Source organism: Trichosurus vulpecula, chromosome 6 (genome assembly GCF_011100635.1).
Source record: "Trichosurus vulpecula isolate mTriVul1 chromosome 6, mTriVul1.pri, whole genome shotgun sequence".
In the NCBI taxonomy this organism is placed as follows: Eukaryota; Metazoa; Chordata; class Mammalia; order Diprotodontia; family Phalangeridae; genus Trichosurus; species Trichosurus vulpecula.
In genome coordinates, this window is record NC_050578.1 from 261,773,511 (window position 1) to 261,889,522 (window position 116,012).

At 35.9% G+C, this 116,012-nt stretch overlaps 6 protein-coding genes and 4 pseudogenes across 6 annotated transcripts; 3 read left to right on the forward strand and 7 right to left on the reverse strand.

Annotated features, from left to right (window-relative positions):
- Positions 1 to 20,502: 20,502 nt before the first annotated feature.
- LOC118853676 (ATP synthase F(0) complex subunit C2, mitochondrial-like) lies at positions 20,503 to 21,175 on the reverse strand. Its single transcript, XM_036763861.1, has one exon. The coding sequence runs from the start codon at positions 21,109 to 21,111 to the stop codon at positions 20,686 to 20,688; it is 426 nt and encodes a 141-aa protein (XP_036619756.1). The 5' UTR covers positions 21,112 to 21,175; the 3' UTR covers positions 20,503 to 20,685.
- Positions 21,176 to 31,462: 10,287 nt separating this feature from the next.
- LOC118853796 (olfactory receptor 4P4-like) lies at positions 31,463 to 32,401 on the forward strand. The gene has a single exon (XM_036763998.1). It carries the CDS (start codon positions 31,463 to 31,465, stop codon positions 32,399 to 32,401), a length of 939 nt encoding a protein of 312 aa, XP_036619893.1.
- A 5,742-nt stretch (positions 32,402 to 38,143) lies between these two features.
- On the reverse strand, positions 38,144 to 39,073 carry LOC118853797 (olfactory receptor 4P4-like). Its single transcript, XM_036763999.1, has one exon. It carries the CDS (start codon positions 39,071 to 39,073, stop codon positions 38,144 to 38,146), a length of 930 nt encoding a protein of 309 aa, XP_036619894.1.
- Positions 39,074 to 57,439: 18,366 nt separating this feature from the next.
- LOC118855012 lies at positions 57,440 to 58,428 on the forward strand (annotated as a pseudogene).
- Positions 58,429 to 66,376: 7,948 nt separating this feature from the next.
- Positions 66,377 to 73,189, reverse strand: LOC118855013 (olfactory receptor 4P4-like). The gene is made up of 2 exons (XM_036765154.1): positions 73,178 to 73,189; positions 66,377 to 67,309 (listed from the first exon to the last, which is right to left on the reverse strand). Exons 1-2 carry the CDS (start codon positions 73,187 to 73,189, stop codon positions 66,377 to 66,379), a joined length of 945 nt encoding a protein of 314 aa, XP_036621049.1.
- A 2,456-nt stretch (positions 73,190 to 75,645) lies between these two features.
- Positions 75,646 to 77,346, forward strand: LOC118855014 (annotated as a pseudogene).
- Positions 77,347 to 80,571: 3,225 nt separating this feature from the next.
- On the reverse strand, positions 80,572 to 81,496 carry LOC118852646 (annotated as a pseudogene).
- Positions 81,497 to 85,901: 4,405 nt separating this feature from the next.
- On the reverse strand, positions 85,902 to 86,831 carry LOC118855369 (olfactory receptor 4P4-like). Its single transcript, XM_036765458.1, has one exon. It carries the CDS (start codon positions 86,829 to 86,831, stop codon positions 85,902 to 85,904), a length of 930 nt encoding a protein of 309 aa, XP_036621353.1.
- An 8,816-nt stretch (positions 86,832 to 95,647) lies between these two features.
- LOC118854498 (olfactory receptor 4P4-like) lies at positions 95,648 to 96,577 on the reverse strand. The gene has a single exon (XM_036764864.1). It carries the CDS (start codon positions 96,575 to 96,577, stop codon positions 95,648 to 95,650), a length of 930 nt encoding a protein of 309 aa, XP_036620759.1.
- Positions 96,578 to 102,718: 6,141 nt separating this feature from the next.
- Positions 102,719 to 103,638, reverse strand: LOC118855015 (annotated as a pseudogene).
- Positions 103,639 to 116,012: the final 12,374 nt, after the last annotated feature.

The window sequence follows — 116,012 nt, forward strand, 5'->3', positions numbered from 1 at the left end:
AACTTTAAAACAAAGTGTCCAACTTTAAGTCATAGAATTAAAAATAATCAAGTAAACATCTCTCTCAATACCTTTTCACAGTAAATAGATCCATTAATATACACAGTTTCAAAATTACAACATGACCTGAAATAATATAAACAGAGTGTAAACTACTATATATGTGCATATATTATTGTATGCATATTTATATCTGTGCTTATGTATATATATTTATGCATGTGTACATGTATATATCACCCCCCAGGGATAACTATAATTGAAATAATTTTAAAGTGTCTGATTTTAGTTTTAAAACTTTAATAAGGAATGGCATAATTAATTGTCATAATCTAATATGTTTATTATAAGGTAAAGTAACCCTTCCTATATTTTTTTCCTGTGGGGTGGAGGGTGCAAATGAGAAGCAAAGTCAAGTCAAAATAAGAAAACCAGAAACATCATGACATTTGGCAAGGGAAAGAGGGAGTGGGGAGAAGGAGAAGAATGAGGAGGAGAAGGAGAATAAGAAGGGGGAGGAGAATGAGGAGGATGAGGAGAAGTAACAGCAGGAGAAGGAGGAGAAGGAGGAGGAAGGAAACATGAAAGACAGGGAAAAACCTTTTTACCAAAAAATAGTGACAAGGTCCCTTAGTTCTTCATGTGCCTTTGCAACCTTTTTGGTCAGCAATTTTTCTTCACTTAAGAAAACAAAAACAAATTCTGTTTTTATGGCTAAAAAGGATTTATCACTTCAGCATCAAAACTTCCAATCCTGAAACTTTTCTTTTTTTTTTTTTTTTTGGGAGGGGGAAGGTAAGGCAAGTGGGGTTAAGTGACTTGCCCAAGGTCACAGAGCTAGTAAGTGTCAAGTTTCTGAGTCCTAATTTGAATTCAGGTCCTCTGGACTCCAGAGCTGGTGCTCTATTCACTGTACCACCTAGCTGCTCCCAATCCTGAACCTTTTCATATATATAGAAGCCTGGTTCTTGTGTAGATTTAATCTTGCTGGCCAAAGCTTTCCAGCTTCATGAAAACTGATGGAATTGGCATACTCTATACATTGCCTTGGAAATTTTAAATCATATTAATTTCACCATTTTTTCTTCTTTATAAATAAATATTCTATATTCTATGATTTGAAATTTTAGTTAAAATGGTTTGAATGTCATACCTATCTTTCTTGTGTAGCTAACTTTTCATTTTTTAAAATTTCCTCAACTTTTTCTTTCTTTTAAATTCATCGGTACATTTTGATATGTAATCAAAGACATTTTTCAATTCATTGCTGTCCATACCTCCCACTGTGAAAACAAATTTCCCCCATCCCACTCCTGACCAGATCTCCATTGTAAATTAAGAAAACATTTTCATGGACATTAAATAGTTATTTTAATAGATGAAGCCTATCTAATCTGCAAAAACAAAATACTTTGTCAACATTTAAATATTACTACTAAAAAAAAAAGACAGATGAGCTGAATTTGATTGATTAAATGAAGTGATTAATTAGATTAAGGACATATGTAAGACCAGTGTTGTGTTCCTAAAATTATGAAGGTATCTCTGATTATTTTCATGTCTTATGACTTCAAGGTGAGCATGGGAAAAATCACAAAAGCACTACTTATAGAAAAAAAAAAATCAAGCTGAAGCAACTATATTCATTATTTGTAGTATTGTACTTTCATGCAGAGAAGAAGGGAAGAATCTGTTTTATCATCTGTTCTTTGGAGCTAGTATTGATCCCAGCCCTTTGTTTGCTTGTTTTATTTGCTCATTGATCTATCTGTCTTTGTTTTCTTTCCTTGATAGGAATGTTCTTCTACTCTTGATTTTAACTAAATAAGTGAATTGTAACATTCAACCACAACAAGGAATGGGGAATGACGCAAGAGGAAGAGATAATAATTTTATCTAATTCATACATTAATTATCCCAGAGCTTTGTGTATGGAAAGCCATCTCAATAACTGCCCAAAAGCACAGAAAAATAAAAACATGTGCTGTTCTTCTTTGAGTGCATATTTAAATTCCAAAGGTAAAGAAGCTTAACCTGAGGTACCTTCTCAAGAGCAGAAATTCATATGTATGAAGAAAAGGAAATCTGAATGGATGTTTTAAGACATACAGCTATAAGGTACCTAGGGGCAAGGAGATGATGCAGTGGATAGAATCTCAGTCCTGGAGTCAGAAAGACCTAGTCAATGAGTTCAGATGAGGCACAAATACTTATTAGCTGTGTGACTCTGGGCAAATCACTTAACCTTGTTCAGTGCAGAGCAGGATGGAACCTTCAGCGTTGAGGCCATACTTGGCCTTATAGGTCCTTGGGTGCAGTCTTTTGACTGAGTCCAAGTTTTACAGAACAAATTCTTTTATTAAGGGGATTTTTTCTGTGAAGTTGGGATTCATTTCATTGACCACAGTTCTTCTCCATAACTTGACTAGTGTGTAAATTAATTCAATGCGAAGTTATGCATGGAAGCTATATGGGATTCCACACTGTCTTGGGGAGGGAGTTGGAGAGGGAGGGAAGAAAATCTGGAACTCAAAATTATGTAGAACCGAATGTTGTAAACTAAAAATAAAAATTAATAAAAACAAGAATACTTCTTGATAATCAACTGCTAATTTACTCTTTGGAAGATACAGTAAAATAAACTTTTAGGATGTTTTAGAGATAAAAAAAAGGATTCAAAGGACCACACTTGAGGACTTAGAAGGCTACATGTGGCCTCAAGGCTGCAGATTCCCCACCCTGAACTTGTGTGTCTTTGTTTCCTAATATATATAAAATGAGCTGAAGAAGAAATTGGCAAACCACTCCAGTATCTTTGCCAAGAAAGCTCCAAATGGGGCTATAAAGAGTCAGACACAATTTAAACAACTGCGTAACAGCAACAAATGGGGCTTTGGAGGCAGGATGACTTACAAGGGAGATCATACAGAATTTAGAATTATCAGATCTGAGTTCAAATCCACTCTGCCACTTATTGTGTAGCCACCAATTTCCCTGTGTTTTTTTTTTAATTAATCTGCAAAATGAAAGGATTTAGCTACAAGACTTTTAAGTAATTTTTCAGTCCTAAATTGATGATCTTTCTATCTCCAAAGTCTCCTTTTGTAATACAAGGAAAATTAGGAACCCCTGAGTAACCCCTAGCTACTGACAAGCCCCCCCAGAAAGAATGGACTCAGATATCTTTGGTATTTAGCAAACCCCCTGGTACTCCATGGCTCCTTCCTGGAATGTCAATAGATAGGACCATCCCACTGAGAGATAACCTGGCAGATCCTGTCTAGCAGATATCCCTGAGACTCCTTGGCTCCTTCCTGGAATGTCAATAGATAGGACCATCCCACTGAGAGATAACTTGACAGACCCTTCCTGGGAGATATCCCTGGGACTCTGTGACTCCACCAAGGAATGTAAATGAGATTATCCCACTAGTACGATAACCTGACTGAATCTTTTGATCAGCCAGGACCTTTGTTCCTCTTCCCCCCTACTCTGTACCCCCATATCCTATATAAGTCAAGCCATCACCCCAACACATTTGCCATTGATTTGTGGTGCCGTACCCCGATGGCCTCCAGCTAATAAATTCTCCACTTAAAACTTATACTCTGCGGTGTGTCTCGCTCGCTTCTGGTACAACACTTTAAAAGCTTAATAATCAGAGGGATAAAGTTACATTTTCAAAGGCACTGACTCAGCCAATTGGTAGTTTCGTGGGGATTCAAATCCAGATCTGAAACTCAGTGAACTTTAATGATTTATCCATACCATAATGCTATTAAGGGTCAATAGTTAGAGTCAAGGTCTAAATCTGTCAGGTTTTAACAGTTTTATTTATTTGTTTTCTATTACTTTCCTTGGCTGTGCTCTATCTAGCTCAGAAATGCTGTCAATGATAAATGACATCAAAGGGGGGTAAATTTCTACAGCATCAATGTGAGCATAGAAATGCCTTAGCTAAAGTTATTCATACCAAAATCCCCTTTCTTCAACCCTTGCCTTAAGGAGTAATGTTCCATGTACTTAAGATTGAACACCTTTAAGTTCAGGCAGAGTCTCGGGGAGTATTAATGAAATTAAGGTTTTTTGGAGGGAAGGGTGGGCATATAACTAGATGTATGTGAGAAAAGGAAGTAGGAATGTAGGGGATCACGGAAAAGAATATGACTTTGGTAGGGAAAAAATCTTTCAAAGACTGCCTTTTTTGGCTTATCTGTCTCATATATATATATATATATATATATATATATATATATATATATATATATATATATATGTATGTATGTATGTATGTATATGTGTGTATATGTGTGTATATGTATGTATGTATATGTATATGTGTGTATATATATATATACATATACATATATATGTGTGTATATATATATATATATATATATATATATATGCTTAATATTGAATAAACATTGTTAAAAATGTGGTGGGGGATTTTACTAGGGCCAGTCGGGTCCTACAATCGATAAGTGTAAAGGCATCCCAGAAAACTTAAGTTACACAGTAAAACAAGAAGTCAAGTTCATTTGGAGAAGATGTACTCCCATCAAAAACATACCTGCATCCAAGAAGTGAAGACTGATGTTTGGTCAAGCATTCCTGGCAAATATGGGCTCTCATTATCTCCCAAGAGAATGGTCTATTTTTATCAACAGCAGGGGTGGGAGAAAGCAAATCTTGCCAGAAGACTCCAATTCCCTGTAAGGGACAAGCAGACTTGGAAGTCTGGATGTGTTCCTTTTTTTCGTGGTTTGGAGCTCAGAAGGCAAACAGATTTTCAGTTGTTGACTCCACCCAAAACATTTAGTCTATTAATTGCTTTCTGTGTAGCCATAGAGAAAAGTGAATTTAAAGGCTTGGGTGGCTCCCCTGGGTCTTGGTTTCCCAGGAGCATTTCCAAGCAACTTAGAAATGTAAGACGTTAAAATACAAACGAAGACATATTTTTGGATTAGTCAATCAGTCAATCAGTCAGTTGGTCAATCAAGCATTTATTAAACACCTGCTGTGTTCCACACTAGTCTGAACAAAGAAGGAAATGTGGTTTAGTGCAGTGACTACCTCAGGGTTGGGGACATCTCAATTCAAGTTCAGCCTCTGGCAGAGATTGCCTGTGTGACCACAGGAAAATTTATTAACCTTTTGGTGGCCCATGGAACACCTCCCCAGTGCAAAGCAGGTACTCTTCCACATTAGGGGGAAAATGCCTTTATCAAGTGGCATCGAGGTAGTACAGTGGATAGCACATCAGCCCTGGAGTCAGGGGGTCCTGAGTTCAAAAGTCTATGTGACCCTGTACTCAATTGCTTCCCCCCCAAAAAAAGCCTTCCTCAGGAGTTCTATAAACCAATGTAATATTAACCCTACTTCAAAATTAGAAACTAAAATCTAAAATGGTCAGACTCCATTCAAGATGCTGAGGACACAGCCAAAAATTAAATAAACTCTGCCTTTGAGAAGTTTATAGTCTATTGGACAAGGCAACATGTATATATTTAAGTAAATTTCATTAACATATCAGACCCCTTCACCTTCATCATTCAATTGAACTTATTCATATAACAGAAACATAGAAAGTACCTGGGGCTTCCATATGAACATAGATAGATTCTGCTGATTGATAGAGATGGTAGGTTAAAAAAAGTATAGATGTGGATTTCTCCTCAGAACCTGAGTGTACATTTGGCACAAATACATCATGTCTTATATAAGGCCACTTGTTATTAAAGTTTTTGAAATCTGGCTTCCAAGATTTTCCACGGCCTCCCAATTTCCAAATTATTTTCCTTATCCCTCGTGATCTTTAATCTTCCTGTTACTTTTGGCATTAACACCCTTTTTTGTGTGAAATGCCTCCTCCCAAATTCAGAAAAGCATAGTAATACTTGCAGGAATTGATATTGAATAAAATAAAGAAATCCAGAACAATATAAACAGTGAAGGCAAAAAAATGAAAAAAAGATAACTGTAAAACTGGTGATTTCTGATTAACTGATAAACGTATAATCACTCTCCATGAAGAAATATAAAGACAAGGAAATAAGCATTTATATATTGTCTGCTATGTGCATGGACCAATGCTAAGTGCTTTTTACAAATATTATGTCATTTAAGTCTCACAACAATTTTATGGCATTTGCTATTTCCAATTTATATTTGAGGAAACTAAGGCAAAGAGAGGTTGTGATTTGCCCAAAGTCACATATTAATGAGTGATTGAGTTCTTCCCAAATCCAGGCCCATTACTCTATCCACTTTCCTACTTAAGTAACTATGAATGCCTATAAAGGCATAATGTTGCATTCATGGAAACCGTACCCATGCTGCATAGCCAATAGAGTGGTGAATTTTGATCAGGATAAACTGAATATGGGTTAGGGATTTGAGCCCCAAGTGTAGTGATAGTACCCAACGTATGGCTAAAAAGGAAGGAGAATAGATGTCTCTAGCCTCTTCTCTCCCCCTCCCCACCACTTGTCTCTAAGACAGACTTTTTATTCTTTTCAGTATGGAAAACAAGGAAATAGTTAAATGAGGTGACTGCTCTGCTTTCGTCAGAGAGAGGAGGTACCAGGCTACAACTACATTGATCTGCTCACTTTAGGTATTCTTATTCTAAAGGATATGATTAGGTACCACCTAATTTTTGAGCCCAAGCTCTATATCCAAAGCTTGACCCCTTTCCCACATATCAGTTTGACAATGAATAAACATAAAGAATACTAAAGAAGCCCATTTATTCAAATCATGGAAAAATAGAAATTAGAGAATACATACACATTAGAAATTGTAGCAGACAATCCAGAGCAAAAGAGCTCTCCCATTGGGAGATAACTTAGTTTAACCAAGAGAGGGGGTCCTGGATCTCACCCATGAGGATTGTTTCCTCAAGTCTCTGGATGAACAAGTTGTGAAGAGGGACGTGATGGAGACTATCCTCTCATACTTTTCCAGAACCTTTTCCTTCAGCAACCTGAAGTGGTGTAGGTCTTTTTCACCTTCTCTCTCACAGCTGGAAGCCAGAAAATATGGAATGAGTACCCAGAAGGAAACTAACTGAAGTTCTCTGTCTCTTGACAACTCAACCCTCTCCCTTATGGAAGGTACTTGCTATAGTACCTGGAACATAATAGGTGCTATACAAATGGTGTTATTTTTATAATTATTATTAATCTCTAACAACCTAAGAGATACAGCCACTTGAATATCCCCCCAGCACCACAAATTAATCATATTCCTAAATTAACAATGTTCCCCTCCAAATGCCTCTTTCTGATTTCACTATTTTTTCTTAGTAAACCATGGTTAAATACTGTCATTAAATTGAATTCCTGCCTCTCTTTCTATCTCTTTCACTTCTAGTGATCACTTTCACTTCTAGTCAGCCACCAAGACATACATTAACTTCAGAAAAAAGCTCTCAAATTCATGCTCCCCTATGCATTCCAATACCAAAATAATATAGTCTTTCTCATAATTTAGATTACAAAAAATTGCTTTCCTGCTCTTTGTCAATCTTTCACATGAATGTAACCTTCCTTATTTAACAATTTGATGATGCCAGTCTTTTTTCTCAAAATCCATTGATGGTTCACTCTTACCTACTGAGTCAATCTTAAATTCCTTAGAATTCAAAGATTTCTACATTGATGTTCTACTTTCACTTTCTAGCTGTATCTCAGAATACTAGTGCTCTATCACCACCCATGGGGGCTTGGACAAATAATTTTACTTCCATGGTCCTCAATTTCATTTTTATGTTGTTGTTAGTAGTTCAGTAGTTGTAACTTTTTGTGCTCTCACTGACCGTAGCACATAAAAGCCCTCTATCCTCCACTATCAACCAAAGTCTGCCCAAGTTCATGTTTGTTGCTTCCATGATAATATCTATCCATCTCAACTTTTGCCCTCCACTTCTCCTTTTGCCTTCAATCTTTCCCAATATCAGGGCCTTTTTCATTTTTTTCAAGTCTCCTCATTGTGTGGCCAAATATTTAAGCTTCAGCTTCAGTGTTTGACTTTCCAATGAATACTCTGAATTATTCTTTTTAAGTATTGATTGATTTAATCTCCTTTCCATGCAAGGAACTCTCAAAAATCTTCTCCAGCATCACAGCTTAAAAGTATTGATTCTCCAGGGCACAAATTTTTATGTAGTACAACTCTGACAATCATACATTGCTACTAAAAAACAACCACAAAAAACTATCTTTGACTGAAAATTCGTTGTCAGGGTGAATTCCCTGTTTTTTTAAATAGTATGCTGTTTAGATTTTGCATAGCTCTGTTTCCAAGAGGCATGTGTCTTTTTATAACATGGGTGTAGTCACCATCTGCAGTGATCTTTGAGCACAAGAATATAAAATCAGACACTGTCTCCGATTTTATTCAAACCATTTGCAAAGAAGTGATGGGGCTGATTGCCATGATCTTAGGTCTTTTATAATGTTAGGTTTCAAGACAGCTCTTATACTCTCCTCTTTCACCCTTATCAAGAGACTTTTTAATTCTTCCCCATTTTCTGCCATCACAGTGGTGTTGTCTGCATATTCGGGATTGTTAATATTTCTCCCACCAACCTTAATGCTAGCTTTTGATTCATCAAGTCTGGCATTTCACATGATAAACTCTGCATATAAAAATAAATATGGTGATAATACATGGCCTTGCGATACTTCTTTGTCAATCTTAAACCAATCAAGTGTTCCACATTTAGTTCTGTTGCTTCTTGACCCACATACAGGTTCCTCAAGAGAGAAGTAAGTGATATGATACTCCTATATCTCTTTGAGAACTTGCCAAATTTTGCTGTGATCCACAGAAATACTTTAACATAGTCAGTGAAGCAGAAGAGATTTGTTTCTCTTGAACTCCTTGTTTTCTGTATAATCCATAAATATTGACAATTTGGTCTCCAGTTCCTCTCCCTTTCCGAAAAGAAACCTGTTCTTCTGGTAATTCTCAGTTCATATATTATTGAAACCAAGCTGGCAAAATCTTAAGTATAACATTTCTGAAGTGAAATGGGCACAGTTGTTTAGTAATGTGAACATTCTTTGGCACTGCCCTTTTGTAGAATTGGGATATAAACTAATCTACTACAATCCACTGGCCACTTGCTCTTTATAAAATGAAGAAATTGGATAATATATTCTTTAAAGTTCCCTCCAGCTCTATCGCCTTGATCCCTTGACCTCAGAAACACTTCATGTATCAGATAAATTATACTACTTACATAAATATCAGTTTTCTGCTACCATGACTTTGGTTTTCCTATTTCGTACTCTTAGATTGAAATCCTTCAGTATTCATCTTAATCACCACTTTCTCCTTGAAGTCCTCACTCATCTTATGGTCAAAAGTCGTTTTTCCTTCCATCAGACACAATAACATGCTTCCTCTTTCTTTCTCAGTCTCACTATCTTTCTGTCCATAGCTATTCCTGACTGTATTTCTCTCTCTCTCTCTCTCTCTCTCTCTCTCTGTCTCTCTTTCTGTCTCTGTCGCTCAAATATACACACATATACCCCATCTTTTTTGTTGTTTTTCAGTCATTTTGCAGAAAAGGAAATTGTGGCCAACAGGGTTAAGTGACTTCTCCAGAGTCACACAGCTAATAAGTGTCAGAGGCCACATTTGAACACCAGTCTTCCTGACTTCAGCCCTGACATTGTATCTACTGCACCACCTATCTTTCTCAACAAGAATATCATTTCATCATTATAGTGAACTCCTATTGGAGGTCTTCCACTGTCAGGTTGGATGAGAACCTTTTCTAAAACTTTAGCTGTTAGAGAGATACCTAGGAAGATTAGGAACTAAGTTGTTTTTTCTCCAGGTTGACACTTCCAATAGTGCTCAGAGCTTTGCATGAACACTGATTTTGCTGACTTGGAGATCAGATCTCTATCCACAGTACTATGTTGTTTCATATTTCCCTCATATTCCTATCACATCAACTCTGTATTATAACTTTTCAGTTATGGCTTACTAAAATATGTATTAGACTGAAAGTTTCATGAGGGCAAATACATTTTTGGTTATCTTCGTACATTTCGCCACACTCAAAACTATTTTTAATGCAAAATAGCTATTTAATGAATATTGGGATATCCTTATTGTTAATTGGAAAACACACACACATACTAACAGCATGCTTCGCAATAAATTGGGAAGAATTGAAATTCATAGCTGAATTGGATGGCATTGGAGGAATTTTCAATCATTAAAGTTGTATAACAGTAAAATATGATAATTGCTTCTAAAATGTGTATTGCAATTATAGGAGTACCAATGAAACACATTTACAAAGAATGGTTCTCTTTCACATCTAGGGACAGGAAATCCTCCCCTTTATTCTGGGATAACTTGTTTCCTCTTCTACTAAACACAAAGTAAAAGGTGGAAGAATTCAGTCTCTAAGGTCTTCTCCTTTAAATTCTGAAATGTTAATGATTATATTACATTACTCATTTCACTGAAGGCTTAGGGATCTTGTGGATGCAGTTCAAAAAGCTTTGAATATTTTATATCCACTTTTTTCTGTCTGTGTTACCTAGCTCCCAAAGGAAGGGTAGTAAGAATTCGTAGAACAGAGCAACATGAATTATTCACATCACTTCATGAAAATGAGCACATTTTTTTACCAGAAAGTCATGGAAACAATTTAGCAGATGAAAAAGAACCCCATTGAAATCAGAAACTAGAGGGAGAAGAGTGATGCCATTTGTTATAAGTATAAAAAGCTAAACCACTTTATCCTCAAATTTGAATTTTGTTATCGCATCTATAAAACATGATCAAAATTGAATTCAGTCAAATATGCAGAAGTCACAAATTTCTCAGTTTGAAGCAATGTTTATGTGAAATCTCTACTTTTTATGTTCAACTTTTACAAGGCATTTGACATTTTGAGGGTATTGTCCAAATCACCAGAAAAGGGTCGTGATTTTTTTTCTAAAAGTGACAAACGCAGATGGGCTAATAATTGGGTACATTGCTCACAATGAAAATTTCATTCTATAGATGTTAAGCTTTTGAAGTACAACTCTTTAACAAAAAGATACAAAATTCAGTTACCCTTCTGATTGTATGATAACTGTTATATTGCAGAAATTATATAGACATGGTTACTTGGTTCAGTGTTGTCCTTCATGCTTGAAGAGGACGAAAATGGAATCACTACATTTGGGTCAAGGTACAGTGTGCCTGATTATGGCTGTACAGACAAGCTCAGAAGGCTCTAGCACAAGCTGGGCACAAATAGTCCACATGAACACTTGGAGTGGAGATGTCTCTAAATTTGCACATTCCATACTTCTTTTGAGTTACTGTAAGTCTTCTTTGTTTAAAGAGCACAGTATCTACTTTAATGCAGGCTTGTCATTTTAGGTGATCCTGTGCCAGTGTCTCCCATGTCTCATAATTACTGGCTGCAGATGTATCAATGAATTCTTTATCACTGGTAATGCCATGTGTCCCACAACTGATACCAAATTTCTTCAGAGTGAACTTATGTGGGTCTTTTGTATCACTTCTAAACTGTGTAATATATACTGGTACAATATACTGAGAATTACAAATCATCTGAAAAAAGCAAAATGAGTCAGAAGGAAAATTAGTTGATGGTAGATTTTCTAGAAAGAAAATTATTACCTACCTAAAATTTCATTCAGAATATATTCTATCTTCCTATTATTGTTAAAAGGTTTCTATGGATACCAAATAGGCAAGGGATGCAGACATGGTAGCTATAAAGACTGAAACTGTTTCCCCACGGGACAGTTTTCACTCATTATAAGTTTGGTTATGCCATCACTTGTTCTTTAAGATGCCCAAATAGCCAGTATTTCCCAGAGAGGCTCATTATTTTGTTTTTGGGAAAGTGCCAATATATATTCAAACCAAATCATGCCAAGATGTTTCATTCTCTTTCCTTCTAAAGGGAAATCCACTACTAGGTAGTAGCCACAAACCAGAGATGAAGCATTCATTTTTTATATCTGCAAGCAGCAATTGTTAAAATGGTATTTTTTTGGTTTAAACGTATCATTTTCCTCCACAGCTTCCTCCTCCTCCTCCTCCTCCTCCTCTTGTTCTTCCTCCTCCTCTCCCTCTTCTTCCTCCTCCTCCTTCCAACAACAACAAAGCAGCAGCAGCAGCAGGGAAATAAAATACACAATGACTAATAATTTAAATGGAAAGAACATCAAACTCCAAGAGTTGAAACTGAATGTTTTGTTTGTGCCTTAGACCCAAAGAATAGATATTAGAAAACATTTTCCTCTCCTTCCTTTGTGATATTTAGCATCCATGGGTGCTAAATGTTGCGTATGATGTCAGATTTTTTTTCTCTTTGATTATTCTATTCTTGTTCTTCTCTTTCTTTTTCTTCCAAAATTTTTTTTTTAATAAGGAGTGTCTCTGAAATAGAAAGGAAAGGAAAGGATGAGGGTGGAATCTAGGTAAAGTTGTATCTATACGTGTCTCTATCTAAAAGACAAAATATATTTATAGTCAGTGGATCCTGACAGCTCACAAAGCCAAAATCCTACATTTCTCCTGCCTTTCGTACATTGTCTATGACGAAGTTGGGTGTTGGTCATGGTGGGGATGGTGTCTGTTTTCATTCCTTCAAGTTCTCATTTTTCAATTCTCAGTCCTTTGCGATGTAATGGCTGTAAATACAACCCCTTATTTTAACTCATTGTGTCCTATCCAAGGTCACCACTGATATATTTATTGATAAAAATAACCAATGCTTTTTTTTAGGCCTCATTCTTATCCTTCTGTCTCCCCACTTCGATCCACCCTGGGAAACCCTCTCAATCAAAATTTGCACTCAAGTTTTGGGAAACTAGACTTTTATGGGTAATATCTTTCCCCTTATCTTGTATGAAAGGGTCACTCACATCCCTTTCTAGTCATCCTTACACCTGGAACCCTCTCCATTGTATGTTCTCCTTCCCCATTAGAATGTAAACCCTTTGGGTCATGAGACAAATTTTGTGCTTGAATGTGAATCCTCAGCACTTAGCACTGTGCCTGGCACATAGTGAACGCATCAAATCAATAAGCATTTTATTACATACCTATTTTGTGGCAAGTACTATGCTAAGCACTAAACACACAGATAATTGAAAAAAACAGATCGTGCTGTCAAGGTGCACATAGTCTAAATGGGTTAGGGACAAGACACAGACAGCAATATACATACCGGATATATAAACAGAAAATGGAAGATAATGTCAGGGTGAAAGCACTAAAATAAAGGAGGAATAAGAAGGCTTCTTGCAGAAGGTGAGACTTTAGGTGAGACTTGAGAAGGAGGCAATAAGGAAGAAGAGCATTCCAAAAATAGTACACAACCATGAAATATGCCCAGATTCTAAAAATAAAGTGTCATATTCAAGGAACAGAAAGGAAGCAAGAATCATTAAACAGAAGATCATGTGCAAGAAAGTAAGGAAGTGAGAAAAGTAGGAACGGGACAGGTTATTAGAGACTTTAAAAGCCAAAGAGTAGATTTTTATACAGTACTTAGTATTCTCTGTCTTTGTTTCTCTCCTCTCTCTGTGTCTGTGTCTGTGTCTCTGTCTGTCGCTTTCTCTCTCTGTCTCTCTCTGTTTCTGTCTCTCTGTGTCCCTCTGTCTGATTCTGTCTCTGTCTCTGTCTCTGTCTCTCACTCACTAAATCTGCAACATTAGTTGATTTTGTTCACTGGCTCCTTCTAAATATTGTCTCTAACTTTTGCTTTCATGACATTTCTCTGTCTTTGTTCTCCTACCTACCTGACTTCCTCTTCAGTCTCTTAAGTATATGCCCATTATGTGCTGGTGTTTCACAGACTCTTGTCCTGGGATTTTTTTCTGTATGTCCTCTCTCTTGATTAATACCTTCAGACTAACACCTGCAGATTTTCACAGTTAGCCTTCTTCTTTCTTTTGAGCTCAAATCCCACACCAGAAACCACATCCTAGACATCAACAAGTTACTACCATTTGGAAAGCAAATTTAATATTTCAAAAATGAAATTCATTAGGTCCCAACTTTCCATGTCTTCTTAATTCTACCATACCATCTCTTGTATTCATCACCTACTTTCTAGTCACATGAAAATCACAGTAGTTGAAGTCAACTTCTGTCTCTTCACTTCTACCTCTTGTAGTCAGTAATCACTGTCAAGCTTCAGCTCAAATAATTTCCTTTAAACATTCTCTTATGATTGTTGCAGTTGTTAATTACCCCACACTAAGTTGTTTTACATTTTCTGTTGCAGCACACCATAATACTTCTGAACCAGACACTCAAGGTTGAGAAAGCTTAATGTCGGATAGAGAAGTGTATCTGTGCCTATTCAGACCAAGACTATACAGCAGCACTCCATTGATAATAAATAAATGGCAAGGAGCATTTGTAGGCCTATACAGAGCACCACCTAAGCAGCTATGAGAGAAAACAATAGAATAATTCAACTTAAGATGGCTACCAAGAAAAGAATGGAAATAGAAAAAGAGAAAAATTTGGGAGCAAGTTCCTGAGTTTGTCTGGTGAGAGACCTTAAGAAACCATAAATGGGGAAATTGATTTGTTTGGGATTTAAGAGAGTGTCTTGAACTCCTACATTGGGTATAATGGCTTATTTAGGAATTGAAGAATTTGAATATTCTTACAGAGAAAGTGGCTTTCATAGAACAGGTGAATCTGGATACACAAACCATGTCTGAGAAGTCTAGGTTTGTGGTATATTGCTATATGCTCGTCAGCCAGTCAGGCAATAAACATTTCTTAAGCATCTAGTGTGGGCCAGATACCATGCGATATATTGGGGATACAAAAATAACTAGGGAAAAGATGATCCCTGTACTGAAGAAGCTCTCAAACTAATGAGGTCAACAGCAAACATACAGATATATACAAACAAGGCATATATAGGAGAAATAGGAAAGAAGAAAGGGATGGCATTAGAACTCAGAGAGTTTGAGAAAGGTTTCCTCTAGAATATGGGATTTTAGTTGGGTCTTGAAGGAAAGCAGGATAGGCAATAAGCACAGATGAGAAAGGAAAACATTCCAGGCATGAGAATTCTGATCTCATACTTTTTTATCAATCCCATCCCCTTGATGAATTGGCAAACAACTGTCAATGTCCAAAGGCAGAGTTTGACATACGTGGCAGGTCACACACACACACACACATACACAGAGACCAAGGCCAAGAGATAGAGACAGAGAGAGAGAGACAGGCAGTGAGAGACAGAGACACAGAGACAGTGAGCGAGAGACAGAGAGACACAGAGAGTGAGACAGAGACAGAAAGCACCTTCAAAATAACTGTCCTAGAGAGGAAATCAATGATGAATTACTAGTTAATAGGAAAAAGAGAAGTACAGAGGGAGTTAGATAAGAGGAGAGAGAAGAAGAACATAATTACTGCAGATAATTTATGTACAGGAAAAAAAGCACTTAAATTGGAGTTCAATTAAACTTGACTAAGTATATTTTTCCCCAAAAGCTGTCATATTTTAGTGAGAAATATTCTGCCTTTATAATGAAGACACATATAGGCTTGAATTCTACCTCTCATAATCAATAGAGGAGTAAATATGAATAATGGATTTAACCTATCTCCACCATAATGTCCTTAGCTGTAAAATAAACAAAAGAATGAATGAAAGAATGAAAATAAAACAGTGATTTCTACCTCTGAGGGCAGTTTAGTAGATGAAATGATTTATTGTTTGGAAAATGCTTTACAAACATTCAGATGTTACCCAAGAGTCAGCTCTCAGTATTCCTTCAAAGCTCAGCTCACTTGCTATTGCCTCTGGGAATCCTTTCTTCCCCACCACGTACTATCTTTTTTTTAGTGTATGTCCCTTGTCCTGCCATTACCATCCCCAGTGAACTTATTTTTATTTTTCTCTGTGAATGACAGATTCAGAAATGTGGAGCTATCTATAAAAAACTTCAGAGGCCTATCTCTTGATAGAGGCCAATATCTAACTAAAAAGGGAAGCCCCCTGCTTCACTTCATACTGAGTTAGGAAGATCTGAGTTAAAAGCTGGCCTTAGACACTTACTATCTGTATGTCCCAGGCACTGTTTTAAGTGCTTGACAAATATTATCCCATTTGATCCTCAAAATACCATGCCAGGAAGGTGCTTATAATGGTAATCAGTGCAGTATTTTTTGCTGTTCTCGCCTTTTGGGACGCTAAGGCTATCAAGTGCCTTTAATGGGTAAGCCTTTTGTTGAATGGGGCAGGTAAAGTGGGAAGATTTTGTTTTGCAGTGTTTCTCAGCATTAAGGCAATCAGGAGTCATTAATTTGAAACAATGTATGTGGTTTGCTACTAGTAATTGAAGAACTTTTCCATAGCTAAATGCGAAGTTGGCCCCAGCCCTCAAAGTCCTGAACAGTGCCTATGTACTGGAAGTTTAGCATTTGACTTTTGTGGGTCCATTCATTGAAAGAGTGCTGTTGACAAGATTCTGGGCAAGCCTCCCTGCCCTGGCTTTGATAACCCAGATGTTGGTGCTTTATGGAAACTATGTATTGTGATGAATAGATTGGTTGGTGTTATTTGCTCTGTTTATAATGTACGCTTTGAATTTCTGTTTGTGTTTCCCCTGAAGTTTTGGGGGCTGATCTTTCCCCCTGAACTAGGTGAATGATTGATATATATATATATATAATATATATATAATTAATGTGAGATTGTTAACGCCTTAAAGTTACTTTCCTTAGAAAAACAGATCACAGATTGTGTTGGCAGCCCTTCTGTGTGCTGGTGTTATTGGTCTTACACAGCCACAGTAGCTGCTAGCAACATTGTTGTTATGAAATGGTGTAGTTGTGGAGGATCTTCAGATTGAAAGTAAAGTATGAGGTTTTGGGATACTGTGAGAGGGGTTGGATGTTTCCCAGTTATTGGGTTGCTCTTTGCACTTGTGGTGGCTATGGTTCTGTGGAGCCCCAGGTGCAGCAGTGACCTGAAGGAAAACAGGAAGTAACGTGATGGGAGTTGTTTCCCAGGTGCCTAGAGCAGGAGCCCTAGGAGATAACCTCTCCTTCCCTCTTGCTACCCCACTAGCACCCATTAGGAGACAGGCTGGAGCAGCAGCTGTGGGAGGAGAACAAGCAGAGGCTTTGCAAGAAGTGGGGATGGCCAGAGTCAGGCCTTGAGTGGATTAGCTGAATTCTAGACTGTGCTGGAGAGGTGAATGTCCTGAGATTGTATTGTGTGTGGAGCCTTGAAACAGGAGTGGAGAACTGCCTTAGTACAGACTCAACAGGAGCAGTTGGTGAAGCCAGAGAAGAAGGAGAGAATGGCCTTTGTACAGACTTGGCAGGAGCAGTTGGTGAGGTGAGACAAAGAATAGTGAGGTACCCATGTACTGACCACACAGGAGAGGAGGACTGCCTGCGTGAGAAATTTGGAAAGGTGAGAGCAATGGTGGAGAGTCACCTGTATCACAATTCAGGCAGAAGCCAGGAGCAACAAGCAGGAGCTGGATGGCTGAACTAGGCACTCCGAACTCAGCCCTGTGGCAGGATAGAAACTTTGCAGGAAGAGCACTCAGTGTGCTTTTTTGCTGCCTTCCCCTGGGAAGATTTGGGACCCAGGGGGAGGGTAGAGTTGTCAATGGTGGTTGGGAGGAAGTTCCATGGACCCCCTAGTACACCAGCCTGCTGGCTTTGCTGACCAGCTACCCCTCCGACCTTGGAAGCAGAGTTCTGGAGCAGTGTGAGGAGCATAGACCCACCAAGGGACTTTTGGACTTTTTTGTTTGTGTTGGGACTTTGCTAATTAAAACATGCTGGCACCTGAGAGTGCCAGGAGGAAACCTGTAATGGTAGTGCTGGGGAGTAGGACACAACCTCAAGAAAGACTTTACGTGAATACTCTGTATTGACTAAAGAGATTATAACTTTCTGTGACCTAGGGGTGGACGGTGTTCACATTGTAAACAAGTGTTTTGGGGAATGATACTGAAGGGTATGTTTTATTAGATTGTGAATGTCATGCTTTAGTTCCCTGATTGGATCCCAATATATAATACCTCTATTTGTCCCAGGATCCAAGGCTAATTAGATTGTGTAAAGCAAAGGAACTTGGATAGGGTGGATTGTATTGGTAATTGGCTGGGGGAGGGGGGACTTTCTCACTGTTTTTTTCTTTTCAAGCACTTTGGTAATCAAGTACCTTTGATGAGTCTGGCCTTTGTTTTTTTTTTTTTTTTGATCAAATTGGGAGTCTTTGATGACCTGCTCACTGCAAGGGAAAGCCTAGTTCACATAGGTTTGAATCACATGGTCGTGATGCCCTTTGACCTTGAACAGGATATATAAACTCAGAGGTTAGCATTTTGCTTGGGACTCTCACTCACTGGAAGAGTATTGTGTGATTTGACTGTAATATTACATTATTATATACCAATATCAATTATATTATTGTACACCGATATTAATAATACTATTAATATTAAGATGTAATGGTAGTCAGGGAAGGATTTTTTCCTGCTGTTCTTTTTTGGTATTGTGTGGGATACAAGATTGTGAAAGCTTCCCTATGAATAAATCAGACAAGGTAATACTCAAATAGTACAAATTTAGTTAGGATGTAGACCTCACTAGGCCTAAGTTTCATTTTCCTGTAAATCATATGATTTTGGGGAAATCAGGTGGTCTCCCCCTCTCCCCCTCCCCTAGCCTACTCACAAACCATCATCTTAACATTAAAATTTCCCTATAAGGTAATTCTGTAGTTTCTGTGCTAGTATTGGGTAAACGTATTCTGGGTTAGATTGTGAGGCCACCTGTCCCAGCAAATAGGGACAGGGGTCCAGCCTCTGGGGGTGGGATTTCTTAGAATTGTTTGTACAAGGTTATATATCCCCTTGCCTGCCTTCTCCCCCTTGCCTCTCTTCACTACCATCTCCGCCCTGGTAGTGGGAGATACCCAACTCTCGAGAGACTTGATCAAATAAAGCTTCTGTTTTGTTTCTACCTTTGGAAAACCGAGGCACCTCTGTTTTTTTTTTTATTTTGAGCCAGTGGTCTGTTGTCCCACACAGTATTGTGTGGGACACAAGATTGTTTGTGAAAGCTTCCCATGAATAAATCAAGCAAGGTAATACTCAGGTAGTACAAATTTAGTTAGGATGTGGACCTCACTAGGCCTAAGTTTCGTTTTCCTGTAAATCATATGATTTCAGGGAAATCAGATGGTCTCCCCCTCTTCCCCTCCCCTAGCCCACTCCCATGCCGTCATCTGAACATTGAGATTTCCCTATAAGGTAATTCTGTAGTTTCTGTGCTAGTATTGGATAAACTTATTCTGGGATAGATTGTGAGGCCACCTGTCCCAGCAAATAGGGACAGGGGTCCAGCCTCTAGGGGTGGAATTTCTTAGAATTGTTTGTACAAGGTTATATATCCCCTTGCTTGCCTTCTCCCCCTTGCCTCTCTGCACTACCATCCCACCCTGGTAGTGGGAGATGCCCAATTCTCGCGAGACTTGATCAAATAAAGCTTCTGTTTTGTTTCTACCTTGAGAAAACCGAGACACCTCTGTTTTTGTTTATTTTGAGCCTGTGGTTTTGTCCCACACAGTATGCTAAAGCTATCAAGTGCTTTTATTGAGTCTGGCCTTTGTTTGAATGAGGCAGGGAGAGAGTGACCATTCTATCTTGGAGTGTTTCTCAGCACTAAGGCAATAGGAAGTCATTGATTGGAAACAGTGTATGCAATATGCTACTAGTGATTGAAGAACTTTCCCATATCTTGGTGATAGTGATTTTGCTTACCTAAATGCTTAGTTGGCCCCTGCCCTCAGGGTCCTGAACTATGTACATGTACTGGAATGTTAGCGTTTGACTTTTGGTGGTACACTCATTGAAAGAGTGTTGGTGACAAGGCTCTGGGGAAGCCATTGAAACAGCCCCCTTGGCTTTGATATCCCAGATGTTGGTGCTTCTCTGGTAACTATGTATTGCTATGGATAGATTAGTTTGTGTTAGTTGATCTGTTTATAATGCATGCTTATAATTTCTGTTTGTATTTGCCCTGAAGTTCAGGCTGCTGGCTTTTTCCACTAAACTAAGTGAATGATATATGTATATTTAATTAAAGTGAGATTGTTAACCCTTTTTAATTGCTTTCCTTGGAAAAGCAGATCAAAGCACCTGTTTTGGCAGCCCTTCTGTGTGCTGATGTTATTGGCCTCACACAGCCACCATAGCTCCCAGCAACATTGTCGTTATAATACATCAACAAAATAAAGAACAGGTCAATGAATTGGGCATGCGACTAAAACATAAAACTAGAAAAAGAACCAATTTAAAACCCACAATTAAAAACCAAATTATAAATACTGAAAATTGATATAATAAAACTGAAATAAAAAATCATTGAACTAATAAAACTGGGAGCTCTTTTAAGAAAAAAAAAAAGATACAATACATAAACCACTGGTTAATTACATTTTTTTAACAGCTTATTAATACAGTATTTATTTGTCTTCCCTCTGTCAAACCCTGAGCCCATGGCTTTCCCCAGGGCTGCCTGGTAAGATGGAGGGGGAGGTATACACAGGCTGAAAAGAGACATGGAAGGACCAGGACGAGGAGGAACATTCAGAAACGTTGGGGGACAGAAATGGCTCCATCACATGGCGAAGAGGATGAGGAAGGCCACCATCAGACAAAAGAGCCCCATGGCCTCAGATAGGGCAAAGCCCAGGATGGCGTAGGAAAAGAGCTGTTGCTTCAGGGAAGGATTCCTGGCATAACCGATGATAAGACTTCCAAACACAGTCCCAATCCCAGCTCCAGAGCCGGCCACACCCACAGTGGCAGCCCCAGCCCCAATGAACTTCGCTGCTGTGTCAATGTCCCTTGAGATGGCACTAGTTTGGAATCTACATCTGGGGACAAGTGAGGTCAAGGGACCTGATGCTGCCAAAATGCTGAGGTTCTCATCTGTCCGAACCTCTGGCCGTTTCAGTACCACTGCAGTTAATGGTCTGCTCAGCATCTGAGAGCTGCTCCTCACAAGGGCAGGGGTAGAGATGAACTTGGCGCAGGCGTACATTCTCAGGGGGTGAGGAGCAAAGCTGAAGAGCTGCCGGCAGAGCAGAGGAGACAGAGAGGGGGAGGGGCAATTACATTTTTTTAAAAAAGGAGAAAACAACAATAATAAATTACCAGTGTCAAAAATGAAAAGGGTAAATTTACCACCAATGAAGAGGAAATTAAAGCAATTACAAGAGATATTGTGCCCATTATATGCCAGTAAATCTTATAATCTAAGTAAAGCAGATGGCAATTTAGATAGATGGATAGATAGATGCAGATATAGATAGGCATATACATATATACACACACATATATATGTACATATACAATATATATTTAAGCACATACATATACATATATGTGTGTATGTATGCATAAAGGGGAGTGTTTATGTGTATATGTGTGTGCCACATTTATGGAAGAGTTATAGAATACTTGATTAACATTGTTTTAGAAAAAGGAAATTTAACAAGTCATCAATGAGCTTCCTAAGAAAGAATAACTAAGGCCAAATCTATTCACAAGTGAATTCTATCAAACATTTAAAGAACAATAACTTCCAACATTATATAAAATATTTGGAAAAAAAGAGGCAAAGAAGAAATTCTACAAAATTCCTTTTATGATACAAATATGATGTTGATTACTAATAGAAGAATGGAACAAAAATGATAACTATACATCTATTTATTTAATGAATACTGATACAAAAATATTAACTAAAATACTGTTAGGAAGATAACAGCAATATATCACAAACATTTTATACTTTGACCAGGTGAGATTTATATCAGGAATGCAAGGCTGGTTCAATATTAGGAAAATTATCAGTGTATCAGGGTAATTGATCATATCAGCAATAAATCCCACAAAATTCATATGATTATCTGAATAGATCCAGAAAAAGCTTTTTGACAAAGTACAACATTCATTCATATGACAAATGCTAGAAAGCATAGGAATAAATATAATTTTCCTTAAAATGATAAGTAGTATCTCTCTAAATCAGTAAGTAAATAATCTGTTATCTGTAATGGAGAAAAGATAGAAAACTTCCCCATAATATTAGGGGTGAAGCAAGGATGTTCATCATCACCACTATTATTCAATATTGTGCTAGAAATGCTAGCTATAACAATAAAACAAGAAAAAGAAATTGAAAGAATTAGAATAGGCAGTGAGGAAAACAAACTATCACTCTTTGTGGATGATATGTTGGTATACTTTGGGAATTCCAGAGTCAATAAAAACCAGTGGAAATAACAACTTCAGTAATGTTGTGGGGTATAAAATAAGCTCTTATAAATCATAAGCATTTTTATTTATTATCAATAAAGTCCAGCGACAAGAGATAGAAGAAAATTACATTTTAAAAATGTCATAGACAATATGAAATACTTGGGAGTCTACCTACTAATATAATCCCAGGAACTATATGAACAAAATTAATAAGCACTTTTTCCAAAAATAATATCAGATCTAAATAACTGCAAAAAATATTAATTGCTCATGCGTAGACCAAGCCAAAAGAACAAAAAAAGATAATTTCACCTAAATCAATTTACTTGTTCAGTAACATACAATCAAACCACAAAAAAATAATTAAATATAGCTAGAAAAAATAGTAGCAGAATACATCTAAAAGAAAAAAAAGTTGAAGAATGTTAGGGGAACTAACGAACAAAAATGTGAAGGAACATGGCTTAGCCATACCTGATATCAAACTGCATCTCAAAATGGTAACCATCAAAATAATCTGGTGCTAACAAATTGAGTAATGGATCAGTTGAATAGATGAGACACAGAATAGTAAGTAGTAAATGACTAAGGTAATCTAGTGTTTGATAATCTCAATGATCCACACTTTTGGGAAAATAAGTATTTCACAAAAAAATACTAGGATAACTGGAAAGTATTGTGACAGAAACTAGCTAGAGGTCAATATCTTACACTGTAAACAAATATAAGGTAAAATGGATACAAGATGTAGACATAAAGGGTGATACCATAAGCAGATTAGGGGAACATAGAGTAGTGTACGTGTCAGATCTGCGAATACAGGGGAAAAATTTTTGACCAAACACGAGATAAGGAACATTATGGGACATAAAAAAGGATAATTTTTATTACACTAAATTAAAAAAAGTTATGCAAACAAAAACAATGCAACCAATATTAGAAGTAAAGCAGAAAACTGGGGGAAACTTTACAAGTTTCTCTGATAAAAGTTTCTTATTTTTATTAATTTAAATTGAAATACCAAAACTTAGATACACATAAGAAAAGAAAAAGAAAAAATATTAAAAACTTAAATAATAAGGGAAAAGGAATATAAAACATTGTAATGTGTACAGAAAGTCATGAGTGGATTCAAAATATATAGCATTAAATTACCATTTCAAGAGAGCCTACATAATAAATAATATAGATTGTGTTCTAAGCTGTTCATCTTTGCTTCGGTTTTCTTTTGTTTAAAGGTTTTATTTTTCAAATATATAGAGAACTGCATCAAATTTACAAGAATACAAGCAGTAAGCTCCCTAAAAATTCTTGAAAAAAATACAAAAAACAACCTAGAATGAGAAGAAAAAGAGGTAACAAAATTAGAGAAAACTGTAGCAGACATAGATTAAGTGACTTCTCAAGGATTATAAAACTAGCAAAAGTATGTGAAACTGCATGTGAACTCAGGCCTAGTTAGAGAGACATGAAAGGAGAGATCACATGGTAGTATTTTCTGGTAAGTTTAATGAGAAAGGAGGTAGTTAAAGAGGTAGCTACATGAGGCAGTGGTTAGACCTCTCAGTTTGCCGTCCGTGAGACCTGAGTTCACATCCAATAATAAAAATTAATCTACTGGTAACCTCCTTAATGAAATACACAGATGAGACTCTTAAGAATATTAAGGCTCAAATTCAGCTTTTAGCTGAGAAGGAAAAAATATACTACAGGCATCCAGAAAGAAATTCAAGAACAAAAACAAAAACAAAAGTGAGTATCACAGAAAACTTTTTAGCCATCGCCCTAATGGAATAGAACTCTTGGGGTATTATATTCCAAAATGCAAAGGATATAGGTTTACCAATAAGAATAACTTCCCAGACAATAATGAATACAAGACTACAGGGGGAAAATGGACCTCTAATGAAATACAGGACTTCCCACCATTCCTGTTTAAAACAATGGAGTTCATAGAACATTGAAATCAAACACAGGAGGTAAAAAAAAAAATAAAAGATAAATATGAACAAAATTGATAAAGGACTAAACGAATTTAAACTACTTACATTCAAAAATGTGGAAAAGTTATATTTGTCCACTATGGATTCAATCATCAGTAGGTGTCATAGAGAGTCAAATTTAGGCCTGTGATTGGTTTTCAGTGTCTTGATTCCAAGAGGACTGAAAAGTGAGGGGACCAGTTGTTATGTGGTCAAAGAGTATGGCCAGGCAATTTTCAGAGGAAAAAATTAAAGATATCTATAGTCATATGAAAAAATGCATTAAGTCACAAGAGATTAGAGAAATAAAAATCAAAACAACTGTTAGGTGCCACATCTCACCTGTCAGATAGTCTAACATGACAGAACAGGAAAAAAATCTAAATTCTGGAGAAGATGTAGGAAAATTGGTACACTAATGCACTGTTGGTGGAGTTGTGAACTGATCCAACCATTCTGGAGAGCAGTTTGGAACTATACCTTAAGGGCTATAAAATGTGCATACCCTTTGACCCAGCAATACGACTTCTGGGGCTGTATTCCAAAGAGATCATGCAAGTGGGAAAAGGATCAACAAGTACAAAAATATTTATAGCAGCTATTTTGTGGTGGCAAAGGATTCAAAATCAAGAGGATGTCCATCAATTGGGGAATGACTGAAAAAGTTATGGTATATGGAATATAATTGAATATTATTGCAGTGTAAGAAATAATGAGCAGACAGACCAGAATAACCTAGAAAGATGTATATGTACTGACGCGGAGTGAGGGGAGTAGATCCAGGAGAATATTGTGCACAATTACAGACACATTGTGCGATGACTAACTTTAATAGACTTGGCACTTGTTAGCAATGCAAGGTTCCAACCCCCCAAAAATCTCTCTCAGTAGGGAAATTAGAGGAAAATGGGTAGAAATGAACAAGAAATTAAATTGAAGCTGGTTAAAGAAGGAAATAGTCTTTAGCAAAATCAACTCTAAGAATGTACATGAAGATTTACAGTTCTTTTGAGGTGGTAATCTGAAGGCGTGACCACAAATTGTGGAATGGATGAACAAGTAATAGTATATAAAGGTGATTGATTACTATGGTGCTATAAGAAATGATGAATGGGAGGACTACAAAGAAAATGAGGATGGTATGTAAGAGGGGATATGTGATGCAGTGAAAAGAGCCATAGAACAATGTGTACCTTGACAAAATATTGTAAAGACAATCAACTTTGAAAGACTTAGGAAATCTGATCAGTGTTATGACCAACCAGAGGATTAATGAGGAAATATCTTACTAACCTAGTAATGGTCATATGCAGACAAATATGTAGATATATCGATATACTTTCATAGACATATATATATATGTGTGTGTGTGTGTGTGTTTCTATAACCAGTTCAGAAATTTATTTTACTTTATGATACATTTTGTAGCATTTTTTTCTTTTATTCTAGGTTAGGGTGGAGGGGGATGGGGAAATATGGAATATTGTTGATTGAAAATAAATATTTTTAAAAGAGAAAAAAATAATAGGTATTTAATATTAATTTTTTATAATATCTAATGATATTCAGGTATGATTTTTTAATCTCTCTAAAATACATTTTCCTCTAAAAACTAGCAAATGACAATAGCTCTGTCTTATCACATTTATTTAAAAAGCTCTGTGATAATCCAGATGAATGATATAAAGAAAGGAAATAGAAATAGAAAATATCTTACACTCTGAAGATTTGTACTGCCAACTGAGAGAGTCCATCCCTCACTGTTCCCCTACATTCTTTAAAGAGAAACAACGTGTACAATGTGGTATAGTAATGGGATGTAAGTGTAGCTCATTTCCACAACACTAATAATTGTTTGTTGGATTATTTCCTCATAATAATTATATTAATAAAGTAGCAAAATTTAACAGATCTCTCCTTGGGAGACGTTCATCAGGGAGAGAAGAGAAATTTAGAAAAAAGGGAAGGGAAGCTAAAATACATGGAAGAATTAAGAGGATCAGCAAATCTTGGGAAGAGTGTGATGGTATAAAGGGTGTCGTCCGAGTCAGTAACTTATCTAGTTGATGGGAAGGTCACAGGATTATATAAACCACATAGAAAATCCATCTCAACATATAGCCACTTGTTTTTTTCTATTCTACTATTCATGTTAGTTGAGGTAAATTACTTTCTAAGAATTGCACACAAGTATACTCACTCATATATATACAAACATATACATCTCTGTATGTGTCTATATATACATACATGCATACATACATATAAATAATCCAATATTTATAGCCTCGGGTGTTAAGGAATTCCTGGACAGGGCTGAAGGCTGTGGATACAGGTACAAAGCTGCAGCAACGCTACTTATATTTCCCACATATAGGACAGCTGGTTCATCATTTGGTGATATAATTTCAGTAAAGACAAAAAAAGGAGATGCCCAGAGGCCTGGAATACTTCTTGGGAAGGCATTTTTGGTAAATTAGGACATGATCAGTACTGAAATTTAACAGGTGACTGAAGAGTGTATTGTGGTGGGGAGAAACTTGAGGCAGAGAGAAAAACACTGTCAAGTATTTTATGGATTTTATTGAGAAAAAAAGAATCATTGTTTCATTTCCTCAGAAATTATTGAAGGTTTATTCTTCACAAAACCCAGTTCCTGTAATTGTTGTGACAAAAACTAATCAGCCTTAGATCCTTTCCTTCCGGTGTTTACAACCTACTAGTAAATATAACATATGGTACTATCTCCTCCTTGGCAAGGTGATAATAAGCCTTTATCTAGTTCTCTCCTGGCAGAGTCTATATACATATCACCAATAATCTACAGTTCAAGGCATTCAATTCATTTTTTCCTCTCCATTCTAAAATATTGTCCAGAAATTGACTTGACTTTGTACTGACAAAGTGCCAAATCTCAAATTCAAAGATACAGCCTCAAAATCCTTTTGAGATCAACCACAAATTACTAAATATAAAACCAAAAACAGTAACAGATTTGGTGACTTAGAATGCATAATATTGGTTTACCATGGTTCATCAATATCCGGGTGGGTGGTTTGATACATGCTTCTTTATATCTCTGAAGCTCTGTTTGCTCAGATTTAAAATAGGGGGGCCTTTATTTAAATGAGCTCTAAAATCTTTTCCATTCCTGGTTTGTATCCTTTCTGAATGGCCATCATAAAATTATTTTTACAATATTTAAATTTGAAGTGCTACCACCACAACCTAAATAAGACTACTGGGAGAAAAATTTTCAAATTCCCCAAATACTTTGAAAGGAGAGATTTGCTCTTTTCAGGAGTGATTGCTCAATACAGCCTCTGCATATAAATCCTGATTAGGGCACAGGGTAGAGAGCAAGGTAGAAACTCCTCTTTGTTGCTGGGCCAGCTGATGTACTGATGGGCAAGGAGCAATAGTATTTGAGGACACTAGCAAGTGGCACAAACATGGAATTTGTTCTGAGCTTGGGATATTCAAGTCCAGTAGCACTTTGGTATAACATGGTTCCCTTCTTAGAGTGGTAGGTAGATAGAAAGAAATGCAGTTTTTGCCTAATTGAAAAATAGCTTCTAAAGAGCCGAAAGCCTAGATTGGTAGGTCAGATTGTCCTGAATAGTTTCATAGGAAATGACACATGAAAGATATGTTGGATGCTTATGCGACATGTAAGTTCTAAAATATAACATTTTCTTTTTTATTCCTTATTTTTTCTCTTTTTCTTTCCCAAAGCAGTGAACCTTGCTTCTTGATTGTAAATTGTTAAAATGACTTTCATTAATGAAATGGGATATGATTTCTATTTTGGTGGGAGTGAGGGGAGTCAGTGTTAAAATAGTAAGATTTAGAATTAGAATGCACCCTAGAGAATGTCTGATTCAGTCCCCTCATTTTAGATTAGGAAATAGAGAATCAAATAGGTTAAATAATTTTTCTAAAGACATGCAAGTAGCAAATAACACAACTAGTGTTCTAATAGCAATACTCAAGCTCTTGATACAATGCCCCTTTAATTATGTCATAATGCCTCAGTGATGTACATTTTAAGGATTTCTAGGAACGTGGTAACGTATCATTCAATAATTAATTTTAATGGTAGGAAAAAAAAACACTGAGCAACAAGTTAGGACAAAAATTATCATCCGCTTATCACATAAAAAAGTCATTTCCTTCAGGTGCTGCTCTCCCTTCTATAAATTAGGAGGTTTGACTAATGCAGAAGTACTTAACTTTTTATGTCCTGGACCAATTTGGTATTCAGGAAACCTATTAATCCCTTATCCACATCATGTGTATTGCTTATATTCTAATGGAAGAAAATGATAAATATCACTTATATTAGTGAAAATAAAGTTGTTAATTTTTCCCGTCTACCTCCACAGATCATTAGTACCTTGTGGGTACTCTGAATCTAGGAATTAAAAAAGGTGAACTCCATTACATAGGAAAAATTAAAAAATGCAAATTTTCCTCTAGGGATTTCTAGATAGAGAAGTGGAAACTAAATGGTGCCAATCATAATTATTTTTAAGTATTTGAAATGCAGTTCCCTGAAAGAGATTAATCTTATTTTGTTTGGACTCAGATGACCGAAGTAAGAGTACTTAGAGTGCAGTTGCAAAGAAGCAAAGCTAGACTTTATGTCAGGAGGAAAATAATTACATCCTAATAAATAGAACTTTATTAAAATGGAATGGATTGTTTTGGGGAGGAATGAGTTCTCCCTTATGCAAAGTCATTAAGTAAATGCTAGAAGAAAGCTTGTCATCTATGTTGTAGAGAATTTTTTTTCCATTTACACACTGGGTTAGACGGTAAGCAAGGGTTCCACCCAACTTTGAAATTTGGTGATCCTCCAAACACCACATGTTCATTTGATGTTAAACATACATAATAGTTTTAATAATGACAATAAAATTTCTAAGAGAGGATTTATGAGTGCTTCCTTACCTTCTGGTATATACCTATATCAATATTTATATCTATATCTATCTATATTATAGACATATATATGTATACACATACACACATATATATGTAAATATATGTGTATGTATGCATATATACTATATATATATAGGGAGAGAGAGACAGAGAGACAGAGACAGAGAGAGAGACTAGGCCCATGACTTCATGAATACAGCAAACTTTCAAATAAAAATATTCTCTCAACCTATGACAATTTGTCTACCACCTATAAAGAGTTGCCCAGAGCACTGAGCACTGAGAGGATACGTGACTTGCCCAGTATGACAAAGCCAGAATGTGATGAAGGAGGGTTGTTATCCTGATGAAGAATGTAAATAAATAAAACTTAAAAGACACACATATGCAAACATTGCTTAAAGTACAAGAGAGTGGAGCATGTTGTTGTTTAGTCATTTCAGTCATGTACAACTCTTCATCACTGCATTTGGAGTTTTCTTGGCAAAGACACTGAAGTGACTTACCATCACCTCCTCAAGCTCATTTTACAGATGAGGAAACTGAGGCAAAGAGGATTAAATGATTTGCCCAGGGTCACAAAACTAGTAAGTGTCTGAGGCTAGATTTGCACTCAGGAAGACAAATCTACCTGACTGCAAGACTGGCACTCTGTCCACTGTAATACCTAGCTGCCCAAAGTAAAGTCAGAATTTATATCTTGCATAAATGATAGCAAAGACTTTAGACTTAGCCCTTAACTACTAAAATTTTTGTCTTATACTTTCCCCTGTTTTATATTCTGTTAGTTGTACCCCATTTAGTTGTACCCCACTCTGAATGGAATATGCCAGATTTCTGACTCATAAGCAGCAGTCTTGTTTGTACTTTTTTACTATCTCCTACAGATCTGAGCAAAATTCTTAAGTTGAACACATATAAACACCAGAGAAACATCCAAAATAGCAGTGGTAATGATTAGTCAATTTGTTTAACTTTTATTGCATATAACTATCATAATAATTAATCTGCATAATGCTGAATTTGGTCTGCTTTTGAAAGTACTGAGCTCCTTATCATTGGACATCTTTAACAGTTTGCTGTATAAGCATTTATCAGAGATATTATGGGAGTCATTATTATTTGTAAAGTGTATCAACTTGTTAAAGTATCTGCCAAACCTGGGATGCTGTGGGCTGATAAAGTGAATCAACATTCCTATTCACCTATGACTATGTGAGATATGTTCAGCAATTATTTTTTTCTTCACTTTCCAGATGTGGAAACAAAAGTGTTGTCACTTTAAATGACTTTCTTATTAACTTTAGCAAAAAAAAATGGTAAGTGTTAGAGGTAGGAAATTTTATATATATATACACACACAAGAATATGTACATGTATGTATATATGTATATGCATGTGTGTATACATACACATATATGTACATATGTGTATATATGTATGTATATAGAGTACCCCTTGTTTGACTGACCTAAGGGCTAGGTAAACTGAGAGCTTAATGAATTTTTGTTCCATTTTATTTTCCGTTTTTCCCTTTAATTTTATTGTATTTTTGGATCTGCATTCTCAGCCTCTCATCCCTCTCCTCAATCGCAATTGAGAAAGTAAAAACACAAAATGAATTATGAACATATATAGTGAAGTGAAGCAAATTCCTGCTTTGGCCATGTCTAACAAACAAACAAACTAACTAACAAACAAATGAAAACCTCTGTCTTAACTCTTAGATCATCACCTGTTTCACAGGAGGTTGCTATCACATATAAATATTTTTGTTGATTAATTTTATAGGACATTTTATTGTTACCAGTACTCATAAGAACTGACTTGATCTGACTCAGAAGGTTGTACATTTCCTGCCACAGGAGATATCTAGAAAGCAAATAAAAGGCAACTTGAGAACATAGCAGATTCTTGCTCAGTTGTGGTTTGGATTTGACCATATCAGCCATTCCTTCCAACTCTAATATTCTGTGAGCCTATGAGTTGAATGATCAGAAATCAGTGCTGTTTCATAAACTTCCCAAGTACCCCGCACATAGGATATTTAAGCGATACATCAAATTACCCATCCTGTAGACATCAATGTTGTATTCATAAACTTTTTCCCCATAATGTAATTGACACAATACTGATATAACATTTCTGATGATGCTTTATTTCAGATATCTACCGGTCACTTTCTAATGTGGAAAAAAGATGAATAATAAGAATAATGTCACTGAATTTATTCTCTTGGGTCTATCTCAGAATAACCAGGTTCAGATTCTGTGCTTTGTCGTTTTCTTATTTTGTTACGTGGCTATTCTGATGGGAAATTTCGTTGTCATGATCTCTATTACATGCAGCCAGCTCATTGAACAACCCATGTACTTCTTCCTGGCTTACTTGTCCATTATGGACGTTTGCTACACCTCTACAGTGACCCCTAAACTCATCAGAGATATGCTGGCTGAAAAGAAGAGTATTTCCTATACTAATTGTCTGATACAGCTCTTCACGGTGCACTTCTTTGGAGGGGTGGAGGTCTTCATACTCACAGGGATGGCCTATGACCGATTTGTGGCTATTTGCAAACCTCTCCACTACATGGCTGTCATGAGCAGGGACAGGTGTAGTGCATTGGTCTTGGCTGCTTGTGGTGGGGCGTCTCTGCATTCATTTGCTCAGTTTCTCCTTGCTACTCTCTTACCTTTCTGCGGCCCCAATGAAATCAATCACTACTTCTGTGACATGTATCCGCTGCTGAAACTTGCCTGCACTGATACCCACAGGTTTGGTCTTTTAGTAACAGCTAATTCCGGGGTGATTGCATTGATGGTTTTTATTGTCCTTATGGCTTCATATGCTGTGATCTTATATACCCTTCGGGCACGTTCTTCTGAGAGCCGCCAAAAAGCTCTTTCCACCTGTGGTTCCCATGTCACTGTTGTAGTCCTGTTCTTTGGGCCTTTACTTTTCATTTATTTTAGACCACCCACCACATTCCAGGAGGATAAAGTTTTGGCTCTTTTTTACACAATCATTGCTCCCATGCTCAATCCTTTGATCTACACTTTGAAGAATTCAGAAATGAAAAATGCCATGAAGAAAGTGTGGAACAGAATCTTATTCAAGGGAAGAAATCAAATGTTCTAAAAGGCATTGCTGCCTTTCACTATTGGCCTTAATGTAGTGGCTGAATCCCACCTCATGGGAATCACAAAAAAAGTTTGGCATGAGATGAAGAACTTGAAGAGACCTCAGAGTTCATCAAGTTCACTATATTGATTTTTACCAATGAGAAAACAAGAGTTAGGATTAGCCAAGTGACTTCCCAAAGGACACACAACTGATTTTTGCTAAGCCGGCATTTGAATTCAAGTTTTCTGACTCAAAATTCAATGGTCTTACCTTCACACTGCTAAACCTTTTGAAATGTTATTAAATGTTGATTATACATGATTACATTTGCCAGCAAGGTTCCCTTCATATCTTGTCATTTTACCAATTTATTTAATTATATAGCAAGTGAAAAAATCCAGTAAGTAGAATCCTCCCTTTTTCAATACCAAAATTGGGAAGTAGACATAAAAACAAGATGACTGGGTTTTTATGTCACTGTCATATAATAGCATACATTTTTATAGTAATTTAAGATTTACAAAGCACTTTGCATATGTAATCTCATTTTATCGTTGTAACAGCCCTATGATATAGATATTATTATAATCCTCATTTTACAGACCTGAGACAGAAAGAGGTTAAATGAATTGCCAAGGGTCACATTGCCATTAAGCATCTGAGGTCAGATTTTAAGTCAGGTCTTCCTGGCTCCAGGTTCAGCACTCTATTCACTGGACAACTGCCTTCTATTGCAACTTATATCTTCTGCTTGTCTCCCCACTGAGACTGTCAGCTCTCACAGACAGCTAGTTCTAGGCAATTAGACAGTGTTGTCCCTATTTTAAATATATATGTATGCATATAAAATGCATACAGATATAATCTATCAAGCTATCATAAATCAATATCTGTCACCATCCATCTACTATTAGAGTCAAGAGAAGTTTAATGCAATTGTATGTAGCATGTTTTGGGAAGTAATATCATCCTGTCTCTAATAATCTGACCCTTCCATGAACCTTGAATTGAATTATAGGTATAAGTCTTCTTTTCTTTTAGCCATTGTTCTTTCATAGTTGCCTTTTTCTCTTTCCTTAGGTAAAAGTGCATTTGGATCAATTCCCAAATATTTAATTGTTTATAGTTCTTATTTTAAAATGAGTTTCTCTTTAATAATGTTTTATATTCTTGAACTTTCTTATTAAATGGGAATGCATCAACATGCATATATGTTTTTACTTACACAAATATATATGTATATATATATTGCAAATTTATATGCACATAAATATATTGCACGAATATTTATGCCTATTTAGTAAGAAATATTAATAATGAAAACATTTTAAAAATAAACTGCAATTAGAATAAGGTCATAAACACAAAATTGATTATACATGTACTTAAGTGTGTATGTGTGTATATATATATGTATATATATATATGTGTGTGTGTGTGTGTGTGTGTGTGTATGCATGTATTCTTGTATCTATTATAATGGTGGGAGTCTCTCATTGTCACCTATTATTTTTGATTGAAAAAATTTAATTTTCTAGCTTTGCTATAATGATGTCTTCAAATCAGGATGTTTTTAACTCCTCATTCTGAAGGTTGTTATTCCTAATATATTCAATGTTTTATGGATATTACTATAATTTTCAATTCTAAGACAAATAATAAAGAATATTTTGAGTGTATTTGTCTATAACTAACATTTTTATAGCCACAAATTGTGTGAACTCTATATTTAAAGTAGAGACTGTATAATTCATTTATTAGTTAAATAATCTTTATTAAGTGCTCACTATATGTATATAAGTGCTCACTATGTGAGCACTATCTTCAGCACAGGGGGATAAAAAAATGAAACATTATAGCCACCTTCCAAAAAGATCACATTCTTATGGATAAAACAATACATACATACACACTTAATGCTTACATCAAATACACGGTGTGAAAGGAAGTTTATTTCAGAATGAAGGCACTAGCACTATGTGAGGAGCAGCAAAGGCCTTCTGTAAAAGTCACTTTTGAGCTTAATCTTCAAGGGAGCCAGAAAGAGGAGGAAAATTCCAGTTATACAAGAAAATGGATTAATAAAGTGTGAAATCAAGAAATGGTGTGCTGTGATTAAAGAAAAATGTAAAAATGCTAATATAGCTGGGTCACAGTATATGAGGAAGAAGGTATATTGTGAAAAGATTGTAAGGGTAAGAATTTTGAAAGGTTTTAATTTGACAATACAGCATTTTATATTTGATTTTAGAGCTAACAGGTTCTTTTTTTGATTGGAGGTGTATGACATGGGAAGACCTGTGCTTTAGGAAAACTACTTTTGTATCTTAGTTCGTGACAGTTGGGGGAGACTTGAGGCAGGAATACCAACTAAAAGGATATTGTGAGAGTTCAGAAATGAGGTATTGAGGTGTCAGGGAGGCAACAATATTTGTGGTGAGAAAGTCATACATGTGGTGGCTCTTATGGGATAAGGGAAGTAAACAAACATTTATTTGTTGCCTACTATGCTCAGGCACTGTGCAAATACTTTATAAATATTCTTTTATTTCAGAAGGTAGAAATGACAAGACCTAGTACAAGACTGCATATGTGAGATGAGTGTGAATGAGGAATTAAGTTTGTTAGTCTTGGTCACTGAGAGGTATCTATGAAGTTTGAAGCAGGTGGGACTTTTGTGGTGAAAGATAGTCTCTTATGTTTCAGGCATATCACATTTTAGATAATTCTGGTATATTCAGTTCAATTTATCCAATATGCAGTTGGTGACATGATAATAGAACTCGAGGCATCAAGATGATTATTGAAGTCATGGAAGCTGATGAACTCACCAAAGGAAATCTTATAAAGGGAGAAGAGAAGAGCATCCAGGGCAGACTATTGGGAGTCATACATATAAGTATAATCTGGAAAAAGATTGAGAAAAGAAGGCTTAGAATGGAGTAGTCATATAGACTGAGGAAGAACCACAGGTGTCATGAAACCCAAGAAAGAAATGAATATACAAGGAAAGGGAGTGATCAGTAGTGGCCAAAACATAAGAAGTCATGAATGATGGGAATTAAGAAAGGGGACATTAGGTATAACACTTAAGAAGTCATTGATAATTTTGAAGATGATTTCAGTTGAATGATTATGTCACACAACAACAGAGTGTTTAGAATTGAGTGAGTAGAGAAATGTGTAATTTTTTCATGTACAGAGATTTCTCAAGGAATTAAGCAATGAAAGAGATGGGACTTAAGTGATGATAGCTTGTGAGCATGGTCATATTAAATGTGGTTTATTTTTATTACTATTTCTATTATTATTTGGTATGGTAGAGACATATACATGTTTTCCATCAAAAGATAAAGAAATATTTTCAATTAGTTAAAGAGTAGGAATAACATAGTAAGTAATATATTAGAGATTAAAAAAAAATAAAAAATATATTAGAGATTAGATTGAATTGGGTTAAGGATGCATGCAGCAGGGTTTACTTAGGAATCATTAATAGTCACTTTTTCTGTCAAGGTTAAAGAAGATAGTTCTAGAAGACTTTTGAATGACATGGGATGAGGAGGTAGGAAGAAGATGAATATCTTGTCAAATAGCCTCATGTCAGGGTTGTGGGGTGGAGAAGAAATGAAGCAGGACAACTACATCTTAGAGTGGGATAGATCACTGGGCTTTCACTTAGGAAGACTCAACTTCCTGTGTCCAAATGCAGTCTTAGACACATACTAGATGTGGGATCCTGGGCAAGCCACTTATTTGCCATAGTTTCTTCATTTGTAAAATAAAGTGAACAAGGAAACAGCAAACCACTCCAGTATCTTTGCCAAGAGAATCCTTAATGGAGTCACAAAGAGTTGAACAAGACTGAAAATGACTGAAGAAATGAATAAAGTATGAGAGTATGTACTTAGCTAAAGGATAAAAGAGGTATGATATGAGATGTTTGAAGAGAGATTTCTGCTAAGAGGGACTACTGTAGCAAGTAGGATAGTTCATTGAGTAAGAAGGTGTATAAGTATTGCTTTCCCAAGTTGGATTTACATAGCATAAATCTGTAGTCTACCCTAAACACAGTTTCATGATTTTCTCTATATTCATTTGCCAGTAAAAGAATAGTATGCACAGTGTTAAATGGCAGGAGTAATTCAAGATGGAAATTTTACAAGGCAGGCTTGGTAATGGCAGAAAGACTTAGGACATTTGAGTGTAATGGGTAGCACAGAGTGGAAATGTTTTGCCAAGGGCTCAAGAATGGGAGGTAGAGATACTATAGCCAGGGTAAAAGTGATGGCATAGGAAAGAACTGATAAGCAAAGATATAGAAGGGCATGATTAGGATAGGACAAGATTAAGGATCATAAGGCAGAGGGGGAGATTGATTGATAAAAGGTGATGATGAGATTAAGGAATTTCAAATAAAGAAATGCCACAGAAAACTTATGTGCGACAGCAAGATCAAGAGTAATAGCATTTTCATATTTAGTCAATTTTGAGTGGTGTAGTAGGTCACAAGAACCGACTAAATTTCACTGACCAGGAAATCAGGATGCCTGAAGGAGTAGCATTACGTCTCTTGCAGTACTCTAATATAAATGCAGGAGATGAAATAGAGAAAAAAAATGTGAATTTCCCTTAAGAATTGTGGAGACTCTTATAGGTGTGGGTAAACAGTGGCTACCAGAAACAGAATTGGGTGATGAATTGTAGTTGAACGAATCTCAAAAAAAGATGAGTTACTGAAAGATTGTGTATAAGGAGAAAACGGAAATGGTAATAGAAAATAGTATGATATGGAAACGGAAGGGTATTGGTGTCCAACTACTATATGACAAATGTGGCTAAGAACTGGTGACACAAAGCGACCGAGCTTACACTCTCTTTATTGTATACACGATCATGTGCGATTACATAAAACATATAGACAAGGGAAATCAAGATAACTCAGGGGATAGGCAAAAAAGGATAATGAAGAGAAGGTTCAGGTCTAGGGTAGTGTTTGGGATGAGGAAGAACATTAATTTTATAATATTTGGATGTTCATTAAAGGAACTGGGGATGTTTAGCCAAGCGAACAGGAAACTTAGTGTGTGGGGATCAAAGGGGAATGCATGCATGTTTCCTTCAAATATCTGAGAGGATCTGCTGTGGATGAGAGCTGTGCCTTATTTTTCTTAGCCCCAGAGGGCGGAATTAGGTACAATTAATAGAAATTGAAAAGAGTCATTCCCAATTCAATATCAGGAAAAATTCCTACTTGAATTCAACAAAGTTTCTAGAGGATATTGGTTCTCCTTCTTTAGGGATCTTCAAGTAGGACAGGATCGGGGCTCTTCTTCTCCTTTTAACTGGGGAGGTTTGACTACACAGTTCAGAAAATCCTTCCACTACTGAAATATGGTGTCTTTAAAAGATAGCAGGAAAGAAAGGAATAACACAATAAAACCATATAGATAATAGTGTGAACTTATTGTTGGTATATTAGTGTTGGGTATTTTTATTACCAACAGACATACCCTTACATAAAAACACACATAGATTTACAAAAATCCTTTTTCTCCAAGGTGATGACTTTATGATTGAGAGCCCACTATCCAGTTCAACTCAGGAAGGAAGAAGCAGTCTGACTCTTAGGACAACTGCTCAAGTTGATTAGACTTTAGGACCACCTCTAGCTCAGATCACTGAGTGGAGGAAAATCCATCCCTTCTGCTTGATAATAGTTCTATGTTTGAAACAGGATCATATACTCCATGCAGGTCATTTTCCTTTGGAAAGCAGTTTTTGTAACCAAACTTTCCTCATAGCATTCTTCATGTCAGTATTTCTAAGGGAATAGATGAAAGGATTGAACATAGGAGCAATGACGGTATAAAAGAGGGCAAACACCTTATCTTCACTGACAGAATTGCCAGTAGGCACATAGGTGAAGGTAAGAGGCACAAAAAACATGATGACTACAGTAATGTGTGATCCACAGGTGGAGAGGGCTTTGCGCCGACCCTCTGAGGAATGAGTCTTCAAAGTGGTCAAGATAATGATATAAGAAATAAGCAAAGAAATGAAGGTCAAAATACACAGCATCCCAGTGGTACCAATTAACACAATAACAAGCAAGAAAGTGTCTGTGCAGGCCAGCTTTAGGAGAGGAAACACATCACAGAAATAGTGGTCTATTTTATTGGGGCCACAGAAAGGCAGCTGAAGAGCAATCAACACTTGCATGATTGAGTGAAGGAATGCCCCTGTGCAGGAGGCCAACACGATAAGACGGCATACTTTTTTACTCATGATGACCATGTAATGCAGTGGCTTGCAGATGGCAACATAGCGATCAAAGGCCATTGCCACCAGGATGAAAATCTCTGTGGCACCAAAGAAATGAGCATAGAACAACTGGGCCATGCAGTGGTTGTAGGAGATCGTTGTTCTCTGAACCAATAAATCCAAAATCAGTTTTGGAGCGACAGTGGAGGTGAAACAGACATCCATGAAGGACAAGTAACTGAGGAAAAAGTACATGGGCTGTTCATTGAGTTGACTAAGTCTGATGGTGGTCAGGATGAAGAGATTTCCCATCAAGATCACAAGATAGCAAAGAGAAAAGAAAACGAAACCTACTTCCTTGACCTCTTTATTATTGAACAGACCCAGCAGGATAAATTCACTGATATTGTTTCTATCCCACATGACTTCAGCAGTGAGATGAGCATATATCGAAAGTCAGCATATCTAAACCCAGAAAAAATCAGAGATAATATTAGTTATTTATTAAATATCACCATTGATAACCAGGAATTACTATCACCATGCAGGGAGAGAACATGACACTTATTAATTGATTAATTAATTGATTCCATTTTAATATTATCAGTCAACAAGCATTGTTTAAATGCATAATATATTCCCCTTTTAATTTCTAAAACTTAAATACTCAATAAAAAAGAAAAGGAAACATAAACTTAAATGCCAAATTAGAAAATAAAAAAAAAAACATTGCCATGTGCAGAGCAGAATGTAAGAAAGGACTCAAAATATAGAACAATACATTTCCATTTCAAGAAAGCTATATAACAAATACTTCAAATTGTTTTCTGAGCTGTCTTTTCTTTGCTTCCTTGTAAGTTTCTTTTGTTCTTTGTTGTGTGCTTTTTACTTTGTTCTTTTTTTCCTAGCCTTCACTTTCACCCCAGATGGCTCTCTGTCTCTGTCTCTGTCTCTCTCTCTGTCTCTCTCTCTCTCTGTATATGTGTGTGTGTGTATATATATATATATATATATATATATATATATATGTATGTATGTATGTATATGTATATGTATACACACATATATAGTATGTATATATACATATATATACATGCACACACATACAAACATCTATACACACATATATAGTGTGTATAGAACACACATATACATATGTTTGGATATGTATATACATACATGTATGTATATATGCACACATACATAGAACATGTACATACATATACATATACACACAGTTACATGCACAAACATATACTTAAAATATCTATAATCATATTCACATATGGAGATATGCGTTCAAATGCACCTATGGAATTTTGGCCTTTATTTCTCTGAAGGTGGATAACATCTTCTTTCATATGTCCACATCTTTCCACATTTTGTAAAGTCCACCAACTCATTATTTTTCATACCACAGCAATATTCCAACCTTATACTATCTAGATATTTTAAATAGGCTAAAACAATATTGAGTAATATGACTGACATTTTTCTTTTTAGATTAAATCTATTTTAGCTTTAACTTTGGTTGAGATCATGATTGCAACCCCTGCTTTTTTCTAATAAATTCTATTCCTTTTGTGTTTTTATTTATCTCTTATTTCCTATCCCACTTGACTGTTTTACTTCTACCTATTACCTTGCCTTCCTAGCACTTAACCAACCACCCTACAAAAATCCCTCCCTTTCCCTCCCCCCAATTAATCTAGACACAGTTCTATATCCCTCTTATGATATTCCCTCAACTTCTCCCTCCAAAAATCCCTCGCCCATCCCTCTCCACTTAGCCTATTATTCCTTTCTGAATTTAGAAGTCTTTAAAGCCATAGATAGATAGACAGATAGATAAGATAGATAGATAGATATAGATATGTAAATTAATATATATGTATACATATGTATATATATATATATGCATTGTTTCCTCTTTAACATATTCTCAGTGAGAGTAGGGTCCCAGAAGTACCAGCTGTCGCTACATCCAATTCCTCTGTAAGGGTCCCTAGTAAGTGTCTGAGACTGGATTTGAATTCATGACTTCCTGACCACAGGGCCAGCACTCTATCCACTGTTCCCCCAGATGCCTTGTGATTTGAGCAATCTTAAAAGAAGCCAGGGAGAACAATAGGTGAAGGTGAACAGGGAGAATATTCTGGGTGGTGGCGGGGACAGCGATTAAAGTAATACAGTCAATAAATAAGAATGTTATGAATGGGGACCAATAAATAATCACGTGTAGCTACATCATAGAGGACACATAGGAGAATAAATTATTAAAACAAAAGAAAAGTATAAAAGTAGGGGGAGCCAGATTGTAAAGGACTTTGAATGTCAAAAAAAGAATGTTGTTTTTGAATTTATATGATTTGATATGCCTGGTGGATGAGGAGTCAAGGATGACTAGAAAAAAATGGTAGTACCATTAAAAATAATAGGAAAGTTATAGTAATGGATAGTTTGGGGAGAAAACAATGAGTTCTTTTTCAGACATATTGAGTTTGAGGTTTCTTTAGGGTATCCAGGTTAAGGTTTCCAGAAGGCAGATTGTTACTCACAAATCTAGTTAAAGAGAGATACTCTGGATGGATGTAGAGATCCATCAGGAAATGATAATTAAATTGATGAGGTGTGAGAGGGTGAGAGCAGAATGGAAGGACAAATGTGGTACCCCACAAGTGGGTGGCGTGACATGGATTTTGGCCCTAAAAAGGGAGAGTGTTCTGATATACTGCCTCATATCCATCAAATTGCTGAAGATGATACGAGATGGGAAAATTCAACTCTGGAGAGGTTGTGGAAAGATAGAATATTATTCCAGGATTGATAGAAATGTAATTAAGTATACATACTCTGGAAAATAATTCAATAATTTCTTACATTGTTCATCTCCTTTTATTCCAAGATTTCAGTACTATGTTTTATACTATGAGAAATATAAACAATAAGATAATAATTTATAAAGAAAATGGGAATAATGATAGTATTTGTAGTTTACAAAATGAAAATAAAAGAAGTGACATTCACTTGGCAAAGTTGAAGAAACTCATGAAGACCAAAGATTGTCTTATTTTTTTCTATATCACCACTTTGAACTACATGCCATTCAGGAAATTCAGAAGAAAGAATGGAAGAAGGAAAGAAGGAAGGAAAGAAGGAAGGAAAGAAGGAAGGAAAGAAAAAGGAAGGAAGGAAGGAAAGAAAGAAGGGTTTGGATTTAGGAAATTTCAGAACTTTTAGTTATCCTAGGGTCTTCCATTAAATACACATCCTATCAATAACCTTTGACCCAGTAGTACCACTAATTGGTCTATTCCAAAAGATGATTAGGGAAAAAGGAAAAGTGTCTTTATTCATATGCCCTTTATAGTTAATTTCAGTATTTATAATAGCTAAAAACTTATTTGCTCAAAGTTTCCCAACATATCTAGGTCTTCTTGATCACTGATTTAAAAAATCACTTACCAACCAGTTTGTAAAACTCAAGTTCATGTAAAAGTGAAAGAATTTATGATGAATCACAGGGAAAAAGCATATTAGTTACATTACATAGTTTATTTAAAACTATGATTATACAATAAAAAAAAACTAAAAGGAAAATATTTCTAGCAATGAAACACAAATATATTGAGTTGACAAAGCTGGCAAACTCTGAGAAAGCATTTGAGGTCATTCCCACATGGGCATTTGAAATGCTATTGCATGAGTCTGTTGACAATGTAAGTTTAAAAGGTTTATACCCATTTCACTGAAACAAGGATGAGAAATACATGTGGCTTTGATATAAGGGAAGGGAAATGTAGTCATTCATTACTGCAAGGTAGCCTCTGTTTCAAGGCTATAACTCTGGTAATGGATTTTTTTTCCTTGGAAAGCACAGTATAATTTTGTCACAAGACAGTTGAAACATTTCCAGGTAACACATAATGAACTTCTCAGGGAAATGTTGGGTTTTAGGGCACCATAAAACATGGACAAAAGAAAGAACCAGTATCAGCATGACCATCCTCTCAACTGACTCTCAGGGAAACAGATTAAGTGTCTGAAGAAGCTATCTCTACATCCCTCTACACACTTGGTATCCAGGGAAACTTCTTACAAAGACTATATTGAAAGAACCTTTTTTTCAATAAGATGCTATATAGACAATAATTCTCTTTTCATCAATTAACTATGAACTCATTTTTCATCACTTGGAATTCATGTAAATATGCAATTTTACACCATGTAATAAAGGGGAGTGATCATATCATCTGATATTGCCTATGAAGGGTGACTTTAAGCTTAGAGAGGCAGTATGGTATTGAACATCATGTACTGATTCAGTAGTCAAAGAATCTGAATTTAAATTCTATCACTGCTCATCCTGGTATTGTTTTTCAAAGTCATTTAACCTCTCAGGGGGTCAGATTTCTTAGATTATACGTTCTCTATGTTCCTTTTTGGCTTTAAATTTGTGATATTATATTGTCGATTTCCTTCGTATCTCAATTTTGTGTAATAATAGAATTGAGATTCATTGTAGTAGAGAAGCTTGTGAGTTGGTCTCATTGTTAGGAAACCCTGGGTTAAATCTCCTTACATCTGTTGGTTTAGTGTGACACTAAGCAAGTCACTTACCTCTCAATGCTCATTGAAAAATCACACATGTACCTCCTCTCTCCCCACCCCAACAAAAGAATTAACTTATATGAAGAAGACCTCCTTTCCTCAGTTGCCTCCTGGCAAATATTTGAGTTGCTAATATTACTGAAAACATTTAACCATTAAAGCATTATGGAATAAATTACCATTTATGACATTTTTACAAAAGTAATTAGTGAAAATTCCTTCTACACTTCACAATTCCATCACAGACATAAAATTATCTGCATTCTATCTTTGGGAACAAAAATTACACTAAATTTATATTTATTGATCTATTAAAACCACTTTTGTTCTTATCCACTCAGATATCTCCCTCTTTTTGTTTCTCCTTGTGTCTGTCAACTTCAAGTGAAATCACATGTTGCCTTTTCTCATTTCATACAGTTTAGCCATTTGAGTTTTTAGCTTGTTTTTATTCATTATAGTGTGGGAATAATCTACAGATAATCTACAGACTCATATAGAATCTTACATCCTCAGTGTCTTAAAATCATGAACTTAAGAAAGGAAAGGGGCATTAGAACGACCTAGTCCAACCACATTATTTTATAGATGAGAAGTGAAGTCCAAGAAAGTGAAATGACTTGGGCAAGGTCACTAACGTATTAAGTAACAGAGTCAGCATTTAAAACCAGTTTCTGGGCCTCAGAATTAAGCACACTTTCCACTGCATCATGTTTTTCATTGGCCTTGGGGAAGATTTTAAAAGGTAGAACCATTAATAAATACTGAGTACAGTTAGCCTTTTTTTTCTTTCATTTTTTTGCCTCTAAAGTAAAGAAAAAAATAATGACAGTCACCAGTCATAAGTACCCAGGACTGATTCCCATGAACCCTCTGTCCTAGTCCCAGTACTTCCATAGACTAGCTGTGTGACCTTGGCCAAGTTGCTTTCATTATTTGTATTTCAGTAGCCTAATCTGTAAAATGATCTAAAAAATCACTCCAAATACTCTATATGTATTCAAAAGGAAATCTGGGAAATATGAACCAATGCCAGAAATCTTACATTTTTTGAATGCCAAAACTCTTCTGGACTTCTGGAAATAATTTCTTGGACTTTCCATTTCACACCATGAGAGAGACAAGGTAGAGCACTTGCATAGAGCACTTGACCCAGAGGTAGGGAAAGCTGAGATCATGCCTTACCTCTGCCACTTTTCAATTACTTGTTCTTTGGCAAACCAATTAGCTTCTTTCACTCTTTGCTCCTTCATCTAGGACATGCAGGAAGGAGGATCTGAAGTATCATATTCCAGCAGTTCTGTGTAATGACTCTCAACTGAGATAATGAATAGAAAGGTTTTTGTTTGAAGACTCTAAATGTAAATGATTGCTAAATTAACAAAGAAAATTACTTCAGCATGTTAACAAGACATATGAAAGGAAAAGGAACTAGGAATCCCAGCCCATCCACAGACCATTACATAAAGAACTTGTAGAAAAACTTAGTACTTAGCTTCATATTCTGAGGCATTCATCATTAAGTAAGATTTTGATTAAAAAGGAAAAAAAAATAGAAAGCTTCAGCTGATGACTTTAAGACCCGGATTGATTCTCATTCATTTCTTCCCCAAGTACAATGCCACCAGCCATTTCTTATCTCTTGTTCTCTATAAAACTAAGATCATTTCACAGGCTGCTGCTAGCTCAACTGTTCTGTGTTCAGTGGCCCCTTCAAGCTCAGCCTATCATCTTCAGTCCCTGCTCTGACCTCCTAGCTTTTAATATTGCTCCCACTGCTATCATTCCAGGGTTGTAACTCCTGAGGTTCTTTTCAGTAGTAAAATTCTATGTCATTTGGTAGCATATTGTAATTCTCTAAATACACTGTCTTTGTGATCATCCAGAAAACTGAACTGAATAGATTAAAGAGGAGCATTTATAGTCAGCTGAGATTATTCAGGACTAATCCCCAAGGAATTTTCCAGCTGTCTTGTATGAAATATGTAGCAACTAGGCTTAATAGAGTATTTTTATAGAATAACTTAGTGGGGTCTCTAGTAGCAAAATGCTACAGAAGATAAAAAGATGGAAAACTTGTTGTTGACTAGGGAATTACTTCAAGTTTCAAGGAGGAAGTGGTGTCACAGGTGAACTTTGTGTTACAGTTAGGAATTCCATTTTGTGCAGGTGAGCATGATGCTCAGCTTATTACTCATATTGTGAGGGAGTCAGGGAAAAAAATGTCAGTGACTTCTTATAAATTTAATAATAGATTGTAGGCAGAACCTGAAGAATTTTGCTTGTAACACTTTGCCTAAAATATTTCCTAGTTAAATTTTCTTTGTTCCTAGCTAAATTAGACAAAAGTGTAAGACGTTATTGTAGAAAAAAAAACTACTCTATTTCTCTTGGGAAACCTAGTTTTATTTAAGTATCATTCAATAGTGTAACTGTTTCGTCCTATCTGACTCTTCATGACCCCATTTTGGGGGTTATTCTTGGCAAAGATGCTGAAGTGGTTTGTCATTTCCATCTCTAGTTTATTTTTTTACAGATGAGGCAATGGATGACTTGCCTGGTGTCACACTATGAGGCCAAATATGATTCAGGCTTTCCTGATTCCAATCCTGGCACTCTATTCACTGCACTACCTAACTGCCCCTACATTCAATAGTAGTAAAGAAAACATGCTAAATATATTGAAATCACAAGCTGGTTGGACTTTTCAGTTGAATTAATCTAAAGATAATTTGCTCTAATCTCTTCATTTTAGAGATAAAGAAATTTACATGTAAGGAGATAAAATAAATCCCTGAGGATCACCTAGCTTATAAATGGTTCAAATGGGATTCAGAAGAATTCTTTATCTTTGCTCCATCTACTGGCTTTCTAGTCTTCCTTCAAGAATTGTTTCAAATTTTCCCTTCTTTTTTTTCATTTAATTTATTTTTAATTATTTAATATTTTTAGTTTTCAATATTGATTTCACCCAGATTTTGATTTACAAATTTTCTCCCCATTTCTACCCTCCCCCCACCACAGGATGGCATGTATTCTGATTGCCCCTTTCCCCAGTCTGCCCTCCCTTCTGTGATTCCACTTCCCCCACCACCTTATCCCCTTTTCCCTTAATTTCTTGTAGGAAAAGATAGATTTCTATACCCCATTTCCTGTATATCTTATTTTCCAGTTGCACGTGAAGAAAACTTTTTTTTTGAACATTTGTTTTTAGAACTTTGAGTTCCAAATTCTCTGAGTCTGAATTTGAGGCTGTTTTCACTGTATGTTGATGTTCCCAGCCAACTACAAGGTGATGAAGAAGAAAATGCCTTCAGGTGTTTACTATTTATAGATGAAGATACATAAACAGAAAAAGTCAGACTTGTTAAAGAGTATTAAAAATGTGGAGCTTGGGAGCCAAGATGGGGGCTGGAAAGCAGGGGCTTGCCCAAAGCTCTTTCCCAGGACTCTCCAAACACCTATAAAAATGGCTCTGTACAAATTCTAAAACTGCAGAACCCACTAAATAGCAGAGGGAAGCAGGACCCCAGCCCAGGACAGCCTGGATGGTCGCAGGGTAAGGTCTATCACATGGAACTGGGAGCAGAGCGGAACAGAAACAAGTGTGAGCTGGTCCTGGACCAATCAAACCAGGAGATGGGCAGAACAGGCCCCAGCATCCTGAATCAGTGAGCTGTGGCAGTTACCAAAAAACCTAAGATAACAGAGAAGGTTAGTAGGAAAAGCTGCTGGGACAGAGTGAAAGGAGTTTGGGGTTCAGCCACCACCCCGGGGGCAGCAGAGGTGATGCAGCTCTGAGGCTTCTCACAGAGATACAGCTGCAGTTGCTTCTGGCCCCAGGTCCACCTGGTGGGAGGAATTAAGTGGCAGATCTGAACGGGAATGCAGAGCCAGCTTAGCTCTGAGTCTGGTCAACGGTGGTGGTCCTTGGGGGAGGAGCAGTGCTGGTGTGGCAGAGCTTGCTGTGTAGAAATAGCTCTGAAAACAACAGCGCCACCCCTTAAGGTTGGACAAAGTACTCTCTACTCCACAAGCAGTCATAACCCAACGAAAAATTCAAGGGTCAAGTAAGTTGGCTGGGAACATGGCCAGGCAGCGAAAATGGACTCAGATTCAGCCTCAGATTTTGGAATCTTTCTTTGGTGACAAAGAAGACAAAAACATACAGCAAGAAGAAGTCAACAAAGTCAAAGAGGCTACATCAAAAGCCTCCAAGAAAAACATGAACTGGTTTCAGGCCATGGAAGAGCTCAAAAAGGATTTGGAAAAGCAACTTAGAGAAGTAGAGGAAAAATTGGGAAGAGAAATGAGAATGATGCGAGAAAACAATGAAAAACAAGTCAATGGCTGGCTAAAGGAGACCCAAGAAAATACTGAAGAAAATAACACCTTAAAAAATAGACTGACTCAAATGGCAAAAGAGCTCCAAAAAGCTAATGAGGAGAAGAATGCCTTGAAAGGCAGAATTAGCCAAATGGAAAAGGAGGTCCAAAAGACCACTGAAGAAAATACTACCTTAAAAATTAGATTAGAGAAAGGAAGCTAGTGACTTTATGAGAAATCAAGATATAATAAAATAGAATCAAAGGAATGAAAAAATGGAAGACAATGTGAAATATCTCATTGGAAAAACCACTGACCTGGAAAATAGATCCAGGAGAGATAATTTAAAACTTAATGGACTACCTGAAAGCCGTGATCAAAAAAAGAGCCTAGATATCATCTTTCAAGAAATTATCAAGGAGAATTGCCCTAATATTCTAGAGTCTGAGGGTAAAATAGAAATTCAAAGAATCCACCAATCGCCTCCTGAAAAAGATTCCAAAAAGAAAACTCCTAGGAATATTGTTGCCAAATTTCAGACCTTCAAGATCAAGGAGAAAATACTGCAAGCAGCCAGAAAGAAACAATTTGAGTATTGTGGAAACACAATCAGGATAATACAAGATCTAGCAGCTTCTACATTAAGGAATTGAAGGGGTTGGAATATGATATTCCAGAGGTCAATTGAGCTAGGATTAAAACCAAGAATCACCTACCCCGCAAAACTTAGTATCATGCTCGAAGGCAAAATGTAGACTTTCAACAAAATAGAGGACTTTCAAGCTTTCTCAGTGAAAAGACCAGAGCTGAATAGAAAATTTGACTTTCAAACAGAAGAATCAGGAGCATGAAAAGGCAAACAAGAAAGAAATCATAAGGGACTTATTAAATTTGAACTGTTTTGTTTACATTACTACACGGAAAGATGATGTGTATAATTCATGAGACCTCAGTATTAGGGTACCTGAAGTGAATACATACACACACACACACACACACACACACACACACGCACATATATATATATATATATATATATGCGTGTGTGTATATATGTATATGATATATATGTACATACATATATATATATACACACACACACACACACACACACACACACACACACATATATATATATATATATATATATATATATATATATATATAGACAGAGGGCACAGAGTGAGTTGAATATGAAGGGATGATATCTGAAAAAAATAAAATGAAATTAAGAGAGAGGAATATATAGAGAGAAGGAGAAAGGGAGAGATAGAATGGGGTAAATTATCTCGCATAAACGTGGCAAGCAAAAGCAATTTTTAGGAAGGGAAGAGGGGGAAGGAAGTAATCAAAGCAAACACTTTTGAAAAGGGACAGGGTCAAGGGAGAAAATTGAATAAAGGGGGAGAGGATAGGAAGGAGCAAAATATAGGTAGCCTTTCACAACAGCAGTATTGTGGAAGTGTTTTACGTAATGATAAGCATATGGCCTATGTTGAATAGCTTGCCTTCTCAGTGAGGGTGGGTGGGGAGAGAAGAGGAGAGAAAATTTGGAACTCAAAGTTTTCAAAACAGATGTTCAAAAAAAAGTTTTTGCATGCAACTATGAAATAAGATATACAGGCAATGGGGCACAGAAAGCTATCTTGCCCTACAAGAAAGTAAGGGAAAAAGGGCTATTGGGGGGGCGGGAAGTGGGGTGACCGAAGGGAGGGCTGACTGGGGAATGGGGCAACCAGAATATATGTCATTTTTGAGTACGGGTGGAGGGTAGAAATGGGGAGGAAATTTATAATTCAAACTTGTGAAGATCAGTTCTGAAAACTAAAATTATTAAAGAAATTAAATAAATGAAATGAGAATTGGGCAAAGTGAAGTAAATGATTTTGTGAGACATTAAAAATCAATGAAACAAAATGAAAAAGAAAAAAAATAAGAAAATTTGAAATATCTCATTGGAAAAAAAAAATATCTATCCTGGAAAATAAATCTTGGAAAGATAATTTAAGAATTATTGGACTACCTATAAACTACAATTAAAACAAGATCCTGGACACTTTATTTCAAGAAATTATTAAAGAAGACAGCCCCAAGATCCTAGAAACAGAGAGTAAAATACAAATTGAAAGAATCCGACGATCACCTCGTGGAAGAGAGTAACTTCTCAGGAATATGATAGATAAATTTCAGAACTTCCAGGTAAAACACAAATTAAAAGAATCCATTGGTTGCCTTATGGAAGAGATTTCTCAATGTAACTTCCCAGGAATATTGTAGAGAAATTCCAGAACTTCCAGGTCAATGAGAAAATACTGCAAGCAGCCAGAAAGAAACAATCAAGTATCATAGAGTCACAGTCAGGATTAGACAGGATTTAGCAGCTTCTACATTAAAATATCAGGGACTTAAAATATGATAATCCAGAGGGCAAAGGAGCTAGGATTACAACCACAATAGACCTACCCAACAAAACTGAATATAAAATCCTTCAGGGGAAAAAATAGGCATTCAGTGACATAGAGAACCTTCAATAATTCCTGAAAAGACCGGTGCTGAACAGAAAATTTGATTTTCAATTACAAGGCATAAGTGATGCATGAAAAGGCAAACAGAAAAGAGTAAACATAAGAGATTCAATAAGATTAAACAGTTTACATTGCTATCCCACAAAACAATAACTTGTAACACTTAGGAATTTATCACTATTACAGAAATTAGAAGGGGGTTGCAAGAATAAGTTTACTTTGAATGAAATTTGAAAAAAAATACTGAAAGGAAGGGTTGAGAAAAGAGGCACACGATGGAAAAAATGGATCTGGACAAAAATATTGTAAACACTATCAACTTTGAAAGACTTAGGAAATCTGATCAGTGTAATGACCAGCCACCATTTGAGAGGATCAATGAGGAAATATCTTACTAACCTACTAATAGCCACATGGAGATAAATATATAGATATATCAATATACTTTCAGATATACATACTACATGTGTGTGTGTCAATCTTGAGAATAATATACTTATTATGGCAATTATAAGGGATATAGATAGACTGTGAATATCAATATAAAATAACTGATAAAATGATAAAAAATATAATTAAGAGATATAAAGGGACAGTTCTGGGAGAAGAGGTAAGAAGGTAGTACAAAAGGGCAAATTACATCACGTGAAGAGGCAGAGAAATGTATTGTACCAGAGGGAAAGAAGGGAGGGAGAAGAGCAGAATTTCAGCTTTACTCTCACCAGATTTGATTCAAGAAGGGAATAACATAACCTGATAAGTATAGAAATCTTACTTGTCCTACAGGCGATAGGAGAGGAAATGGGGGAATATGGGAGTGGGGTGGTGAGAAGGGAGGGAAGAAGTAGCAAACAGAAAATGGTAAGATAAGGGTAGGGAATGACTATATCAATCTACTCTTTGATAAAGCCAAAGAGGCCATCTTCTGGGCATTCACTCTTTCACAAAAACTGCTGGGAAAATTGGAAAATGGTAGGGCAGAAACTGGGCATAGACCAATATCTTACATTAGATACCAAAATAAAGTCAAAATGTTTTCATGATTTAAGAATAAAGGCAGATAATATAAGCAGAGCAAGGAATAAATCTGCCTATCAGATTTATTTAAAAGCAAGGAATTCATGACATAACAAGAGATGGAAAGCATTGCAAAATGCTAAATTGAAAACTTTGATTATGTTTCATTAAAAAGTTTTGGTATAAAAAAGTCACTGCAACAAAGACTAGGAGGGAAGCAGAAAATTGGGAGGAAATCTTTACAACTAGTGTCTCTGATAAAGGCCTCATTTCGAAAATAAACAGGGAACTGAGCCAAGGTTATAGGAATACAAGTCATTCCCCAATTGAGAAATGGGCACAGGATATGAACAGGCAGTTTTCCGAGGAAGAAACTAAAGATATCTATAGGCATTTGAAAAAATGCTCAAAATCACTACAGATTAGAGAAATTTAAATCAAAACAACTCTTAGATACCACATCTCTCCTGTCAGATTGGCTAAAATAACAAAACAGGAAAATGATAAATGCTGGAGAGAACGTAGAAAAACTGGAACATTGTTACATTGCTGGTGGAGTTGTGAGATGATCCAGCTGTTTTGGAGAGCAATTTGGAACTATGCCCAAAGGGCTATAAAAATGTTCATACCGTTTGACCGAGCAATACCACTGCTAGGGTTGTATCCCAAAGAAATCACACAAGCGGGAAAAGGACCCATATGTACAAAAATATTTATAGCGGCTCTTTTTGTGGTAGCTAAGAATTGGAAATCAAAGGGATGCCCATCAATTGGGGAATGGCTGAACAAGTTGTGGTATATGAAGGTAATGGAATACTATTGTGCTATAAGAAATGGGGATGATACAGACTTCATAACAACGTGGAAAAACCTACACGATATAATGCTGAGTGAGCTGAGAACTAGGAGAACATTATACACAACCACAGATATATGGATTCCATGATGTGTAACTTTGATAGGCTTAGCTCTTCGCAGCAATACAAGGTTCAAAGGCAACTCCAAAGGACTCATTATGGAGAGAGCTATCTATATCCCGAAAAAGAAGTATGGAATCTGAATGCCGATTGGGGCAAACTGTTTGCCCTCCTTTTTTCTCTTTTGTTTTTGATTTTTTGGGGGGAGGTGTTGTTTCTTTTTTCTCATGATTCATTCCTTTAGGGGGGTAGAAAATCTGGAGCTCAGAGTCATGCAGAACTGATTGTTGTAAACTAAAAATAAAAAATCTTAAAAAAAGAAAAGTGACAGGGAAGGGAAGGGATGGTGTGCAGAAGGAGAAGGTCATGAATAGTGTAGATTCTCCAAAGAGGTCCGAAATGTTTTCCTTGGTGTCACATATAATTTGGGGATATACTCGGATAGTGGAGGCATCCATTTTGTGAATTTTTGATAAATTGCCTATCTTCTAGCAGACGCAGTGCTATATAGTCCTTATGACATGCTACACAGGAAGTAAACAGAAAGCAAATGAATGTCAAGGTACAATTTTTACTTATTGCTATGTGTATTGATTAATGAAGCAGTATAATCATCACTGAAAAGTCACCGACTAATTTGATTTAACCAAGAAGTAAAGTTTGCTTCTGTTGACAATGGTCTACATGTTGGATTGCTTTGAAAAACTTTTGGGAGCCCATCTCCCAGGACCCTAATATGCCTTTAAATTCAAGTAATATTCAGTGAGTTTTTCCTGAAATGTTCTTTTCTTGAAAGGTTTAATGTGGAGATACTGACTTGGAATGACTAATATTTTTCTGGACTCTGGTCCAGACTGAAAGGGTCTGTCTACATAACATGAGCCCTACTTGCCATCCTAATGAGTTATAGTCACCATGAAAAACACAGCTTCCTTCAAGTAGAGAAAAAGCCTTTTGGAGATTCTTTTGGCCATTGTGTTGGACCCCATAGATCGATATTTGCCAACAATGCCTCCTCAGGTATCAGTCCAGATTTCAGGCACTAGGTTTTGGTTTTTATAATACAGCATAATTGAACCCATTGTCCATTTGTTTTCTTTTCCAGATTGTATTTATTTTCATTGCATTGAGCCCTGAGTTTTCCCTGGACCAGGGAATTTTTAACCTCTTTTTGTGTCCTGAATAGCTTTTGGCTGTCTGGAAAAGATTGTGGATGCCTAAGAATAATGGATAAAATACAATTCATAAGATTACAAAAGGAACAAATTATATTATAAAAAGATGTATTTTTCTCCATCTAACATCACCATGCATCTTTAAATGTATCCATGGTTCCCAGGTTAATATCTCCTTCCTACACATAGCAACATTCTGCTAATATCAGAAATCTCTCTCTAATTTGTGTATATTTATATATGCTTTCCCTCTCAAATCATCATTTTCATAGTTTAAGTAATCAGAACTCTTTAATGGCTTTGGGAGAGATTTTCACCAGCTCATAAACATGGATTACATATTAATGGGGTCACTTCAATACAATCACTGGCCCCATTCTCTATAGTGTCATATTCCTCAAAATTATCTTCCTCTGTTTCCCATACATATTGTTTGTCACTGAGCCCTTCCTCACTTTCTTGCCCTCACTCATGGGGGACAAAGTGAGTGAAAACAAAATATAGAACTTAGAGTGATGTTATAAAAAAGTGCTATATAAAGCTGTTATATGTAATGGAAATATGATTTATTTTCTCTTTTAGGAATTAGTTTGTTGCTCTCTAATAGATTTTTTAAAGGCATTAAAGGAGGCACTTAGGTGGACATAGTTTCAATTAGAATCACTGATACTTACAGTATCACAGTGATTAATATATTTCTAAGTTCATTGTCAAATATTAGCTGGTCTATCACCAGGAGCCTGTGATGTGTCAGGTATCTCTTATGCTTTCCATTTTCTGAGTAAAGTGAGGCTCAGAAAGATTAAATCATGTGGGTAAAGTCAAACTAAAAGTTGTACAGTAGCACACACTGAATGTAATCATATTACAGACTTTTCCCACTAGGATATCTTTCTCTCTTCCTCCTAACAGTCACTGTTGCTAGTGAGAGAAATTTATTTATATTAATGCTTTTACAAGAATCCCCATAGTTTCAAAAAGTTTATTCTTTGGCTACTTTCAAAATAGCTAAGCACATAAATGAAAAAGTCTATTAACCACTATCTATTCCCTTTTTATTTGCCTCTGACATGCTCAGTCTCTTGAAAATAAATAATTTTATATTGCATGCCATATGCAAGTGATGTTGCTGAGAGAGAGAGAGAGAGAGAGAGAGAGAGAGAGAGAGAGAGAGAGAGAGAGAGAGAGAGAAAAGGAGGAGGAGGAGGAGGAGGAGGAGAAGAAGAAGAAGAAGAAGAAGAAGAAGAAGAAGAAGAAGAAGAAGAAGAAGAAGAAGAAGAAGAAGAAGAAGAAGAAGAAGAAGAAGAGGAAGGAGGAGGAGGAGGAGGAGCAGGGGGAGGAGGAGGAGGGGGAGGAGGAGGAGGGAGAGGAGGAGGAGGGGGAGGAGGGGGAGGAGGAGAAGGAGGAGGAAGAGGAGGAGGAAGAGGAGGAGAAGGAAGAGAAAGAGGAGGAGGAGAAAGAGAAAGAGGAGGAGGAGAAAGAGAAAAAGAAAGAAGGAAAGAAAGAAAGAAGGAAGGAAAGAAGGCAGGGAGGAGAAAGAAAGAAAGAAAGAAAAAGAAAGAAAGAGAAAAAGAAAGATAGAAAAAGAAACATAAAGAAAGAATGAATGAAACAAAGAAAGAAAGAAAGAGGAAGGACAAAAGAAAGAAAGAACAGAAACTAGGATTCCAAATCTAACCTTCTAGCTGTAAGTTAATTGCTTTCCCTGCTCTATGTCATTGATAGCTTTTAAAATATTTTAACAGGAGACAACAGTTTTTTTCTCAGCATTTCTCTCTTTGGAACTTTGAAAAATATATTGGTAGCAAGACATTGAATTTTGATTCAGAGAACCCAGTTTTGAAGTACAGCTCCATTGCTTACTAGCTATGACAATCATCAAATCACTTCACTACATGATCCTAAGTTTTCTCATCTGTAAAAAGGAGGGATTTAGATTTGATGACATCTAAATTCCATTCTAACAGCAAAGTCCAATGTATAATTCACCATGTTGGAATAGATCACAGTCAGATCTATTACAGAGATATGAGATACACAGCTGGGAAATGTGTAAAGGAAATTCTTCAGGTTTTTTTTTTCCTTCCTGTATTACATTTTGGAATATTCAGCAATGCAATCTTTCTGTCAACCTCTGATCTTTTAGACACCAAAAGTCAGGACGCACATTATTCATTGAAAGGTAGCCTAAGTAACATTACACTTGATTCCAGTTGAATTTTCTCAGGACACATGGAAGAGGATTGAAATTCTGGGGAGAAATTGAGCAGAAGCTATGTTAGGCATTCATTCCAAATGGCCGCAGATGTTCATAGATTTATTTTCTCTCATCTGTAACCAGATCATGCCCTCCAAATGGTAAGGGAATTCTCAATTAATCTTGCCTCAATAACAGACTGTGATGATAAATCAGTCCTGTTAGCTCCATAAGTAAGTAAGCCTTATAACTACCATATCTCACCTGGTACAATCACAGAACTAAGCCCAGAGTAAATGCTTCCTTCAGCAATAACTCTATATGTATTCATTAAACTCCTACCATATACAAAGTACAACATATTAAGCAACCTTTTGAAGAGAGAAAAATGCCTAAGTGTTAGTAAAAACTGTATTTGGGTCCCACCTCTGCCAAAGGCAGAAATCTCGGAAACATTTCCTTAGTTCTGCCTCAGTCAGACAGAGGTATGATTCAATTCTTTACTTCTCGCTTACTGGGAGGTGTTGAGTTGTTGGTCCTAGTGTCTTTGGTCTTTGATTGCCATGTCACCATGTGTAAACTCTTACACTTCATGACGAATGTCAACAGACAGTGATGTAACACACTGATCTTGCTTACCTGGTGTCCATCTACTAATCATCCTGAGCTCATCCTTTTGTTGCCCTGACCAAATAGTTCAATGTACGTGTAACTCAAAAATCCTCTTTAAGCTTGCTTGCATGGACACATATGCTGCTATATTTTAGCATCTACAGTATTGGGCAACGTTCTGGTTTTACTTTTGAAAAATGACATTGATAAGATAATATAATAACCAGAAGAGGGCAATCAGTATAATGGGAAACATCAATATCAGGCCATAAGAGCATCCACTGAAATTAATGCATATAAGTTGCAAAGAGACATTTTCTAAATACTGTTGAAAAGTGGAACAGTCTGTTGGATGGTATTTGGTTCCTTAGTAGTTGAAGACTCCAGGACACTCCAGTCTATTCCTAGAGTCTTCACCTACTAGGGTACCAAATATTTTTGACATTCTCATCCCTGGTTTTTGAGAAGTTTGACAAGTATTTCTAGAAAATCTATTTTTACTCGTCTGATTTTTAGTCAGCATATAATTTGGTATACTTTAAAAATGTGTGTGTTTCCTATAGTCTGCTTGCTTGACTATTGTTTGATGCTTTAAAAGTCAGGAATAATTTAATTTAATATAATCTAACTACTGACTTATGTATGTGGGGTGGGAAAGGGTCTGCAAATCTATTATTTCAATACTTGCTTTTGATGTCCCCCTATATATTTATCCTCAAGTTTCTGACTAGTTTCAAAATATTCACATTGGTACTTAATGTTTAGATTTTTAATTGATTCCCATATAAAAAGGCTAAATTTAGATTCATGTCCATTGGCTAAGAAAAGAACATCTATGTCTTCTTTATTGTTCAATTTTCTTTTCTTAATCAATATATTAAAATTAATTATGTTTTGATCAACTCTGAATTTTGCCTAGACCCAAGAAAAGGGCCCCATTAATGTTTTAACAAAATATATCCAGTTTATTCTTAAGATATTTTCATCTGGGGCAGCTAGTTGGTACAGGGCATAGAGTTCTGGCACTGGAGTCTGGAGGACCTGAGTTCAACTCTGGCCTCAGACACTTGACACACTTACTGCGTGTGTGACCTGGGGCAAGTCGCTTAACCCCAATTGCCCTGCCTTCCCCCCTCCAAAAAAGATATTGTCATCTCTTTAACCAGTATCATAGTTATAAAATGAAAGATATCAATGAAATACATTGGCAAAGAAGGAATAGTTGGATGGATAATGAAGTTTAGAAATTTTGAATAGTATGGATAATATTAAGACTATCTTTGATCGTCTCTTTAAAAATGTTTTAAAATTAATCAAATTTAAGAGTACAGCATAAGTTGTACTAAAGATGTGAAATTTGACTTTACCTTCACAAAGAATTATTCATTTGATGCTAGCTAAGCTTCATCATGCCCTCTTTATTTTCAGGTTCATTAAACTTCTGGATAACCATTGTCTACTCTCAACATACAGAAAATCATAATAACTGAATTTATACTTTTCGGACTTCTTATGAAGAAAGAAATGAAGACAATGTGTTTTGTCATTTTCTTGGTGTGATTTTTAGCGATCTTCTTGGGGAATTTCATTATCTCCATCACCTCACATTCAGCCATCTGATGAAACAACCAATGTACTACTTTCTTTGGCACTTATCCTTCATGGATCCTTGCTTCACTTCCACCATAGTTCACAGGCTGATTGTTGCCTTAATTGCCACAAGGAAGACCATATCCTACAGTTGCTGCATGACTCAGCTCTCTACTTCTCACTTACTGGGAGGTGTTGAAATGTTCATTCTGGTGTCCATGGCTTTTGATCGCTACGGGGCCATCTGTAAACCCTTATACTACATGATAATTGTTAGCAGGCAGAGATGTAACATGCTGATCCTGCTTGCCCGGGTGATGCCATTCTGGCACTCCATTACCCAGCTAGTCATGAACCTGAGGTTAAATTTCTGTGGCCCTAATTAAATAGGTCACTATATGTGTGACTCGGAACCCCTCTTAAAGCTTACCTGCACAGACACACATGTTTCTAGTATTTTAGTCATTGCTGACACTGGAATGGTTGTCTTGGCAAAATTTCTGGTCTTGCTGGCATCTTACATCATCATATTATATAATCTTAGGAAGCACTCATCTGAAGGTCAGTATAAGGTCCTCTCCACTTGTGCTTCCCATGTCATGGTTGCTCTGTTCTTTGTACCTTATATCTCCACTTACATCCCACCTCCCAATTTCCTAAATAATGAGAAAGAGTTCTCAGTATTTTTCACTGTGATTGCACCTATGTTGAACCTGCTCACGCACTGAGAAATGTAGAAATGAAGAATGCCATGAGAATGGTGTGGTCCAGAAAACTGGCTTTGTTATTCAAAGAAAACAATGTGTGATTTTTTTTTTCTTTTACATCAACCCAGTTAAGAAATAAGTATTTATAGCATCACAAAACTTTCAGGAATAAACAGTACCTTAAATAACACTCTCAACCCAGGTTCCAGAATGCCTATAGAAATGGTACATTTCTTGGCTCTTCCACGGTTTTCCTGAGCCTTTAATGAGATTTTAGCTATCTAGGCTTTATGGAGCCATTGGCTCCAGTGCCCATTGACTGTTTTCACTAAAGTGTCAGTCTGGTCACATGTACCCCAGTTCTGCTTAAACATTAGCAGTTAGATTGCTTTCATAAAGAGGTACAATAAGGAATATATAAACATATCTCTTTACCACTTCATTCTCTAGGGAGGGGAAGTGGATTAGGCTCATTGATTAGCTCAGCTGTTACATAGCACAACCCTAGTTTCAAATCCATTATGCCTATTGGGCTCAAGTAACAGGCACCCTGGCTTCTCAAGTCTTCCCTGCTGGGCTAGGTCAAAGTAACATCCTGCCTAAAATTGTGGTTTGTATAATAAGCATGGCTAAAACTCCCAGACCCAGGGAAGATTATTCTCTGAAGCTAGAAAATGTCAAAGGCAAATAAAACATAATAAAACAAGTACCCTACACCCATTTCTCAGGGCCACAGGGTAAAACTGAGAGCAGGAGAAGTAAGATTCCATTCTTGAATAAATGAGTCATTCAGTTCATAGTGTCCATGCTGGGGGTTATCCTACACTCTCTCTGAAATGCTGAAACAGGAAAAGGTGAATGAGCATAACAGCCCCCAGTTTTAAAGATGGAACTTTTTCTAGTTTTGCAGCCAATTCATGGAAGAAATTTCCATCCAAGTGAAATAGCTCAGCTCTTCAGTGCTCATTTACTGGGTGGTGTTGATATGTTTATCCTGGTGCCCATGGCCTTTGATCGCTACATAGCCATCTGTAAACCATTACACTACCGCATCATTGTGAACCGGAAAAAGATGTAACTTATTTAATCTGCTTGCCTGGGTTGTGGCCTTTTGGCATTCCATTGCCCCGCTACTCATGAGTCATAGTTTACCTTTCTGTGGCCCTAACCAGATTGATCACTACATACCTGATGAGAAAGCCCTCCTGCAACTGGTTTGCACGGCCACAAATATCATTAGTAGCTTACTCGTTGCAAATACTGGGATGGTAGCCTTGGTTACATTTTGGTTTTGGTATCATCTTATATTGCAATATTATATAACCTTCGAACATGTTCAGCAGAAGGTAGAAGAAAAGCTCTCTCTACTTGTGGCTCCCACATCATGGTTGTAGTCCTTTTCTTTGTGGCCTGAATCTGCACTTGTGATCTTCCACCCAGAGCTGGCAGTAATGATAAGGACTTTTTTATATTTTATACTTGCACCTATGTTGAATCCTCTAATTTACGCACTGAAACATTCAGAGATGAAAAATGCTATGCAGAAGATGTGGTCCAGAAAATATATTACTCAATTTAAACATATGAATTTCAGTTTGCACCACTTCATACACCCACATATTGGATCTTGCTGAAGAATTGAGCACTTTTCATCAAACTGTGTGGACTAATATTATTTGGAAATGCCTAAGCATTTCTAGTTGAAAATAAATGAAAGAAATTATTACTAAAGAAAAAAAAACAATTTATTGATTTCTTACTATATGTAAGCACATATAGTGAGTATCACATGTACTCACTATATATGCTCTGTAATGGAGATGTAAGTGAAAATTCCCCAGTCTTCCCGTTTTTATCAAGAAATTTACATACTAATATTGGTGATGACATAAATAGGGGAATGGTGGCCAAGGAAGGGCACTTTTGTTTAAAAAGTTTCAGATATTTAGTGAGTTCATAGGTCATAGGTACAGTGCCATTCTTATTTCTTGAGGGCAGTGATTATATCAGACATCATGAAAAGTAGAAAAGCAGTGAGGATTGCCAATAATTTCTATGTATTTCAAAATCCTACAAATTTATACAACCTGGGTGCAGAGAAACTGAATCCCAAAAGTGTTTCTTAGAAAGTTTTGTCAATTCCCATGAGTCTGTTGTAGAAGAATAAGATTGGCTTCATCTTTAATGGAGCGAATGTTCACTCCATTCAGCAGGCCTGTTGATCCTCATTCATTCCTTATAAAAATAATGGTGGTGGAGAAGGTGGAGATTTAAGTTTCACATTATCAGAATTTGTATGAGACAGGCTCAGCTCTTCTCAGGCAATTAACGGGAAAATATGACAAAACAAGGAAAATCCCTCTTCCTGGGAATTTAGCATTTTAAAAAACACAATATCAAAAATATTATTTTACTGACTGTAGAGAATTAATTTATTTGGGAAATATTTAGCCTGCAGTGTTTTAATCCATAGACACTTTACCATCAATGCTATCTATGTGATGGAATATTAGATGTCTATAAATGTGCCTGGAAGAATAAGGAAATGACACCTTAGCAGCAAGTTGCATTCATAAGCAAAGAGGTTAGAGAGTAGAAAACAAAAATTAAGTGAATCCAAAATAATATGATTCTAATATGCTCTGAAATATTTAACCTATCAGCACAAATGTATTATTTTCATTGCAACTTTTTTCTTCTTTTAATATCAATTTTGTGATTTTTCTCTTTGGTAATAAAATCCATGTACCTGGAAACAGGAACTAAGTTAATGTGTATAAAGAGTGCAGTTATAGGATTGAAAAAAAGCTACCCTCTATTTTGGTAAGCCTAAGAAGCAGCAGATGATAATAAAAAGAAGATTGACCTTGGAATCAGGAAGATGAGGCTTCAATTTCTTCTGACAATTCAAAGTTGTGGGACCATGGGCAAATCACTTTACCCATCAATGCTCAATTTCGTTATCTGTAAAATTTGGAAAATAATGCTTGGAAAATCTATCTCACAGTTTTATTAATGCTCAAATACCATTATGTAAGGTGCTTCATAACCTTTAAAGTGTTACCTAAGTAACAGTTTTCACTGCAAGGAGACAAATCATATCACCTATTTCAATTATGGCTATCTATGTCTGCTTTGAATCCAACATCAATTTTGATTTAGCATTTATATCTAAAGGAATCTAAGAAATTAAATGGAAATAACCATAGCTACTTAAGAGAGTTGTTATGAAGATGACATGAGGGAATACAAAGTAAGCTGTCTTTAGATAAAGATTGGCAAAATGGATGTCCATGAATCCCAGAAGATGTTCATGTCCCACCACTGAATCATACTTTACATATAATTCTGGATGTGCCATTTCATGTCTTAGGGCTCCAAGAGTTCTTGAAGATTATGTCTTGCAAAGGAGGTTCCAAGCTGAATTGCTGCAGGGAGTACCCTCATTTTGGAGTTCTGTATGTCAATAAAATCATAGATCCAATCATCATAATCATCCTCATAATCACTATAATAATCATTATCATTATTATCTTACAGATGGACAAACTTGTGGCAGAGAATAGAAATGATTTGATGAAAGTGTTTACACACACACACACCAGAAAAATCCCTCCAAAAAGTTTCCCAATGTTTCAAATTAGTACTGTTCATGAGCTTCATGGTGGTAACATGAAAAGTAATTGAGAAGGGTGAAGAGTTTAAGGAGGGAGGAAAAAGTGTGTTCCAAATTTGGGTTATTTTTTAATAACAGAAATTCAGAAAACCACTCAAAGAAACATAAGGTAAAGCTTAGATGAGAGATTGAGACTGATGATATAAGTTTATGAGACATCAGTGGAGTCTTGGTGGAAATGATAAGATAGAATGATTTCCATGATGGTGTGAATATGAAAGAAAAATATAGGGACAAAGAGTGGGCCTGAGAGATATAAGTAGTAAAGGAGTGAAAAGAAGGTATGTCAGGAAAGGAAATGAAAATCCATAACACCAGCAAATAACCAAAATAATATAAGAGAAGTCAGGAAGTGAATATGAATTGTAGGGGTCAATGGGATTCTAATGGAACCAAGTCCCAGATAAAAAAGTGATTCCAGATAAAAATGATGCCAGACAAAAATGTTTCAATTTCTGTATCCCAGGTAGGTATTACTTTGATTAATTAATAAACCATTACGTTATGGTTTTTTACTCCTATATATACCTCTTTATATTATAGATATAACAGAGTTTAGGTATCAACTGCTCCCATATGTAGTTTATGTGGTGTGATAACTCTACTTTCCACCTGATATTCTTCAATTTGCCTTATTTATTCTCATCCCAAGGTCTAAGGGATTCAGTTCTATGGGAATTAGGTATATTCTGTTATTTCATTATTAGTTACTAAATTATTAATCTCTCATTAAATATATGACTAACTTCAAATAACCACACAAATTTATTAAATGGCACTTATTAAACCAAAGAAACTTATTTTTTCATAATGTTTGATTTATCTCTTTTTACAGCAATCTCTCTAATTGAAATTATATAAAAATTTAACTAAAAATAAAACTTGTATCTAATTTTATGAAAAACATAGACAAACCTTTGGATCATTTGAATTAAAAAAATTAAAAGTATCAAAAATGAGAAGTATCAATAATAAAAAGGGTTTCATCTATGAAATTTTATTTAAAAAATAATTTCGTGTTAATAGGCAGTCCAGTGTAACTGGCAGCACAAGTTCTGGAAATTCTTTGAGTATACACCGTCCCTTATTTTTTTTTAGACTTCATTTTTTGTACACTGTTACAAAGCAAAACCATGCATGCACAAAATTGTATCACTTAATATCAATCAATCAATGTTTATTAAAAATTGTGTATGTGCAGGCATTGTGCTAAACTCTGTGGATAGTGAAAGAGACAAAAGGCCTGTCCCTGTGTCAATGAGCTTACAATCTAATGATGCAATATTACAGGGATTATCTTTGTGTTATTATTCTTTGAAAAGTAATGTGTATTTAAAAATAGTTATGACAAAACTGCAAAAAAGGTAAAAATGAGAATATTTCTGGGAAGATACAGAAAGTTTTTTACTCCACAAGTAACAATTGCCATAGTCTTAAAGAGGAGAAGACTCCCGGTCTACTGTGATGTACAATGAGTCAGTAGGAGAACAAAAAGCCATTTAAACTATTAAAACTTGGGAGAATTTGTAAAACATTACTTATTTTATTTGCCATATAAAATCCATCAATAATATATTTTATTAACACAAAAAACTTGCTTCTTTTAAAATTGATGATGCTTATGATTGGACCATTGTATTTTTAAGTGATTTTGCAAGAAATGGTTCCGTGTATGTGTGCGTGTGTATGTGTATTTAATTGCATAGAACTTCACTGTCTTTTAAGATAACAACTTGAAGTTGTTCAAACTAATGGAATAATTTCCAAAAGAAAAAAAATGCTTACCTGGACATTTTTTAAAAGAAGTATTTTATCATTTTTTGACTTGACTGGTAAAAATTTTTAACCACATGAATGAGATAAATCGTTCAATGCAGGGGCCAGAATTCAGTCTTAAGAATGCTGATGAAAAAATACACAATTGTGCTAAATTGCGATTATGGTAGAAAAACAATTCCCAAATCTTTGCAAAATTTCAAATTCTGAAGGCAAAATTTTACCAAGTTGGAAAGGAAAAGGAAACTCTTCCATCAACTTCTTTAAAAAGAGAAATCAAGGAACCATAAGAAATTTCAGATTTCTTGCAAAAATTATCTAAATTTTGATGGCACTAAAGTTGGTTCACAAATTTACAATTATTTTCTTTTTTACATAAAGAATTTTGAATAAAAATAAAAGAATGTATTGATCTTTGGGCCAAAATGAACATACAAAAACTCCACTTTCATTGGAGTTCAATTTAAAAAGCTTTGTGGAATTATGTTGTTCCCAGAGAGAAAACAATCTACACCTTGTAAATCAAGGTTATGAAAGCTTTGAATCCCTCTCTGTCTCTCTGTTTCTGTCTGTGTCTCTCTCTGTGGCTTCCTGTCTCTATCTCTATCTCTGTCTCTGTCTCTCTCTGTCTCTTTGTCTCTCTTTCTCTGTCTCTGTTTCTCTGTCTCCCTCTCTGTCTCCCTCTCTGTCTCTCTCTCTCTTTCTCTCTCTGTGTGTATATATATATACCCACATACACACATATACATACATGTATGGCACATTGAGTTATATATTTCCGAATTGAAAAATTCAATATTTGTGTCAAGAAAATTAAGACAAATTAGCTTAGATGTCTGACAGGATATAATTGAACAACAGCCTTCACACTGATATGCCTTTAAAAATTAAACTTCTTACTTTTACTTACTATAAATAATAAATACTTCATATGAATAATGAAAATAAATTTTACCTTTTACTTATCTGCATTTAAATGCATTATCTAATTTGTTAAAAACACATGTTATGCCATTTAAAATATTTTGATAATTATTCCAATGATTTTTTTAAAATCTTCTATGTTTTATTTAATGCCTTGTAAAACATTCTGAGTAGTTCAGCTTTTATAGACTGTTGGTAAAAGTTGATGATGGAAACAAAAGAGTTAAAAACCCACTGCAATATGATCCTAGATCTAAAGGAGGAATGTGCTCATCAGATTATCTAGTCCAAGCCTCTAATTTGCCATGTGCAGTACATGAGGCCCAGAGAAGCTAAAACCTATAATGGTGTTAAGAATCAGAGCCTGAGTTCAAACATGTTACATGTCTCCAAGTTCAGTGTTCTTTCTGCAGCACCAAGTGACTTATGCAGATATTGGGCAACATGGCTGAGATTTTTTAGTGTTGGCTTTGTTTCAACATCAGTAAAATTAAACTTCCCTCAAAGCTTCTGTGCCACTTATTCTCTCAGAAAGCTCATCTGTTCTCTTTTGTTTAGTCATTTCTCAGTCAGGTCTGATTTTTTTAACCCCAGTTGGGTTCTTCTTGGCACAGATACCAGAGTGGTTTGGCATTTCCTTCTCCAGCTCATTTTACAGATTAGGAAACTGAGACAAATAGGACAAAATGATTTACTCAGTGTCACACAGCTAATAAGTACATGTCAGGTCTTCCTTACTACAAGCCATCACTCTACTGCTCCACCTGATTGCTCTCATCTGCTCTAATGATGTACACGGATAAATTCAGAAAGACAGCTTTCAGATAATTCTCTCCTCTACTGACAATTTCCCTTTAATCTCCTCAGAGCAGCAAGACATTTATGTATGGCCATTACTTGTAAATCAAGTTCCAGATTCAGCACAGAATATTCAGAGTTTACAGGAAAGTCTAAGAGACGCACAAAAGAAAATGTCATTAGACTATTAGACCACTGATACATATCTATATCTTTATCTATCTATGGATATAGACGTAGATAGATATAGATATAAATATAAAGATGGGCTACCAATAAAGAAAACACAGGGAGTAAAGAGTTCATGGTAAATTTTGGAACCTATTAAGCCACATACTCACCTACTAAAATAATTGGGAAAAATTAACTTTTACTTGCTTTGAGTCTCCGGGTATGTGAAGCACAGACAGTCCGGAGGTCAACTGGAAGAGACTTAAAAATCATTTTAGGAGATTACACATAAACACATATGCATAAACTACAATATATGTATATAAAACATAGATTATATGCACATACATTACATATATGTGTATTCCGAATTTCATATTTACTTTTAATGTAAGTAAAATAAGGTACCTTATAGAAGATGATATACTAAACCTTCTATTATAAAGAAGAAAATTCTGATGTTGTAAACATTTTAAAAACATGTGACTTGAGAGAGGAAAAAAATATGGACACACTACAAACAATATTTACAATTAACTTCCATCACTAGATGATGTACTTGTCTTTTGTTATCGCTACAGTCAAGCCTATGGCTCTGCCTGAACTCCAATATTGATATTTGCCTAAGTCAGGCCTTTCCTAGTAGCAATTAATGTTAAATTATATTTGAATATTTCCTACCATGAAATATCACAACAGACAAATTAATGCAACTCACTTAGATTTCCTTTCCCCCAAATCTTTTGACACCACACCTTTCTCATGGCATTTTTCATCTCAGTATTTCTCAAAGTATAGATTATGGGGTTCAACAATGGAGCAATGATAGTATAAAATAGAGCAAACACTTTATCCTCTGTATATGTGGTGGGAGGTCGAAGGTAGGAAAAAATTGCAGGTATGAAAAACAAGACAACAACTGTGAAATGAGACCCACAGGTGGAGAGAGCTTTTCGTCGCCCTTCAGCTGAATGTGTGCGAAGGGTCCATAATATAATGGCATAAGAAACAAATAAAATGATAAATATTACCAAGACAATTATCCCTGAATTGGTGACAACAAGGAGACCAATGGTGTAAGTATCCGTGCAGGCAATTTTCAGTAAGGGGAAGATGTCGCAGAAATAGTGATCAATTTCGTTGGGGCCACAGCAGGGTAACTTGAGAGTCATGGACAACTGCGGGAAGGAGTGAGCAGCCCCACCAGCCCAAGCCGCCAAAACAAGGAGGTTGCATTTCTTTCTGCTCATGATGACCATGTAGTGGAGAGGTTTACAGATGGCAACATAGCGGTCAAAGGCCATTGCAGTTAGGATGAAGACCTCGATACTGCCGAAGAAGTGCACGCTGAAGATTTGGAACATGCAATAACCATAGGAGATCGTCTTTCTCTCAGTTAAAAGATCCCCAATTAGCTTTGGTGTAACACTGGAAGTATAGTAGATGTCCATAGTAGATAAGTGACTGAGGAAATAGTACATTGGTTGGTGGAAAAGATGACTACTACAGATAGAGATGAGGATTAGGAGGTTTCCTACGAGGAGACTGATGTAACAGAATAAGAAGAAGATAAAACAAAATATCTGTATGTTTTGGTCATAGGAAAGTCCAAAGAGAATGAATTCTGTGACGTTTCCCTGAGCCCTCATTTTGGTTTTGGTACTTTATATTCAGGATTAAGTTCTATATCTGAAATTCGAAGAAATATTATTTTAGTCAGGCATATTCATGTAAAATGTCTTTCATATATTAGGGCTATGATGAATTTAATTATTTTTATTAAAAGTAATATATCAGGAATGTTCAAAGGTGTGGAACTAAATTGATAATACACTTTGAGATGATACTAGTAGGATGAACAGACTTATCAGGGGGTTCTTACCATAGAGAAGAGAACATTGGCATGCCAGTATAACTGTCTTCAAATATTTGAGAGGCTGTCAGGTGGAAGAGAATTCACACACATACATAACATATACACGTAAGTACATATATGTTGTCATGCATGTACACATATATGTATTTGTATATATGTTCAGGAATGTGTATTTATGTGTATACCTATAGACATTATACACACACACACACACACATATATATGTGTGTGTGTGTATGTATATATATATATATATATAAAGAGAGAGAGTTTAAGTTCAATGAAATGAATGATTTTTTCCTAAGATTATATCTGTTCAAAAGTAAAACTGGATACCTATTAACATAATAACCTTTCAGATTAATGTTGGATATCCATAGATAGTGCATGGTTTCAAAGAGACCCCTATTCAGGCATACCTTTAATGAGCTTAGATGAGATGCCAGATCTAACAGTTTGGGTGAACTGAGTCTTAAAAAATAAACATTATTAAATATTTAAACATTATTCAAATATTATTTGTCAATGTTTTAATTTATCATTTACTAGTAATAATTGAAATTATTGATCTCTTTAAGTTAAGATGATGATGCACAAATTTTTGCATCCTCCAGCTCTTCTATTTCCAAGGAAGTATAAATCTGAGCTCAATATTTCATGCGATAATTACATGATAAAGACAAATGAACATATGAACTAATGAATAAAATTAGGTCGCATGAAATAAAAAGCACACTATTACTATTGTAGTCATGCCCCAAACATTAATTTTATCCATTTATACATTGTGGTAATTTACTCGGAAAATTCTCTCCAGTTCTGAAGTGTGAAAATTAAACTACAAAGGAAGAAAAAAATTACACAGAAAATACTACAATCACTCTAGGCATATTTGAAAAATGGAACCAGCTTCTGTAATTGAATAACACACTGCAGTGGGTTTATATGGCATAAGTACAAGGTGTAGGAACCTACTGTCTGCCAGGAATGACCCTCAGTTCTGCTAGGTTTTTGTGGTACTCAGAGCTTAGTCACGTTAGTGCAGAGGAGAAAGAAATAGAATATCAGTGCTGGAAAGTATCTCAGAGGGTATATTTTTGTTGTTGTAAAGTTATTTCAGTAGTGTCTGATTTTTCATGACCTCATTTGGGATTTTATTGTCAACCATAATGGAGTGCTTTGCTCTTTCTTTCTTGAGCTCATTCTGTAGATGAGGAAACTGATGCAAGTAAGTAAAGTGACTTGCCCAATGTCACATAGCTAGTAAGTGTCTGAAGCTGTATTTGAAATCAGATATTCTTGACACCAGGTTCCACATGTTATCCACTGTGTCATGTCTAAAACAGAATATACCCTACCCCAGTGGTGTCAAAATCAAATCGAAATAAGGGCTACTAATCCACAATAAGCATCCATGTGGGTGGCATACTGACTTAGTTTAAAATGTACTTTTAGTCATGTTTTATTTTATTTATATTTATTCTGTTAAATATATCCCAATTACATTTTCATTTGGTTTGGGCCACAGTCAGGTGTGTTGTTGGAGACATGGCATCCATGGACCATGTGTTTAATACCTCTGACCCACAACAACCCTAAAAATTAATCTTACAGCTCTAGTCCGAAGACTGCTCACGAATGAGAAGCCACTTCTTCCACAAATTGTCCATTCTACGTTTAGGTATTTCTAAGTTTTAAGGGTAGTTACCTTCTGTGGTATGGTGGAAACTGGACAAATTTCCCATAACATCAATTCTTTATGCTAAGTCAAATTTCAACAAAACTGAATAACTATTAGCTATCACTTTTATGTGACTTTGGGCTTAATATTTAGCTTCTCTCACTTCAGTTTCCTCATTTCAAAAATGAGGGACTTGGTCTGGATGGTCTCTGTAATCTCCTCCAAGATCTAGCTTCATTTCATATTAAATAAGAATTAGCTGTGTGAGTGTGGACTAAATGCATAATTTCTCTCAGCCTCTATATCCTCACCCGTATTATGGGGATAATGATTGTGATTATGATGATGACGACAGCAATGGCAATGACAATCATCATCATCATCATCATCATCTTCATCTTCATCATCATCATCATCATAAATCTCTTGTTTCTGTCCGCTCTTTTAACTTTTGTTGGGGTGTGACCTAAATAATTAGAATAGAAGGTGCTTTATTTAGAATGCACTTTCCTTTGTTCACAAGCAGAGCTTCTGTGCACAAGCAGAGCTCCTGCTTGTTGAAAAACATTGATTGTTGTTCTATCTCTGGAACATAAACTTAGTTTCCAATTATGCCCAGTCTGGAAAAAATATCAGTTTTAAACTGCAGAATATTACCTTTTACAAAAGCATCCCCCTCATGGCTTGAGAGAAATGAGATGATTAAATATGTGTGAGGCAATTTCAGGAAGTAAATTAAAAAGTTAGAAATTGTAATAAAAGAATCAATATTAGAATTAATACAGCAATCAATAAAGGATGAGGCATCATCCAAAGACATTTTCCGAATGCTTCCCTTTTAGACCTAAATTAAATAGAATCCTTACAACATCCATGAGACGCAGGAGGAGTGTCAAGTTTGTCATTTAGCTTCATTCATTTCACCAGTTTAACAACAATATTTACATACACACACATATAAACAAATACACATTTTGTTTCTTCTAGAAAATGAAGTAACGTGATGTGTTAGAAAACTTACTGCTGTTGAATGATGAATCCAAGGGATTCCAGGGTGATGTTTAAATGAGTCCCTTATGTCTAGCCCTCCCTGATTAATCAAGATGAGTTGAAGTCAACGTTATAACTTTGCTTAGCCCAGAGATTCTAAATGACTTTTGATCAAATCATATTTTCTGACCGGTAACTATTAAATATAATAAATTTGGTGATGCATAATTAGTCTATAGTCATAATATCTGTACCCTAACATCTGTAGCTTAAGATTTCTCTACCCTACACACTCATTAGTAATAAGCCTTACCAGTAGCCAAGTCTGATTTCAACCAATGGTCAAACACACCCTTCGATGCTTACTTTAGTAAGAACTTTGATTAAACGCAGGTGTTTTTAAACCAGAAATGGACAAAACAAAACACATCAAGAAGAAAAAGTCTTTGCTGTACACAGGAATTGTAGAATTCAAGCCCTTGTACACACAGCTTCTGAGAAACTGAGAATGACTAATTCTTTCCCCAGCAATGGAAAGGTGGCTGAGGATTGACACACATCTTTATATCGTAAATGTGTAACTCAGAAGTAAAAGAGGAACATTTCTGCATTGCAAAGTAAAATGATTATAACATTATACTCTCTAAAGCATCAGTTTGAAAAAATTGAAAAGAACATCTAAGCAGATTCTAACATGTGAGCAGAAGTATTTATAAGGCTTTGAGAATCTGAGGAAATGATCTCCCAGGGGTAGTTTAGAATTTTTTTTCAATTAAACAGCACTATTCCAACTTTATTCCCTCCAGTGCATGTGAACAGTTACCTCCTGATGCCATGTGGCAGAAGAGAAATTTTAGAAACACAAGTAATAAATTGGCAATTTTCAGATCCTGTTTGCCTGCTATAATTCTCTACCAAATCTTCCTGTCTTCGCATCAGAAGAGTCATAACAGAAAGTTCACCTGTGAATCTATAAAACTGCCTTTGTTTAAAACTTTTAAGAATGAGGGGAGAGAGACAGAGACATAGAAAATGAGAGAGATAAAAAGACAGAGACACAGGGAAAGTGAAACACAAAAACAGACACACAAAGACAGACAGAAAGAGACAGACAGGTAAACAGAGACAGGGAAAGGCAAAGACAGAAACACAAAAGAGAGATAGAGAAAGAGACACAGGGAGAGAAGGATGAGAGTCTGTTTGGCAAAAAGAGAGAAAGGGATATCAGAAGTGTGGCGGTCCAATTGTTTGGGAATGCTTTTTTTTTTTACTAACAAATATTGTATATGTCACAACTACTCATAGAAAAGAATGAGTGATTGAGGGAGATTGAGAACCACTATTACAGGTATGATTAAAGTTTACTGAGTTTTTATATGACCCTGTAAGGCTTTCACTTCAAAAAAATAGTTTTGATAGCTGCATGAAAAATAGATTCATAGAGGTCAAGCAAATTGTGGCCCATAGGCCAAATCATGAAGTTGAATTTGGCACTCAGAGCATAGTTTTCTGACCTCTGAATTAGACTGCAGATATAATAGAGGTGGAAAGGTAGAAGGTGCAGTGGATAGAGGAACAGGCTTGGAGTCAGGAAGACCTGAGTCCAAATCAAGCCTCAGACACTCACTAACTCTGTGACGCTGGGGAAGTCACTGAACTATGTTTGCCTCAGTTACATCATTTGTAAAATGAATGGGAGAGGGAAATGGCAAACTGCGCTAATAACTTTGCCATGAAAACCTCAGAAGGGCTCACAAAGAGGCAGACAAAACTGAAGAGCAACAAAAATAATAATAAAGGTAGAAAGACACAATCAAACATTAAGTTAAAATCCATTCATTTACTACTTGATTCCCATGTGCCAGGAATTGTGCTAAGGCTAAGAGATATAAGGGAAAAGTTAAAAAAAAAATCCTTCCCTCAAAAAAAAAATTAATTTAATGGGAGGTCCTGCCTATATGAATCAAAATATAGAAGATAAGAAGTAAGTATGGTGGAAATGTCTCTTTTCTTTCAAAAAACGTTAATAAGGAATTATGTTTTGCATGGCTTCACACGTATCAAATGTCTTCCCTTCTCAAGGAGGGAGGAAAGTAGGGGGAGGGAAAGAATTTGAAACTAAATATTTTAAAAATTGAATGTTAAATTTTTAAAAAATCTGGGAAATATTAAGTTATATATACATATATATATATATCCATCTATATATAAATTTATGTCTATATATTTATACATATAGATATTTATGTCTGTCTATATATGGATACATATGTGTATATGTATATCTATGTCATCTATCTCTAGGTCCCTATCTCTATCTCTATGTGTCTATTGCTATATCTCTAGATCTATCACATGGACACCTCAGTTAGGGGGAAAGCAGCCAAGACTAGGGGTTAATCCTTTCTGACGTGTGATGTCTAAATTGAGTTCAATTTTTCTAGGCTTCTGTATGTTCCAGTAATATTCCAGTGATGGGGGAATATTTTGTACCCATTGTCCTTACTGTTCATTTACAAAAAATTAAATATATCTGGGTAAAATTGTATTATCTGATATTCAATAAGCAGAACATAGCCATGGTATATTTTGATCAAAAACATTAGAAAGATATGATCAAATACTCAAAATTATCTGGAGAACATAAATAGGAGAAAGAGCTACCCTCTGGGCAGCTAATGTGCCAGTGTAATGAGGACTGTGAGATTCATCTAGACTAGAGATATCCCTACCTATATTTAGCCCGCGTTCTCTTTTTCCCATCCTCTCCTGTTCCCCTATAGGTTACAATAATGCTCTATATCCAGCTATATGTGTATGTTATTCCTTCTAGAAGCCAATTCCAATGAGAATAAGGTTCACTCAATGCCCACTATCCCACCATCCTTTCTTCCACTATAACACATCTTTTGTGCCTTTTCACATGGAATAATTTACTTTATTTTACCTCTCCCTAACCACTTTTTCCATTGTGAGCCTCTTTTTTCAACCCTTCCTTTCAGTTTTTTTTTTCAAATCTCATTCCATCAAAGTAAACTTATACTTACACCCTCTGTCTATAAATGCTCCTTCCAACTGTAATAATACTGGTAAAATTCCTAAGTGTTACAAGTTATCATTTTGTTGGATAGCAATGTAAACAGTTTAATCTTATTGAATCTCTTATGTTTACTCTTTCCTTTTTGCATTTTCATGCATCTCTTACGTCTTGTATTTGAAAATCTGATTTTCTGTTCAGCTCTAGTCTTCTCATCAGGAATTCTTGAAATTTCTCTATGTCACTGAATGCCCATTTTTCCCCTGAAGGATTTTATATTCAGTTTTGTTGGGTAGATGAATCATGGTTGTAATCTTAGCTCCTTTGCCCTCTGGATTATCATATTTTAAATCCCTGATCTTTTAATGTAGAAGATGCTAAATCCTGTCTAATCCTGACTGTGACTCCATGATATTTGAATTGTTTCTTTCTGGCTGCTTGCAGTATTTTCTCATTGACCTGGAAGTTCTGGAATTTTTCTATAATATTCCTGGGAAGTTACATTGAGAAATCTCTTGCAGGAGGAGATCATTGAATTCTTTCAATTTGTGCTTTACTTTCTGGTTATAGGATGACAGGGTTGTCTTCTTTATTAACTTCTTGAAATATAGTGTCCAGGATCTTGTATTATTTGTGGTTTTCAGGTAGTCCAATAAGTCTTAAATTATCTTTCCTGAATTTATTTATTTTGGAAGATAGATACATTTCCAATAATATGCTTCAAATTTTCTTCTATTTTTTTTCTTTTTCTTTTTGATTTTGTTAGATTTATTCTTGATGTCTCATGGTATCATTTATTTCCCCTTGCCCATTCCTTATTTTTAAAGCACTATTTTCTACAATTACCTTTCATACTTTCTTTTTCTATTTGGAGAATTCTACTTTTTAAGGAGTTTTTTTTTTCCTAACCTGGATTTTTGTACATCTCTCCCCTCCTCCACTTTCTGTACTTCCTTTACCAAAGTTGTCAACACTTCATGATTCACTTACATCACTCTCATTTTTTTTTCCCAGATTATCTTCCACCTCTCTTATTTGGTTTTTAAAGTCCTTTTTGAGGACTTCCAGGAGTTCCTTTTGGGCCTTAAATCAATTCAATTTTTTTTGAGATTTTGCTTACAGTTATTTTGATATTGTTGTGTTCTTTTGAGTTTATGTTTTGATCTTCCCTGTCACATAACAACTTTCTATGGTCAGCTTCTTCTCCTTCTCCTTCTCCTTCTTCTCCTTCTCCTTCTCCTTCTCCTTCTCCTTCTCCTTCTCCTTCTCCTTCTCCTTCTCCTTCTCCTTCTCCTTCTCCTTCTCCTTCTCCTTCTCCTTCTCCTTCTCCTTCTCCTTCTCCTTCTCCTTCTCCTTCTCCTTCTCCTTCTCCTTCTCCTTCTCCTTCTCCTTCTCCTTCTCCTTCTCCTTCTCCTTCTCCTTCTCCTTCTCCTTCTCCTTCTCCTTCTCCTTCTCCTTCTCCTTCTCCTTCTTCTTCTTCTTCTCCTCCTCCTCCTCCTTCTTCTCTTCCTCTTTCTCCTTCTCCTCCATCATCAATATCATCATCATCATCATCATCATCATCATCATCATCATCATCATCATCATCATCACCATCATTATCATTATCATTGTCATTATTATTCTTCCACGTTATTTCATTCCTTTTAAGATTTTGCTCTGGTCTGGGTGGAGGAACGCTCTCCCAAGCTTCTTGTATTGGGCCCAATGCTTGACTGCTGGCTTGCTGCTCCTGGGCCATGGGGTCTTGCGGGTAGCCTGCTGCACTTGGGCTGGGGGTCTCTCAGTTAGCCTTCTATGAAAGGGCCATAAGACCTAGCCTATGGAGATTGAAACAGATCAAGCAGTCAAGGATGATACCTAGGTTGCAAACCTGAATGCCTGAGAGGATGGCAGTAGTCTCAGAGTAATAAAAAGATTAGGAACAAGGGAGGATTTGAGGGATAGGTAATGAGCTTCATTTTAAACATATTGAGTTTCAAATGTCTAAAGGACATCAAGTTTGAGACATCTAATGTGGCACTGGAAGTCAAGGGGAAAAAAAAGTTAGGTCTAGGTACATAAATATGACAATCATCTGCAGAGACATGATAATTGAATCAATGAGAGTAGATCAATGAAGCAAAGGCCCAGGATAAGACACTGGGAGGATATTCATGCTTAGTGGGCGTGACCTGAATGGATACTGAGCAAAGGAGAAAAAGAAACTTCCGTCAGACAGGAGAAGAATAAAGAGAAAGCAGTGTCTGAAAAACCTAAATAGAAAAGAGTATCAGAAGAGGACAATTAACGAATTCAAAGGCTCCAGAGATGGCAAAATGAAGATTTAGAGCAAGCTATTAGATTTGGTGGTTAAGGAAACAGCTTTGGAGAACATAATTTCACCTGAATGACAAGGTCAGAAGCCAGACTGCAGAGAATTAAGAAGAAACTGAGCAGAAATGAAGTGGAGGTAGAAACTGTAGATGATCTTCTCAGGGAATTTAACTATGGAAAGAAGGAGATACATAGTATGATGGCTATTGAAGATGTATGGATAAAGTAAGTTCTTTTTTTTTTTTTAGATATGGGGGATATGTTGCTATATTTATATGTAATATGGAATCACCTAATAAGGAAGTAAGTATTAAAGACTAATGAAAGTTGAAATGAGAGGGGGGATGATATCATAGAGAAGAAATCTTAGGCTGTGATCTTTTATGCATATAGAGGAGTATGGAGAAAGGATTATCTTGGCAGGAAGGGCCATGGCTTTATGAAATAAAGGGATCAACAAGGAAATCATGGCAGAAGGCATCAGTGTAATGTGAGAGGAAGTGAAATATAGAGCAATATTCTTGGGTGAGCGGCTAGAGGAAGGATCTGTAATGGGAGGCTTGAGGAGGGAGAAAAAAAAAAGTTTGGAAAAGCCACAGTGATGAATAGGAAACTGAGTCAATCAGGGAGGGATAAAACACTGCTGTGCTGTAATGGGAGCCCCCTTGACATTATGTAACCTATTGCTGATTTTTATCCAGCCTCGCTGGAGAGAATATGAACAGGAGTTAAAGTTGCAGATAATAGGAGTAATTCAAGGAGGAGACTGGACGAGGCAAGAGCAGTAGTAGGAAAAGAAAACATGACTAGTGAACCGTCAAACTGGCTCACCAAAGATTCATGACCAAAAAGGTAGGACATATTAGCTAATGCTGGAACTATCTCTTGAGGGAAAAAAAAAAAAGATAAAGGGGTAGATGGACTCAATATCAAAGTTTACACTAAAAATAAGACTTGCATTGCGAAGCAGAGGGAAAGTGGGGTGTCATGAGATCTTGATCAGATATGGGAATTTCAGAGTTCATCAAAATGGAAATAGTAAATATGTTGGTGATGGTAAAATCTGGGATATTGTCGTCTATCTTTGTGTGTATCTGAAGTGGGGTGAAGCAGCCATCCACGTGAAATTAGATAGTTGATGAACTGACCTTTCAGGGTGCTTGAAGAAAAAATCAACATGTATGTGAAAAATCCCGTACTACCAGGCCAGGAGTCTGGGAGCAGAGAAAAAAAAAAAACAAAAAACAAAAAACAAACCTGTGAGCCAACCAATTAAGTCATTGAGGAAAGAAGAGGAGGATTTTGGAAGATGATAGACAATAACTAGAATAATTTCGATTGGACGGCCCACTCTAGAGGGAGTTGCAGCCTCTCCCCGAGGAGCCTCGGCACAGCCTCCATAGATCCTCGCTGCGCTCACGCTAAGCCACTGCCCAGCCCGCCCCGCCAAAGCCGACGTGGAGGAAGGAGAGGATCCCCGAGCACCAGTCTCGCACTCAGGCAACTGGAGCTCCAAGGCCACCGGCCCCAAGAGGTTATTCCCCAAGACGTGGTACGGGGTGGCCACGTGGAGTGCGACGCATGCGCCAGCCGCCGGGTCCAGGTGATTGATGCCATTAGCTATTAAGCTGAAAATAAACAAGAAGATTATGTTGTGGTCTGGGGAGAGTGTAACCATTCCTTCCATAATTGCGGCACGTCCCTGTGGGAGAAACAGAACAGTCGCTGCCTTCTGTGCCAGCAGGACTGGGTGGTCCAGAGAACAGGCAAATGAAAGCCTTGGTCTGAGGCTCTGGGTGTGTCACATAAGGGGTAAAACTCTCCCAAGATGGCGCCACTTCCCTGGTCTTTCCTTGGTGAAAGAATGAGTGGGACACTCGCCGAATTTAGGGTGCTTCTCTACATGTAAGAACAGTATGTTATAGATGACATTCTTTTCCCTTTCTTTGGTCTGAATTGTAGATACTGCTTAGACGTGCCATGTTAAAGAAAATAGCTTCAATGGTATTAGTGTTATTTTTTCCCAGAAATATATGCTACATTAATGTCAGTTGGCTAGGATTTTGGCTTCCTTTTTAAGTTTCTGTTAATAACAAGGTAAAAATTTTATGGCTAACTACTACTGACCAGGTCGACCAAAAATAGTATTTCTCTCTTTCTGAGAAATTGAATCTTGTTGTCTTACAAGGCTTTATCTTTTATTCTTTAGCGAAATCTATACCCAGAACTCTATAAAGTTCTATAATGTCATTGAGTTATGGATGCATAAGTATTTATAGCTCACACTTTGATTTTTACCATGTTATATTGCTTTATTGGTGATTTATATTTAATACCTACAAAAAATGTTTAATTCACTTTTTAGACCTTTAATGAAAATATTACAAATAACACCATTTAATAAAGTTTAAGGCATCTATTAAACTGTTTAATTAGTTGAACTATGACATAATAAATATTAATGTTATTTCTTTTGTGAATGTTTAAATTTCTTTTAGAAAACTATGCATATGGTCATTCTCTCAATTGAGATTACAATTTTTTATTCCATGCAGAGTGAAAATAGGATACAACTAACAGAATATACGATGGGAAAATATAAGACAAAAATTTTGGTAGTTAAGGGCTAAGTCTAAAGTCATTGCTATCATTTATAGAAGACGTAAATTCTACCTTTACTCTACTTCACTCTGGACAGCTAAGTGTTATAGGGGACAGAGTGCCAGTCCTGAAGTCAGGAAGACTTATCTTCCTGAGTTCAAATCTAGCCTCAGACACTTACTATGTTGTGTGACCTGGGGAAAGTCTTTTATTCATGTTTGCCTCAATTTCCTCATCTGTAAAATGAGCTGGAGGAGATGATGAAAATTCACTTCAGTATCTTTGCCAAGAAAACTCGAAATGGAGTGATGAAGAGTTGTATATGACTGAAATGAATGAACAACAACATACTCCACTCTATTCTGCTTTAAGCAATGTTTGCATGTGTGTGACTTTTAAATTTTATTGATTTACTTGCATATTTATTTATTCATTGATTTAGCTATTATTTTGGGTTCATTTTTCATCAGGATAGCAAGTCCCTCCTCCATCACATTCTGACTTTTTCACTCTGGGCAAGTCACTTACTGTCCCAGTGCTCTGTGCTCTAGGCAGCTCTTAATGGGTGGTAGACAAATTGTCATAGGTTGAGAGAATATTCTTATCTGAGAGTTTATTGTATTCATGAAATCACGGGTCTAGTCTCTCTCTCTCTCTCTCTCTCTCTCTCTCTCTCTCTCCGCCCTGTCTGTATATGTGTGCGTGTGTGTATATGTATATGTGTATGTATGTATGTGTGTATGTGTGTGTGTATATATATATAGTGTGTGTATATATATATATATATTCACGTAAAAGATATTTATCATTTTCTTCAATTATGAATATAAGCAATATGCATGATGTGGATAAAGGATTAATAAGTTTTCTGAATACCAAATTGATCCAGGACACAAAGGTTAAGTTCTTCTGCATTACTCAAAACTCCTCATTTTATTAAAGAGAGGGTAGGACCTGAAGGAAATTACTGTTTTATATGGTGAGTGGATGATCCTTCACATCCTAACTTGTTGGTCAATGATTTTTTTCTATCCATTAAAATTAATTATTGAATGAAACGTTACCGCTTTCCTGAAAATCTTTAAAATATGAGGCATTGAGACATAATGAAATGGGGATTATATCAAGAGCTTGAATTTTGCTATTAGAACACTAGTTCTGTTATTTACTATCTGCATGCCTTTAGGAAAATTATTTAACGTATTTGATCCTCAGTTTTCTCATCTAAAATGAGAGGATTGAATCAGACATTCTCTAGGGTACATTCTAGTTCTAAATCCTGCTATTTTAACACTGACTCCCCTCACCGCCCCCCAAAAAATAAATCATACCCCATTTCATTCATGAAATTCATTTTACCAATTTACACTCAAGCACGAAGGTTCTCTGTTGTGGGAAAGAAAAAGAAAAAAGTAAGGAATAAAAAAAGAAAATATTATATGTGAAAACTTGCGTGTCTCATAAGCATCCAACATATCTCTCAGGTGTGATTTCCTATGAAATTATTCAGCACAATCTGACCTTCCAATCTAGGCCATCAGCTCTTTACAAGGTAGTTTGCAATGAGGCAAAAACTGCATTTATTTCTATCTACCCCCCAATCTAAGAAGGAAGATCATGTCATATCAAAGTGTTACTGGATTCAAAGATCTCAAGCTCACAACAAATTCCGTGCGTGTGACAATTGCTAGTGTCGTCAAATACCATCACTCCTTGCCCATCAGTACATCAGCTGGCCCAGCAACAAAGAGGAGTTTCTAGCTTGCTCTCTACCCTGCACCCTTATCAAGATTTATATAGAGAGGCTGTATGGAGCAATCATTCCTGAAATGAGCAAATCTCTAATTTCAAAGCATTTGGGGAATTGGGAAATTGTTCTCCCAACAGTCTTAGTTAGATTGTGGTGGTAGTGGGCAAATACTGTCTTTGTATTTGTGTTTTTATCCCAATTTCTTTGCACAGTGCCTGTCACAGAGTGTGGGCTTGATAAATATTTGTGAATTTGGCTGACATACTTGATTATCGAAGAAAAACTCTGATTACTTCACAGTTGAGACAGGGCTTCGCCCTATGTCACAGCTCATTTCTTTGCCATTCTTAGATGATGAACATATTCTGGATTTGGAATGATGAGTCACGTAGGAGAAGAAAAACATGATAGATTATTCTTTATATTCATGCTTTCCACAATATGCTAGTTGTGAAGTGACTAAATAGTACATAGCCTGATGCCCAACACCAATAGTTGTACAAAGTTTTGTTAAGGGTGTATCCCTGGTTTTTACTGTGGACTTGATTTTTTTAAAGGATAGTCATTAATGTAGCTTTGGTGTCACAATACCCATTTCTTCAGCAAGGGCATAAAGGGGGGAAAACAATAAAATTAAAACCTATATTTTCATTTAAATATCAGTGATATTTGGTTAGACCACGCCTTTGCCTGGAGTTCTTTATCTCTGCATTTCTCAGTGTATAGGTGAGAGGATTCAGCAGGAGTCCAATGACAGTGTAAAATATGGAAAACTCCTTATCATTTTACTGGCACTGGGAGGTCGAATATAGGTGGAAATACAGGGCACAAAGAACAGAAAAATAACCATGATGTGGGAACCACAAGTGTACAGGGCTTTGTGCCGACCTGATGAGTGCTTTCTAAGATTGTGTAATATGACAATGTAAGATGCCACCAAGACAGCAAAAGTTGTTAATACAATCATCTCAGAACTAGCTATGACTAAGATAGCAGCAATATGTGTTTCTGCACAGACAAGTTTTAAGAAAGGTTTGCCATCACACGTAGTAATTTGATTAGGGCCACAAAATGGCAACCTACCTACTATAAGCATCTGGGCAATGGCATGCCAAAAGGCCAACCCCCCACCCCAGGTCATAAGGATTATTGTGTTACATCTCTGTTGATTCACTATCATCATGTAGTGTAAGGGTTTACAAATGGCAACATAGCAATCAAAGGCCATGGACAGCAAGATGAAAATCTCAATAGTAGCCAGGAAGTGAGCAGTAAAGAGCTGAGTCATACAACCAATAAAGGAAATTGTTTTTTCTTTGGCAATTAAGTCCCTGATAAGCTGAGAAACTATAGTGGATGTATGCACCAGATCCATTAAGGAGAAATGACAGAGAAAATAGTACATGGGCTGTTGCCTCAGATGGCTACAACTGATGGTGATAAAGACGATAAAGTTCCCAAGGAAAATCGCAGAATAGCAGAACGAGTAGTTTACAAAACACACCATTCTGAGATCCTAGTGCATGAAAAGTTCCAAAAGAACAAACTCTGTTATGTTGCTCTGATTTTCCATGTATTTCAAATATTTTATTAAAATCTGGGAGAATTCCAATTCATCCGAAATCACATAGACTAGGATAAATTATCACAAGCGTCACAGTAGATACATATCCCCAAATTATTTAAATATGTAGTGCATTTTTAGAGTGGATCATTCTATACCTTTAAATTTGGGAAAATCAAGGAATATATTTTTTTTCAGCAAGGTACTAGAAACTCTTTGAAAATTAGGTAGCTCAACAATGTTATTGCCCGTGCTCCTAAAATCCTTTTGTGCATGTGGTTTCAAAAAAAAATTACATATCTTTAAAAGTTGTGACAATTTAAAAAGTCTCTAAGATTTTTATATTTCTCCATTAGGATGGTAATTTAATAGCAAAACTGATTAACTATGTAGATTTAATTATGACAAAGCTAAAGTTAATATACCGAATCAGTAAAGGAAAAAATAAATATCAATGTATTATAATTTATTTAATAGATCTATGATAATATATATTAATGTTTAGGAGAAATTTGTATATTAAATTATTAAAAGTCAACATGATGAAAGATATACTAAAATTATTTGAAAATGCATTTTGAATATCCAATATAAATGAATAAGACATATTTTTGAAATATAAAAATAAATAATTTTCAGCTTTCCCCTGTGCCTGCTGTAAATATTTTTATACATATGGGTCCTTTTCCCACTTGTGTGATCTCTTTGGGATACAACTCTAGAAGTAGTGTTGCTGGGTCAAAGGGTATGAACATTTTTATAGCCCTTTGGACATAGTTACAAATTGCTCTCCAAAATGGCTGGATCAGTTCACGACTCCACCAGCAATGTAACGGTGTTCCAATTTTCCCACATCCTCTCCAGCATTTATCATTTTCCTGTTTTGTTATTTAAGCCAATCTGACAGGAAAGATATGGTATCTAAGAGTTGTTTTGATTTGCATTTCTCTAATCAGTAGTGATTTAGAGCATTTTTTCATATGCCTATAGATATATTTTATGTCTTCTTCTGAAAACTGTCTGTTCATATGCTTTGACCATTTCTCAATTGGGGAATGACTTGTATTTCTATATATTTGGTTCAGTTCCCTGTATATTTTGGAAATGAGGCCTTTATCAGTGACACTAGTTGTAAAGATTTTCTCTCAATTTTCTGCTTCCCTCCTAATCTTTGTTGCATTGGCTTTTTATACAAACATGTTTCAATTTAACATAATCAAAATTATCCATTTTGTGTTTTGTAATGCTCTCTATCTCTTCTTGGATCATGAATTCCTTTCTTTTCCATAAATCTGATAGGTAAACTATTCCTTGCTCTCCCAAATTGCTTATAGTTTCAGCCTTTGTTCCTAAATCATGAACCCATTTTGACTTTATTTTGGTATATGGTGTAAGATATTGGTCTATGCCCAGTTTCTGCCCTACCGTTTTCCAATTTTCCCAGCAGTTTCTGTGAAATAGTGAATTCTTAGCCCAGGAGCTGGATTCTTTGGGTTTATCAAAGAGTAGATTGCTATAGTCGTTGACTTCTCCCATCTTGTGCACCTGTCCTATTCCACTTATCCACCACTCTGTTTCTTAGCCAGTACCAGGTAGTTTTGATGCCTGCTGCTCTATAATACAGTTTACTATCTGGTATGGCTAGGCTACCTTCTCTAGCATTTCTTTTCATTAATACCCTAGATATTCTAGACCTCTTGTTCTTCCAGATGAATTTTGTTATTATTTGAAGCAGCTCTGTAAAATAATTTTTGGTAGTTCAGTTGGTATGGCACTGAATAGATAGATTAATTTAGGTAAAATTGTCATTTTTATTATATTAGCTCGGCCTACCCATGAGCAACTGATATTTTTCCATTTATTTACATCTGACTTTATTCACCTGGAAAGTGTTTCATAATTATGTTCATATAGGTACTGGGTTTGTCTTGGCAGAGAGACTCCCAAATATTTTACAGTGTCTACAGTAACATTGAATGGAATTTCTCTTCCTGTCTCTTGCTATTGGGCTTTGTTAGTAATGCATAGGAATGCTGATGATCTATGTGGGTTTATTTTATATCCTGCAACTTTGCTAAAGTTGTTTATTATTTCAAGTAGTTTTTTACTTGATTCTCTAGGATTCTCTAAGTAAATCATCATATCATCTTCAAAAAGTGATAATTTAGCTTCTTCTTTCCCTATTCTAATTCCTTCAATTTCTTTTTTCTTCTCTTAATGCTACAGCTAACCAAATTGAATAGTAGGGGTGATAATGGACATCCTTGTTTCACCTCTGATATAATTGGGAATGCATCTAGCTTATCTCCATTACAAATAATGCTTGTTGATGGTTTTAGGTAGATGCTATTTTTAATTTTAAGGAAGGCTCCATTTATTCCTATGCTTTCTAGTGTTTTTAATAGGAATGGGTGCTGTATTTGTCAAAGGCTTTTTCTGCATCTATTGAGATGATCATATGGTTTCTGCTAGTTTTGTTATTGATGTGGTCAATTATGCTAATCGTTTTCCTAATATTAAACCAGCCTTGCATTCCTGGAATAAATCCTACCTGGTCATAGTGTATTATTCTGGTGATAAGTTGCTGCAATCTTTTTGCTAATATTTGATTTAAAATTTTTGTATCAATACTCATTAGGAAAATTAGTCTATAATTATCTTTCTCTGTCTTGACTCTACCTAGTTTGGGTATTAGTAACACATGTGTGTGCAGTGGTTGAAGTGCAGGTTGACAGGAAGATGATGTAGCTGATTTCAGAGGACTTAAAAATTGTACCATTCTTAGATTTTATACATAAAGAAAGTAAGACCTCAGGAGAGATTAACTGATTTGACAGAAGTTGTTCAGGTATGAAATGTTGTAGAACAGTTTGAAACTCTCTTCACAGCTACAGCACCTCCTAAACATCGTTGCTCAACAGCAGCAACCCCTACTTTGTTCTGTATAGAAACTGTGTTAATTGATTAAAATGTGAACTCATCGAGAGTACAGATCGTCTCTTTATCCCCAACACTTCATACAGTGTTCGGCACATAGTAAGTACTTAATGGACTTCAATCCCTCTCTGTCTCTGTCTCTGTCTCTCTGTCTCTCTGTCTCTCTCTCTCTCTCTCTCTCTCTCTGTCTCTCTCTCTCTCTCTCCATCTCTCTGTGTCTTTCTCTCTGTCTTTCTGTTTCTCTGTCTCTGTCTATCTCTCTCTCTGTCTCACTCTGTCTTTGTCTTTCTGTTTCTGTCTCTCTTCTCTGTCTCTTTGTCTCTTAATTCACCAAATCCAGTACACTTCCCATCATACCATGCAGTTTCCCTTGAAGTGTAGCAGACAGGCAGTCTATAAATAAGCAAGTATTATGCACTTGATATGAGCCAGGCACTGGCTCCAGGAAATGGAAAAACCCCAAACATTCTTAGTGTTGTCAAGGAAGCATCACTAAATAATAATATAAAATAATAAATATTATAAATATGAATTATGTACATCCTATTACAATATGGTGTCAAAAGAAATCAGTCTTAATGAGCAGATACTACATGTAGTTTATTGGGAACCAGGAAAGAATTTCTCCAGAAGATAAATTTGAGCTTAGTCTTGGAGGAAGCTGGGGAAGCTAGAAGGTAGAGATGAGAAAAGGGAACGATGGAGGACTGGGGATAAACAATACCAATACATGGATTTATGATGGAGTGTAATTAATGGGCTAAGGAAGTAGGCCAGGGTAGTGTGTGGAGGGCAGTAAAGTATAAGAAGATTGTAACTGAGAACAGGAAAAAAGAAAAGGGATGGAATTAAAAAAAGAGAAAATGTGTTTCTTCACACTCATTCTATAGGCTGCCCTTTTAATGATTCCTTAGTCTGCATTAGTATTCTTGAAAATCTCAAACATCTAGACATTGGGTAATAATTTGTATAAAAAAGAAGATTATTATACATTATCCTTTTTCTTTAATTCTTTCCATTCTATATAATTGGAGGAAATATTATTAAGTTAGAGCTGTGTAAAGATTCTACACTAGGCACCAATCCAGATATAAAGGTATGTAAACTAAGATTACTGCTTTTTATCCATGACTTTTTGGCTTTTAAAAAAAGTTCTTCCCTATTCGAGGTAAAGATTGAATTTTTTTTCCATTTTCTTTGTAATTCTTGCTTCTTTTGTGAAATGGCTAACATGGAAAAATGTTTTGCATGATTTTACATGTATAGTTGATATATTTTTGCCTTCTCAAATGGTAAAGGATGGGTGGGATGAAGGAAGATAATTTTGAAATTAAAATAGTTTTAATTAATGTCACAAATACATAAAAGGAAAAAAGAAAAAAGAATAAAATTCATCCCTGAAAGAAAAGGTGAAAATAGTAGCATGTTGACATTTCTTAAATTGTCCTTAAAGGAAAAATCAAATTAAAATTCTATTTTATTTAAATATCAAAAACATTTTTGCTGCCCATACCTTCCGCATTGCATTCTTTATCTCTGTATTTCTCAGTGTGTAGATTAGAGGGTTCATCATGGGTGCAATGACTGTGTAAAACATTGAGAACTCCTTATCATTTTGGCTGGCACTGGGAGGTGGGACATAGGTGGCAATACAGGGTACAAAGAATAGAACCACGACCATGACATGGGAAGCACAGGTGGAGAGGGCTTTACATCGAGCGTCTGATGAGTGGTTCCTAAGGTTATATAATATGACGATGTAAGATGCCACCAAAACCAGAAAGGTGGCCAAGACAACCATTCCAGTATTTGCAATGACTAAGATATTTGGGATATGTGTGTCAGTGCAGACAAGTTTTAAGAGAGCTTTTACATCACATACATAGTGATCCACTTGATTAGGGCCACAGAAAGGTAATCTAATGACCATGATCATCTGGGAAATGCCATGCAAAAAGGCGACTAACCAGGCCATCAGGAGCATCGTGTTACATCTCTGTCTATTCACAATTATCATGTAATGCAAAGGTTTACAAATGGCAACATAACGATCAAAGGCCATAGACACCAAAATGAACATCTCAACACCCGAAAGAAAATGAGCAGTAAAGAGCTGAGTCATACAGCTATTATAGGAGATGGATTTTTGCTTGGTAATTAAGTCCCTTAGTAGCCTGGGAACTACAGTGGAAGTATAGGCAAGATCCATGTAGGATAAATGACAGAGGAAATAGTACATAGGTTGTTGGATTAAATGACTGCATATGATAGTGATGAAGATAATAATGTTCCCAAAGAAGATGGCAAAATAGCAAAGCAAGAATATTATAAAACATATCATCTTAACTTCTGGCTTCTTGAACAGTCCCAAGAGAACAAATTCTGTGACATTGTTCTGATTTTCCATGTATTTAAAGGAGAGGACAGCTTTCTAGAAGAATTCCAATTCACCTGAAATAAACCAAATATGACAAATTAGTAAAAGTACTGAGTTTGTAGGTATTCTTGAATGGAAGCCTCATAGCAGATTGTGGATAAAATTTTAATTCTACCATTTGGCTTTTTTCTACAGATTTAAATGAAAATACAAAAGTTTGTCTTAATTTCATGGAGATGATATGTATACTTCTAAAATGTAATATCTATCCAGTAGCCTTTCTAATGCTATTAAAATCTATTTTTTTACCTATAAATGAAAAATGCAAAATAATTAAAAGATCTGATACTATGTTAAAAGTCCATTGAAATGGACTTCTGAACCATGAAGATCTTTTTTTTTCTGAAGTCTCATCCTATATCAGGTAGTTCTTAACATAATTAAACTGCAATGGTTAAAAAATGAAATTCCTAACTTGACAAAAGCTATAATTTTTAGGGAAACTGTAACAAATATTAAATATGAATAAGAAGCTGGTTGTTGAAAACTCTTAAATACTTTTTTTTAGAAAATGAGGAGGGAAAAATAATAATACTAAATAATTTTTTCTTCCACTTGCCTGATCCATGTCTTTTAGCCAATTATCAGTCAGTGAGAAATTATAGGCATTTAAAAAATGGATGTATGTCTAAATAAGGAGAACAAGGAAATATAAAACATGATAAATCAGGATGAATTAAAAATATAAGAAGGGATATTTTACAGTTGACTGAGAAAACACTGATATGGATTTATTTCCATTCCTGAAAGGGAAACATGGACTACTGAATCAATGAGTTTGTCCCTCTAAATTATCAAATGTTCAGGTAAAAAAGTCAAGAAATAGCACTGGGTGAGGGTGGAAAAAATGACATTAATGAAGAGGACCAACGATATTTACTCTGACAGTTTTCAGTGATCTAGGTGGCGATTTATACTTACAGCCTTTGTGCCAATTGAGGATGTGGTGGAGGCATAATATTAGTCTGAGATTTGGGGGAAAGGTTGAAGGCTCTTTATTTCTTTCCCTTTTTGTTTTATGGATGTATCATCATGTTTCTGATTTTCTTGAATGACAACACCTCACTACCCTTACTCCTCCTTCTCCCCTTCTTCATTTTCCATTCTCTTTCCCTCCTTCATATCTTCTTCCTTCTCCTTGTGATCACTCAATCTTCCAATACAATTTACAATACTCCTTCTATAAAAGTAATAGATTGTCATCAATCTTCTCAAACCAAATCCTTCAATCTTGAAAGGACATACCACATTTTTCCCCACCACACTTTCTTTCTGGCATAAACTTGTAGAACCCAGCTCTACTGTCATTGTTGTATGTTTTTAATAATTTTGTATACTTGTTTACTTTCAGGTAAGGAGTGGGAGGGAGGAAATTTGTAATAGTGTTAACAAACTTCCTGCCTTCATTGAATCTGGAGCAATCATCCTTGGATTCTAATATTTATTTCCTTGATTTTCTAAAAGAAGATGCAGACCTAAGAGAATAATGAACAAAGATGGAAAAAAACAGCTGAATCAGATGAATGTTAGAATTAACACAATTATAAGGGGAAATGAGGCATTAATTTATAAAATATTTGAGAGTAGGCAAGTAGGTTGTTCAGTCATTTCAGTTGTATCTGTCGCTTTGTGGCCACATTTGGAGTTTTCTTGGAAACAATACTAGAGTGCTTTGTCATTTCCTTCAGCAGGAGGAAGACATTAGAGACATTCAGATACACATATGTGCAAAGGATAGGGATAGAAACTACAGTCTTATTGCTATATGGAACTTCCAAGTGAGGAAACCCCCTCTGCCAGTTGAGGTTAGGATCTTTCCTTTGAGTAATGGTCTTGGAAAGCTGCCTAGAATGCTGAGAAAATAAGTGACTTGTAAAGATTTAGAGAAGCAATATTTTTCAGATGAAGGACCTTGGTACATGTTAGAATCTCAACAATTAATATTCTATGTGTCTAATTTCCCATCTATATAAAATGTGATTGATAATACTTTGCACATTAAGGACATCCTTCATACTTTCATTCATAGGGAATAGACAGGTTTACATGTGTTATACCACAGTCATTCTCTTTTACAATCATGTAGGTTACTAGAAAGTATAAAATGTCCAACTTTTTGATGTTTATTGTAACAAAATCAATAGGCGTTTGTGTGCCTAGTATCCTGTTTGTCAAATACTGTAGCTTTTTGATGTGGTACAGCGAGCTTCTAAATTTGTACTCCCTCAATAGTGTGTATCATGCATACATCCAAACTAATCAAGGTTACTTGATTCATAAAACATCCAAAACACCCATGATTATTAATATCAAGTAAGGCACAAAAGAAGGAGACACGCACTCACCAGTTCTGGTCACCATTGTCTTGAAGGAGAAACAGATGAAAACCCCAGTGAGAGGGGGGATTCCCTTTAGGTGCTGAGGCCTCACACATGTTCTTTTTACTGAATGACATTGTATTTCTTGCAAAACCCCCAAAAGCATTGTAGAACTTTCTGGGCAAGGTACATAACCAATTTTAAAAATTGAGCTAACCTTATAGACGGAATGGAAAATAAAGAAAGAAGCAAACAAACAATGACAAAGGAAAAGAAGGTAGATGAATGATGTCTTTCATTTAGATCATGAAATGAGAAGAATTCCTTGTAAAGCACAAACATCTTCCTATCTACCTATATCTTTCACTATATTTAGATAAAAGTTTATTGTAAACAAATACAGACAGACACTGACAAAGGCTGGGTTGCCTTTTGGAAATTTAATGCATTTCAATTTTTTCAAACTTCTCCTAACGAAGGTCTCTTTTGTAATATAATATTCAAAATACAGTTTGTGATTGGCTTTATTATTCCTTTAGGCAGAAGTTTCTTCCTTGTAATCCAAAAGAAAAAAAAAGTATTGTACTATAGAATACCACATTTAATTAAGGAGAATCATTGAAAATGTTATCTAAGAGCCAGAAGGCATGTTAGTTGGCATCTAGTGCAAACCCTCCCCTCTGCCTGTTTTACTGATAGAAAATGATGGACAAAAATAAATGGGCTGCTTCAAGTTGCATAGCAAAAAGAAGCCCAGAATGAGAATTAAACCCTAGGTTTTGTCATTAAGAGTCTCTTCACCAGACATTTGAGTTTAATAGTAACAGGAACAATTCAATATGTCTAAGGCCACAGGTAAGAGAGTGGGTGAGTAGGTAAAAAGAGGATGTTTGAATTCCTAGGATTCACTCTGTGTAGAACAGATAGACATAGACATAAGGAAAGCGACAGTAACAACAGGGGAGGGACAAAGAAAAAGTGACAGTGACAGAGTGACAAAGACAGAGAGAAACAGAGATAGAGAACCAGACAGAGACAGATCAAAATAGAGATGACAAAGAGAGAGGAACCCAATAAAGGAAATTTTAGACATAAGAGTGAACAAATAAAACTAACCAAAAAGAAAAAAGCAGATTATTAAACAATTCAATTAAATCTAAGCCAATTTAATTCTTCTACCCTTTTGAGAGGAAATACAGTATAATGAAAAGTGTGGAGACTTTATTTTATAACTCACATTGACTTGCATACAACCCATCATAATTACTAACCCATCATAATTACTATTTTGTATCCATTAAAAAATTCGCTTTGACTCTAATTCTACTTCCTCAACCATAAAATTGAAATAACATATCTGCTTTCTTTATCTCATTGGGTAGGTATAAGAAGCAAAGAACATTATGTAGATGATTTTAAAAATCTTTAAAATGATTTTCAAAGGGTCAGAAATTATTAATACTTCAATGCTCAACTTAGTTGCTACTTTCTACTTGGAGTCATCCCACAATAACTCATGTTCTACTTATTTGAACATTTATTGTATTTCTTTACATACCTGTAGGCATCCAGCAGAATGTAAGCTTGGTCATTTCTTAGGTGCCAAAGTTGAAGGTAACATTAAAAGAAATTTACTGTAACTTGTGTCTGAAAAAGGATCCTTCCTAAAACATACCCAGGAATCCATTCAGCATTTCTTCAAAGGTCCTCCTCTTTCCCAAAACAAATCGTTCTCCTTTTCAATGGCTCCATGTATCATTTCTGATATTTTAGACATATGGCCCTTTAGGTCCTCAGGTACAGACTTTTGACTGAATCCAAACTTCACAGAACAAATCCCTGAAATGAAAGTATTTATTCTGTAAAAGTTGGACTCAATCAAAAGATTACTTTTGTCGACATAGAGGGCTACATGTGGCCTTGAGGCCACAGGTTCCCCACCCCTTTGGAGATTGTGCTTCCTTTAAATAAGCGTGAGAATACTTACTTTTTTGTGATATCATATTTTTGATAACAGGAAACTGCTTAGAGAGTAGTGTTACCCAGGAAAGCATGTTTTGGCTTGGAGAGTTACAGGAAAAATGAGGAAGTCACAGGGCAGTAGAGAGACATCTTTTTCAAACAGCAGTGGTTTTATTCATTTCATAATCATTCCAGAGTCAAAAGGAGAGAGTAATACAAATAATAATAATAATATATGTTGAAAGGAGTACTTATTTGGGGGGAGAGAGCTTTTGGAGGTTCTAGTTGAACTATTCTACAGTTTGGATAAAACTCTTTACTTTCCCTCTTGACTCCATTCTCTGTTTTGTGCTTTGGCCAAGATTGATCTCAGACTGTACCCATTTGTGAAAAAGGGTCTAGAAGTCACTTGGAAAGTCCTTCAGTTACTAAGCATTTTAGTTACCACTCAGAATAAATGTGTTGCATAACTGTTGTCTATTCTATTTCTAGATCTTGAAAGCTTTTCCAAACCTTGAGAAAATCCACAGATGGATACTAGTTCAGGAATAAATTTTTATGAGTAAAGTATGTTCTGGGTTTGGTGCTCTAGGAATTAGAGCAAGAAGGGACCATTAAATTCCTGTATCTTCCAAAATGAAATCCACATGCTGAATGATTTCCTATATGTCATTTCTGGTATTTTAAACATTTTATAAGGGAACAATATCAAAATTGAGAAGCTAATGTTTTTCTCCTTTTCTTTCTAGAAACCTGATTTTTGTTTCATCTAAATCGTTTGAAATTAAAATTACAAAGGATTTGAAGTTTGCCTGAGAATGTAGAGATTATGGTGGCTAATTTCAGATTTTACAAAGCAGGAAATAAAAACTCACAGTGATCAGTGACTTCTTGAATGTCACGCACCTATCAAAATGGTAGTGCTAGATTCGAACTCAGGTGGTTAGGGTCCACATATAGTGTTCTTTACTCTGAAGAAAAAATAAAGTTAATCAAATGTTCTGACGGAAAACAACACTGACTATTTCTTTTGTGTTTTGTTTTGTTTTTAATTACAAGCTGCTATTATTTTTAATGGGTTGATTCTGAGATGTAAGTATGTGGCCAGCATGTCCTGATTATGTGAATTGTTTAATGGGATAAAAATAAAAAGACTAAAGTGGCATCTATATAAAAATTATGGAGAGGTCTAAAAAGTCATTAGACTAAATACATTTCTCCCTTTATTTCAGGATTTCTTAGTCTTTTCATATGCCACATATTTCCTTGGCCATCTGGTATAAATTATGGAATCTTTTTCAGGATGCTGTTTTCAAATAATTGAAGGATTTTTTTTATCAAAGATTAGTTGATCTAAAGATACTTTTTCTCATCTAAGTTCATGGATTCCATGATATCTATCCACTGTCTTTTTCAATGTATGTAGACTGCAGGTTAAGAACCCCTATTCCAGTACATTGTCTCTTCAGGGTAGGTAAAAGGAATTGGAAAATGGAAAAATCCTGGATTCTGGAAGGCATCAATATCATCCTGACTATTGTAAAATTTTCTTTTGTTATCTAATATAACTATCGATCTCTCTGAGCCTCACTTTCCACATCTAAAAAAGGGGGATAAAAATCACCTGTATGATAGACATGGTAACCAGGTCAGACAATTTATGAGGAAGGTGTTTGGAACATGCCAAGTGCTATAGCAAAGTAATCATTCTAACTAACATTTTGTTAAACAAAAGAGTCAGTCAGTCAGTCAATACCTATGTTTGTCCCACAGTTGTTGATGTGAGGGGAGTGGGTATAAATAGAAGGAATATATTTAGCATATTTTTCTGATATTAACAGTCACATATCTTACATAAGGATAGAATAGGGAAGAAGAGGTGAACAAATATAAAATATGATGAGTCAGATGAAGGGAGATTAAAGTAAAAATAGACCTTACATTGTCATATATAAAAAGGTAGATTTATCCCTGATTGATACTCTCAAGTGAAAACCAAACCTGGAGACTGAAATCTTGACTTCTCCCTCTGCAGTCACTACACAAAGAGGTGAAGTTGTGTGGTGGCTCGAAAGAATATCTCATGTCTGTCTCTTGTCCCAAGTCATACCAAGTCTGTCTCTTGTATAACTTGAAGATCAGTCGTCTAAATCAGCACGATACTAATTCATTTGAAATGCAAGAGGTCTTATCATCTTGAAATCTGCCTTTTCTCCCACAAGGGATCCCAGAGAAACACAAGTAGGTACCATTAAGTCCCTAACTCCACATCAAACTTTTAAGGTGGAAAAAAGGAATCTTCTAAGAGAGTTTTGTCTAGTACTCTCTGATTTTAAAGGTATGTGTGGAACCAGGGAATGCATTCCCAGAGGCATTCTGAAGCAGCCAATTTTTAGGCTATTTCCAATACAGTAGGAAACTTTAGTGCAGGGGGAATTTTTTTTTTGCCTTTTCCTTCTTGGCTCCTGTCAGGTTTCTTCATTAATGTGAATATCAGACACCAAATATTTAACATTCAAACTCCTTCACCCAAAAATATTTGGCAATGAAATGCCAAAAGGCCACTGGCCAGGCATTCAGTATCAGCATGTTACATCAGTGCGGGTCCACAATGACTGTGTAATGCAAAGGTTTACAGATTGCAATATAGTGATCAAAGGCCACAGACACCAGAATGAACATTTCAGCACCTCCCAGCAAGTGAGAAATGAAGAGCTGAGTCATGCAGCAATTAAAGGAGATGGTTTTGCTCTCAGGAGCTAAGTCTCTGATCAGTGTCAGGACAATGGTAGAAGTATAGGCCAGATCTGTGAGGGCCAGGTGACACAGAAAATAGTACATGGGTTGCTGAATGAGGTGGCCAAATGTGATAGTGATGAAGATGATAAAGTTATGCAGGAAGATTGCAAAATAACAGAGCAAGAAGAAGGCAAAACATATTTTCCTAATCTCTGTTCATAAAAAGTCCCAAGAAAACAAATTCTGTGACATTGTCTGATTTTTCCCTGTAGTTATAGTAGGTGATAAACACAAAGTAGAATATTAATTAATCTGAAAATATGTGGAATAGGAAAAATCACCATTGGTATTGTTGTAGTTATAGTATATAAAACAATTTTGAGATAATTTTAAAAAACAAAAGAGTGTGGCCAGGACTACGTATTACCTCATATTCCATGTATGGTTTGTGTGTGTGTGTGTGTGTGTGTGTGTGTGTGTGTGTGTGTGTTTATCACTGTTCAAAGTACAAGTATTTGTAACTCCAACTTGTACTTCATGAGAAGAGTTAATTTCCTTAGAGTCACATTTTAGTACCTGAATTGATATTTCTTAGGAAATGATAATTATGATAATGGTGCTGGTGCTGGTGGTGGTGGTGGTAGTAGTGGTGGTGGTGGTGGTGTTAAAGTTATTTACATAGTCACATAGCTAATAAGTATCTGTGGTAGGCTCTGAATTCAGGTATTTCTGATTCCAAATCCAGCATCCCTTACACAATCTTGTTGATTTCATTTTAAGGTGAAAATCATGGTTTTCTAATTTCTAATGCCATTTTTCCATCGTAGGAAATTTCTTTTGAAAGGACAAATTTGCATAAAACTTACATCTAAGAAAATAAGGACAAAGGAGCCTGTGTCTTGAATTTCTTTTGTTCAAAGGCATCAGCAGAAAGCAAGGAAGAATAGATTGGAAATTGTCATTTCTCTACTAAGTCTGCTCCTGTCTCTCTGTATTTCTTTATTATTCCAACATTCTTTGGCTTCTCATGCTGGAAGATACCTACTGCCTTAGATAATCCCTTGCTCTTATTGGTCAATTCCTATTTCATCATACCTTTCAAGGAAGTATCCAGGCTAGCCATTTTCACCCCACCCCTCTTCACTAGGCTCTGCTCTTTACTCTTTGGAATTCCTTTCCTGCCCAGCCCCTCTAGATAGATATACTTCTCCCATATCCTCTCTCTTCCCAAATTATCACCACTCCTTCATATGCCATCTTTCATCATTTGAATATAAGTTCCCCGAGGGCAAGGACTCTCTTTGTACTTGTATTTGTATCCCAAATACTTTGCACAGTGCCTGTCACAGAGTACAGGCTTGATAAATATTTGTGGATTTGGCTGACATACTTGATTATCAAAGAAAAACTGTGATTACTTCACAGTTGAGATAGAGCCTGGCCCTATGTCACAGTCCATTTCTTTGCCATTCTTAGAAGATGAACATATTCTGGATTTGGAATGATGAGTCACATAAGAGAAAACAATGACAGATTATTCCTTATGTTCATCTTTTCCACAATATACTATTTGTGAAGTGACTAAATAGTACGTAGCTTGGCGCCAAACACTAACAATTGTACAAAGGTTTGATAAGGATATAACCCTGGTTTTTACTTTGGACTTGATTTTTTTTAAGGATACTCATTAATATACCTTTGGTGACACAGTACCCATTTCTTCATCAAGGGCATAAAGGGGGAAAAATAAAATAAAAACCTATCTTTTCATTTAAATATCAATGACATTTGGTTAGACCACACCTTCTGCATGGCATTTTTCATCTCTGCATTTCTCAGTGTATAGATGAGAGGATTAAGCATGGGTCCAATGACAGTGTAAAACATGGAAAACTCCTTATCATTTTTGCTGGCACTGGGAGGTCGAATATAGGTGGAAATACAGGGCACAAAGAATAGAACAACAACCATGACATGGGAACCACAAGTGGAGAGGGCTTTGTGCCGACCTTCTGACGAGTGCTTTCTAAGATTGTACAATATGACAATATAAGATGCCACCAAGACAAGAAAAGTCGTTAACACAACCATCCCAGAATTAGCTATGACTAAGATATTAGCAATATATGTGTCTGCACAGACAAGTTTTAAGAGGGGTTTAACATCACATATATAGTGATCTATTTGATTAGGGCCACAAAATGGCAACCTAGCCACCATAAGCATCTGGGCAATGGCATGCCAAAAGGCCACCCCCCAGGCCATGAGGATCATTGTGTTACATCTCTGTCGATTCACTATGATCATATAATGTAAGGGTTTACAAATGGCAACATAGCGATCAAAGGCCATGGACACCAAGATGAACATCTCAACAGTAGCCAAGAAGTGAGCAGTAAAGAGCTGAGTCATACAACTAATAAAGGAAATTATTTTTTCTTTAGCAATTAAGTCCCTTATGAGCCGAGGGACTATGGTAGATGTATACGCCAGATCCATTAAGGACAAATGACACAGAAAGTAGTACATGGGCTGTTGGATCAGATGGCTACAAGTGATGGTGATAAAGATGATAAAGTTCCCAAGGAAAATCACAAAATAACAGAACAAAAAGATTACAAAACACATCATTTTGAGATCCTGGTTCATGAAGAGTCCCAAAAGAACAAACTCTGTTACATTGTTCTGATTTTCCATGTATTTCAAATATTTTATTAAAGTCCAGGAGAATTGTAATTCATCTGAAATCAAATAGAACAGGATAAATTATCAAAAGCATAATGGTAGATATAAAGTTTATCCCCAGATTATTTAAATATATAGTGCATTATTTGAATGGATTATTATATACATTTAAATTGAGGAAGATCAAGGAATATAATTTTTTTTTCCGGCCAGGTCATAGAAACTCTTTGAAAATTAGGTAGCTCAACAGTATTTTTGCCCATGCTACTAAAATGCCTTTATGCCTGTGGTTTCAAAAAATAAACATTATATATCTTTAAAAGTTCTGACAATTTAAAAAATCCCTAGGATTTTTAAATTTCTCCATTAGAATGGTAATTTAATAGTACAACTGATTAAGTATGTAGATTTAATTGTGACAAAGCTAAAATTAATACACTGAATCAGTAAAGAAAAAAATAAGGAAATATTTATTATTTGTAGTTTATTAAATAGACATGAAAAAATATATTAATGTTTGGGAGAAATTTGAATATTAAATTATTAAAAGTCAATATGCTGAAAGATATCTTAAAATGATTTGAAAATGCATTTTGAATACCAACTATAAATGAATAGGACATATTTTTAAGTATAAAAATAAATAATTTTCAGCTTTCCTCTGTGCCTGCCTGCCTTCCACGATCAATTAACAGTCTTTGATTCATTACATGTACGTAAAGCATTAAACAAATATTACAAGGAAGAAGGAAGACAAAAAATAAAACAAAGAATTGACCAATAAATGCAACTGTCATGTGAAGTTGAGCTCAGAAATTGAAAGGCTTAATAACATATTGAAAGGAACTTTACAAAGATCAGAGAAAACAATGTGGGGGCTTTTTTTCTTTAAAAAGGCATATGCTTGGAGTAGAGTATTGATATGTTTAAGTTTTGGGACAGTTGAAGCTGAAGTGTTGGTAAAGAAGCCTGGTCAGACTGGATTTATGGAGCAGAATGAAATGATGTTCTGTCTCTTCCCTCTCCATCAGTCATACTTTCCTAAACTTTGTCAACCTCTTTTCATGTGTAATAAATATATACGTGTTACTCTGATATTTCTACAGGTAAGGGTCTCTCTTCCCTCTCTTCCTTTTTGTTATCTTCTATTTATCTCCCTCGCTTCTATTATTACCTTGATAGTCCCTTTGACAAATAACATTTTGAGTCTTTGATTTCTACTCTGATGCTTCAATCTTGCTAGGATCTGTAATAATTTACTTTCATAATCTTCTATTATACTACTTTGGGTAATAAAATTTTAGATTACTACCTCTATTTTTAATGGGGAGAGACATGCAAAGATCTTTCTTACCAGCCATTTCACAATGAACAATTGGAGCCACAGCACAGAGACCAACATTTCAGGCCTACTGCTCTGAGAGCCTTGTTTCTATTTCTAGGTACTGTAGATTGCATAAGGTTACTGGGACTGATTCTGATGGGTGAGTTTACTGTGGCTATCATTATCTTTATTCAGATAACTTGAGATGTTGAGTAGCTCACTGTTGTGCTTTTTTCATAATAAGTCCTAACACTTACCTTTGTGTGAGTTCAGCCAAAGCACCCTTGAAATAAATGGTCAGTAAATGAAGAATTGTAACGAATTAATAGGAAAGAGACAGAGAAATCAAAAGTCAGAAGGACCCTTAGAGAAAATCTTATACAACTTTCCTCATTTTACAGATGAGAAATTTCACTCTCTAAATGGTGAAGCATTGTGTAAGTCCTCACAGATCAGGAGTTGAAAAGCAGAGGTTTGATGTAGTTCCTATAAGTCCAAGCCTACCATGCTTAATATTTTGTATTAACGAGATAGGCAGATGGGTCAAGAAAGAGGGATAGAGAAACAAAAGAAGGGGAGATAATGACAGAGAAAAAGAGATGGAGAAAGAGAGATAGAGACAGGGAAGGGGAAAGATAGAATAACAGAGATAGAGAACCAAAGACAGAGACAGAGGGCAGAGATAGAAAGAGAGACAGGAGAGAGGAGAGAGGAGAGAGGAGAGAGGAGAGAGGAGAGAGGAGAGAGGAGAGAGAGAGAGAGAGATGTGTGTGTACCTGCAAAATATATTCTGAGGTAAGCAGCTTCATACATAATGTAGCAACCAATATAGGACTGAAAGCATTAGAAAGTATATGTATATAGGTAGGAACTTACATTACTCCAGATGACAAGGCTGATCCATTCAAGATATCCTCTCATAAGTAAACAAACAAAGAATCCTATACTGCTGCCTCGCTCATTACTCCTAACAGATAGCTATTTAGATGGTGTCTCAAAAATGAAGTGTATTATATTTGTCTTCTTCATAGCATTGTTCATTGTCTGGAATGTGTCAAGTGGGACTTATGGTCAAGCAATATTCCTTTCTCTCCAAGAGAGAAATGCAGAGAAGCACAAATAGGTGCCCAAACCTCTGGACACCACATTGAAATTTGCAATGAAAGAAACCTCTAGAGACCTTTTATCAAGCATGCTCTGATTTTACAGGTATATGTGGGAACAGGAGAAAAACTCCCAGAGGGCTCTCAAAATAGTTAATCAAATTGTGGACTTATAGTACGTTGACAAATTTGTTGCAGAGGGACATTTTTTTTTCCTTTTCCTTTTTGGCTCCTGACAGGCATATTCACCAGGCATCAGGTCACTTTTGCTACCCAGTCCCAACCCCTTTCAATCTATGCACTCCCAAGTCACACTCCTACTTAAAATTTTAGAAAAATGCCTGGGAATTTCATATCACCACAGGAATTGAATTGTTAGATGGTACAAATGAAGATGGAAAACATACAGAACTCCCTGCCCCATTTCTGAGTGAATAAAGCCAATACCAAAAGATGCTCACATTTTAAAAGAACCCTTTGTTATTTTAATCCACCTCCACCTGATTTCATTCTTGCTAGTTTCCATATTGTTCTTTTGGGTACTGCCTAAGGTGCATGTGTCATTCCTCTTACTCCTGCAGTTCTATAGCATTTGGCATTTGTTTCTCCTCCTGGCAGGAATGAAAGTCTCCCTTGAAGAAGAGTGGTGGGAAGAAGAGACTAGAAATGTCTATTCTGTTTCTCTTTGAACCATACAATAATATCCCCATACATTATGTGGGGATGAGGGTGGGGCCCAGCCCTCAGGACACATAGGGTTTTGCTGTAGATTGCATTTTTCATTTATTTTGTTAAATATTTCCAAATTACATTTTGATAAGGTTCACTTAGATTTGGACATTGGGTGATTTTGAAAGACTTGAAATTCAATAAGGATAAATTTAAATTCTATCACTTAGGTACAAAACATCAATTTAAAAATACAAAATAAAAGATGAATGGTTAGACAAGAGTTGTTCTAATAAAATAGTTTAGGACTTCACTGGCCCTTAGCTTAACATGAGTCTTTTTGATGTGTCATTCATAAAACTACTGTAATTTTAGGCTGCATAAATAGAGGTAAAGTTGCCAGAAACAGGGAGATATTAATCTCAGTGTACACTGCTTTTGTCAAGACTCATCTACAGTGTGCAAGTCTTAGTTCCAAGAATATCGATCAGCTGAAGAAGGGTGAGAGTAGGGCAACAAATATGTTTAAATGCCCTTATTCTTAGTCACAGGAAGACAACATAAAGCAAGAGGGCATAAAAGACCCAGAAACTAAAAGACTCATGGTGGTCATGATAGCTTCAAGTATTTTTTTTTTCTGTTGGACAAAAGAGTACAGAACCAAGAACAACAGGTTAATGATCTAAAGAGAAAATGTTAATTTACAGACTTGTTTTCAGGGGGAAAACATGCTAAAAATTAAAGCAATCCCAAATGGGGAGGGAAGGAGAGAGGGATGGAGGGAGGGAGAGGGAAGGCGGGGGGAGAGAGAGAGAGAGAGAGAGAGAGACAGAGAGAGAGACAGAGAGACAGAGAGACAGAGAGACAGAGAGAGAGAGAGAGAGAGAGAGAGAGAGAGAGACAAAGACAGAGACAGACAGAGAGATATAGAGACAGAGAGACTGAGAGAGAGGGAGGAGAGACAGAGATAGATGGAGAGAGGAAGGTAGGGAGAGAGACACAAAGACAGAGAAGGGTGGAGAGAGGGAAGGAGGAAGAGAGGGAAAAATGAGACAGACAGACAGAGAAAGAGAGAGAGAAAGGGGGGGGGGTCCTTCAAACTCTTCAAGATTTTCAAGGAAACACTAGACGACCATTTCTCAAGTATCATGCCTACCAATTGTACCAATTGTATAACTCTTTAACTGTTATATAGTCTTTAAAGTACTATCTCCTTTTATCCTCATGGAAAAAAAGCCTGAGAGTTAGGTGCTGTTCTAGATAAGGAAATTAAGACTGATATCAGTATTCCATAGCTAGTAAGTATCAAAGGCCAAATTTAAACTCAAAATGTTAGAATATGTTACACTCATGTATGTCTTCATTTCCTATATTTTTCTATATATTTAAAATATATCAAGGGCTGTTGAGGTTTCTTTCAAATGTCAAATTCTGTGATTTTGGTACAATGAGTCCGAGTAATGCTGGAGGTTTGAGCAGCCTTTTCACGAAGATGCTACTCAACCAGTGTATTCTAAATGGCCACCCATTCTTACCACTCATGTGATGTATTTTATTGGAAAGTGTTTCACAATTAAAAAAAAATCTCTCTTTCACACGAGCAAATACTTTTGTTTTTAGCTACTTGCAGTAGCTGGCTATTGCATGTGAATGCAACATTGAGTGCCTATAAGTTAACATTTAAGTAGTGTTGACTCATAGAAAACCTTGACCTTGGTGTCATCTTTCATTGAGAGACCTAATCCAAGAGTGAAGGTGAGATGAAGGATGCTATTAAAGAATCCCTACATCATTCCTCTTCTCAAACCCTTCTGTTGCTCCAGACTACTTATTTAAAAAGTGCAAGTACTTTTTCATTAAAGACCTCCCACAATCTGCCACCACTCTTAGCTTTCCAACTTTAAATCACAGGATATTCTGCCACATAGTTAATTTAGGTTCTAGCCAAAGTGGGGAGCTCACATAGTCACCATTTCTTTCTTATCTTCCATCATTCATTGACATCATTCTCAACTCCTGAAATGTCCTCATTAATTATTTTCATCTAGGAAAATTATCCTCCTTCAAGGGAAACTTGAAGATATGAAATTATAAAATAATAAATATTATAAATATAAATTATGTGCATCCTATTCCAATGTGGTGTCAAAAGAAATCAATCTCAATGAGCAGATACTAGATGTAGTTTATTGGGAACCAGAAAGAATTTCTCCGGATGATAGAATTTGAGCTTAGTGTTGGGGGAAGCTGGGGAAGCTAGAAGGCTGAAATGAGAAAAAAGAACAGTGGAGGACTGGGGATAAACAATACAAACACATGGATTTAAGATGGAGTATAAAAAATGGGCTAGGCAAGTAAGACAGGGTAGTGTGTGGAGGGCAGTAAAGTATAAGAAGATTGTAACTCAGAATAGGAGAGAAGAAAAGGAAGGGAATTAAAAAAAGAGAAAATGTATTTCTTCACAGCCATTCTGTAGGTTGCCCTTTTAATGATTCCTTAGACTGCATTACTATTCCTGAAAATGTCAAAATCTAGACATTGGATAATAATTTATATACAAAAGGAAGATTGTTATAGATTATTCTTTTCTTTAATCCTTTCCACTCCATATAATTGGGGGATTTATTATTAAGTTAGAGCTGTGTAAAAATTCTACACTAGGCACCAATCCAGATGTAAAGGTACCTAAACTAAGATTGCTGCTTTTTATCCATGACTTTTTGGCCTTTAAAAAAAGTTCATCCCTATTCGAAGTAAAGATGGATTTTTTTTCATTTTCTGCATATTTCTTGCTCCTTTCGTAAAAGGCTAGTATAGAAAATAAATTTTGCATGATTTTACATGTATAATTGATATATTTCTTGACTTCTCAATGGGTAAAGGATGGGTGGGATGGAGGAAGATAATTTTGAAATTAAAATAGTTTTGTTTAATGTTACAAATAAATAAAAGGAAGGAGGTAAAAAACAAAAGTCATCCCGGCAAAAAGGTGAAAATAGTAGCATGTTGACATTTCTTCTATTGGCCCTAAATGAAAAATCAAATTAAAATTCTATTTTATTTGAATGTCAAAAACATTTTTGCTACCCATACCTTCTGCATCGCATTCTTCATCTCTGTATTTCTCAATGTATAGATTAGAGGGTTTATCATGGGTGCAATGACTGTGTAGAACATTGAGAACTCCTTATCATTTTGGCTGGCACTGGGAGGTGGGATATAGGTGGCAATACAGTGTACAAAGAATAGAACCACAACCATGACATGAGAAGCACAGGTGGAGAGGGCTTTATGTCAAGCATCTGATGAGTAGTTCCTAAGGTTATATAATATGACGATGTAAGATGCCATCAAAACCAGAAAGGTGGCCAAGACAACCATCCCAGTATTTGCGATGACTAAGATATTTGGGATATGTGTGTCAGTTCAGATCAGTTTTAAGAGGGCTTTCACATCACATACATGTGATTAGGCCCACAGAAAGTTAATCTAATTACCATGATCATCTGGGCAATAGCATGCAAAAAGGCCACCCCCCAGGCCAGAAGGAGCATCATGTTACATCCCTGTCTATTTACAATTATCATGTAATGCAAAGGTTTACAAATGGCAACATAATGATCAAAGGCCATAGACACCAGAATGAACACCTCAATACCCGAAAGAAAATGAGAAGTAAAGAGTTGAGTCATACAGCTATTGTAGGAGATAGATTTTTGCTTGGCAATTAAGTCCCTTAGTAGCTTGGGAACCACAGTGGAAGTATAGGCAAGATCCATGTAGGATAAATGAGAGAGGAAATAGTACATAGGTTGTTGGATTAAATGACTGCATATGATAGTGATGAAGATAATAATGTTCCCAAAGAAGATGGCAAAATAGCAAAGCAAGAATATTATAAAACATATCATCTTAACTTCTGGCTTCTTGAACAGTCCCAAGAGAACAAATTCTGTGACATTGTTCTGATTTTCCATGTATTTAAAGGAGAGGATAGGTTTCCAGAAGAATTCCAATTCACCTGAAATAAACCAAATATGACAAATCAGTAAAAGTACTGAGTTTGTAGGTATTTTTGAATGGAAGCCTCATTAGCAGATTGTGGATAAAATTTAATTCTACTATTTGGCTTTTTTTTCTACAGATTTAAATGAAAATACAAAAGTTTGTCTTAATTTCATGGAGATGATATGTATACTTCTAAAATATAATATCTATCCTGTAGCCTTTCTAATGCTATTAAAATCTGTTTATACCTATAAGTTAAAAATGCAACACAATTTTAAAAGATCTGGCACTATGTTAAAAGTCCATTCTAATGGACTTCTGAACCATGAAGATCTTTTTTTTCTGAGGACTCATCCTATATCAGGTAGTTCTTAACATAATTAAATTGAGATGATTAAAAAAAAAAAGAAATTCCTAACTTTTTATCAAAAAAGTATGGCAAAAGCTATAAATTGTTAGGGAAACTGTAACAAATATTAAATATGAATAAGAAGCTGGCTGTTGAAAACTCTCAAATATTTTTTTTAGAAAATGAGGAGAGAAAAATAATAATACTAAATAAATTTTTTCTTCCACTTGTATGATCCATGTCATTTACCGATTATCAGTCAGTGAGAAATTATTGGCATTTAAAAAATGAATGTATGCCTAAATAATGAGAACAAGGAAATATAAAACATGATAAATCAGGCTCTGGTCCCAAACTGGATGAATTAAAAATAAAAGAAGGGGTATTTTACAATTGGCTAAGAAACCACTGATGTGAATTTATTTCCATTCCTGAAAGGGAAGTGTGGACTACTGAATCAGTGAGTTGGTCTCTCTGATTATCAGATGTTCAGGGAAAAAATCAAGAAATACTACTGAGTGAGGGAGGAAAGAATGAGATTAATTAAGAGGAGAAATGATATTTACTTTGACAGTTTTCAGTGATCTGGGTGGTGATATATATTTACAGCCTTTGTGGCAATTAGGGATGTGGTAGAGTCATAATATTAGTCTGAGATTTGGGGGAAAGATGGAACTCTCTTTATTTCTTCCTCCTTTTGTTTTATGGATGTATCACCATATTTCTGATTTTCCTGAATGACAATATCTCACTACCCTTACTCCTCCTACTCCCCTTCTTCATTTTCCCTTCTCTTTCCCTCCTTCATATCTCCTTCCTTCTCCTTTTGATCACTCAATCTTCCAGCAAAATTTACAATACTCCTTCTATAAAAGTAATAGATTGCCATCAATCCTCTCAAACCAAATCTTCCAAGCTTGAAAGGACATACCACATTTTTACCACCACACTTTCTTTCTGTTATAAACTTGTAGAACCCAGATCTACCATCATTGTTGTATGTTTTTAATAAATTTGTATACTTGTTTACTTTCAGGTGAGGAATAGGAGGGAGAATATCTGCAATATTGTTAACAACAAACTTCCTGCCCTCAATGAATCTGGGGCAATCATCCTTGTATTCTAATATTTATTTCCTTAATTTTCTAAAAGAGGATGCAGACCTAAGAGAATAATGAACAAAGATGGAAAAAAACAGCTGAATCAGATGAATGTTAAAATTAACACAATTATAAGGGGAAATGAGGCATTAATTTATAAAATATTTGAGAGTAAGCAAGTAGGTTGTTCAGTCATTTCAGTTTTGTCTGTCTCTTTGTGACCATATTTGGAGTTTTCTTGGAAAAAATACTAGATTGCTTTGTCATTTCCTTCACGAGGAGGAAGACACTAGAGACATTAAAACATATATTTCTGCAAAGGATAGGAATAGAAACTACAGTCCTATTGCTATATGGAACTTCCAAGTGAGGAAAGCCTCTCTGCCAGTTGAGGTTAGGATCTTTCCTTTGAGTAATGGTCTTGGAAAGCTGCCTAGAATGCTGAAAAGTTAAGTGACTTTCCAAGATTTAGAGAAACAATATTTTTCAGATGAAGAACCTTGGCACAGGTTAGAATCTCAACAATTACTATGCTATATGCCTAATTTCCCATCTATATAAAATGTGATTGATAATACTTTGCACATTAAGGACATCCTTCATACTTTCATTCATAGGGAATAGAGAGGTCCACATGTGTTATACCACAGTCATTCTCTTTTACAATCATATAGGTTACTAGAAAGTATAAAATCTCCAACTTTTTTGTGTTTGTTGTAAAAAAAAAATCAATAGGTGTTTGTGTGCCTAGTATCCTATTTGTCAACTGCTATAGCTTTTTGATGTGGTACAGCGAGCTTCTAACTTTATACTCCCTCAATAGTGTGTATCATGCATACATCCAGACTAATCAAGGTTTCTTGATACATAAAAGATCCAAAACACGCATGATTATTAATACCAAGTAATGCACAAAAGAAGGAGACATGCACTCACCAGTTCTGGTCACCACTGTCTTGGAGGAGAAACAGATGAGAACCCCAGTGAGAGGGGGGATTCCCTTTAGGTGCTGAGGCCTTACACATGTTCTTTTTACTGAATGACATTGTATTTCTTGCAAAACCCCCAAAGCATTGTAGAACTTTCGGAGTAAGATACATAACCAACTTTAAAAACTGAACTAAACCTATAGACAGAATGGGAAATAAATAAAGAAGAAAACAAACAATGACAAAGAAAAAGAAGGTAGATGAATGATGTCTTTCATTTAGATTATGAAATGAGAAGAATTCCTTGTAAAGCACAAACATCTTCCTATCTACCTATATCTTTCACTATATTTAGATAAATGTTTATTGTAAACAAATACAGACAGACACTGACAAAGGCTGGGTTGCCTTTTGGAAATTTAATGCATTTCAATTTTTTCAAACTTCTGCAAACAAAGGACTCTTTTGTTAATATAACTTTCAAAATGCAGTTTGTGATTGGTTTTCTTATCCCTTTAGACAGACGTTTCTTCTTTATAACCCAAAAGAAAAAAAAATTAAGTATTGTCCTATAGAATACCATATTTGATTAAGGAGGATCACTAAAAATGTTATCTAAGAGCAAGAAGGCATGTTAGTTGGCATGTAGTGCAAACCCTTCCCTCCACCCATTTTACTGATAGAAAGTGATGGTCAAAAATAAATGGGCTGCTTCAAGTTACATAGCAATAAGAAGCCCAGAATGAGAATTAAACCCTAGGTTTGGTCATTACAAGTCTCTTTGTCAGACATTTGGGTTTAATAGCAATAGGAACAATTCAATATGCCTAAGGCCACAGGTTAGAGAGTGGGTGAGTAGGTAAAAAGAGGATGTTTGAATTCCTAGGATTCATTCTGTGGAGAATAGAAAGATAGAAATAGACATAGACAGAAGGAAAGCAATAGTAACAACAGTGGAGGGACAAAGAAAGAGTGACAGTGACAGAGTGACAAAGACAGAGAGAAACAGAGATAGAGAACCAGACAGAGACAGATCAAAGCAGACATGACAAAGACAGAGAAACCCAATAAAGGAACAAATAAAACTAACCAAAAAGAAAAAACAGATTAGTAAACAATTAAATTCAAGCCAATTTAATTCTTCTACCCTCTTGAGAGGAAATACAGTATAATGAAAAGTGTGGAGACTTTATTTTGTAACTCACATAGACTTGAATACCACTCATCATAATTACTATGTTTTATCCATTTAAAATTCACTTTGAATCTCTCTAATTCCACTTCCTCATCCATAAAATTGAAATAATTTATCTGCTTTCTTTATCTCATTGGGTAGGTATAATAAGAAAAGAACATAATGTATGTAGTTGATTTTAAAAAATCTTTAAAATGATTTTCAAAGGATCAGAAATTATTAAAATTCAATGCTCAATTTAGTTGCTACCTTCTACTTGGAGTCATCACACAATAACTCATGTTCTACTTATTTGAACATATATTGTATTTCTTTACATACCCCTAGGTGTCCAGCACAATGTAAACTTGATCATTCCTTAGGTGCCAGAGTTGAAGGGAACATTAGAAGAAATCTATTCTAACTTGTATCTGAAAAAGAATCCCTCCTGAAACATACCCAGGAATCCATTCAGCATTTCTTCAAAGGTCTTCCTCCTTCCCAAGGCAAATCATTCTCCTTTTCAATAGCTCCATGTATCATTTCTGATATTTTAGACATATGGCCGTTTAGGTCCTCAAGTACAGACCTTTGACTGAATGCAACCTTCACAGAAAAAATCCCTGAAATAAAAGTATTTATTCTGTAAATGTTGGACTCATTCAAAAGATTACTCTTGTGGACATAGAGGGCCACATATAGCCTTGAGGCCACAGGTTCCCCACCCCTTTGGAGATTGTGCTTCCTTTAAAGAAGTGTGAGAATACTTACTTTTTTGTGATATCATATTTTTGATATCAAGAAACTGCTTCAGAGAGTAGTGTTACCCAGGAAAGCATGTTTTGGCTTGGAGAGTTACAGGAAAAATGAGGAAGTCACAGGGCAGTAGAGAGATATATTTTTCAAACAGCAGTGGTTTTATTCATTTCATAATCATTCCAGAGTCAAAAGGAGAGAGTAATACAAATAATAATAATATATGTTGAAAGGAGTATTTATTTGGGGGCAGAGAGTTTTTGGAGGTTCTAGTTGAACTATTCTACAGTTTGGATAAAACTCTTTACTTTCTCTCTTGACTCCATTCTCTGTTTTGTGCTTTGGCCAAGGTTGATCTCAGACTGTACCCATTTGAGAAAAAAGGTCTAGAAGTCACTTGGAAAGTCCTTGAGTTCCTAAGTATTTTAGTTACCACTCAGAATAAATGTGTTGCATAACTGTTGTCTATCCTATTTCTAGATCTTGAAAGCTTTTCCAAATCTTGAGAAAATCCACAGATGGATGCTAGTTCGGGAATAATTTTTTATTTTTAAAGTATGTTCTGGGTTTGGGGCTCTAGGAATTAGAGCAAGAAAGGACCAATAAATTCCTGTATCTTCCAAAATGAAATCCACATGCTGAATGATTTCCTATATATCATTTCTGATATTTTAAACATTTTATAAGGGAACAATATCAAAATTGAGAAGCTAATGTTTTTCTCCTTTTCTTTCTAGAAACCTGATTTTTGTTTCATCTAAATGGTTTGAAATTAAAATTACAAAGGATTTGAAGTTTGCCCCAGCATTTAGAGATTATGGTGGCTAATTTCAGATTTTACAAAGTCATCAGGCTAAATACATTTCTCCCTTTATTTCAGGATTTCGTAGTCTTTTTATATGCCACATATTTCCTTGGCCATCTAATGTAAATTATGGAATCTTTTTCAGGATGCTATTTTGAAATCATTGAAGGATTTTTTAACCAAAGATTAGTTGATCTAAAGATACTTTTTCTCAGCCAAGTTCATGGATTCCATGATATCTATCCATTGTCTTTTTCAATGTATATAGACTCCAGATTAAGAACCCCTATTCCAGTACATTGTCTCTTCAGGGTAGGTAAAAGGAATTGCCATAAATGGAAAAATCCTGATTCAGGAAGGCATCAATATGATCCTGACTATTGTAAAATTACTTTTGTTATCTAATATAACTCTCAATCTCTCTGAGCCTCACTTTCCACATCTAAAAAAGGGGGATAAAAATCACCTATATGACAGACATGGTAACTAGGTCAGACAATTTATGAGGAAGTTGTTTGGAACATGCCAAGCAGTATAGCAAAGTAATCATTCTAACTAACATTTTGTCAAACAAAAGAGTCAGTCAGGCAGTCAGTACCCATGTTTTTCCCACAGTTGTTGATGTGAGGGGAGTGGGTATAAATAGAAGGAATATATTTAGCATATTTTTCTGATATTCACAGTCAGATATCTTATATAAGGATAGAACAGGAAAGAAGAGGTGAACAAATATAAAATATGATGAGTCAGATGAAGGGAGATTAAAATAAAAAATAGACCAATAACTGATATAAGGATAAAAAACATAACTAAGAGATGTAAAGGGAGGGTTTGAGAGCAGAGGTAAGGAAGTAGTAGAAAAGGGTAAATTACACTAAATGAAAAGGCACAAAAACACATTTTAGTAGAGGGAAAGAAGGGAGGGAGAAGAGCAGTATTTGATCTTTATGGTCATCTGATCTGGTTCAAGAAGGGAATAACATACCTTGATAAGTATAGAAATCTAACTCTTCCTACAGGAAGTAGGAGGGGAAAGGGGGAAAATAGATCCAGGAGAGATAATTTAAAAATTATTGGATTACCTGAAAGCCATGATCAAAAAAAGAGCTTAGACATCATCTGTCCAGAAATTACCAAAGAAAACTGCTCTGATATTCTAGAGCCAGAGGGCAAAATCAAAATTGAAAGAATCCACCGATCACCTCCTGAAAAAGATTCCAAAAGGAAGCTCCTAGGCATATTTTCACCAAATTCCAGAGTTCCCAGGTCAAGGAGAAAATACTGCTAATAGCCAGAAAGAAACAATTGGAGGACTGTGGAAGCACAATCAGGATAAGACAAGATCTAGCAGCTTCTACCTTAAGGGATTGAGTGGCTTGGAATATGATATTCTGGAGGTCAAAGGAGCTAGGATGAAAACCAAGAATCACCTACCCAACGAAACTGAGTATCATCCTCCAAGGCAAAATATGGATTTTCAATAAAATAGAGGACTTTCAAGTCTTCTCAGTGAAAAGACCAGAGATGAATAGAAAATTTGGCTTTCAAAAACAGGAATTAAGAGAAGCATGAAAATGTAAACAAGAAAGAACTCATAAGGGACTTACTAAAGTTGAACTGTTTTGTTTACATTCCTACATGGAAAGATGATGTGAGTAATTCATGAGACCTTTCTCAGTATTAGGGTAGTTGAAGGGAATATATATATATATATATATATATATATATATATATATATATATATATATATATATATATATATATAGGCAGAGGACACAGGATTAGTTGAATATGATGGGATGATATCTAAAAAAAAATTAAGGGATGTGAGAGGAATATATTTAGAGAGGGAGAAAGAGAGAGATAGACTGGGGTAAATTGTCTCATGTAAAAGTGGCAAGAAAAAGCAGTTCTTTTGGAAGGTAGGAGGAGGCAGGTGAGGGGGAATGAGTGAATCTTGCTCCCCTCAGATTTGACTTGAGGAGGGAATAACATACACACTCAATAGGGCATGTTACCCCACAGGAAAGTAGGGGGAAGGGGATAAAAAAGGGGGGCCGATAGAAGGGAGGGAAGAAGTGGGAAGGAGGTAATCAAAAGCAAACATTGTTGAAAAGGGACAGGGTCAATGGACAAAATTGAATACAGGGGGACAGAATAGGATGGAGTGAAATACAGTTAGTCTTTGACAACATGAGTATTGTGGAAATGTTTTACATAATGATACATGTGCGGCCCATGTTGAATTGCTTGCCTTCTTAGGGAGGGTGGGTGGGGAGGAAAGAGGGGAGAGAATTTGGAACTCAAAGTTTTAAAAGCAGATGCTCAAAAAAGTTGTTTTTGCATGCAACTGGGAAATGAGTCATATAGGGAATGGGGCACAGAAATGTATCTTGCCCTAAAAGAAAGTAAGGAGAAAGGGGATGGAGGGGGAATGGTGTGACAGAAGGGAAGGCTGACTGTGGAATGGGGTAATCAGAATATATATAATCTTGGAGTGGGGGGAGGTTAGAAAGGTGGTGAAAAATTTTAAGTCCATATCATGTGGAAATCAATCTTGAAAACTGAAAAATAATAAATAATAAAATATGGAATTAAAAAAAATCATTCTTCTAATTGGCTTTTTGGAGTTCTTTTGAAATTTGTTTAATCTGTTTTTAAGGTGTTATTTTCTTCATTATTTTTGGATCTCCTTTAGCAAGTTATTAACTTGTTTTTCATGATTTTCCTGCATGACTGTCATTTCTCTTCCCAATTTTTCCTCTACTTCTCTTACTTGCTTTTCCAAATCCTTTTTGAGCTCTTCCATGGCCTGAGCCCAATTCATATTTTTCTTGGAGGCTTTTGATGTAGGCTCTTTGACTTTGTTGACTTCTTCTGGCTGTATGTTTTGATCATCTTCGTCACCAAAAAAAGATTCTAGCATCTGATTCTGAATCTGAGTCTGTTTCCACAGTCTGTTCATATTCCCAGCCAACTACTTGACCCTTGAGTTTTTTGTCATGGTCTGACTGCTTGTAGAGATTACTTTGTCCCAAGCTTTAGCGGCTGCACTTCTGTTTTCAGAGCTACTTCTACACAGCCAGCTCTTCACACCAGCTCTCCTCCTTCCTCAAGAACTGCCAACTAGGACGGCTACCCAGATCCAAACAGGGCCCAGCAGATGCTGCACTCCCGCTCTGATCCGTACCTTAATCCCTCCCACTGGATGGGTTTGGGGTCAGAAGCAACCACAGCTAGAGCTCAGGAAGCAGCTTCAGAGCTGCAAAACTTCTGCACCCCCTGGGGCTGGGGCCAACCGCCTACTCCTCTCACTGCTGTCCAACAGTTTTTAAAACTAACCTGCTCCATTGTCTTTGGCGTTTGTGTGTTGAGAAGTCTAGTAATGGCCACAGCTCAATGATTCAGGGCTCTATGGCCTGTCACATGTGGCTCCCAGTCTAGTTGATCCTTGCAAATCCCACGCTGGGCTGTGCTCAGCTCTGCTCCCAATTCCGTGTAATAGACCCTTCCCAGCGACCATGCAGGCTGTCCTTGGCTGGATCCCTGCTTCCCTCTGCCATTTCATACATTCTGTAGCCCTAGAATTTGTTCAGAGCCATTTTTACAGGTGTTTGGAGGGACTTGGGGGGAGAGCTTAAGCAAGTCCCTGCTTTCCAGCTGCCATCTAAATAAATAATTTTTAAAAAGTTAGGTCACAAAGAATACACTACGGAAGGAGAAGAGAAAGGAGGGTTAGGAATATTTATCTAACATAATGAGAGTTCACAAGCTTTTATCTCTACAAATATTTTTAAAAGGGAAAAGAAAGAATAGGTATCTAGTAATAATTATTGCATAATTTCTAATGGGACACAGGTATAATTATTTAATCTCTCTAAAATATATTTTCCCCTAAAACATGGCAACCAAAAATAGATCTGTGTTATCATTTATCAAAAATAGCTCTGTGACAATCCAGATGAACAATATAAAAAACGAATTAGAAAACATCTTACACTATGAATATTTGTAGGGCTAACCAAAAGAGTCCTACACTCATTGCCACCCTAAATTGTTTAAAGAGAAATAATGTGGTACAATAATGGAATTTTAAATATAGCTCATTTCTACAACACTAATAATTGTTTGTTGGAAAGTCGTCTCCTAATAATTATATTCATAAAGTAGCAAAATTTAACAGAGCTCTCCAGTAGGAGAGAAGAGAAATTTAGAAAAAAAAGGAAGGGAAGCTAAGATACATGGAAGAATGCCAAGTCTTTGGAAGAGTGTGATGGTATAAAGGTTGTCGTCATCTGAGACAGTAAGTCATCTAGAAGGTCATAGGATCATATAAACCATATAGAAAAATCCATCTCAACATATAGCTATTTGTTCTTTGTGTTCTACTATTCATGTTAGTTGGAGTAAATTATTTTCTAAGATGTGCACACATATATATTTACTCACACATAAACAGACACATGTGCCTGTATGTGTCTATACATACATACATAAAAAATCTGATATTTATAGTCTCAGGTGTTAAGGAATGCCTGGACAGGGCTGAGGCCAGTGAATATAAGTACAAAGCAGCAGCCAAACGACTTATATTTCCCACATATAAGACAGGTGGTTAGTCCTTTGGTGATATCACCTCAGTAAAAAAAAAAAAAAATCAAAAAAATCAAGTAGCTAGAGGGCAGGAATGCTTCTTGGGAAGGCATTGCTGGTGAGGGAGGATTCATTTTCATTTCCTGTACCAAAACACCCCTGTGAAACAAAAAGGCTTTTTCTTGAACTAAACTGAGGTGGTCTTATGAATGGTGACTCTCATTCTTTTAAATGATACTCTGGTCTAGTTGTCTGATATAGTAATAATAGGACATAATATCTGGAAATTGATCTGCATATGTTCCTCTGAAGAGGAGTTTATGAAATTGCTGAAAGATTTTATGCACAGAGGTTTGAATCAACCAAAAGGACGTTAGTTCATTAGCTTTGTTAATGCTAAAATGATAACTTTTTAATAAAAACCAGAGCCTCACATTTTCAGTACTCTTTAACGATTCTGATAAGATTTAAGTCAGTCTGTGTTCCTCTTCTCTGTTTATGCATCTTCATCTATAAATAGTAAATGCCGGAAGACATTTTCTTCTACACCTCCTTATCTTCAAAATCACTCATGGTTTTTCTTCTGAAACAGGTAGAAACAGTTTTGTTCTTAGTAGGCGATAGGGAAAGTCAGAGGTGACATGATCAGTACTGAAATTTGACAGGTGAATGAAAAGTGTATTGTAGTGGGGAGAAACTTGAGGCAGAAAGAAAAACACTGTCAACTATTTTTTGGGTTTTGGGGAGAAAAAAATCATTGTTTCATTTCCTCAGAAATTATCAAAGGTTTATACTACACAAAACCCTGTTCCTATAATTGGTGGAACAAAAACTAATAAGCATAAGCTCCTTTGCTTCAGGTGTTTACAACCTACCAGTAAATATAACACTCAGTAATACCTCCTCCTACACAGGGCAATAATAAGGCTTTATCTAGTTCTTTCTTGGCAGAGTCTATATAGTGCATGACATTCAGTTCACTTTTTTCCTCTCCATTCTAAAATATTTTCTGAAAATTGAGTTAATTTTTGTACTTATGATCTGACAAAGGGGAAAATCTCAAATTCAATGATACAATAGATCTTCCGCAAATTCCTAAATATAAAACCAACAACAACAGCAACAACAGATTTGATGACTTAGAATACATAACATTGGTTTACCATGGATCATCAACGTCCATTTGGGTGGTTTAGGTCATGCTTCTTTATTTCTGTGAGGCTCGTTTGCTCAGCTTTAAAACAGAGGGCATTTGATTTAAATGAGCTCTAAAATCTTTTCCATTACTAGCTTGTATCCTTTCTGACTGGCCATCATAAAATGATTTTTACAATATTTGCATTTGAAGTACATGTCCACACTACAACCACAATCTAAGACTGTTAGGAAAACAATTTCCTAATTCCCCAAAGGCTTTGAAATTAGAGATTTGCTCATTTCAGGAATGATTGCTCCATTCAGCCTCTCTCTATATATATCTTAATAAGGGTGCAGGGTAGAGAGCAAGCTATAAACTCCTCTTTGTTGCTGGGCTAGCTGATGTACAGATGGGCAAGGAGCAATGGTATTTGAGGACACAGGCCCCTGGCACAAACATAGAATTTGTTCTGAGCTGGTGATCTTTGAGTCCAGTAGCACTTTGGTATAACATGGTATTCCTTCTTAGAGTAGTGGGTAGAATAGAAAGAAATGCAGTTTTTGCCTAATTGCAAAGTCCCTTGTAAAGAGCTGAAACCCTAGACTGGAAGATCAGATTGTGCTGAATAATTTCATAGGAAATCACACCTGAAAGATACGTTGGATGCTTATGAGACATGTAAGTTTTCAAATACAACATTTTCTTTTTTTATTCCTTACTTTTTTTTTCTCTTTCTTTGCCGCAACAGTGAACCTTGCTTCTTGATTGTAAATTGGTAAAATGACTTTCATTAATGGAATGGGGCATGATTTCTTTTTTGGGGGTGGTGAGGGGAATCAGTTTTAAAACAGTAGAATTTGAATGTACCCTAGAGAATGTCTGATTCAATCCTCACATTTTAGATGGGGAAATTGAGAAAGAAGCATGTTAAATAATTTTCCTAAAGGCATACAGGTAACAGAACTAGTGTTCTAATAGCAATATTTAAGTTCCATTTCACTATGTCATACATTTTAAAGATTTCTAGGAAAGTGGTAATGTTTCATTCAATAATTAAGTTCAATGGACAGAAAAAATAAAATTGACCAATAAGTTAGGACACAAAGTATCATCCACTCACCATATCAAACAGTCCTCCCCTTCAGGTTCTACCCTCTCTTCTATAAAATGACGACTTTTGACTAATGCAGAAGTAATTAATCTTTTGTGTCAGATCAATTTGGTATTCTTTAAATCTATTAATCCCTTATGCACATCATGTATATTGCTTATGTTCATAATTGAAAAAAATGATGAATATCATTTACATCAGTGAAAATAAAGTTGTACTTTTCCGTGTAATTTCACAGACCATTAGTACCTTGTGGGTGCTCTGAATCAATGAATTAAAAAAAAGTTGAACTCAGGGGGCAGATCCAAGATGGTGCTGTGAAAGACACGAACTATTGGAGCTCTCTCACAAATTCTGTCAGATATGTCTAAAGGTAGTGAATGTGAGG

What these genes read in the sequence shown, in the direction of transcription:
- LOC118853676 (XM_036763861.1), bottom strand. Translation starts at nt 21,111, where the DNA reads ATGTACGCCTGCGCCAAGTTCATCTCTACCCCTGCCCTTGTGAGGAGC.
- LOC118853796 (XM_036763998.1), top strand. Translation starts at nt 31,463, where the DNA reads ATGAATAATAAGAATAATGTCACTGAATTTATTCTCTTGGGTCTATCT.
- LOC118853797 (XM_036763999.1), bottom strand. Translation starts at nt 39,073, where the DNA reads ATGTGGGATAGAAACAATATCAGTGAATTTATCCTGCTGGGTCTGTTC.
- LOC118855369 (XM_036765458.1), bottom strand. Translation starts at nt 86,831, where the DNA reads ATGGAAAATCAGAACAATGTCACAGAATTTGTTCTCTTGGGACTGTTC.
- LOC118854498 (XM_036764864.1), bottom strand. Translation starts at nt 96,577, where the DNA reads ATGGAAAATCAGAACAATGTAACAGAGTTTGTTCTTTTGGGACTCTTC.